At 32.7% G+C, this 141691-nt stretch overlaps 7 protein-coding genes and 1 long non-coding RNA gene across 14 annotated transcripts; 2 read left to right on the forward strand and 6 right to left on the reverse strand.

Annotated features, from left to right (window-relative positions):
* Nucleotides 1-51168: 51168 nt before the first annotated feature.
* LOC121127807 (recombining binding protein suppressor of hairless) lies at nt 51169-97871 on the forward strand. The gene is made up of 13 exons (XM_040723328.2): nt 51169-51598; nt 67852-67944; nt 74408-74570; nt 78815-78856; nt 79656-79860; nt 87327-87970; nt 88036-88289; nt 88665-88820; nt 89186-89611; nt 93592-93835; nt 93908-94097; nt 94156-94295; nt 95363-97871. The coding sequence occupies exons 1-13, from the start codon at nt 51422-51424 to the stop codon at nt 97765-97767; spliced, it is 5139 nt and encodes a 1712-aa protein (XP_040579262.2). The 5' UTR covers nt 51169-51421; the 3' UTR covers nt 97768-97871.
* On the reverse strand, nt 91778-92715 carry LOC121128510 (meiotic nuclear division protein 1 homolog). Its single transcript, XM_040724091.2, has 3 exons — nt 92466-92715; nt 92150-92394; nt 91778-92090 (listed from the first exon to the last, which is right to left on the reverse strand). The coding sequence occupies exons 1-3, from the start codon at nt 92584-92586 to the stop codon at nt 91839-91841; spliced, it is 618 nt and encodes a 205-aa protein (XP_040580025.1). The 5' UTR covers nt 92587-92715; the 3' UTR covers nt 91778-91838.
* Nucleotides 97872-98563: 692 nt separating the features above from the next.
* On the reverse strand, nt 98564-99913 carry LOC121128710 (myotrophin homolog). Its single transcript, XM_040724301.2, has 2 exons — nt 99728-99913; nt 98564-99651 (listed from the first exon to the last, which is right to left on the reverse strand). Exons 1-2 carry the CDS (start codon nt 99793-99795, stop codon nt 99261-99263), a joined length of 459 nt encoding a protein of 152 aa, XP_040580235.1. The 5' UTR covers nt 99796-99913; the 3' UTR covers nt 98564-99260.
* Nucleotides 99914-100110: 197 nt separating this feature from the next.
* Nucleotides 100111-102296, forward strand: LOC121128709 (dnaJ homolog subfamily C member 25 homolog). 4 transcript variants are annotated; one of them, XM_040724300.2, is made up of 3 exons: nt 100111-100217; nt 100848-101476; nt 101540-102296. In XM_040724300.2, exons 2-3 carry the CDS (start codon nt 100886-100888, stop codon nt 101948-101950), a joined length of 1002 nt encoding a protein of 333 aa, XP_040580234.1. In that variant the 5' UTR covers nt 100111-100217; nt 100848-100885; the 3' UTR covers nt 101951-102296. The 4 variants fall into 4 exon arrangements, with proteins under 4 accessions (XP_040580234.1, XP_040580232.1, XP_071748756.1 ...); XM_040724298.1 differs by having other exon boundaries at nt 100167-100465; XM_071892655.1 differs by having other exon boundaries at nt 100185-100300.
* Nucleotides 102297-104400: 2104 nt separating this feature from the next.
* Kap3 (kinesin associated protein 3) lies at nt 104401-107519 on the reverse strand. The gene is made up of 4 exons (XM_040723582.2): nt 107091-107519; nt 106088-107038; nt 105414-106026; nt 104401-105359 (listed from the first exon to the last, which is right to left on the reverse strand). The coding sequence occupies exons 1-4, from the start codon at nt 107163-107165 to the stop codon at nt 104590-104592; spliced, it is 2409 nt and encodes an 802-aa protein (XP_040579516.1). The 5' UTR covers nt 107166-107519; the 3' UTR covers nt 104401-104589.
* Nucleotides 107520-107522: 3 nt separating this feature from the next.
* clu (clustered mitochondria protein homolog) lies at nt 107523-115215 on the reverse strand. 2 transcript variants are annotated; one of them, XM_040723580.2, is made up of 8 exons: nt 114875-115215; nt 114490-114810; nt 114391-114424; nt 113516-113653; nt 112032-113456; nt 111597-111977; nt 110520-110728; nt 107523-110465 (listed from the first exon to the last, which is right to left on the reverse strand). In XM_040723580.2, exons 3-8 carry the CDS (start codon nt 114406-114408, stop codon nt 108677-108679), a joined length of 3960 nt encoding a protein of 1319 aa, XP_040579514.1. In that variant the 5' UTR covers nt 114409-114424; nt 114490-114810; nt 114875-115215; the 3' UTR covers nt 107523-108676. The 2 variants fall into 2 exon arrangements, with proteins under 2 accessions (XP_040579514.1, XP_040579515.1); XM_040723581.2 differs by lacking the exons at nt 114490-114810; nt 114875-115215 and having other exon boundaries at nt 113721-114399.
* Nucleotides 115216-119253: 4038 nt separating this feature from the next.
* LOC139907013 (uncharacterized) lies at nt 119254-120376 on the reverse strand. The gene is made up of 3 exons (XR_011783312.1): nt 119684-120376; nt 119490-119629; nt 119254-119427 (listed from the first exon to the last, which is right to left on the reverse strand). It is a non-coding gene; the product is annotated as an uncharacterized lncRNA (long non-coding RNA).
* Nucleotides 120377-129111: 8735 nt separating this feature from the next.
* On the reverse strand, nt 129112-133355 carry shop (sulfite oxidase). Of its 3 annotated transcripts, XR_005867854.2 has the most exons (3): nt 132856-133052; nt 130994-132792; nt 129112-129224 (listed from the first exon to the last, which is right to left on the reverse strand). XR_005867854.2 is itself a non-coding variant. In XM_040722948.2 (2 exons), exon 2 carries the CDS (start codon nt 132773-132775, stop codon nt 131045-131047), a length of 1731 nt encoding a protein of 576 aa, XP_040578882.1. In that variant the 5' UTR covers nt 132776-132792; nt 132856-133355; the 3' UTR covers nt 129112-131044. The 3 variants fall into 3 exon arrangements, 2 of the variants coding, with proteins under 2 accessions (XP_040578882.1, XP_071748639.1); XM_040722948.2 differs by having other exon boundaries at nt 129112-132792; nt 132856-133355; XM_071892538.1 differs by lacking the exon at nt 132856-133052 and adding an exon at nt 133063-133314 and having other exon boundaries at nt 129112-132792.
* Between the last annotated feature and the right edge of the window lie 8336 nt (nt 133356-141691).

Below are 141691 nucleotides of genomic sequence, written 5' to 3' on the forward strand. Positions count from 1 at the left end.
GCTTCAGAAAATTTAAAAAGAAACACTGTATCTTAAATTGTACCAGAAATTTGAATAAAACCCCCATATTTGACTCAAATACCCATGTACAAAAAAGAAAAAATAATTCTATTTGTGAATAGCTGTGTATTTTTGAATTTTTTTTTTTAGAAATAATTTAATAATTGACATTTTTATAAAAAAATTAATTTTTCAATTTTTTATTTTTTGTTTACAACTATGGATTTTTGAATTAATTTCAAAAAATTGTAATTTTTTGTAAATAACTACGGATTTCTTAAATTTTTCAAAAAAATTATTTTTTTGTGAACATCTACAGATTTTATAAATTTTTTACCAAAAAAATAATTTTTCAATTTTTTTTTCCAAAATTCTTAGAAAACAGCACTTGATTTTTGAATTTTTATCCAAAAAAAGGTAATTTTATGTAAATAGCTACTGATTTTTGAAATTTTTTTCCTAAAAATTTAATTTTTGAAATTTTCAAAGAAATTTCATTTTTAGTGAAAAGCTCTGAATAATTGATTGTTTTTCAAAAAAAGGCAATTTTCCGTAAATAGCTAAAGATTATTAAATTTTTTTAATTTTCCAAAACATTTAATTTTTAGTTAAAAACTCTGGATTTGAAAAATTGTAATTTATTTGTGAATTTTTCAAAACAAATTTTATTTTATTTTTTTCATAAAAAAATTTATTTTCAGTGAACAGCTCTGGATTTTTGAAATTTTTTCAAAGAAAGGCACTTTTCTGTAAATAACAACAGATTTTTAAATTGTTTAAAATTTCTAAAAAAAATAATTTTGAGTTATAAGCTTTGGATTTTTGAAAAAAAAAAATCAAAAAATTTATTTTTTGGATATTTTTTCAAAAATTATATAATCCATTTTTTATTCAATAAATCCCTAATATGAATAAAATATGTGACTGTATGTTGTATTGTTGTACATATATAAAGTGAAAAAACATTTTGGAATTTTCTCTTTTCCTTAATTTTCGTTCAAGATTTTTTTTATATTGATGTACTTCACATGTATGTATAAATGTACCTTCTACCTAAATATATATTATGTTCATAGATGACCTCATAGATAGCAAAGTAAAAGAGGATGAATTGAGTAAAGAGATTGCATCATCCTCATCTCTTCCTTCTTCCTTCATTGTTTCAATATTATCAAGCATAAAATATGTCGTAGGTATACATAATTTAATCAAGCTCATTATTTCACTAAGAAAATTAAGTAGAAAGGGGGGGGGGAGAGAAAGAAATATCAGGAGATAACAATAATTAAAGAGTAAAAAATTAGGTGTTTTTTGGTAACTTCTAAGTATCTTTTAGGGTGTGGCGAATTGCTAATTTTCCCCTCTTGCTGATCTTGTCTCAATCTGTAGACCGATTTTCTTCCTTAGCCTCCTGATATATGAGTTGTACATATATGAATCCTCAAACACATTTCACTAAATATGACGTTATTGTAGTTAATGGGTTCCCAAACTTTTTTGAGTTCGACCCTTACAATATGTGGTTAAACAATGAACGACTCCTACACTTCTCATGGAGAGATGTATAAAGCATTTGGAGTGCATTTTATGCAAATAGATGACTTAAAGGCCATATAACCCTGATAAACTTCAACCCAGAGACAAAAAGTACGTATAAGTTAGTTGACTATATTGATCCAAAATAAAGATTTTAATTCTACAGACAACAAAGAAATAATCGAATATATTGTAAATATAAAATCAGCGATTTATGTACTACTTAAAATCCTTCCGATAGTATCAATTCTCGGTTTTTAGGTACATAAAGTCAAAATTGAGACGCACAAAAAAATAAGGTTGCAATGTTTGGATGTGCAAATAGGTTTATAGGCGAATCAAGGTATTTATGTGACAGATGTGCATTGTGCAAAGCAGGTCTATTCTAGGTTTAATTTTAGACACATCCACTCGAAGATCATCGTCCACTTTAAACTACAATCTGTATATATTTTGGATTTAAATTAATACAGAAAATGTCTTCTCATATAAATAAGTTGAGCCAAATGATATATGTAAATCTAAAGCTCCTTCAGCCAGCAGTGGGTACTCATTCATCACAGACATCCTGAATTCGTCAATTATTTAGAAATCAAAATATGTTTTTTGTGTGGGCCACATGAAAGTTCGATTAGCAATTATACCTCATCAATCGACAGATACTTAGCCCTGGCTGTAAAAAGAGTGTATCCAGTTATGTTTTTGAGAAGCACAATCTTTAGGGAAAAACTTTTTGAAATGATTCAGAAGAGGCATATAAAAATATGCATATTCCTCATCATTTAAGTTTTGATGGCACAATTTAAATTATATTCTTCTTATTTGGAAATCACGTCACGATCGCTCTGTTGTTTCCTGCGACCCCCAAGTTTGGAAACCACTGTTGTTGGTTACATTGCCGAATGACCATTTTCACCATCCAGAGCCGAATACGTTCGTTCTACTAGAAATCATAATGATATTCAACTAACTTAGGATCTTGAGACAAACAACTAACATATTTTTAGGCACTCTCCTCACCCTAAGCACCGTAATAAAAGGCACATCAAAGCCTCATACTTAGGTAGGCAATATCAAGAAAAGAAATGAAGAAAAATATACTGTTTATATTGTACGTACATCCTGTAGCAGTCAAACCTCCATTATACGAATGGTATAGCAATACAGTCTATTCTTCTTACTTTAAAAAAGAATCCTTTAAAAAAAAACAACTAATCATATATTTGGGCAAAATACACCTCAATTAATTGTGGTTGATTTATTTTACATACAAATCCAAGTGACTATTTGAGGAGTTACTTGGCATTTTCATTGAAAGAAAGTTACCTTCACTACCTACTACTTCGTTTTTGATATTAATCTTAACTTAGTTATGACTAAGATTTACTGTACTGTGGGAATTTTTTTTCATTTTTTCATAATTTTTTTTTTGAATGTATATTTTTATATAAAATAATCATAATAATAATAAAAAAATTGTCAAAATACTTTCTCCTTAACAAATAAATACAGGGTGATGCCATGGAAATTACCCTCTTTTGATACTCGCTATTTTTAAACCTCTCTTTTTCTAGGCCGAAAGCCAAACTACTCTTTCTAATCACAATAGCAAAAAAAAATAATCTCTTACGTTTAGCTTAAATGGTGTACTAAGATGTAAACGAGAGGTTTTGTGCGGACATTTATTTAACAAAATCCCTCTTTATTCAGTATCTGAGACCTCAGCTCTAATAATTGCCTCAAAGGAGGCCTAAATCCCTTGCAGACCTTGACTATGATGTCAGACTTGAGCTTCGTCCACTCCTTCTTGATGGAAGCCACTAGAGACTCGATACTCCTGTGAGGAATAGCACATAACCCCTCCTCCAGACGTGCCTAGATAGAGTAGTCCAAGGCTTGCATCTGGAGAGGAGAGCAGCCACATGTTGATGCCCCAAAAGTCCGGAAAATTGTCTCTCAGGAATGTCTGTGTTTTAGTGGTGCAATGACACGGAGGTCCGCTTTGAGCGAAAACAAAGTTGTCCCCGTACTTTTCCCTTGACCAAAAGTGGCACATTCTTAACCAAAAGTTCGATGTAAGCATCTGTGTTGAGCCGCTCCTTCCTCTCGTGAAAAATTGTTGGTGGACTTTGCCTTTGCTGGCCACTGAATTTTTTGTTCTGAAGACATGTCTCACTGAAGCTGAGACATTGTCTGGATGTTGTTCGGCTGTGATGTAGCGGTGGTTTTGCTTATTTGAGTAATTTTAGAATCATTAAATCTAGAAAAAAGAATCTAGAAAACACTAACTAAGACCCCGCATTAATAGTAATAATAACATTGGACAATTCACTACATTTATTCTATATCCACAACTAACCTCCTAAAGGAAACAAAAAAAGGCCCAAAAATTAGTTAACCAATTTTTCCTAATAAGGAATTATAATTGAATAATAGTTGATAATTGTTCACAGCTGAATAAGAAATAATTTGTATCCGACCAATCAACGTGAAGAACACTAATTAGAGGAAAAGAAGAAGAAGTATCGACAGTTGACAACTAAATACAGTATACGAGGGTCGTTTGAAAAGTCCCCACAAAGTACAAGAGTCCATTATTGGCACGCATCTAGGTTATGTTGAGTTAGTAGCGTCTCTTGGAAGAACACGCACCAACTTTCAGCCAGATCAGTCTATTTCTTTCTATTTTGCATTCTTTTGAATCGAGGGATCGGCTGGAAGGATTATGGCGACTGTCCATTGGATTCGCAAGGAATAATCCTCATTGACTCTCTGGAAAAAGGTAAAACTATTCAAATGAATATTTTTCATCGTTATTGGACCTTTCATAAAGTAATGTTTAATCAACAGACATAATTATTTTTCGTTCATTTTTTAAAAATCACTCCACTTCCTGGATTCAAATGAATGCCAAACAGAAAGAAATGACCGATCTGGCTGAAAGTTGGTGTGTTTTTTTACAAGAGATGTTACTTACCAAACATAACCTCAATACCCGCCAGTTGTGCCATCTATCGGACCTTGCACGGATTTTTCACAATGGTAATATAATTTACAAAACTGTTTGAAACCATAATATAAATGTGTATCATCAATATAAAACCCAAATAAAACTTGTAATGCTTTTATGCTGCCGTAGACTGTATATATTTTTGGGTGGGGCAAAAAGAGTTTTTCTATTTCAAACCCTTGTCTTATATATTATAATGATCACACGCTTAATAGAAAATGATGTCATTCGATAGCAGAAACTTTAAGCTTTTGCTAAAATTTAACTTTATTCGACTACGAGTCGAACAAAAACAATAATATACATAATTGTCAGCAAATAATAATTAATTTACTCATATCTCAAACAGGTAGCATAGATCGTGTCTATTAGCCACAGGATAATCCATAATTATTATTGATCAACCCAAGGAAATGGTAAGGATATAACAAAGTTCATGGAGTGAAAAGACAATAAAAATAGCATTTAGGTTATATTTCTATTTTTGTATGTTTAGTAGTATGAGCCTCCCCGTTCCATGGACGCATGGGGGATGATAATGGAAGTGAGATGTGATGTCAATAAATTAATCTACTCCTAACTTGCATAAAATAAAGATCGCTTAATACATGCATCAACTACAAAAAAACTTTAAAATTACTTTACCCCCAAATAAATTAGTAATCTGCGTAACATTAAATGCTTCGATAGAATGCTTATGAGCCGTAGGTACTTCAAAATTTTAATTATATAATGTCACTATTCGGCTTTATTGAACAGATTAAATTCTTACAAGTGTTCATTTGAGTTGTAGCAATCCAAGAAGATTGTATAATGTATAATGCAATCTCTCCTTCCCTTCTATTTTTAATAGTAGAGTGTAGAAAAAAAAATATTGCTAGGCAGAAAAAATGGAGGAGGAGGAGGAAGATTCAAAGGTTTATTTTTGTATATCTAAGATAGTAATTTTCTGTTTCAGGAGTTAATGGGTTTTATGACATAGATCAGGGATGTCCAACACATGGCCCGAAGCCACATTGCGGCCCACTTAACATTTAAATGCAGCCCACTACTCTTTCTCACTTCAAATAGTATTTTATGAAAAATTATCGCTTTGGCGAAAACAGAGAAAAAAAAATTGAGCATTTATTTTCTAGAAAAGGGCATTCTATAAAATTATGCGGTGGAGGAATTAAAAATTAAAAAAAGGATTGCCAGACTGACCTTTTTTTTAGTTTAGTTTTGAAAAATTAGAAGTGGTCTAAATTTGAAATAAATATGTATTTCATAGTTTTATTTTATAAAGCTATTTTCCATGAAATTTCATTTAATAGGTTCTGTGGCCCATTAAAATATATCAAGTGGCAATGCAGCCCATTATACTATAAACATCGTCTCTAATTTTTTTTTTTTTTTGAATAATTTATCTTTATCCTCGAAATCAAGCACTCAAAAAAGCTTTAAGCTATAAAAATAGCCACCATTCAGGCTAAAAACCACCGCTGCTACTTCAAAAAGCATTTAGACCAAAACCTAACAAAGATACAAGACATATTTTAAATTCTGACCCCTTATAACTGTACTCACTTTTCTGAGATGCTCCCATCTCGATGGAGCACATCCAAGTAGTATTCGGTGATTTTCTCTGCAAAAATTGTTTACGAATGTGATTGCCTCTTCATTTGACCGAAAATCCACATTGCAGTCCAGTGTTTGGAACCCTATTTTTGTTTCGGACTTATAATGGTGTAACCATTATCCATCTACAGTAAAGAATCACCACAAAAGCTCGGATTTATTAGGGCTGAACTGCACCAACAGAGCAATAGTCGATTATTTCAATTTTCACAAAAAGACTCAAATCAACTCACTTAAACAACTATTATATGATAACTTTACGGCCAAAATGGCTGAAACTTTGCTGAGTAACTGTCAACAAATACTGGATAGATGTGACTAGCTTTTATTTACGAGGTCTACCATCTCCACGTTGAGATCGTAGACTTTTTAAACCACACTCTTATGTCTTATTAAGCGGCAGTATTTTTATCCTGCTTTGTGTCTTTGTTGTTGCCTTAATTAATCCAAAGGGTCAGGGGCTCATTTTGAAGTATTTGGAGAGGGGCTATATACTTTGTGAAGCGGCGGGGTTTTTGTTTTTGCATACTTGGTGGCTCTGTCATTGCATTAACCAAGTTTTAAATCAGGGGAAATTTTACCAATTGTTATTTTCTAAAGGGCAATTTTTCTAGAACCAAATAGACCAAAATTGTAATCAGGGGATACAATTCTATAAAAAGACTGTCTAATTTGATCTTGGAGCGTTATCGCTGTTGAATTCCTTTTTCTTTTAAAAATGGAAAAGACGGTAATATCGAAAGAGTCACCCTGTATTTATGATTATGTATATATATATATATATAATCATATTGTCATTTACGTTGCGTTATACTCCACAAAAAAAGATTATGATGACGGGAATGATTGCCTTAATTTTCAAGTATATATATAAATATAATGTCTGAAGGTGCCAGAATGTTTTTTTTTGTTTTGTTTTTTTGCAGAAGGGACTTTTCCAATCGTTTTTGTAAAAGAGAAAGAAAATCAATTTATTATATGTTTTATAAGAATTCATCATTATCAATAAAAGGGGTGGGTTACATGAGGGATTTTGACGACACGGATAGGCAGGGATCTTTTAAAATCAAAAGGGGGTAGAATTAGGTATTTAATATCTATGAGTAATTTGTATCTATAAAGCTTGAATTGTAAATCATAAGCATTTTTCTCTGTGGGATTTTTGTATGTTGGCACCCTGAGTTATATATTCATAAAGTGTAACCACAAGCGTGTATGAATTATTCGTCAAAATTCTGTTGATAGTGAGATTACGTTTATCCACTATCTGTCCTGTACAAATAACTACCAAATCTCAATGAATTCACAAAGTTAATTCTGCAAAAAAAGTTACTTACGTCATAAGGAATTTTTTTTTGTTTTTTACTTAGGAATTGTCTTTAAAGTTTTCTCCTTCGTGCACAGAAAATTGCCCTGGAGAAAATTTCAAGTGTGGAAAATTGGCATTGGGAAATTTTGCCGTCATTAATTAACGAAATTAGAGTATATCTACCAAAAACTTGTTTAGTCTAGTGGCAGGCCACCAAGCAAGTTTGAAATTACAAGGGTTTTAATCCTGCTTAGTGGTCTTGCCATTCACTAGACAAGTTTTGGACCGAGGTATTCAGATTTTGTTACTAAATTACGGGAAATTTTCACAATTGCAATTTTTAACACTGGCATTTTTCCGTGCATAAAGGAAATATACTTAATTAGGGCCGAGGTATTCTGATATCAGGGGGGCCTGCAGGGAGGGGCTGTATCCCCCACCCCAAATTAAAGAATTTTTGTCTTTTTCCAGAATTTTATTTCTTCAAAATGAAAAGTTTTAGGAGGAAATAGCGTAAAAAAATTTTTAACTTTTTATATTTTCTCAAATTCCAAAAACCAAGGTAGACTTACTATCTACAGTGTACGAGTCCATAAGTACGAGTAGTCCCTCACCCATCCCTATTAGGAATTCATCATTATCAAATGAGAGTGAGAAAGATGAATGATATCTATGACCTTAATGCTTGAATGCCTCCACCCTCTTGGTCTTCATAATGCAATGATAGGCAGTACATTATTATTAATATATACTTAGGGAGTCTTATAGAGAAATAAATGCCTTAATTATGACGTTTTCGACCTTAAATTATAGTTTGCCTATCTATTTAAAAACCACTCCATCTTCCATGAGTATTGAACCTACCAACCAACCTCTACGTATTTACCACTCAGTTGCCATGATCATTACCTTAAAATTATGACCTAATAATATAGATTATATATTCATACAATGAAGGGTCATTACTAGGGATTTCTCTTAGGCGGAGTTGGGCATTTAGACCAATAATTTCTAGCTCCTAGCAGTTTGGGCGTCTCCAGTACCAATGTCTACGCCATCAAAAAGTCGTAAACGTCGGAAAGGAAGAAGGTCTTTCACAAAAAAGTCAAAGTGGATCCAGCTGAGTTAAAGAAAATAGGGCAATCCTCTCAAGTTTATAACGGTCCAAGCAAGAGATCTTGGGATTCCACACTACAAAAAATTCCAAAAACCAAGCCTCCCTTCCCAAAAAGAAAAATGTATATATAAACCTGCTGCCCCTCAGGAAATGGATTTTTTTTTTTATGAAATATCTCATAACACACCATTTTCAAATCACTGGACTATGGAATTTTCGTATATGAAAAAGGTATTCTTGGTTAAATTAGAGTTCACCTTTCTACATACTCACTCATTTCTTATTTTTGTTGATAAATACTTGAATAAATTTGAGTTGTATTTAAGACATTTAGATAAATGTAGTGTAAAATCAAACACATTCATGGAAATGCTTGTAAATATGTAAGTTAACAATTTTTTGGTTCTCCGAAATAATTGCTCACAGATTATGTATTACAAGGACAGTTATGTTAGGACCAAGTGAAAAAAGTTAATGACAGTTGATCTAGAAAATAAAAATTGGCCTCTCATGAGACCGAAAAAGTTGGTCCACGGTCTGAAACCGCAGTCTGGACCAAAAATCAGTCCATAAAAATCATTTATGACCGAACCAAAAAAATTCGGTGCTGGACCGAGTCTCAACACTAGCTAATAAATATCATACACAGGGAGCGGGGATCAAATTATCCCCAAAATATTTTTCTACAAAAAACAACACAAAATATACATTTTTTAACTTTTTTATTGAAAATCAAAACTATGACGAGGATATAGGTATAGAGTAGCCATGCATTCGATATAATCAACGTTGGGATCAATAACGGCCTCAATACGGCCTCTGAACCGGCCGCAGGCTCTTCTGACCATCTCATTGTCCATGTTGCCGAATTCCTCCTTGATGGAGTCCATCAGGCTGGCATACAAAGGGATGTTCATAGAAATGTACTATAAATTTTATCCATGAATATAAATGTAGTCCCCACTCAATTTTGGAGAAAAAAAAATCATTCCAACTTGCTTTTGTCTTGACGGGTTGCATATATAAAGTTTAAAGAAATAATGAATTTGACTTTATATTAGGGTTGGCAACGAGCGTGTGTAGCTCAAGCCAATATTAAAATAACATCATATTAAAATTTGAAAAAAAGGAGTACTCGTACATTTCTCCATTTTAAAAGCAAAGTATATGTAGAATTAATAATATCCAGCAATGTAGTGTACTCTCTCCAGTACACTTATTTTGACAAGCTCCAACTTTACTAGATTTGTTGCAATGTCGTGGGAACATTAATTTTTTATTAATTTGTTCCAAAAAAAATGTATTCGTCGATTTTGTTTTTTCCACACTTTATAAATGAACGGGGGGAAAATGAAGGAATAAACTCCATACGGAAATATTGCAAAAAATGAACAAAAGAACGGGAAAAGGGTAAACTGGTCCAAACTTGTAATTTGAGGAATGTTTTGGAGGAGGTCAGCTACAATCACTTGTGACAAGAGAAGAGAGAGAAACGGAAATTAACAAGGAGATTGGCAAGAATTACTCAAATCTTATTTCTGAATTCTATTCCGAGTGCAATAAAGACTTGTTTTGATGGCTAATTTATAGGCACGTGCCCACAATCCAGATCCAAAATTAGACGGATACTTATCTCGAATTTAATGATCATTTATCCATTGTTCGGATCAAAATAAAATAGAATCCGGATTAAGGTTGCAATTTTACTGATTATTGATTCCAAAACAATAAAAACCGAATGTTATTACTATGAGTATATAATTTTTCTTTGTTATTGTTATTATTATAATAATAACATTGGACACGTCGTTACATTTATTGTATCTCGAAAACTATCCTTTAAAAAAAACCAAAAAAAAAAAGCGAAAATCTCTTGCTTGTTGCCTAATTTTTTCAATTTTAAAACTCTTGTGTGCTCCTTACTTTTTATACAAACCTTACGGGTCAAAATGACACGCTCAAAATATTTACAATTAGTTTAAAAGGAACTATAATTTTATAAGATGAATTAACACAATAATAACTAATTTTTAATTTAAATATGAATCAATTAAATATGAAAAATTACTATAAAAAAACCCTATATATTTAAGTTGCATAAAATGGTTCCTATATTAATTTAATTTTTTTAATAAACAAATTAAATAAAAAATTGAAAATATACAACAAAACTATTAAGGGCTTGGACAATCAATCTTAGTTTTGGCTTTACATTTGTATTTTTTAAATGGTGAACTTGTTTTACGTCTTTAGTGGAAGTACAAAATTGATATCATGGAGTATGTCTAAAAAGTTTTTTAACGTCATTGCAGCCCAAAAAGCTGTCTTGCTACTCACTGCATTCCAAAAACTAGGAGTAGCATCACCTAGTTATCGATAGACACCTCCTGAGGTGTACGGTAACTTCGTACAAAGTATCATCGTTTAAGGACAATTCGTATAAAACATTTTCGTACAAGAACATTTTGTATAAAAACAATTTCGTTTAAATTTATGAAGAAACAGGACTTTATGAATGGTCATTTTGTACCCCGAATATTGGAGGTGTTTTCAGGTACAATTGGGGGGTTAGCACTCTAAGAAAGGTTTTCTTCAAGTATTAACGGTGGGTTGCATCCTGTTTTGCGACCTGGTGGTTCCCGAAAACAAACAGTATTTGGTGTACAATTTGGGGATGGTGGAAGGCTCTTAGTAGTTTCTTCAAGTATCGTCGGTGGGTTGCATCCTGTTTTGGGACTTGGCGGTTCCTGAATACACACACAGTATTCGGGGTACTATTGGAGGGTTGTAAGAGGCTCTCAGTAGTTACTTAAGTATTGCCGGTACCCGAAAAACCCCTAACATTGCGGGTATAAAAGAACAATTCATAAAGTCATATACAAAATGGTTTTATACGAAATTGTTTTTATACGAAATGTCCTTATACGAAGTTACATATTACCACCTTCCGACATCAATGATCAAATGTAGACTTGAAGATCTGTCTTATCTGTCCAATTCTCGTCATATCTTCTTAGAACTTCCAAATTAGTCATTTTCAATATGATTCGTTCAATATTTGATATGATGAATAGGCAAAATGTTGAAGGGATGTAATTCCTTTAGGATATGCCATAGCTTGTGGGATCTGGAGTGATTTTTATGATGTTATGAATATAACTATAATCTATTTTTTGCCGATGAGAACCATTTAATTGTAGCATTTTTTGACAGAAAAATATTAGGTTTAGGAAATAAAGGATGAGTCAAGTATTTATTGACATCATCTTCTTCGGATACATTCCCATCAAACTCCAAATCTTGCAATTCTTCCTCATCAAGCATCTTGTGACAGTTTAATTTTGAGCTCATTTTTTTGGACAAACTAATAATCTCAATAACTACTAATTCATGTAACTTCTCACCATCGCTAAAATGTCCTCATTTCTTTGTTCATAATTTTTATTATTTTGTCAATATCTAGCTCTAAACTAATGCGTAATAATTTCTTTGTCATTGTATCAAGGAGTACTTTTGGGTAACGTTTTTGAACATACATATTGCGTTTCAAATATCTATGTCGTTCTAAATCTACTGATATTACAAAGAGAGTAAGTACTCTGTCCCAAATCATCATATTTGGTCTCTACAAGAATACTTATGAATATTAAATTGTTTTTTTCTACATATGTACATTTTGCCCACAAAAATTATTCACATAATTTATGTTTGTATGTGTATGACGTACGTCTTGCTTAGAAAAATAATGATTCAAACGCATTTATTAAATCAACAGAGACAGACTTTAGATATAAAATAAAAGTTGTTTATAATTTTGAGTTACGTAAGTAAAGCCATGTTTTTATTATGATCAGACCAGATTCCTGGGCTCTTGAGGGTGAGTTTGATTTTTTGCAAAATGCTTGATTTTTTTCATAAAACAAGATCGATTCCCTCCGTCTCAAGTGACCAGCAAGTTAATCTTAGTATTTATCTCCAATCTTCATTATACTCAAAGAAGGAACATGGCAAGCTAGCAATGACAACAAGTAAATCGCAAGGTCAAACATTTGAAAAAATCGCTGAATATTTATAAAAATATGTATTTTCAAATGATCAATAATAATTTGCTTTTTCAAGAGTGTCAAAAGGGGGTCCAGGTTTGATTATATTTACATCAAACGGACAGAAAACGATAAAAAATGTTGTATACTAGGAGGTTTTACAATATAAATTATAGTCTATTATAGATTGTTTTAATTTAGAATTTTAACATAAACAAGCTAAATACAAATAAAATATTTTTAATTGGCTATCTTTCAGATTGCGTGTAGTCATATTCCAAAAATATTTATAATATAAAATATCATATATGTATAATAACTGGGGGTCAAAATGACCCATAAGACAATCCTTGAACACAAGACATTTCCAGCAAAAATGATATGATAAAAAATGAGTTTTCTTTATTTTTTCATATGCAGAGGTTTATTTGGGAAAAGTGAAGAAATTTCAATTATTAAAAATCTAAATAAGAGGTATTTTTCGTTGTTTAAAGTAGAAAACAGATCATTCTTACCCCCTAAAACGAATTAAGGGCTTATAAGAACGAAAAATCAATCAATGTTAGGAATACTGATTAGAGAAAAAGAAGAAAAAACATTCACAGTTGACAACCTAACACAGTGGTCATTTTTGTCTTATTGAGGTAACGCCGTGTTGAAGAAACATGCCATGCAACTGCTTATGTAGATGCAGTTCCAAGCACGAATCAAGATAAATAGATGTACTACGTTCCATTTTGGAGTAATACATTTATTACGTCCGGAAAAAAGTACAATTTTTGACCCCCCTGTTAATGTTTGAGGTTACTTTCACTTAAATTGGAATTCGTATTTTTATCATTAATAGCTCACCAATTTAATTGAATGGATTTTCTTCATGCAGTCTTGCCTTCCAATGATTGAATAATGTTCTTGTAGCCCTCTGAAACTCCTTTCACCTTCTTCCTCTGTTCCTGAACTTTTTTGTAACCTTTTAGCTTCTTTAAATGAAGAAAAACTTGATTATACGCTTTGATCCATTATTTATACTGTGCTTCCTTGTTCATCAGAAATGAAATTTGTTTGAGAGGAGAAGGAGTAAAATTTGCTTGTAACGTAAAAAAATAACCTATGATAACTTCATTCTTCGATTTTCATAGATTTTATAGACCAGAGGTTCCCACTTAGAAAAGTGTTTTAAATCAATGTAAGTAGTATACATTTGTAAATTAAATCTATTGCTTTTCTTGAGGACCATTGCTACTTCATATTAAAAAGTTTTGTTGATCAGTGAAACAGTGATCAGTTCTTAATGTAGTGGACTCTGTAATATCCAATAACCCTACCTCCATTCTAAAAGAATCTTTAAATCGGTAACCACCTCCCTCGTCATAAATGTATGACCTTTGGATTATATCTTTTTTTAAGGATGTTAAAACCATACTATAAACTTTTTAAGAGCCGGAAATTTCTAGAATTATTTTAATGATCTGCAAAAAGTTATAGCATCCGAAGCCAGTTTGTATCTTTGATCTTTTAAGATAGTACAAGTTTACGTATACATTGCCCGAGTACTTTGGATCTGGCTCCAAGACCCTTTCTATCTCTAGCCCGTATCTACTTCAAGAGAAGCAAAAGCCCCTGGCCCACTTTTGACTGTGTCCAGTGTTGGATATAAACTTGTAAATATACACACGAAGATGAAACTTCTATACCCATAAAAATTGAAAAAGGATTTAAATCAATTTTAAATTCATTTTAAATTTAAATCACTAAAAATTGTGTTAAAAAAATGCCAAATTTAAAAAAAAACAAAAACATAAATAACCCATAGATGGCTCCTATGTACACAGTAGAGAGCAAAGTTACCGGGAAATTAGAGCGTCATAACCAGAAACATGGAGCAACAAAAGCACCCATTCCGGAGCTATCTGCGCGTGTAGAATCCCCATCAGATATTTCTAAAGGGCTGGGATGTAACCGCTCTACTGTGTGGCGGTTGACCATGAGAGGCACATCAAAAGCTCCCGCAAGGTCTAGATCAAAGCCAAAGAGGCAAAAGAATTATTTGAGGCAGTTAAAGTCACCATTGGAGGCAGAAGAGGCAAGGTGACCTTCAATGACCTTGCATGTGAATTTGACAGTAGCCCGACCACCATGCACCGCTTGGTTAAGCAAGACTTAAACCTTCATGCCTACAAGGGAACTCTTCGCCAGGATTTAAAGACTTTGGATTGAGTAAAGCGTGTGAACCAGAGCAAATTCTCCTCAACAAGCTTGAAAAGTGAGACTCTTGGTCTCCTCAGAGCCTCAACTGTTCCCTCTGGAATTTGGTATTATTGGGCACCTCAAGGAGAAGGTCTAGGGAGTCTGATACACAACAAAGGACCAATTGAAGACTGCAATCATCACTGCTTGAGCTAAACTAGAGCTAATCTTTGTAAAGAACGGCTTTGCATAGTTCCACACCAGGCTGGAACTTGTTATTAAGGGAAAAGGCGGATAACTTGATTGAGAATGTAAATAAAATATTCTTTGATTGTATTTATGAATTTTAAAAAAACTGCCAGCCCAACATGTAATTTGCATATTTAAGCCGATTATAGTTGAAATACACAAATATTTTAACGATCAGGTAGGAACTTGAAACCAACACACTTGTATTATGTTGATTTGTGAGGTTCTATGTGAGGAAATTAGAGCTGTCTGTATTTAGATAGGTAGCCAAGATTCTAAAACACTTTCTGCTTTTTGAATTTTTTAAATTGGATGATAAATGTCATTGCAGCGAGATTCCACACATTTTATCGTGCGGGTCACACACTAACAGAGCTGGTGGCAGTCATGTACATCCAGGTCTACAAGGCCAAACTTCTTCCCCAGAGTTAAGGGAAATTTCCCCAAAGACAACGTTGTTTTTCATCAAAATGAGGCCCCCGCTCACACTGCTAAAATTACTCAGACCTTGTTAGCTAACAATACCGCTTTCTGAGGCAAGAGAATTTGGGCACCATACAGTCTGAATGTCAATCCCCCCCTACTTTTCTTTCTCGCCTCACATCGAGTGAAGGTCCTGTAGCATCTGTCACCCGTGTGTTGATGCCATGAAGGCATCTGTCGATGGGGAGTGGGCTGCCATGGATCCCAACTTCATTCACAATACTTGAAACTCTTTTTGCTAGAGCCTTGTCACCATCTTTGAGGGGAATAAAGTAAATCAATTTGAAATTGGCTATGTATCCGAGAAAGATTAATCCAGATTTTTTTTAAATGTATAATTAAAGAATGATAGGCTGTTTTAGTGTTTTTAAATGTGTATGTTTGAAGCTTCTACTCGATTTAAAACATTCATTCGAATTATGTCACTTGATTTTTCCCCTTTTCAAATTCATAACCATAAAATATAGCAATATTACATTGTGACGATGACTTTTTGTTGCTTTTAGAGGGACTATATGATGAATCATTCATGTTGATAAGAGTTACAAATTCCACCAAAAATACATATAAACTACTCAATTTAGTGAAAAATCATTCGGGCTTGCTTTTATGTTGATAAACTTCGTATGTATAACTATAAAAATATTTATTTAAACATATAAAAATCTGTCAAAATGTAACAAATGTTTTCTTTATGACTACGTAAGTAACTATATATGTAGGTTGATAAATGAAACGTTTTTGATTTAAAGGAATATTAATAGTTGTATGTTCATAGCATTATTAGCTTAGTTTCTAGTTGGGGCTATTATTATGACTATTATTTAAATTAAGAAATGTTAATGATGATCCAGAATAAAAAATTCCCACAATTTGCTAATAATTACACTCATTTCTTCTTTTAGAACAACGACCGACTTACAAAGACAGTGTTGCTCTTTTAACGGGTTTCTCGTGGAAATTGTAGTCACTTTTAGTTATATCGTCAGGTGCTTCCAAAGGTTGTGTGCTGGATTTTTTGTTTTTTTAACTACAATATAATATATAATAAGCAAAATATTTAATATTTGAAATATTTTTTAGAAAATTTTCATTTTTTGTGAAGGGAAGATGATTTTTGAAATTATATTTACAAAAAATAATAAATGATTTTTTTCTCAAAAAATTTAACATTTGAAATTTAATTTTTGAATTTTTTTTTTAATAGTAGTGCTTTGTTGTGATTTTTTTTTTTTCAAAAATTTTAATTTCCCAAATTTTCTTTCAAAAAATTTAAATTTTTCTAATTATCTTCCAAAAAATTTCATTTTTTGTGAATAGTAATAGATTTTTGAAATTTTTAGAAAAAGTAACTACGAAAAATAACAGCGATTCATAAAGAAATTAATTTTTGGGAAAAAAAACAAAAACAAATATACCATTTGAAAGTTTTTTGGAAAAAATTACCAGCTATTTATAAAATTTGTATTTTAAAAATCCACAGCTGTTCACAAAATATAAGACTTTTTAAGAAATTAAACTAAATATTACATTTTCTAATTTGATATTTAATTTTTTAATCGGGTGGGGAGGTTCTATTTTTTCCAAAACTTGGAAAAGTAATGGATAGTTAAATAAGAGTCGGAATTACAAATTAATCATTAATTCCCGATTCCAATTAATCCTCCCATCACTTCTAAGTGCTTTATTTTGGCATTAAAACACTTAGGTTGTTTTGAATATCTGTATATTGGTTATTTTGACTGTTTGGTCGGTTATTTTTTTAGGAGGTAATTATGTTACTTTAATATGTTTACATTGGGATAATAAACAGGCTGACCTCCGGACCAAGAAAAAAAAATATTGATAAATGCAGTATTTTAATCCTAATTGGCAATATAAAGAACTTTTGTATCTTTTCAAACTTTGAGCAAGATTTACTAGATAAAAATGACATTGTAGAAAAATTAAAATTTGCATAGGTAGTTTTTAGTGTTGGGGTTTAATCTGGAAATCATTGACTAGTTTGAGACCGTTATATTTTTTATTGGCCCGAATTATTACAAAAAAGCTCTGTCTGGACCGGTCTCATACAAAACTTCGGTCTAGATCGGTCCAAAGGAAAAATTTGGTCTAGTTCGGTCAAAAAAAAAAAAAAAAATCAGTCTTTACCGATTTTACTTATAAATTGTTAATAACATGACATCATAAGTTTTTCAAGTGCAATGACGTTATACAAAGTTTAAACAGAGATAGCTTGGATTAATTTTGATCTTGCCGTCCCTTATATGTATACAGTATTTGTTCTAGAGCTTTTCGTGTACTTTTGAGATTTTTTTAAAACAAATGAATGACAGTTCATCCAGAAAAAAAAGGTATCTCATAATATATAAGACCCAAATAAAAATTGGACCTTAAAATGAGACTTAATCAAAATCGGTCTACAAAAAAGATCGAAAAAAATCGGTCTAGAAAAAAATCACTTAAGACCGAACCGAAATTTTTTTTTGGTACTGGACTGAGTCTCAACACTAGTCATTTTCATACCATAGGACAACTTTTCCCCCCTATTCATAATCGAAATTCGAAAGAAATTGAAAATCAAACGGGTTTATTCTACAGTAATTAAAGTTCAATGCATTTGTCCAATTTTATAATAAAACTATAAAAAAAACTCCTAACATGATTCAAAAAATGAAGGAACCGTGTTCCATGTGACACCCTGTAGGTACCACCAGTCTGGGGATATAGTTACAAAGTAATGTCTGATCTCATTACCCTTTTTCAATTATATAATGGAATATAATTGGTGAGTGTTTAACATTCGTGAACTCATATTCGTTAAGTATTTAGAGAATGTAGATATTATATTATGAGTAAGTATAATATAAATTAATAATTTGTTAAATGCTGTTGGTTTTGACTTCTTTTAATGAATTTAATTGTTTTTTCTGGTGTTTTGTCTATGTACATATGTAGGTCGTGACCTGTGAATTTATCTTTCTACTTTCTATCACTGGTATACTTGTTTGGTCATGATATCAATATTTTTGAGCCAATTCCGCTATTGATATTGATTTTCTTTCTACGCAAACATAAAACTGTGGCAGAGTTTCTGGCTATATACTTCTCTCTCTCTGTAACTTATAGATGGGGATGGGATTTTTGGAGAGTGCAAGAAGAAAGTGGGAGTGAGACTTTTCGTATTACTGAATTCAAGACGCTTGTTCACATCAGCTACTTGTTATATGATTTAGCAGGGAGAAATTACTGCTATACGTCATGGAAAATAACAGCGGTACTCTATATATAATATAGCTACTCTTAGTAAGAGTTATTCTTTAATCGTGACGATTAAAATGCGTGATGGAAATCAAACATCAGCCGGAAAATGTTATTCTATGACTTTGTAATTCTATAAATCTTGGGTCCTTAGAATTGTACGTTCAAAGAGAGTTGTTAATACCACGACGATATATTAAAGAATGAATAATAACCCAAAAAGAGCACGAGAGCCAACCGGGTTTTTTTTTTCCTTTTCTAACCTGTATTTTTCTCAACAAAAATTCCATCCCTATCTGAAACATAATCAATGTACGTTAGTCCCTTAGTATTCTGTACAAAACATGGTTAATAATAAAAAAAATTAACCAAAGTGCTAGAGAATCTATTTAAAAATCCCAATTATGGATGAAAAAAGCCTTTATAATATAATATGTCAATTTTCTTTCTCCTATTGTTACAATCAATTTTGAGTACTTTTAGTTCAAAGTGCAAAACACCCAACGGGTTATTGTCAGGGGCGTCTGAAGTGGAGGGAATGGAGGGGATATAGCCCCCTCCCAAAAAAAGATTCTAAAGATTGTTTTCTATTTACTAAAAAATATAATCTTTGAAATATATTTTTTGAAATTTTTCCCCAAACAAATTCTTTTCTTCAAACAACTATGAATTTTTTAATTTTTTTTCAAAAAAATTTAATATTTTAAATTTAACTTTAAACTTTTTTCCCCCAAAATTTAATTTTTTTTTAACATCTGTCGATTTTTGAAATTTTGTTACAAAAAAAATTATTTTCTATTAATAGCTATGGATTGTGATTTTTTTTTTCTGAAATTTAATTTTTAAAATTAAATTTTCAACTTTTTTCCAAAAAAAAAATTATTTTCAGTAAACAGCTGTAGATTATTGATTTTTTTTTTTTTCTGAAATATTTAATATCTGAAATTTAACTTTAAATTCTCTCGACTTTTGAAATTTTTTCCCAAAAAATTTTGTTTTTATTAGTATTTGATTTTTTTTTCTGAAATGTAATATTTGAAATGAAATTTTAGAACTTTTTTTCAAAAATTAATTTTCATTAAACAGCCATAAATTCTTGAATTTTTTTTCCAATTTAATTAATTTCTAAAATATTTTTGTAAACAGCTGTGTATTTTTAAAATATATATATATAATCCTGCAGATGCCCCTGGTTATAAATAATTTTTTGATAATTCCTCCAAGTATACAAATGTAATCCACACTCTTTTAACTTACTTTTTTGTTGACGGTCTACATATTTACTATGTAGATGTTCAAAGGAGAATCATTTCCTTCTAATCATTCCCTTTACAACTTTTGTTTCTATTATTTTTTGCCATGAAAATTTAATGATGAACGTGAGAGGAAGTATCTTAATTCCCATCTTCTTCCAACATTTAGGTAAACAACTAAGGATCATAATAATTACTCCTTCAAGATAGTACCTTCAACTTCTCTTCTACTTATATAGTTAGTTGTAAATAAACTTTAAAAAGAGTCTTATTTTATATGTGTATCATCAACACAAAATAAATGTAGAATGATTTAAAGACAATTGAGATTGGATTACATTTTTGTTCTTGGACGAGTTATCCTTAATTTATATCAACAAGGATTATTCTCATTAACCCTAAAAATTTATAAGTAATAAAAAAAAGAGAAATTGACCCATTTTATTTGGGTATTTGAAAGGGTCATATCGAGAAGAATATAAGTTCCTTAAATGAAATGGAGGTTCTAATCTATAACTAAAATTCTTGGGTATCTTAAATCATCCCAGAAATTTAAATTCAAAGCCTTTATAATTGATTAAAATATGTGTATGATTTTTTTTTTTTCCTGTATCAATTTGAACATTTTCAATTTTAAACTTGAACATTTATTATTTAACAATATCATTTCAATAATTAAATTAATTCTATAAATAGATTTATGTGTGAGCTATTTTAATAGTTAATGTAGCCACCCTTAAAAGCAATTATGGCTCCCATGCGATGGTGGAAGGCCTGGGTCCCGCCACAGATGTAGTCCTCTATCATGGCGTCCTAGTACTGGCTGACAGTGGCTTTGAAGGCCTTGGTGTTTGGATGCGGGACACACCAGGCCTTCTCCTCCACATGCACCTAAAAGGTGTAGCCGAGAGGGTTAGCATCAGGGCTGTAGGGGGGTTAAATGAGTCAAAAAAAATTCAAAAAAGTCTTGCAAAGGAAGAGATGGATTTTTTTCATTGCTGGTATCAAAAGTGACCTCTCCACCCTCACAAGGTTTTGTCCATCGACTTGTATAATAGATCTCTAGACAGTCTAGTGTAAAACCCCAAGATATCTTGCATGGGCCCTCATAGACTAGAGGAGACTGGCCCTGTGCTGTTTTCTTCCAATTACAGTTGGCACTTTTGACAGAGCTCTTCTTCCTCTCAAACGTTTTGAACTTGCAGACAGTTTAGACGATAGTCCTGCTGGAGACACCCAACAGCTTGGTGTGCGCGAATGGAAATTTGTCGATCACGTTCAAGTGTTATTTTCTCGACTTGTACGTAAGCTAAACACTCAAGATTGTTTCTCTGTGACGTTGTAATATTCCGGATATTTATGGAGCCCTGCTCTGGAGTCTCGCTAATCGCTCATTTTTCAAGCTATTTTGATGTTTTAAATAGGCAATGAAATCTACAGCTCACTCTCCTTAAATTTCAAAAAATAAATGCAAATTTAAGAACCCCTCTAATGGAGTTACATATTTATTAACTCAAAATAGTGCCTTTTTATTATGTAGTCTGGTTTTTATTGCAACAATTTTTATCTAATCCCATACTTTGTTTATTTACTGTTTTGACTCTTTGTTTCTCTCTCTCTCGCTTGGTATTCAAAACAACAACAGGAAGAATGGAATTCAGAGCTGATTTGTTTGTTATTGCCTTTATATTATGCGAGTATACAATGTAGTATAATTTTTTATTATTTATTTATTGATCAGTGTAGTGTGTTTCCAAAAATCAATACCAAAAAAAAAAAGTGTATCAACATAGATATTGTGTAACGAAGGGAAGTGGTGGATGGAGAGCCATAGTGCCGGAGGTGTAGGGGTTATGGACAAAGGTGTATAAATTCTTTTTGAAAAAGCCGAGTGGTTATTTCTGGCAATCTAAAGAGGATTAATTATTTTCCAAAGCTTTTATCAGTATTATTTCATTCTTGAAAACAGAACAGCAAAATATTAAGTAATAACTAGTTCCAAGGGTGTCCGCAGTATTATATTTTTTGGATGCTGGTGAGGGGCGTGGTTTGTAGAATAAAATAAAAATCTATAAATTTTAAATTTTTGGTAAAAATATTTATAGGCAAATTTAATTTTTGACAGCAGCTACTACGGATTTTTGAAATTTTTGTTCCAAAAAATTAAAATTTTTAAAATATTTTGTGAATAGCTGTGTAATTTTGATTTTTTTTTTTTTACATTTACTAGAAAAATAAATATTTGATTTGTTTTGTTTTTTTTAGTTAAATTTTTTGAGAGCAGTTGTAGATTTTTGAAAAAATATTTCCAAAAAAAAATATACGTATTTGAATAATTTTAAAATTTTTTTCAAATTTTCTTTTTTTTTTTAATTTTAATTAAAAATCAAATATTTCATCTATTTTCAAAAAATTAAATTTTTTAATAGCAGCTGTAGACTTTTGAAATTTTTCCCCAAAAATTAGTTTTTGAATTTTTTGTGAATAGCTGTGTATTTTTGAATTTTTTTTCAAAAATTTCTAATATTTAATTTTCTAGTAAAATGTAAAATTCCTTAATGCCCCTCCAGCCCACCACCCAAAGACACCCCTGAGTGCGTGCGTTCATTAAAACGGAGATCAGCACTGATGATATGCTAGAAAGTTATAAGTAGGGGTGTATAAAAAGTGTCCTAGAAAGCAATTACCTGATTTTCAAAGTTGGTAATTTGAATAGGATTAATTATGTTCCAAAGCTATTATCATTATTTTTAATTTTTGAAGTATATCTAAGTATAAAGAAAATATTATAAGTGTACATAAGTCCTAATGGATTTGGAGTAGAATTGAGTATCGACAGAAAAGTTTCCGAACTTAACGTGAAGATGGCAGTACGCGTAAATAAAAGCTAGTCGTCACATCTGTCTAGTATCTTTGCACAGTCACTCACCAAAGTTTCAGCCATGTTGGACGACGTGCAGTTGTTATGTATTAGTCGTTGTAGTCGTGTTGATGTTTTTGTGGAAATGGAGAAAATCGAATATCACTCTGCTGACGCAGTTTATGGGTAATAAATCCAACCTTTGGCGCCGATTAATTACTGTAGATAAAACTTAGATACACCTGAAACAAAAATACTGTCCAAATTGTGGACTGTTTAGATTTTCGCCAAATGAATAGGCAATCCCCTTTTTGAACAATTATTTTGGAGAGAAAAATGCCAATGCTATTTGGACGGGTTACAGGGATGGGATCATCGCTGGATGAAATGTGTTGTGTTACATGGAGACTTTGTTGAAAAATAAGATTAAAATTTAAAAAAAAAAAAATTATTGTATCTTTGTTATGTCTGAAACTGTTCAGACAATCCTCGTATATCTTTTCTAGATACCCAGTGGGGTTGAGTTTATTTATTTCTTCTCACAGCTGCTTGCAGCTGACGTCATGACATCTAAGATGTTCTCCTTCGAAACATTCCTGACATTGGCAGGATTACCATGTTAAACCTGTTTTATACATCACTGTTCATCAATTTTTTTTTGTAATTTACAATCTGAGCTATGAATTTTCTTTTCTTAAGCTATTGACAATATTATTTAACTCCAGAGGAGTTCGGATTGAACATTTGTTTGTGTTAGTAAAAGACAGAGAGTAATCCTGAATATTTGTTGTGGAGTTATCATTATAAGTCCTTGTTGGACTCAGAGTAGAATTGGGGATCGACATGGGAATAATTCCAACAAATGCCCTTGTTAATATCAATCTCCCTTTCCCCTTCGTCGGAGCTGCTTGTAGCTGATCTAATGAAACGTCATAAGCATTATTCTTTCTCTCCTTTAAAATATTCTTTAAATTTTCAGAGTTACCATATTGATTTTCGGTTTCCTTTTTTTTTTTTTTATTCCCGAAATCCTCCAAATTAGCATCACTGATTATAAATGTGAATCCCCAGTAATTCCGGCCTATACCATTGCTAGATTCGGAATTGGTTTAATTGTATTTCCTTATTCTCACAGCTGATCAAATAAAACCGTCCTAAACATCCTTCCAATTGTTAAGAATAACACGTTCATTTTTGGTTTCTTATATTTTTTCATAGCGGGTGGACATATTTTGTGCATCACTGCTGATTATGGACAAGGATATTTCTTTTTAAAAACTCAATGCGAAGGGAGAGCAAGAGCATGTTGTATTTCTAATTTCAAGCCCTGGTTAATTTTGGCTAACTTTTTTATTATTTTTGGAGGGAGAAAACGAATTACTGCGATCAAGATGAGAACTTTCACCATTTTTAAAATGCATAAGTGCATGGGAAATATTATAGTTATGCTTAAATACAAGTAATAGTATTATATAAAGCTTTTTTATAACTATTTCCAGCAAATACTTCTTCTATAGGGAGTTGTTAACATCCCGACGATCCATTTAAGGATGAAAAATATATAAAAAAGAAGGATATTACCAACCGTTATTCCTTTTCTAACTGTTCAAAAAGTAAATAACAAAATCCAAAGGCTATTAGGGAAGAAACAGGCTGAGCTGTTAGCATTTATTCGTAACTACCATTCTGAATGTGGGTGTGAGCCTAAGGAATATGATTTTGAAGTTTGGTTCTTCGGGGTATATAGGGTAAAAATAAGCGCCGAGGTGTCTATATTGTCCTTTTATCTAAAAATGATCAATAAAAATGTTTGTGCTCTAGTATATATATATATATAGTAATCCGTTATTCATTTCTAATTCCTTTTTTTCATATTGAGAAACACTGCTTTCACAAATCCCCTTGCAATTCTAATAAAAACATACGACTATATATACGACATATATAGCTTATTTCTAGGTTTATATGTATATAGACAGATTATTTTACTACAAGATGCAGTTTTGTGAAAACTTACAATTTTATTCACACAGACAGAGTTTTTTTTTTGTTTTTTTTTTAATAAAGAAAGAGAGAGAAAAAAAGATAAATAAATAAATAATTATTTTGCAAGTAAGTCATTGTGTCTCTGGCTTATTTGTGCTTGGCTGTATGTCTACACTATAGAGTAAGTTCCAATAATTACGAGCAAGTAATTCGAAACTCTCAGTTGAGGGAGCTTTGATTCTAAATTAGGACAACAATCACTTTAATATTTAAAAAAAAGTAATGGCTTAATTTAAAAAATGATTTCTAATGGTATAAAAAAACACATTCTTCAAAAGCTTGGAAAGTTTAAAAAAAAATATTTAAAGGTGGCTCAATGGCCCTAAGCCTTTAAAAATATACATTTTAAAGGAAAAACTGAGGATTTGCTAGAATACTGTCCATATACTTCAAATGAAAGCTTTTATGTTAAAATAAAATATTGAGCCAAATAAATTTGGAATACAATATATTTTATAACTATTCCGAAAAAAAACTAGATTTGTATGTCCAAAATAATGTCAATTGAAATTGATTTAAATTTAGCTCATGACCCTTCTTTTATTTTTGTAGCACAATTTAACTTTTGAGATGTTTTTACAAAAATTTAATTTTTAATGAAAATCTGTGGATTTTTTATTTTTTTATCCAAAATTGAAACATTTGATTTTTCAATTTTTTTAAATGCAAAAACCAAGACCTTCTCCAAAATACATACGCCTAATATGACATTATGACAATAATATATTGTCATAATTGCAATTCATTTATGTACATTAATTATGTAATATTTAAAACTACGAGTATATAAGAATGACTCCAGATGGAAGACTTTTGTTTGTAAATTAAAAAAGTTTTTTCTTATCCAACCAAAAAGCTTACAATTGAAGGACTTACTGCCTCTTTTATTGGAGGTTGCTGTGTACAAGTGTACAATTTTTTCGATCTAAAATGAATCAATATAACTGTGGTCCTTTGAAATTTATACTGTACTACAGTATACTTCATTTTAGTAGTTTATATGTAAAGAATCGAAAATTACTCACTTAATGAATCGGTCATCAATGGATTCCCTATTAACAAATCAAAATTCCACTCCTGGGGTTTTACAATAACATCAAATCTAGCATCCTTCAATCTATAAAGATGTTCCATAAAGGGAATTAGGGGTTTTCATAATGTAATCATGGTATAAAATTTGAGTATTCAGTAAGTCGATATAATTTGAATGAACTGAGTGGAAACATTTGTTATTTAAAAAAAAATCTTGCTAATTGTTTTGAAAAAGTATTTAAAAAGTAACATTGCTTCAACTTAAAAGGGATCTAGCGAGTAAACAAATAATTGATTAATGTATGAAAATTTGTCACTGGGTACATTGTATATCCCTGATGTATACCAAAACAGTTTAAAAATAGTATAATACAGGTGTGTGCGTCTAAAACTGAAGACTCCTTTAAATTTTAGGCGTTTTTCCTTGTCTACAGTCTTGGAGGCTTGACGGGGTTTTCTCATGTAGACCTTAAGGCCAAGATATTTCTTAACTAGTCGGTCCATGGTCCTTCTACTGACGTTGAACTCCCTGGAGAGGCCACACACGGTGACCTTGCCTATCTTGTCCTCGAACCTTGGCAATTTCAGTCGGAGTTTTCCCCGCGCGGAAAACTCCAAAATTGCGACTGTTACTATTTAGATTTTGCTGGAGTTTTGCTTATAACTAGCCAAAACCCTTGTCTCAAAGTATAAACCGGTTTACGAGTTTGACTTGGACGATGGGATAATCAGGAGGGATGTGAAGGAGGACTTGGGGTTGTCCTCTTTCATAAGGACTCCGCGCCACCGTTTGACGGACACACTCTGAAGAAAAGGAGACTGCAGAGGTACCAGAAAGTTCGTGCGTGGATCAAGGGAAATGGATTCAGAGTAAAAAATTTCTCTGACGACAAGATTTTCACCGTGGAACAGGTCTACAACCGTCAGAACGACTGTTGGTTTGGAGGATCACCATAGGGCGAGTTCCGTACAAAACATCCGGCCCAAACAATGGTCCTGGGGGTTGTGGTGTCTGACGGCAAGGAGATATCTCCCTTCTTTTTTAAAGCTGGGAGAAAATTGTCCAGGAGGCCTACTACAAGGTACTGAGGTACATCATACTGCTATGGCTTAAGGCCCCCTACCCAGAGGACAACTGTGTGTGGACCCAAGATGGTGCACCCTCACGCACATCAGCCAAATTCCAGAAGTTCTGCGCCAACAACATGGCTGATTTTGGCCCAAGGACATGAGGCATCATCTATTCCGGATTTGAACCCGTTGGACTTTGCTGTGTGGGCACTTTGGAGAGGGAGACTAACCGGACGTGGACTCCCTGAAGATAGCATTGTGAAGGAGTGGAACAACTTGCAAGGCTTTTCACCACTGTGTGGATGCTGTGATTGCTGCTGAGGGAGGTCATATTGAGTGGACATGTTCACAAAGGTCGTGTCTCAAAGTTTTGTAAAATTTCAAAATTATTTATGAAAAAAAAAAATTATTGACATTTTTCTAAAATCAGTCATTCAGTCCACGTTTTGCTTCCGAAGCCTGTATGTTTCCTCGACGCCTACTAACACCGGGCAATGCCGGATACTGCCACTAGTATTAATTAATTAAATGATCCTCAGTCCAAGAAGTACTGCTAACCGTTCATTTAAAATTTTTCATCTCATTTTTTGGCTGTAACTTGTACAATTTGCTTCTACAACTTGTACGGAAAAAAAAAAAATCGTCGTATTTTGCTATATAAATGTTGTGTAAAAGAGACAGATGTTTCAATGAATGAGAATAACAGCAAACATCAGATTAAAAGACCTAGACAGATATGTAAATTCAATGAAGGAATGTATATATGTACTTATGTATATAGGTATACAGCCCTAACCTAAGAGCAGTGGTTCCCAAACTTTATTGAGTTCGACCCTTTAAATATGTGGCTAGACAATGAACAACCCTTACACCTCACATTGAGGTATGAATATAAAAGTTTATAAAATCAATGACTTAAAGACCATATAGAGTTAATCCCAGAGGCAAATAATATAAATTATTTGACTAAATTGATCAAAAATAAAGATTTGAATTCTAAATATATTTAAAAATATAAGAAAAACACCAAAGAAAGAATCGAATATATTGTAAAATATGAAATCAGTGATATATGAGTATGTGCACCTTAGAATAGGGATGTTCAACATATGACCTGCAGGCCATATTACGGCTAGCTTTATTATTTTTACTTAAAGTAGTATTTTCTAACAAAATTTACGCTCTGGATAAAATAAAAATACAAAGAAAATTTAAAAAAATAAAAAAATCCTATGGACACTCCTGAACAATGTTTCCAGATTGACCTTTTTTTTAAACATTTTGGATTTAAAAAATTTAATTTGGCCCAAATTCGAAATAAATATGTATTTAATAGTTTTGTTTAATAAAACCATTTTTAATGAAATTTAATTTAATAGGTTCTATGTCCCATTAAAATATTTTAAGAAGCAATGCGGACAATTATATTAAAAGGTTGGACTTCCCTTCCTTAGAATCATTTATTCAGTATTTATTCTCATTTTTTCGGTTAACAAAGTCAAAATTGAGAGTCGCAAACAAATAACCTTACAGGCTTTATATATGCAAATATATTTATAAGCGAATCAAAGTCTTAATGAGAACAATGTAAAAAATATTTTTATGAAAAAAAAGTTATCGATCCATCTGCTCAGAAAGTTTTTGTCCAATATGAATTTTCCCAAAACAAGTAATTCCACGGCACACTTTCAAAAAGAAAATTTTGCAAAGGCAGGCTTTTCTAGATCCCTTTACAAAACTTATTCCACTAAAATAACCATATCTGCACCGACCACATGTGGGTAGAACACTTTTGTTCACGTTTAGTTTGTGTTCAATTTGTTTCTTCTAAGTTTTCGAGCATTTTAGCTAATAAATTATTTTATTACAATATTTATAAAATTGTAGGACTCAAGTAAAAAATTACATGTTCGTTTTTATTTATCATGAAAAATATGTTTAGTTCTTTTTTTTTTCTCTTCCAAAACTTGGTCGAGCAATAAAGGGTTAAATACCAGTAATAAATAATATAAGAATCAGAATTGCAAATTAAACAATATTTTTCCGAAAGTGATTCCAGAAAAAATACGAAATTTTTGATTCCAATTGTCTGTTCCATAAATGATCTTCTTTTTTTTTTAAATCTCCAACAAAAAGATTGAAACTTTCTTCGAGGAAATGTTAATTTTTTAAACATATTTGTATGTATATATATTTTGGTTTTCCCTTGTTTTTTTGGTCTACAACCATGGACAGATATAATATAATTTGATTCTTCATAATTTTCATATACACGAACGTACATAAATATATTAAACAGAGCATTAACTGCCAAGTTCTGTGGTTATCCACGTTTTCTCTATCTTGTTCCTGGTACCCCCTCCCTTCCGTTGGGCTCCCTAGAACACACACATACAAACAGACTCACTCGCTCACATAAGCGTTTCCTGATGTGCTTAAAACAAGGTAGCGATGTAAGAAGAAGCGAATGAAACCGTGAGAAAATGGAGAGCCTTTTCTCTAAGGAGAAGTCCGTCTTACAAAAATAAAAAAACGAGGTGGAAGAAAAGAAAATGGGTTAACTCTCTTGAGTGACGTATGAATAATTCCACATACAAATTATTGACAAATAAGTTACTGCAAAGAACTGAGTGCATGATGCTTGTATAATGTCTTCTTCCTACATTTAAATAAGAAAATATAAACAGAGATTTAAAATAAATAAATAAATAATATTTCACGAGTTTAAAAAAAAATAACTTATTATTATTTTAATGTCTTACTTGTAAAAAGACGTGCGTTTTCCCACGCCTCATATAAGACATACAATTACTTACTTACCTTTGAACACATACTATTATCTAGGAATCTAAGTAGGTAAGCTACTCAATGAGTGACTGACTGTCTAACTACTAAGGAAATACTTTTTGCCATCATTTCCTATTGTATATATATATATATACAATATGCAAACCTTTTTGCAACGGCGGGATCTTTAAAAACAGGTGTAAACTTGTCTTATATACAGAGTGCTACATTAAAATCTAAAAAATTTGAATTTTATACTTCAACAAATAATTATTTATAAATCAACGATAGAATTTCTACAAAATTAATATCATAAATAGATATGATTCTGAGCTCTCTTAATCATTAATGTAGCCGCCCTTAGCGGCAATAATGGCTTCCAGGCAGTGGCGGAAGGTCTGCACCCATTGTGGATGTAGTCCCAGTGCTGAGAGACAGTGGCTTTGAGGGTGACGGTGTTTAGATGAGGGCAACAGAAGGCCTTCCCCTCGACACGCTCCTAAAAAGTGTAGTCCAAGGGGTTGCCATTAGGGCTGTTGGATGGCCAAAAGTGTCAAAAAGAGTTTAAAACTCTAATTCAAAAGAGAAGGACCTTAGTTTCTTTCATTGCTGGTGTCAAAAGTGGCCTCTTCGCCCTCACAAGGCTATGTCCAACCCCTTTTTTGATAGCTCTCTAGACAGTCCTAGAAAGCCCGAGATCTCTTGCATGGGTCCTCGATGACTTAAAAGGATTTACCTGGGTTGTTTTCTTTAGCCTCACCAGGTCCAGTTTGGCCTTTTGGACAGACTCCTTCTTCCTTTCCAACGTTCCGGACTTGCTATGGTTCTGGTGACGCTCAACTGCTTGGAGTGCACGAATGTAAATTCGCCGATCACGTTAAAGTGTCATTTTCTTGACTTGTACCAAAACTAGAGATCTTAGGCTTAGTAACCTTTGTAACTAATTCCTTATGCTTTAATATATCGAAATATGAATTACTTTCAATCATTCAACCTTCATTAATGATTGAATAAGTAGATATTCAGATTTCAATGGACCACCTGGTATAGGGTGGTGTGAAGATATTGACCCATCAAAAAAGATCACTGTAAAACCCCTTAGGGAATGGTTTCAATATTCTTCTTACAGTTTTGAGAAAAAGAGTAACTTTCAGGGGAAAAAATGTATTTGAAGATGTACCAAGCATCTGGGCAAATATAGAACGGATCCGGGTCGTTTCAGATTCCAATAAATCTCGGATACTCAAAATTTCGGATCCAAATGCAAAACCAAAATTAGACAGATACTTGCCTCGAGTTTTATGAGCATTTTATCCAAAATTTAGACCAAAATACATACAATAGGGTACAACGAATCAATATTAAGAAGCCGGATTAGATGAAAAGAAGAAGAAACTTCTACAGCTGACAACCAAATACAGTGTACATTCTTGTATTTGTGAGCACGGTTCCATTAAAAATGACACGAGTACGGTCTCGAGCACTGTTTTATACATATTTCAATTCCTAGGCCAAGTATATAAAACTCAATTAGGAACTGTAGACAGTTCAAGACCATTTGATCTCATGTTACGAACTAGTAAAATAATAGATAATAGTCTTTTGTTAGTTGTCGCAATTTTTTTTAGTAGTGAAGTAGTTGAAATTAGTTCAGAGGCCGAGGGGCAAGGAGGCTGACTTTAAATATCTAACAAACTTCCTAATATGAGCCAACCTAAAATAAATGGACTTTTGAACACAGAAACTAATTGACTAACAATAAATTTATGTATTTTTTTTTCTATCCATAATTAATAAAAATTTAGAAATTTGAAAAAATAAACAAGTTTGTTATTTTGTAATGAAATTCCTTCATACATAATACGGAATTGGAATCGTCTATAAAGATGTTATCGGAACCGAAATCGGCTGTAAATTGGGTATCGGTCCTTCCCAAATACTTTTCATTGACTTAAATTCAGGGGTGTTCACAAAAGATGGGCTGGTACCCCCTTAAATCAAGGTCTTGTTTTCCCAAAAGTTAATTTTTTTGAGAATAACTATGGATTTTGGAAATTTTTTGCGAAAAAATTTAAGTTTGGAAATTTAATTTTTCAATTATTTTTCCCAAAAAAATAAATCTTCTGTGAAATGATATGAATTTAGGAAATTTATATCCAAAAAATTGATTATTTGAAATTATCTAAAAATCAATGATGTGGGTCACTTATTTGTATGCACCCTGTACTACATAATATATTTATTTATATACGTAATTTATGGAGTCACAATTTATTATAAGAAATTATTTGCTGTGTCACAAATCTTTTTGGCAAGGTTAGTTGGTTGATATTCAGTATAGACTCTGTATTTCTTGTGACGTGACGTCAGATGTCAGCCATCTTGAAAGATGCCACCACCATCATTAATTAAAAACTTTTTTTTTACTTCTTTTATATGAAGGAATATAGTGACTTGTAATTAGATGTCAAAATGGGACAGACAATGAAATAAAATAGGGTTGTGCCCTACTAGTGCAAGCGGTTCCGGTTCTTGAAACCCCCCTTCATTAGACTCTCTCTTTTTGGAGGTAAAATTTGTATATGATAAAATCAGGATTATGATTACATGATCGGATATATGAGGGAGCCAGATTGCGACAACAGCCAATTAGAGGAAGGATCCCTTTGGGGCAAAATTGACTGTTGAATAATTCCCCTTGAATCCGGAAACAATTGATATATACATTTACGCCAAATTGATTTTCCATTTATGCAAAAGGTTGAACGTAATATCAGTGGTTCTGATGATGAGATCCTTCCATGAAGATCTCACATACTTTAAATTTTCCTTCAATTAATAATATGAACGTCTTTTAGTATGTTTTGACACTACCACTACTGATGGAAGGCAAAAAATTAAAGGAAGAAAATCTATATAAAATATTGACTTGTTGATATAATTTAGCAAAATTATGAATGAATTATGCTCAATATGAAAAAAACACTATACTTTCAATGATTCTTATAAAACAGTGTTGGTTCATTTTGATATTTTGGATGCTCATTTTTTTTTAAATTTTACCACTCTTTTTTTTTTTTTTTTTTTTTTTTTTGCTCCTTTTAGTCAAAGAAATTGCTTCAAAAATTTCTAGATATCAAATATATAATAATTATCGCTTGGGTTAAAAAAAGAAAACAGAACCCTTTGTTTAACTAAAAGCGAACCATATTGATTGTACATATCAAATTCTTCTTTAAGACATATGATGTTTTAGAGTTCTTTCATCATGTGAAGCCACTAGCTAGCAGGTGTAAGTAACTTTGTAAAGCTCTTCCCCTTCCTTTAAGCTGTTTTTGGGGATGACACAAAGGCCTTTATTTCATCCCTTGTTCTCTCCCATGATTTGCTACTACATTTGCTTCTTCTTTCCCTCGGTAGAAGAAGGAATTTAAATTGTGCATTTCGTCATGGAGTTTTGACCTTTGAATAGTAAATATTGTTTGCCCATTTTTACTTCTTTCTGTTTGTTTTTTTTGCGGAATTTATACAGACTTTTATCTTTCAAAGCTGTACATATATATCATGGCGTGCAACTTGTAACGAAAACAAAAGAAAAATTCATTTATTTTTATTTTTTTTTAAATGGAAGAAATTAGTTGTGTTTTTTTATATTTTATTTCGTTCTTTAAATTAATGCTGAGAAGAAAATCTTGTATCGCGTGAATATGTGTATATTAGAATGTCCCGTTTTAGGGTGAATACATTTTTTTTTTCTACACATAGTTTACTAGAATAATCAAAAATTTCATTAATTTCAAATCAAAGAAATAAATAAATTATCGTCCTGTGGAACCAAGGCATTATCAATACAATGTGGTTCACCATCAAGGCTCATAATGGTAATCATAGGTCATTGTTAATTTCGTTGAGCCTGACAAGACGAAATCATTTGTAAGCGAAACTTTTTTTTTTTTTTCATGTTGAAGACGAGACAAAGACGAAAATCTAACAAAAATCATGATGAAGACGAAAATCGAACAAAATCATGACAAAGACGAAACGAAGAACTAACTCTGACGAAACCAGGGAGACAAAACTCTGGTAAAGACGAAACTCTGACGAAAACAAAAGCAGACGAAATGATGACGAAGACTAATGACTGACAAAGAATATTGGCTGACGAAGACGAGACGAAACTGAAATACCTGACGAAGTTAACACTGTTATATGTAGGTAAACATAGATTTTTTCTACTGGGGTAATTAAAAAACTGATGTTGGCAATGCATAAGGTCTCTCAGCAAGGCTCACACTAAAATTCACCTTACCTAATTGTTTTTGATTATCAATGACGTAAATTAACAAATTGACTAAACTACCTATATAAAAAAGGATTAAAAGATCCATTTAAATCATCAATAAACCAGAAATACTTAACTATATCTCTCGGCATAACGTATTTTTACCGTACGAGATTTTGCAGCAACTCATATTCCTAGTTTCTATGATTTTTTTTTTAGAATTACCACATGCCTTAAGAGTACGTCGACAGGATAGCACCTCCCCCTCAAGCCATGGAACACCCAATTAAATACTGCAACCCTGTAACATATCCCTTTAAGACTGGGATATATTTCCATCTAATTGATATATATTATAAATATTAATCAATACAGTAAAGTTTTTCATTACGTATGTCTATATGAATGTCTAAATATATGACAACAAATCACCGAGTACACTGTAGTTAGTGCACCCTGATATATAGGATAAATATATTTAGATCTAAGAAAATTACAATGTATTCCTATTAATGAAAAATGGCAGACTTCATCATATAGCATCAAACCTGTATACTGGGTGCACTCTAAAATTGGACTTGCCCGAATAAATCAGGACCAACCCAACACTAGTTGTGAGTGTCTAACAAGGGTGTTTTGATATTTGGTTGATAACTTTGATACTATCTAGCTATGTGAGCTCATAGTTATATACTTGAATATCTGCCAAGCATTTCCCAAAAAGCAAAAACAAAACCACAGCCATTAACATATACACGTAATTTAATTTAGAAACAAAAAAAAAAAAATCATACGACTTCCTTGAAACAAGAATAAATAAATATATATAATTTTTTTTTTTGGTGAGATGGAATCTTAATAGTGATAAATTTAACGGATGTCATGGATAAAAAAAATAGGGGGGGGGGAGTGGGACTTGTAATAATGATACGTCATACATAAATGAAGCTCACTATGTACTACTGGGTGTGTCACAAAAAGGGACCCATCAAAAAAATAAACTAAAGGCAAGAAAACCTTAGAAATATAATTTTTATTGTACATATAATATATTAGATTTTATGCACAATAAACCGGTTGGAATTCTGTACTGCAGAGGACTCCTAAGACCTAGCAAGCATTGACTAATTACTGTTTGAACATTCTTTATTGACGGATAGAGTTGAATAAAGGATCACCCAATGATAGTGTTGGATCGGTATCATAAAACTGAAAAGACTGAAGTCTGATCCTAATATAATTTGTCATTTCTAGAACCGATCCTTTTCGGTCATTTATAGAAACTACAACGGCTGAAATTACGTAGTTACTACTAACTAAGTCATTTGTGTCACGGAAGTTTCATGATAATTCATAACCTCCTTCAACGAGACAAGATACCTCAAGTTAAAAGTATAAGGTGTGTGACTAGAAGTTATTATTATCCGTTGTAGCTTTCATTTATCATTTTCTTGGTTTTTATATTATTCATTCCGAGCTAGGAGTGAATAATATAAATAGAACGGTAGGATTGTAGGACTGAGAGACCAAAGTATCGGTCCTTAGGAGCATTAAAAATTCACACGTTCACAATAAATTATTTCAGACTGAATGTAATACTAATTATCTATGAGGATCAGGTTAAAGAAATGTGTCAAATATTTCTTTACCACACCCCGTAACAAAAAACAACATAAATCTCATAAAACCCACAAATGCCAATTAAAAAAGAGAGAAAATATGTATTAAAAAAATAATAAAAAGTCATCCATCCCCCCCCCCTCCCCATTTCCGAGAGGTGAACAATGATTGAGGTATAATTAGTTTAATCATATTATATAAGTTATTATTTGTACCTGTGTTCATTTCAGGATTGTAAAATTAGATAAATGTCTTGATTGTTAAATAGAACAAGGTATGATGCTCTATACAGTTTTAAGACTCGATCCAGACCGTGGATCAATATTTTTTGATCTGGGTGGTTCATCTGAACTGGGACCACATTTAACCCCATCCTGATGAACAAGGGAAGCAAGAAATGGTTTGAAATTTCATTAACAAGTTCTATTAATACAAAAGAGAAAATAGATTCAATGTTTCAGCCATCTTCGTTAATCATTCCCTCGATACGAGGCCTCAATGATATACAGTCCTTCACCACGTCAGAGGGAGAGACTATGTCCAGTACTTGAGGATGGAGGCCTTCAAGGAGTTAATGCTGTTGTGTGAAGTGACAGAAAATCTTCCACTCGAACTCCACCTAAAAGAAGTACTCCATTAGATTCATATTGGAGGCAGTAGAGGCCAGATCTAGGTGTCCCAAAAAGGCACCTTTTCTTCTTTCCACAAGTTTTGTATATTGCAGGACTTGTGACCGGGGGGACGAGTCTTGTTGAATCGGGAACTCTACAACATTGGCCTCAGCTTTACTCCAAGGTATCACTCGGTCCGATAGGAGTTCACAGTACCTGTCGGCACACACCTTTTCCTTTGGAAAAAAGAAGATGGGGGTATGACTGCTGTTGCTCCCAATGACCCAAGGGTTATGATGCTAACCAGAAACTTGGTTTTAAAGATGCGGGGAACATTAGTTCTCTCTGTAGCGAACTGTTGTGTTCTTACCTAAACATAATGAATGTGTTAATAATCCAGACTCATCGCCAACCCAATCGGTAAAATGAATTAAAGAGAGGTGAATCCGGGCGAGGTATAATTTAAAAGAGTGGTACAAGGTACACAAACTAATATATGAAAGGATTGTCCAGACACTACACCAACCATCATGTTGTGGGATCTCTCATTGTTTCTCATCCGAATATAATATGATTTGTTACCATTGGACGTCAAATCGTTCAGCAACTTTCTTCCGTGGGAAGCCTGGGTAGCCTTTTTTAGAGGCTGGATGACTTCGTCCTCAAGTCATTGTTTATGCCCCTAGAAACTGTTTCACGGCATACTTGCTGCTTTTTGACAGGAACTTGAATCTGTGTACCATGAAATGCCTTCGCATACCGTTTCAGATCTACAAGGAATCTGAGAGTGTGTTTTTATCAAAAAGGGGGTGAAAAGACCCCTGTGAGAGTGGAAAGACCACTTTTGACACCACCAATTAAAAAAAACCCATGTCCTCTGCTACAAGACTCTTTTGAATGAGTATTTTGAGTTATTTTGAACTCTTTTTTGACAACATCTATTTTTTTTAAGGGCTGAATATATTTATTCAGCTTAAACAATACATTAATAAAACAATGGACACGTTATTATCATGTTCTGATTTTTTTTAAATCATAAAAAAGAAGGGACAACTCCATGCTTAAGTAATATTACGTCAATGACACAAGAATAAAAATTAAAAATAAAAACCGGCAAATCCAGAGATGTGATAAATAAATCACATCATGAAGGGAGGATCTTGAGATAGTTTAGACAAATAATTATTAATAAACATTCTAAAACATTGGGATTTAGTACCTCCCATCGATGGAGAAGGAATTGAGGATTATTATTGCTTTAGAGACGTATTCATGGATCCACGAATTCAAGTGCTTCACTATATATATTATACATTGTATTTTGAAGATGAGCCACTCAATCTTCGACCTATCCTTATATCGAGAACATTGTTACTCTGAGTTAATCCGAAGGACTCAATCTCACATGAAAATGTCTCCAGACCTCTTCCACCGCCATCCTAAGGATCGGGGTAATTTGTAAACATTGGTAGAATAAATTTAAAGAGGTAATACAAGACGTCCCCAGTCTGTACCTCACTCATGTTCGAATGCAGAGATCGGAGGACCGAGATAATTACTTTTGAAATCTCGTCCAGGGAACATCCACCGTGCTTTATGGGATAGAAGGATAGAAAGTAATTATTCAACACGGGCCTCCGTGTTGGATATATATTAGCCTGTAGAAGTAATCCCTGGACTTTGATAACATCTATTTACAGTATTTATTTGTTGAAATTCTATTGTTAATTAATAAATTATATCTTGTTGAAGTTTAAAGATCAAAGTCATAAAATTGGCGGTAAAATTCGATATCGGACCGGATGCTGGGTGGAAATTAAAACTAGGTGCCGGAGTTCACTGCTAAGGACTGGTCCCAAAGACTGACACTCTTAATGGCCTATCTTATGTGCAAAATATTCTTAAAACCGGTCTCAAGACTGGACTGAACCGAATAAATAAGTTAGAAAACTAAAAGATAGGTAATACTGTGCCTATTTACGTCTAAAGAATGTGAATTGTTTTTTTAAGATGACATCATAAACAGATGAAATTGCATGTGATATGTACCTTATTGAACATGCAATGATCGATACCTCTAACTAACTAAGTATGTATATTAGGGTGTACCTTAATGACAAAAGTTGGGAATTTGATATCCTCTGATATATTTTGTTTTACTTTTTTTCCCTCTAAATAACCATCAAACGTTCGAAAAAATTGTCCTCCATGGATCCGTTTTGAATTTGAAAATCTGTAAAATGTCGAGAGAAAAAAGGAAACTTTGATTTTGTTTCTTTAAAATTATCGATTTGATTCAAGTTACAGGAGTTAAATTTTATTAAGTATCATAGATAAAACATATATTTTTCAACCATAATTAGACAACTTTTCTCTAACTTGCCTTATTATATGTGTATCTTAGTTCCAAACATCCTACTAATAAATCAATATTGTCTTTTGGTAACGCGTATATCGCGCATTTATTTTGATGTTTTTTTGCTTCATTTTTACAACTCAAATCTTGTATTGTTTTTTATACCACGTGTCAAATATCTTATATATAAGAAGGTAAGTTAGAGAAAAGTTTTGAAATGATTGTTGAAAAATACAAATTCCCAACTTTTGTCATTTCGGTACAGTCTAATATATATATAGTAATACTCGTTCTATATACTATGAATTATAGGTAGGTATGAAACATAATGAGGAACGGAAGAGCCTCAAGCCAAATATTTTGTCTTTCTTTACCAACTTTTGTTATTCTTTCAAATCAGAAAAAAACAACATAGGTATACATAATTCTTATAATCTGTGTGTGTGTTTTTCAGTAGTGCATTATATAAATGATATACATAATAATACCTAATGTGACGTATTCTTTATTACTTATTTCAACATAAAATCTGGGTAAACGCGCTGCACCTTCTAAATTAGTAAAATACCGAGTGGTCCATTGAATTCTAAACACTTTCTAATTCAATAATTAATTCATATTTCCTAATATTAAAGTATAAACAATTAGTTACAAAACTTCTTGGTGGTACTTACAGCCTTCCAATCAAGGGACTAGTCAGTTTCAATCTTCTCCTTGATGTTGTAGATCGTCGTAAGTTTGTAATCTTCTGGATTTCCATGGGGAACATTCATGTATAGAAAAAAGCAGATATATTTAACTTTTTGGATCGCTGAATCCTCATTTTTCAAGCGATTTTGATATTTTAAACGGTCAATAAAAGCTACAACTCCCTCAGTTACGTTCATTATATCACACAACCTTTCATAGAAAAAGGAAACCGGGGGAATGGCTCTAAATCAGTGGATAGTTGGTCAATTGTTTCTACTATAAACTTATTATTCAATAATTGTCGATAACTGTTCACAGCTTAACAAGAGCTTATTTTAATTCAACCAATCAATGTTTATAATACTTATCAGGGCCACAAAAAGAAACAGAAACATCGACACCTGACAAATGTAGGTGTGTATGAATTTTTGACATATTTTCTAAAAAATTTCATATTTTAAATTTTCTTTCAAAAATTTAATTTTTGGTGAATAGCTGTGGATATTTGAAAATTTTTACGAAAAAATTAAATTTCATATAAAAAACTTTCTTGGAAAAATTGATTTTTTGTGAATAACAGTGGATTCTTGAACTTTGTACGAAAAAATTTAATTTATGAATTTTTTTCCAACAAATTTCATATTTGAAATTTTCTTTCAAAAATGTATTATTTGAAATTTTCTTCTAAAAAATTAATTATTTTGTGATAAGCAGTAGATTTTTGAAACTTTTTTCTACAAAAAATTAATATTTGAAATTTATTTCTAAAAGAGCTAATTTTTGGTTTTGATTTTTGAAATTTTTTCCAAAAAAATTAATTTTTTGTGAATAGCTGTAGATTTTTAATTTTTGGTTGACAGCTCTGGGTTTTTGAAATATTTTATTAGTACCTATGAATTTTAATTTCTTTGTTTTTAAATAAAATTTTTGTCAATAGCTATAGATTTTTGAAAAAAAAATGAAATTTTTTTAATTTTTGTATTTATTTTGTAAAAAAATACAAAAACCAATCCTCTCCCCCAACAAAATGTATATACATATATATAATCATACCCCCACCCCCTGTATCCCAACCTCTCAATATGTATAATTCAAGGAAGGACTGTCCAGATTTCCGCCTGACACCCTGTATATAATATAATAAGTAACAACCATAATGTATAATTACATGTCTTATAATTAAGAATGTGGATCATAAATCATGGGTAGAACTCAAGGAGAGAGATAAAGTACAGTAGCCCCCTCAACAACAATATACTTCTAGTTTTTATTATTCCCATAGAAGAATAAAATCAGGTCGAAAGGATATCAGATCATCATTTTCCTCCTCTTCGCCACCCTTTATGAAGTGGCGATAATAAATAATTTTATATCACCAAGTTCCTGTTTCAAATCATAAAAGAAAATAAAATATAAAAAACGACCAACGTATTTTTTTCGTTCGTTTTAGATATAGGCACAGAGTTAATTCAATGTAGAAATTTGTACAGGCATAAAGGTAGAAATAGTCATTGGATTTTGTACAAGCTGTCATTTGTGCAAGTAAATTTGTTTCTATTTTTAAAATGACCAAAATCCAATGACTTTATCTACTTTTATGGCCATACAAATGACTACTTTGTGTATGTTACGGTAATGTGCAAAATGCCCCTTAGAGAGGGCAATCTATAAAATTTCCAATAGAGTGGTCAATGGTCATTTGAACTGCATTACAGTTGTACAGTGAAATAATTGTGGGTAATTTGATTATTAAACAATGCATTGCAAGCAATTTGATCATTAAGGGTTTTATTAACATGCAATTTCATTGCAAGCAATTGGATACTCTAGTTTAGTTTCATTAAAATTTATATTGTAGCCACACAATCAAACTATTGTATGATATGAAATTGTCATGAGAGACTCAATTCTATTTTGCAAAACATACCTCGGCCAAAAGGTTGAGCAGGTGGACAGCTGATGCCTAAGGGGGATCAAAACCTATCACCACCATTATCCCGAGTATCAAGAACCCCTTCTAATATCCTATGATACACCCTGGCTCACAGGTTGTGCAAGTGAACCAATGGTCCAAAAGGTGCATTATTACTCACCGCCACCGCTTTCCTGAGCATCAAGGACCACTTTCAATATCCTATAATATACGCCAGCATATAGGTTGTACAATTTAACCGCTGGTTGAAAAGGTGGTCATTAGCCACCGCCACTGCTACATTGAGCATCAAGAACCTTCGTTATTCTCTCAACTCCAGGGATTTAACTTTATTTGGTATTATATTTAGTGGGCTATGTAAAGGTATGTGTAACTTTGATGGGGGTTTATGACCGTCATGCGGCTTCTCTCCAACTGGAGGTTTCATTTTTTACCTAAATATTTTTATCTAATATATCCTAAACAGAAACACATTCACCAAATAAAATACTTTTTATTATATTGTGCTATTATGGTATTGGCTATTACAAAAGTGCCCCTTTTTTTGCCCATAAACTTATTGGTTTTGAGTCTGTGCAACTGCACTACTTAAAGCCTTCTTCATTTCCGTCCAACGGAATTGATGCAGTCAGTCGCAATGTAACTTCATCAACACTGAGGAATGACACCTTGTAAGGCTCAAACTGCTTTCTTACATTGAGCTGTTTTAATACATCATTTTATGTCCATAATCTATAATATCTGTTCTCTGCTACATGGATCGCAACAGCCAAGACGTAATGGGGATCTGTTTTTCCACGGTCAATACTTGGAACTTGGACTTTGGCTCACTATCCTAGCTCAGTCTACTTAAACTGCCTTGAAGAGAGTAGCATCATCCTGTTTGCGTGTTTATCTTGCTTGTGATTAGCTCTTCTCTGTACACTTGGCCGTCCTGAGCAAATTGTCAATGTGAACACTTGGATATATCACACTCTTGGATAAATTTAAGCCCTCAAGTCCAATCTTTATCGGATGGTCATAAATTGCTTGGTATGAAGCTCGCTCAATACCAGAGTGAAAAAGGTGGTTCTTGGCATACTGAACAAACCACTGTCCATCAGCCAACTTACTTGTCTTGTTGTTACATGTTTTGAATGTCTCCATTTTCTCTCTCTTTTGATCCCTGAGATTATGAGTGATGGGGATTTCCATGCACAACCCGTGGGCCAAGGTCTATTATAGACTATTAGAAGGGGTCCTTAATGTTCAATGAAGCGGTGGCGATAGCTAATGACCCCCCTTTTTGACTAATGGTTACCTTGCTCAACCCATGGACTGTGGTATATTATATGATATTGGAAGGGGTCCTTGATGCTCAAGAAAGCGGTGAAGGTGGGTAATGATCCATATTTTGAACTTGCAGGTCTTTCCCACAGCCCGTGGGTGGGGTGTATTATAGGATTGTAACATTGGTCCTTGATGCTCAGGGAAGCGGTTAGAAATAATATACCTTTTAGACCAGAGGTGCACTTGCACAACCCGTGGGCCTGGGTGTATCATAGGATATTAGAAGGGGGGTCCTTGATACTCAGGATAGCATCGTTGATAGATTTTGATCCTCCTTGTCGACAAGTGGCTAACTAGCGTAACCCGTGGGCTAGAGTGTATTATAATATATTCAAAGGAGTCCTTGATACTCAGGATAGGGGTGGCGTTAAGATTTGTTCTACCTGCAACACCTTTTGGCCGAGCTATATTTTGCAAAATAAAATGGGGTCTCTCGGGACAATTTCTTATCATACTATAGTTTTATTGTCTAAATACAAAATAAATATTAATAGACATGTACTAGATCAGGGATATATAGGCTTTAAATATAATGGTCTGCATTGCCACTTCAAATATTTAAATGGGCCGCAGAACCTATTAAGTTAAATTTCTTGAAAAATTAATAATAAAAAAAAAACTATTACTTTAATACAAATTAATTTTAAATTTAGTCCAAAAAACCAAAATAGCAACCCTGTTAGAGTCTCAGAAGATATGAGAGACCGTCAAATATTTTCAATGTTTGTACGTATTATGAGCCTTCTACGCATATTGATAAGACTACGAAAATTTTGCCAAAAAATACTACTTGAAGTGAGAATGAGTAATGGCTCATAACTAAACATTCGACGGGCCGCAATGTTCCCTCCGATCCAAAGGTTGGATATCCTTACACTTGATTATCAAGTTGCATGCAATGAAATTGTACCTTAATCAAATTCTTTATGTTCCAATTGATTGAAATGAATTGTTTAGTAATCAAATTACTCCTAATCATTTTATCTGACAATGTAAATGAAGTTAAAATGACCATTGACCACTATATTAGAAGTTTGATAACCAATTTTATATATTGCCCGTAACATATACATTAGTTTAAGTAAAAAGTTCTGAGCGTCTTTATCTAGATGACTATATCTCATGATTAATAAATTGCATCAATAAAAGTTTAAAGTATGCTTAAAGCTTAAGCATACACTTTCAAAACAAATGATTTGCAGTTTTGTGACCATTTGAAAAATGTTGTAGAGGATATCTGACGTTTTATTAGATCAGATACAGTCAGCTGTGACAAAGTAGGAAGTAAATAAGGACATTTGCAAAAGTTATTTCGATTACGATCCTCAATTCTACTCTCTGTCCAAATAGGAATTACAGTTATAATTCAGCAACAAATGCTCAGGATTACTCTCCGTCTTTCATGAGCACACACGATTGTCCAATCAGGGTTTGAATAAGATTGAATGCAGTTGAAAAATCAGGAGTGTATAAATTAAATGAAATCTCAACTCACATTAAAAAAGAAAAAAAAACGGGAAGTACTTTGTAAAAAATTGTATAAAAATGAATGTGACTTTAGGTGAGGTTTAGAAACGAGCTAAAGTACTCTGTGGCTCATCAAATAATTGCTGTTTTTCTTTCGGAGTCTTTTATTATTATTATTTTTATTCCTTTTGCATAGAATGTCGTAATTGAGTAGCTAGGTTTGAGTATTGTCATGAAAAATGGAGGGGTTTAAGTGTTATTAAAAGCTTTTTCCTTTTTTAATTATTTAATCCATGTTCTTTAACTGTTAACTTATCCCTCTGAAATAAGCATTCTCGCATATCTTAGATGAAAAAATGTTTTAAAATACATAAGATAATGAATATATCTTAATTTCAATATAATTATGATATTTCCCTCCAATAATGCTTCATTAATTGTAGAATAAAAAAGACCTCCATTGAATACTACTTAAAATTGTTATTTTAATAAAATAAAACTATTATGTACTAAAAATCTATTAAAAAGGGCTAGATTTGTAAAAACATTATTGTCTTCGATTAGGGACGAGAACGCTAGAATAATTAGAGAAAAGTATCTTATTCTTTCCATTTTAATAGTTAATTTATTGTCTAAATACACTATTGAAATAAGATTGCATCACGATGTAATAACATATTATTATATCCATTTTGACATGATCCAATCGTTGACCATTTTCCTTAATAATAAGTGAAGTAAATAGTTCTGAGCGTGTTTTCGCTTTATTTTGACAAAAAAATCAACATAGTTAGAGCCAGCCGTATGCAAATGGTTCCAAACGGGGTTTGGTCTAATCTTCAGTTCCTGAGCAATGGAATAAGTGGTAAAATTCAGGTCCAACTCGATGATTTATATTATTTTATCCACATTTTCGATGATTTGCCTACCAGAACGTGCCTCATCTTCGACGTCCATATATCCATTGGAACGACTGCTTTACTTTTATATTCGATACTGCATTTCGTCCATAAATAGCACAAATTTTTTGAGTGCCTGCTCCGCCTTGTCACCTAGGTTGCAGTGATACTAAAGAATGTTTCAAATTTTCTAACACTGAACACAAAACTCTAAATTATGATTAATGAAAAAAACATGTTTGTTTATGCCTTTTTTTTAAATGGCCGACATCAACAATGCTGACGTCACAAGGAACCCCTCTATGTATTAAAGTATTATTGCCTTTTGGTGGTAGATGTACTATGATCATTATTCATTGATATATTCTAAAATGGGGGATAGGGGGAAATCCTTTTCTTGATGTGAGAGGAAGAATGGCTGAAGAAGGACTGGGATTCTTTATTAATAGAAACGGAGGAAGATAACTAATAGGAGTAGGAGGTCTGACTCACAAGATATCCGAGTAGTATCATCGTCAATCCATGGTTTTCCGAGGGGAAAAAGAAGGAATCCTATGGAGGAGCGACTGTGTGAATAAAATTATGAATTTTTCCAAAATTGCATCAAAATTCTCATGGTTCTCACATATTATTACCATGTGTTACAGGTTCTTTCCTCTCCTCTTTCCATGTTCTACGCAAATCTCTAACTACATATTGTGTAACTAAGCGTCACTCCATGTTGTCGCTGAGAATTCCCCCACCACCAGCTTGTCTCCAATATTATGTATATCGTGAGAAAACGAAAGGGCTGACCTTATGATGATAAAACAACGTATAGCATATTGAATAATAACAAGTACATGAGAGTTCCTTCTTTTTTTTTTTTGACTCTATAATATATAGTAGAGGGTGTGGTAAAAAAAAGTGAACCGTCAAAAAAACATTACCCTAATGCTTTCCTAAATATAAAGCCTGCTCAACATTTGGTCATCTTTTGTAAATAGAATCGTTTTGCCTCCCCCAAAAAAATTAAAACACTTTTTTTCCAATTTGCTTTTTAACAAATTTAAAAGACTTTTTTAAATTTTAACTCCAAAAATATTTACAACAGTTTTTCTTATTTCTTTTATCAAAATTTTGTTAATTTTGGGATTTATAAAATAAATAAAAAATTATATTAAAAAAGACATTCCAAGGAACAATCCTGCAGATGCACCTGATGACGTTACGTGTATATAATTTGCAAATACATTTCAGCTCGGCTAGAAAAAATTCTCAAAAACTTTTGTCAATTTGTCTTTTAACAAATTTTTAAAAACTTTTTTTAAATTTATACACCAAAACTATTGTTGAAGATTGTTGTTTTTTTCTCTCTTCTAAAAAAATTTATCAAATATGGGGGTTATAAAAATTAAGAACAAAATGATGTAAACAAAGCCCAATACTCCCCCCCGCCCCCTACATAGAAAAATCCTACAGATGACGTTACCGTCAATTTGTCTTTTAACAAATTAAAGAAACTTTCATCAAATTTAACTCCATAATTTTTTTAAACAGTTTTGTTTCTCTCATAAATTTTTTGTAAATTTGACGTGTATAAAAAGTATTAAAAAATTCTGTCCAAACATCCCACCCCCTTTTTCAACGAATAATCTTGAAAAAAATATTTTTATATAATTAGCTAGTACATTCCGGGTTCTTAAAAACTTTTTGTCAATTCGTCTATTGGAAAAAATTTATAAAATATATTGCATTTTACCCAATATGCCGGCCGTCTTTCTGTAAAATTACGTACCCCATCGACTTCTGAAGATCCAATGGGCATTTCCCAAGTACTCTGTGGACATTCTTTATTGATGGAAGCCTACAAAGCTAGAATAGATTAACGGGTGCAATTTTAAGCTTACTCTTTGTTCAAGATGTGCAGCCTAAATGTTGCAGTCCATGAAGGGCCGTCATTATGGTTCTTGTCGCCAGACAACAATATATAAATTATGATATGATTCCGGAGGTCGTCCATAATGTTTATTTTTAGTTTATTGGATTTTTTTTGTTCAACTTCCGTAAGAAAACCTATATAAGTTATAATGAACTTATTACCCATTCGGATAGGGTCAAATATATAGGTCACTTTTTATAATACACCCTGTATATATGATGAGCTAATGTGTCATATAATCATAGTACTTTTGAACTAAGAGTTGAGATAAAGATAAATAAGGATTTGAGGATGGAATGTACAGTATTAGACTGTTCCGTGTTTTTGGGCGAATATTATTATCCCTTACACAAACATATATTTTGTCGGGGACAATCAAGGTATTGACTTATCTAGTTATTTGTTGCTTTTCAGGCTACTTTGACATGGTAGAAGCCATTTAAATTTGAAAGAAAAAATTTTTAAGTAGCTTTTTGTTCCTCGTCCTAAATATAATTTATTCCCTGGGATCAAATTACTACATTATATAATTATTAGTACAATTCCGAGAGTACCTGGCATTGATCAAAATTATTAGGCGTCGATATACTTTGCTTTAATAATATTGATATGTACAGGGAAGGACAGAAAAATGGGGGAACGAGAGATGAATTCAGAAATACATCAATAATTTTATATTTTCAATAATAAGCAAAAAAATAATAATGTTTACGAAACCTGTGGACAAGGTTTTTGCAAAAGCTTTTTTTCACTCAATATGGCCACTTTCATTATAACAGCCTTTACACGTCACCTGAAGGCCATTGACAAACTCTTCTGATAAGTTGTGCCATGCAGTCACTATGGAAAACTTCAGTGAGTCCATATTTGGGTATGAGAGGCTGTTAATTTCCCTCTCCAATGTGCCCCATATAGAAAATCTGGCGAGGAAGGAGACTGTATCTCTTTGGACCAGAATCAATCCATGGTATCTGTGCAGAACTTTTGGCACTTGGCGGACGTATGAGAGTGGGACCCGTCCTGATTCCAAACGTAGTTACCTTCTGGGATAGTTGGTATTCAGCCATACTAAGATGGTTTACCTAAGGACCTCAAAGTAGGCCTCCTGGCCGATTGTATGTCCAGCTTTGAATAAGAACGTATGTATCTTCTTCCTCTATGAGGCCACAACGCCGAGGACTATTGTTTGGGCCGGATATTTGGTGTGGTAAACCCCTTGGACCTCTTCTTTTGTTTCTGCAAGCTGGCAGTAGTTCCGAAACTTGAGGAATTGATCAACTGTGAAAATCTTCTTGTCCGATAAAATTTTCAAAATTGATACATTTGCCTTGATCCTTGTGAGGATTTTCTTGCACCTCTCGAGCCTCCTGACTTTCAAGTCATCTGTTAGAAGATGGCGTGGGGTCCATGCGAAACGACCTAATCCCAAGTTGTACTTTGTAGCCCTCCTGACGGTCCTAAGAGCCACAAAGAAAACATTGGCGGGACGATTAATCGACTTAGTGGAATCCTCCTTTTTTTGCATATTTTAGGGTAAAATTTTTGGCAAAAAAAATTAATTTGGACAAATATAACATTTAAATGTTTTGGTTCTTGACGGTATTTGTTTATTGCTATAACTATAACAAATTGACAAAAGTAGAAGAGGTCACTGATCCCGATTATTCTGGGGCCACTTGCCTCTACCACGGAAAAAATGGCATGCAAGGCCTCAAATACTGGTATTGACTAGTATTTTTATTTGGGAACAGGTGGTTTTCGGACAATTGTAACAGAATCTTTCTATTACAATGCCAAATTTGACAAATAACTATTTTTTTTATAAAAGACAAGGAACGTTCTCTACAAATTTTTGAGAAGAAACTATTTGAATAAATAACTTTTTTTTTTTTTTTTGCCTAAATTATGAAATTTAATTTTTTATTTTTACCTTGACGAAATATTTTTTTATTTATTGCAATAACTATATAAAATTATTCAAAAATAGGGAGCAAATACCCCTTGGCCCTAGTGGCTATGACACCACTGGTAGAGTGGTTTTAAAATATTAATAGCCCAAAACAGGGGCAGTCTAATATACACTCTACATAACACAGTAGATGACCTCATCACTTACATGTTTTTATTACAGTAACATTATTCCTAAAAATGGTCCAGTTACAGGAGGCTTTATTATTAAAAGAGGGTGATGATGATCACTGCTAGCCCGAATACAAGGATAGGACAGCTGCCCTATTTCTCTTTCTCTCTCATTCAACAACAAGCAGATGTCTGCAAAATGAACGAACGATCCATTCCTTTACTTTTTCTTCCTTCCTCCTATTTTATAACAATAAATGTAAATATTAACATCCCTAAGCCCCACACATACTTAGTAGAAAAACTACTTTTCCTTACAAGTTCAATAGAGCCACTGAATTGCATCATTATTCAAAGAGAGGCCATCTTTGGGTGGGGATTGAAGTTGATATTTCTAGTATATGCAGTAAAACGTGAACTCTCGAGCCTTCTGAACCTTCATAACCTCTGTCAGAAGGTGGCGTAGGGTCCTCTTGTATGAAGGCAATCCCAAGTAGTCCTTCACGCCCCTAGCGATGGTGCTAGCAGCCTCTTAAAAGTTGGTGGTTGGACGATTCAACTATTTGGTGGGGTCCTCCTTGATCTTCTTCTCCAAGCTGAACAGGAACTCCCTCTTTCAATTGTGCCTCTCACTTCCTACTTTCCTGGAGAGGTCACCTCCATAAATATTCTTCATCTTGAAAACCAGGCTGCTCCTAGAGCACTTTACAATGTAGTCGTTAATCCTCGTAACTTCAGTATCTAGGAGATCTGTGATGCACTTCCTTTTTGCTCACTCATGATGACGAGAAATCGAAATGTTTATTATAGTTTGTTTATGTACAAAGAACCTAAATATTTTAAAATAATTCTTAAACCTTCCTATGTTAATGAGAAAATTAACATCAATTAACAGTCCCCGTTTTGTTTCCTCGACCCTGTAGAATGGACAAATTTCCAATCAATACTGAGCTAACTTCATCAAATGGCTTTAAGCCGTCATTTGAAAAGGTCCTATAAATAAATAAAAAGGAATATACAAGGAGTACTGTGTAAAATGAATTCAATCTTATAGGCGTTTAGTTCAGCTCATATTAATAAAGTACTTCATATAAAATGTAAAAAAAAATGAATATGACTTTAAACGAGGTTTAACACCGAGCTAAAGTACTCCATGCCTCATCAAATCATACTAAAAAGATTGTTGGGAAGTTATCTTTTATGTTATTTAATAAAATGCTCCACATCAAAAATAGTGACGTCACGAGAAAACGCTCTATAAAAATTGAAGCCCCATTTTCTGTAGCCCACCTTTCAACATGATTTATTAGTTCCCTATATTCCATCATATTAATGAAAAGGGGGGAGGGATCATTGTTATAAAACGTGTTGTTTAGGCCCCCTAAATCTGACATCAACATTAGTGACGTCATGTAAGAACTCTCTAGAATAAGATCGATTTTACATATGTAGGCAGTAAGGTTTAAATCATTTTATCTGTTGATCCTATTTCGACACGATTCCATAGTTGACTATTTTCGTATATATTAAAGAAAAACGGGGTTTTAATTGTGATAAAACTGGGTTTTTGAGGTCCCCAAAATGCCCCACCTCGACAATGCTGATGTCATGGGAAAACGCGGTTTAAAGGGATATTTTGTTAGTCTTATTTCCACACGATCCAATAGTTTACTATTTCTCTTAATATTAATGAAGAAGAGTGGTTTATTGTTAATACACTTGGTTCTTTAGGCTCCCAAAATGCTCCACATCAACATGAAAACGCTCTGCATAAAAAAGTTTATGAAGTATTTGATATATTTTCTCCTACCATCCATATTCATTCTCTCAGAGATCAGTGTTTCCCCTCTAAAAGTACTGGGGAAAATAGTATTATTATCATCATTGCCTTATACGTATCTACGTCTAGTAGTATTGTTTTTCCCCAAGCCAAACGGCCGCTGCGTTATAGCAAGTATGTACTAATATCATGTTGGAAGGAGGGGGGAAAAACCTGCGCGTAGGCAAGCTAATATGGCGCAATTTTTTTTCTCTTTATCCGATCGTGGGAAATGTTGGTATACATTTATTTTTATTCTTGTTTTTATTATTTTTTCATTTCAACTGACTTTTTATTTTTCAGATTGTTTAAGTCAAGCATCGAGAAAAGAAAGAGGGAAACGGGAGAGAATAACTTTGAAACAGAAAAAGTAGAATTCTTATTTTTTTCACATCTTTAAAAAAAATAAATATATAGTGAATAGTTATTCAAAACAACAGTTTAATAATCTCGGAAGTGACGAACACCTATACACCTTAAAGAACATTATTATTGTCTTAATAACCGCCGAGCCTGAGGTCTCTCATTTAACCACCTTTTAAGGACTTCTTGCAATGCCAATAAAGATGGAATCAACTTTGAGTAATAGCAATAATTCCATGCATGAACTCCCAGAGATCAAATCTGAAATCAAGGCAGAGGACTTTTGTGGAGGCGCTCAGGCCGCACAACAGCAACAACATATGCATCACCACAGCCAACAGCATCACCAATCACAGCAACAGCAATGGGTAGGCTAATTTCAAATCTTTTAGTATTATGTATATATGTGAGCCGTCAACACATTTCAATGCTGGAATGTTGTAAATCAATATTGTATTCTATGATGAATTGTCGTCAAATTCTATTTACAAATAGTCCGGAGTAAGCCCTTGGCTACGTCGGAAATGGTACTCAAAGTGACCAATAATTGATCGCCACAATAAAAGAATGGTAAATTAACATACTTTATGTATTTGAAAGGAACTAATATCGGAGCCGATATTAGTTCCTGAAATCAAATAAAGGTTTTCAACTATAGCTAAAATTCTTGAGTATCTTAACTCATCCCAGAAATTGTAATAATACGCTTATAATTGGCTCAAAAATCTCCATAAAATAGTATATGAAGTAAATAAATATTTGGATTTTATTACTTTTCTTGATATTGTTCAAAATTGTTTTTATGTGGACGCGCCATATTTGTATACTTCGACGAATAATTATCGTCAATTTCTATATTACAAAGAGTATTAATATTAACCATTTAAAGAAATTGCCGCCAATTGCACTTAAAGTAGCCAAAATTGACCGTCGAAATAAAAAAAAATGAGTTATGAGATATTATATATTTGAAAGGCAATTGCGGGACCAAATTAAGTTTTACAAATAAAATAAAGGTTTTAAACTGAAAGTAAAATTCTTGAGTATCTTAATTCATCCCAGTAATTTGAAAAATAAGTCTATAATTGGTTCAAATGTGTCATTGAATTATTGGATTGGATGTATATATGATAAAAAAATTGGATTTTCTTCTTTCTTGTTTGTTCCAGACTGTTTTTATATTGACGTACCATACATATATATATATATTACATCTTAGTATTTAAAAAATTCATGAATATTTCATCAAAATTGATAAGAGTTTCTGTACTACTGACTGAATAGAGGATATTTTTTCTCTCTGAACATCTGTTTAAACAATCCTTGGAATGTTTCATATTTTTAATAATAATTAATCATTTTTTTATTATAAGTAAACCATTTGAGAGTATGAGGTCTTAATAATTGCATCTCTCTCAATATATTAAATTTAAATTATATACATAAATGTAGTAAAAATTGTTGTTTTTTTTCCTCTATGTTTTGTATCTCGGAATCCTTACAGAATCCCGGGAAATTCAGTATTATTTTTCCTACGAATGGGTTTTTATATTAATAAGATATTATAAGACATAGATTTATAATATACACGAATATATAAGATGCGATGTGTAAAGATAAAAACAATATTGAACCAAAATTAAGTATAGAAGATAATCCCAATATTACTGCCCTATATTTCATAGACGTATTTAAGTCAATTATAGGCTTTGCATTCCAATTTATGGGATGATTTAAGATATCCAATAATTTTAACTATAGTTTAGAACCTTCATTTGATTTAAGATACTTATATAAGGACCGATATGGGCCCTTTCAACCATAAAGTCTATCAATTTATTTGCCTACATTATGTGCAATTTGCGTTTCCACTAAAGGATCAATTAGAAACTCCCTGTTGATATAAATTGACGATGATTATTTGTCAAAGAATACATATGTAATTTTGAGAAAAATAATTAAAGCTTGTTTTTATGTTGACTGGCCGCATATATATTTAAATTTTAATTATTATGAATAAAAGACAAATTTTACAAAAAAAATATGATTTTATCAATTGTAACTAAGTAATATTAAGTACCTCACGTCTAAATGTTTAGACTTAAAAAAGGCCTTTAAAAGCCTTATACGATAAATAGTTTAATTATTGAACAAGTTTTCAGTCTCAATACTCAATAATTGATCATTAAACTGAATATTTACTGTTCCTATTTGTTTAGTGTGAAATGTAATTTTTTTCAATATTAAACATTATGATTTCGCGGAGAAAAATAATTTCTTGCAAATCTTATAGATCAGAGATGTCCAACCTTTTAATGTAATGGGCCGCATAACCTATTAAATCATATCTCATGAAAAAGGGCTTCAAAAAATAAAACTATTAAATACATATATATTTCAAATTTAGGCCAAATATAAAACAGGCCACCCCTGTTACGGGGTGGCCGCAGGATTTTTTTTTGGGGGGTGGGAAGCTTGTTTTTTGAATTTTCTAAAAATTAAATTAAATTAGGAAATATTTGTCAAGTTTGTACGTATTATGCGCGTTCGTCGCGTTTTTTTAATTTTTTTATTTATATTTTGACAACTTTGGACATCCCTATTCTAGATAGTTAAAAACAAGGGGTTCCCGATATCCCGGAACCCGATTCCGAATCTAAATATCAAACTTCCTTTCATGTTGATAAAAAATCACTTGAACTTCTGAATCCTTTATTTAAACCTTTGGCCATTTAATCATTGAATACTTGGGGCTTTTAAATATGTAGAGTAATACCTTGAGATAAAATTGTACCAACAACAAAGGATTTTTTGGAGAAAGAAGCATCTGAGGTTTGACCAAAAAATTTAATTGTTATACAAGTTTTGATTTTTAGATAGGGGCTGGTTCAGAGTTGTCGATGAAAGAATAGAGTTGCTTTAATTTTCATCAATATTTATTTTTAAATTTGTTCATTTGATCTAGTACGAATTGTCAACTATGAGCTGCCATTTTGACGTAGTCTTAAATTATGATGCAATTTATGAAAACAGTGAAAACTTACACTGTTTAAGTTTTCTATAGTTATGGGATAAATTGCTAGGACGTACGATCTCCGTCTAGGAATGAATTAAATTCTTATGTCAAAGAATATTTATAATTATGTTTACCCTTACTCTTGGACAATGATCCAATTAATTCAACAGTATTCCTTTGGTCCACTACATGAATGTTTATTGCATGATAATTATGTGAATAAAACGAAAGGGAAGCTTTTAATTGTAATCAAAAACTGATATTTTCTTAACAAAATATAGAATCAACTTAATGTGACGAAAACGGGACGAAATTAACATTGCTCTGAGACGATGATCCAATTAATGGCTAATTTTTTGTTTATACTAAATTTGAAGTATGATTTTGATTTATTTAGTTTATTTATTAAATAATTTAAACATTCAGTTTGAATTAAAAATATCGATTTTGAATATTCAACGTCTATTTTTACTCTTTGAAATTTGCAAATCCACATTATACATACTAATTATGGTATAATTAAGTGCTCCATAATTTTTTTAAGTAGTCAATTACTTATAAAACCCACACATCAAAAAATATGATAGATTACTTGTAAATTGAAATGGTTCAATAGCATTGAAGTTTAATATTTCATACAATTTTTTTAATGTTCCTTTAATTGGTCAGATGGAGTTGAACTGATTAAGTATAAATATACATTATAGTATCACTATTACTCTATCTGACATCATAATTTCCTTATACATTAAGTATATTTCCTTTTCAAGGAAAGACTAAGACGCAAACCTACGCAAATTGAGTCAAGAGAATAATTTCTCCGGAGCGCGTTGTCCATTGAGCTACGTCATTATTTTTCTATATTAATAGTGTCAGAAACCGTTCTATAAATGGATCAAATTCATAATGACTTAACCGATCTCATTTTTTCCCATACCAACACGCAAAAAACAGGTTGAATCTCTCCAAAAAGTATATATAATCTTAAAACGGCACATTCTAATATACCTATATAAATATCCCATCACGAATACAATTGGTCTATTAAGATAAACCAACCTTTTAAACATGCACTGTGGTTAGCCCATTTATGAGAACAATTAAGGCCTATCTTGTACAACCATGCTTATAATAGCGGTGTTCTAATAAACCTATTTAAATTTGTATTCTTCCTTAAGAATAGAAATATTCATTGTACACAAAATTCTTATTGAAATCAATTAGTGGTTTAGTGAGAATTTGTTTGGTATTGAATGGAGCTAATTTAATATATATTTTTATTCATAATCAATCAAAAGTATTGTATAAAAGTAGTGAACAAGTTTTAAAACATCCATATCGTGTGTGTATTTGATTATTATAAAAAAATCCATAAACGCTTAACCAACCAAGATCTTGCATGCGTTAAAGTCTTTTTATACATATAGTATATGATATATGGAGAAGCGTGATCAAATTTTTATATATGTATATAGTTGAAAAGAAAAGAGTAATTTATTGATTTTGAGGTTTTTGATGTAATTGGTGTCATTCATAAATGGAATTATTATTTTTTTTTTGTCCGATTTTATACATAATGATTTTTTATTAAGAACAAAATATTAATTTGATGTCATGATGCTATTTTATCTAACAAGAGCCTGCGTGGCCCATGGGTATTCTACTTTTTGAGAAGTTACAATAATCACATAGCCAGAATGTCAATTTTTTTATTTCTGTATAAATATGCCATGTGTCCCGATTATTGGCGGTTTTTTTTTATGAGGTGTGAAAGGATAAATACTTGGAAATTAATCAAATTCATAGATCTTTGATCCTTATTACATTATAATAAGACAGACGAACCCTTCACTTTTGCACGGAGATGTTGTATACTTCATGAATATAATAAAATAATTAAACAAGTATGCTGAAGGAAATTTAATATACTTTTTTTTTAAGTATTCTACACTGCTCTAGAAAATAAAAATCACTTATGACCGAGCTGTACTATAAAATCAGTCTCGGACCAAGTTTGAACACTAATACAGATATACTTATAGTTTTTAATTAATACCATTGATAAAAAATAATCATCATCAAGGGTCTTAAGGACTGATAAGACCGGCCCAAAGATTGAACTGGACTTGTACGAATAAATAAGGAATGACACAACACTATGGATTACTCAAAAGTCCGTTCTGACCGAACTTCAGTCTCGGACCAAGTTTGAGCACTAATAGATCTATTTCTAATTAATATCGTTGATAAAACAATTGCTGCTCTTTCCTCACACCTGCTTCAGTCCCTGTATGATCCTTGTCAGTTTATATTAATTATTTTAAGATAAATTGCAATCATTATGTAATACAAAATGGTACTTAAACACTCACTTTTAGATTGTACTGTGTTAGAAATTGAGTCAATAAATTAGAAAAGGGAAGACGGCGTTACCTTTATTGTATCAGGCACTCTTCCCGCCATAAAGAAATAGAAAAAAGGCCCAAATCAATTTGCATTTAGGAAATTCTTTCCAAATATGGAGTTACTATCCAATAATTACTGAGAAAAACTACTTTTCCTTACAAGTTCAATAGAGTCACTGAATTGCACCATCATTCAAAGAGAGGTCATCTTTGGGTGGGGATTCAAGTTGATATTTCTAGTATATGTAGCAAAACGTGGACTCTCAAGCCTTCTGAACCTTCATAACCTCAGTCGGAAGGTGGCGTAGGGCCCTCTTGTATGAAGGTAATCCCAAGTAGTCCTTCAAGCCCCCTAGCGATGGTGCTAGTAGCCTCGTAAAAGTTGGTGGTTGGACGATTCAACAATTTGGTGGGGTCCTCCTTGATCTTCTTCTCCAAGCTGGACAGGAACTCCCTCTTTCAATTGTGCCCCTCACTTCCTCCTTTCCTGGAGAGGTCACCTCCATAAATATTCTTCATCTTGGCCATCTTGAAAACCAGGATGCTCCTAGAGTACTTCACAAAGTAGTCCATAATCCTTGTAACTTCATTATCTTGGAGATTTGAGATGACGTGCCTTTTCCCTCACTCATAATGATGAGGTGACGAAATGTTTATTATAGTTTGTTTATGCACAAAGGATGACTCAACCAGAATCTCAACAAATAATCACGAAACCTTCTTTTATGAATGTTAAAATTAGCATGAACACGTTTTGCCGAACAACTCTGCATATTTTTGTGTTAGCAGAGTAATGCCATGGGGGAAAATAATTAAAAGGGACCCTTAATTACATACTGTCCCATTTTGCGTCGTGTCTAAGTGAGTGAATAATGACGTGAAGGATTCGACGTCATCCTTTTTTTGTTTTTCTTTTTTAAATGTGATTTACCTTTTCTTATTTGAGCCACTTGTAATAGAAGTTAAATTCATAAAGGCTTTCTCATTTCGCTTTGCGAAAATAGGTTTTTTTAAATGTATATATGAGTTGAAATGGATGTATTATTTATTTTTGCAAAATGTTTGGTACAAATTCCTTTTATTGCTGTTACTTAAGATTCCACCAACAATTTTCGGCTGCTTTTTTTAATTTTTTGACTATAACGTCGCTTTAAGGTCTCACTCATTAATAAATCCGGATCATCCTACGAATAGATGGCTACAATTACAAGGCCCGCCGCTATTTTGGTCAAATTGTCAAATTCAGATAAAGGAAAATGCTATTTTTCAGATGAAAAAGTGGACAATAATTTTTCTTATATCCAAAGTACCCTTAATTTTTTGATATTTTTGTAAATAAGTTATTTTGAAACTCTTCATTTCGAGGTCATGATTATTAGGTTAGATCCTCTTTTTGACAGATGATTATTTTTAACTTATCATTGAGCAAAAGTATCTGTATTAATTGAAAAGCAATATGAAATGAATTTTAAAAGAAAAATTCTATACAAAAATGTGGACACGATCTGACAATTTGTACCTAGTCTAAAAAGTAAAAATGTTATGAATTCCTATGGAGTGAATGCCCAAAAAAGAGAAGAGAAAATTTGACCTCTACAGGGTGGGTGTAAACTTGAAACTTATACACTTGGAAAGAAAAAAGAAAATAGGCCTGCTATTCTTTAATTATACATCTAACAAAAATCTTTATTAATCTTTTTCTAATACAAAGCCAATATCGAATCGATTTCTTCTATTCGGCCTCTGTTGGCCTCACAGATTCTTGCAAAAATAGTTCCAAGTATTGCAAATGAGGTTTGGGTACAATTATGGCTTCAAGGTGGCGGGGGAAGGCCTGATACCCACTGCGGATGTAGTCCTTTGTTATGTCGTCCCAGTGCACGCTGACAGTGGCATTGAGTGTCTCGGTGTTGGGATGACGGACAATGCAGGCCTTTCCCTCGACATGTACCCAAACGGTGTAGTTGAGGGGGTTGGCATCAGGGCTGGAAGGGGGCAAAAAAGAGTCTTACAACATAGGAGATGGATTTCTTTCATTGCTAGTATCAAAAGTGGCCACGACTCTCTCACAAGTCTCTTTCCATCTACTTTTTTTGATAGATCTCTGAACAGTATGGTTTGAAACCCCGAGATCTTTTGCATGGGTCCTCATAGACTTGAGGGGATTGCTATGTTCTGTTTTCTTTATCTCCTCCGGGTCCAGTTTAGCTTTTTGACAGAGCCCTTCTTCCTTTAGTAGGTGGCTCTGGAGACGCCCAACTGCTTGGAGTGCGCAAATAGAAATTCATTGACCTCTTATCATTTTTTCTAATTTTACGTAAGCTACAGAGCCCAGGTTTGTTTTGTTTCTAACCAATTGTTTATGCTTTAATAAATATGGAAATGTTTGAATTAATTTGAATCACTCAACCTTCCTTAATTATTGAATTAGTAAGTGCTCAGATTTCAATGTTCAACCCACTATATATTTTTTTATAATATATTATCATGATTTAAAAGAAAAACACCTTGATATGAGAGGAATATAAAATCCTATACGGGGAGATAGAATAATTTCAAACGCCGCCTTATTGAAGCTTTGTATTCATATTTCTGCGATGAGTTCGAATATAAATCCCATTGATTCAAACAAATTAAGAGTTTTATACGCATAATTTTTTCTAACGAAAAAAATTAGAAAAAACTTCATCATTAGTTTTATGAAAAGTGTCGAATACGTATTTAAATTAAGGATTATTTTGGATTAAAATCAAATAATTAATCCAAGCATAGTAATTTAGTATTATAAGATGATGATATATCATTTAAATATATACATGTATAAAAAGTGTAGACTCTTACAAGGCTCTTTCCACCCACTTTTTTTGATAGGTCTCTGGACAGTATGGTTTGAAATTTGATGGAGGAGCAATTAGAGAGAAAGGGTTTAAAAGTTTTATACACAGAGGTACATAAAATATGCCCTAGAGAACGGGAGCGGTTTTTCTATTTGGCAATATGAACAGGCTTTTTTATTTTGTAAAGATACTATCCTTATTACTAAATTCTTGAGAAGGAAATATCCAAGCATAAAGTAATGACCAGTGCGAGTGTTCATGAAAGGGGAAGATTAACAATGACTTATAAGTGATAGTCTAGGACCTAGGTTAATAGAAATACAAAGTTAGACCATCATATAATCTGACTTGCTAGAGTTATCCATTAAATATATCGTGCCGACTGTTGGGCAAGATAGGCAGATTTTGACAAAATAAGCAACCACTCATAGTCTATGACGTCTCTATTTCTAGAATTTTCTATTTAATGTATTTTACCAACTGTTAAGCAAGAAAAACAGATTTTGACAACACACGCAACCACTCATCTACTATGACGTCAATATTAAAAGCGTGGTGGAAGTCAAACATCAGGCGTACACGCGTTAGGGTATAACCTTGTAACCCTAAAATTCGGTGTAGAATTGTGGATCCATATTGAATTATTTCTAGACAATATGCCTTTGCTATGTACGGACTGGGATTTTTGTTCATTTATTTCCTTTCACAGCTGCATCCCCAGCTCATCTAAGGAAATGTCATGACACCTAAACTCTTCCCCTCCCCAAATTAAGGAATTTTTCCTTGGTATCTAGAAATTTTTATACAAAAGATCTAATTTTGTATGAAAAACTGTGGATTTTTCATTTTCTTTCCAAAAATTTAATATTTGAAATCTACTTTTTTTTTTTTTTCCCCAAACGATTTGATTTTCACTGAATAGCATTGGATTTTTGAATTTCTGTCCAAAAATTTAATTTTTTGTGAAAGGCTGTGGATTTTGAAATTCCTTATGGAACAACATTTTGTATTTGAAATTTTTTTCCAAAAAATTTAACTTCTATGAATAGCAATGGATTTTTGAATTCTTCAAAAAAAATTAATTTTTTGTGTGTAGCTGTGGATTTAAAAAAAAAAATTTTATATTTGAAATTTTTTCCATAAAAATATAATTTTCTGTGAATAGCTATGGATTTCTGATTTAAAAAAAAAATTATATTTGAAATTTTTTTACGAAAAATTTAATTTTCTGTGTATAGCTATGGATTTTTGAAATTTATTTCCTAAAATTTAATATTTAATTTATTTTTTCAAAAAATTAAATTTTTATTGGTGTAGCTGTGGATTAAAAAAAAATTGAAAATTGAAATTCTTATGCAAAAAGTTAAATTTTCTGTAAATAGCTATGGATTTCTTAAATTTTTGTAGATATAAAATTTTTATATTTATGATTAACTATAGATTTTTGAAAAAATAATTAATCAAATTTTAATTTTAATTCCAAAAACCATAAAATATATAAGCTGATGCCCCTGGATATAAAGTATATGGTTATGTTTTTTTTTGGGTTTTTTTTTGCTGATAATATCCTTTATTTATGCATATCAAAACATTTATATATATGATCTAGACCCATTCATCTATTAATGGATTATATGATAGGATAGAAACATCTTTCAACAAGTTTATTTTTCATCTCTTTATAAGAAGGCAACCACCGAAGCGTACTTTAATTTCACGCCCATGCAACTATAACATTTTTTCTTCTTCTTTTAAATAATAAAAAAAAGTTATGTCTATATCAATTGAATAAAATAATAAAAAAAAACTACTAATAAACTCTTTGTCAGCGTGAGAAAACGTGTATTTATTTATCAACAGTTTATTTATTTTTTGCCTTTTTGCGTTTGTCTGTATACATGTCGAAGGATCTAGGGGAGACGGGTACAGAACTGGCAACAAAAGTGTAAAGATATGTACTTTATTTGGAATCTTTACATCCATCCCTGGACAACTATCCCCTGTCATTTAACCCCTGAGAGCAAGTATAACCGGTTCTTTTACCAGGAGCGTCCACAAGGGAGGGGTTGTAAAATTTAAAAAAAAATTGGCATTTTTTCTGTTAAATATTTATGCCATTTTTAGATTATACAGTGGGCCAAAAATTTATTATTTGACAGTTTTCTCAAAAAAATTAATTTTTGACATTTGTTTAAAAAAAATATCACATGAAATTAATTTTTTTACAAAAAATAATTAATTTTCAATAAATAGCCATGTTTGAAATTTTTTACCAAAAAATTTAATTTTTGATATTTGCCTTAAAAAAATTTCACATTTGAAATTGCATTTAATTGTACAAAATTTAATTTTTTAAATTGTTTTCAAAAAAATTAATTTTCAATGAAAAGCAATGGATTTTTGAAATTGTTTTTTCAAAAAATTTAATAATCCTTGGATAACTATGGATTTTTGAAATTTTTTACCAAAAATTTTAATTTTTGACATTTTGCCTTGAAAAATTTCACAGTTGAAATTATATTGTCTTCTACAAAATTTAATTTTCCAAATTGTTTCCAAAAAGTTAAATTTTAAATGAATGGCAATTGATTTTTGAAATTTTTTCCAAAAAATTTAATCATCTGTGAATAGCTATGGATTATTGAAATTTCTTTACCTATAATTATGATTTTTAAAATTATTTTGAAAAAAAAAAAATCCCCGATCCATGTATCCCGCCCCCCCCATACTTTTCTATGGGCACTTTCTATAATATATACTTGGCACGATTGTTTCGTTACAAGCAAATAAATAAACAGGTTCGATAAATATTTCTACTTAATTCCATGACAAAAAATTGTCAATAAATTGAGTTTTTTTGTTGCCTATTTTATACAATGAATTTAGGGATTGATTTTTGAAGGAGTATGTACATGATGTTATAATAAATGTCTGAGAAAGGGATTTCCGGATATATCCTAAAATATTATGAAATGGGGTGATGAATATCAATTTGTCGAGCCGTACTGTTACGTCAGCACTGTTTTGATTGCCAAGGGGATAAACATTCATGGAAAGAAAAAAAATCCATTAGAAATAATGATGGATGCATTTTCTCCACCTCGATTATTTCATTCTCCTTCACTCGTGGCTACCTTATATGTACTTTAATGTTCTCTCTTCTACATTGAAAAAAAAAATGATAACAGGTTTGAAATAAAATTAAAAAAAAACTTTTTTCAGTTTGCCATCTAGGTAATTAATATTGTTCTAAATCAGAGCCCTTTAAGATAATGGGCCGCAATGCTTCTTGAAATATTCTAGTAAAATATTCATAAAAAAGAACAATTAGATACATATTTATTTCAAATTTAGTCCAAATCTAATCTTTCAAGGAGAAACTACTTCTAAAGAGGTCAATCTGGTAACCCTGTTCATGAGCATGAACGAAATAAACATATTTATTTCAAATTTAGTCCAAATCGAATCTTTGAAGGAGAAACTACTTCTAAAGAGGTCAATCTGGCAACCCTGTTCATGAGCATAAACGAAATAAACAGATTTACTTCAAATTTAGTCAAAATCTAATTTTTGAAGGAGTCACTGCTGAAAAAGAGGCCAATCGTGGATAGCAGTGAATTTATGACTTCCCCTTAAGTTTCCTTGCTCAAAAGACTCTGTATCGTCATTGAGCTGAGCACGCCAGAAGAAAAGCATTCTCGTTTCTAAATTCAAGATGAATAGTGCGTCTGAACCAAGTTCCGAGCCCAGCAAAGACATGAGTCAAAATGGATACATCGCCCTTCTTCCCTTGAAGAAAGATCCCCTTCGACCCACTGTGGGACCTTTAAGATCCACAAAGGCAAACGTGGCCCCAATTCTTCCTCTTAAGGCTATGCCATCCAAGATCAATCCCTTTGGTTTTCCATTCATCGTCTTTTCCGTTGAAACTCACACCACGCCCATTATGCCCGCACCTGGACCACTTAAGAAAGTCATCATCTGCTGCAGTTGCAACAGCACTTCAGGGTCATGTATAAGATTATATCTGGGGCCTGATCTTGGTCTTAATTTTTGCTCCGTTGCATAATTCGATCGAATGACATTTTTTCCCCATAGCCATAATTTTCAAAAATTCATTTATTTGGAGAGGGCTTAAAACTAATACTTGAAGTAAGAATGAGTAGTGGGATGCACTTAACCCTATATAAACAAGTGTCCTTTCATAAGTACACCAATTAAATCATTCATTCAACTCATATTTATAGTCTAATTTTTATTTATCTTTGCAAACTTGCTCAAAACACCATAATTAAGAATAGAATTTAGATCACGATATAGCTGGAAGTACAACTTTGAACAAATCTCATACAACTATTCACATTTCTAAATTCAACTCCAGCGAAAAATGAAAGAAATACTGATCCACATTGGGTTAAACATTAATTGAGCGACCACGGGTTGGTTTCCTCTGGTCGTAATCAAACCAGCTCTGAGTAATTGAAGCAAAAGTGGAACACTTTTCTCTGACTTCCCTAGTATCTTTTTATTTTCTTTTTTCCAAGAAAGAATTGACCAAAGTATACATATAGTTGTAATACGGAATAGTTTCTATATCAACACACACACACATTTTCTTTTTTTTTTTAAATCATTTCATTTTCCGCCAAGTTTTGTCTTCGTTACACTTCATTTCCGTCTTTCCCAGGAGAAGAAGACTATTATTTCATACTTAGCTAATCGTCTTTTCTTTTTTTTATTTTAAAGAAGAAGTAATTAGTCTAAATAAGACCCCCCCCCATCAACCACTTTTCTGTGGTGGTATGAAATATGTATTCCTTTAGTGGGTATATTCAGTGATGTACACATTATATAATTAAGTTGTAATTCGTGACCAGTAACTTTGATGTGAAAAATATCGTCTCTTGGAGATTTTGCAACATGACATATTTCCTACATTTTTAAATTTATAATAGGTAAAGTAAACAGAAATCAATTATTTTTCCAATAGATTCCTTAAGTAATGTGTATCTCGTGTTGTATACGTGCAATCGATGTACGCTTGATTCCTTTAGAAAGATACGATTACGTACTCAATAACTGTGATTATTTGAGAGTGTTCGTATTTTATGAGCAGACAAGAATGTTCAATAAGGGTTTGAATATAATTGAATGTAGTCGTACAGGAAGTTCATTACTCTGGAGTTAAATAATAATGACAACTGCTAAAGAAAAGAAAATTCATTTTCTGGTTACCAATTCAAAAAGAAAAACGGGCCAGCTAAAAGATATATGTTTTTTATCACTGCTAGGGTAGTTTGACCCGGCTTGGCCCGTAATATTATGAACTCTTCTGCTTAACACAAAAAAATATATTGTCTCTGCATTTCCTTCTCCCATTCGTCACAACTGCTTGTGGCTGATCTAATAAATCGTACTGACAGTTAAACTGGGAGTACCGCAAGCCAATTTTTGAAATGGTCAGGGTTACCATGTTGATTTTCAGTTTTCTTTTTTAACATGGCAAAAATGATCTCGAATGGTATTACTAAAAATAATTCTAATTGCTTGTATGCTGACGGCCCACATCCCTAGTCTTAGTGCACATTTAATTATAAATAAATAGAGTATACTTAATTATGTCACCAACTCCCATCATAACTGAAGGAGACGACGTCTTAGGTGGCTCAAAGTTGATATTTTTACAACAATGATCAAAGTTCCAATAAACCTGGATAAAACTCCATCAAATGGTTTTAAATTTAAAAAAGACTTCCCATCTTCATTGAATACTACTTGATGACAACATTAATTTTCTTAAAGTTATCCAATTTCAACTCAAAATCCCTAAAAATGGCTGGATATGCATATTATTATTTATTTATTTTGGATCGATTGGGGACGAAAAAATTATGATAATTAGAGTAAAAAATCAAATTATGTCCGTGTGTTGTAGTTAATCACTATTCACACTATGAAAGTAAGACTATATAATGGTCTGGTTCAGTTCAATCCTCATAACATATAATGTTCGGTCCTTTTTTGATTTTAATACAATATGATGCAATATTATATTATTAATTGGTTAAATAATTAATTCAATTATATAAGGGAATAATTAAAAAAAGGAAAAACACCCTCATTGACGTCACGAGGGATCAATTTTACCCTATGTAAGGACTCACAAATAGGACTGGACTGCAGTACATGGACCTAAATAAGGACCGACACAATACTACTGACAGTCTTAAGGACTGATATACCTAGGGGTGTCTGCAATGAATGGCTGGAGGGGCTGGACCCCCCTCCCCCAAAAAAAAAAAAATTAAGGCATTTTTGATTCTTATTCCTTAGTATTTGAAATTTTATTAAATGTTTGAAAAAATTTTCCAAAAAATTTAATCGTGTCTGAACAATTATAGATTTTGAAATTTTTCTCGGAAAATTTTTAATTTTTTAATTCTTTTTATTAAATTTCTTTAAATTTATTTACCATATTTATATTTAATTTAAGCTTGTAAAATTTAATTAAAAATTAAATAAATTTTTTTCAGTCTTAAAGACTGGTCCCAAGGAATGATATTACCTAAGGGTATGTGTAGGGCCAGGGTTGTAGCTCCACCCCCCACAAATTAAGGCATTTTTGATTTTGATTTTTAATATTTGAAATTTAATTAAATGTTTCAAATTTTTTTGTCAAAAAATTTTATTGCCTCTTAAAAATTATAGATTTTGAAATTTTTCTTCGAAAAAATTTAATATTTTTTTTATTTTTTATTTCTGTTTTTTCTGAACAGCTCTGGATTTGTGAAATTTTATCCAAAAAAAAAAATTAATTCTCTGTGAATAGCTATAGATTTTCTCCCAAAAATTCAATAATTGATATTTTTTTCCTAAAAATTGAATAGTACAAATTTAATTCCAAGAAATTTAATTTTTTATTTAATTCCCCCAAATATTGTAATTTTTGGATTTTTAGAAAAAAAAAATATATATATATATATATATACATAATATTGAGGACACTCCTGTTATCAGTCCTAATACTGGACTGTACAGAAAAAATAAGGACTGGATAAGCATTATAGATAGATATAACAGAAAAGATGTAGGATGTAGGGAAAAGAAGAAGAGAGAACCCCTGGTTTGAAAGCAAGAAATCATCACAAATCCATTCTGCCCCCCTCCCTCCATTTTATTTTCTCTCTCTTTCTTTCCCTTCTGTCAGGTGATATAATTCCCATTCTAAAATAAATAAATAAATATTATATAAGTTTTTTTTTGTTTTTTAAGAAAAGAAAGAAGGAAAAAGTAGTATTTTTAAGGATTAGAGATGGATGATGATTACGATAGTTCTTGGGGTTGAGCAAGAGAGAGGGAGGGAGTGACTTGTATATAAAGGAGGATAGCTTTTTAAATGAAAATATTTTATATTTATTTACTTGAAAGTTAAAACTAACTCAATTTGTATAATTATAACAAAACACTCTTTAGGGTTTTAAATTAAAAGAATTTTGTTAGTTTTTTATTGTTCCAAATCTAAGCAGTGTTTTATTTTATTTTCTAAGGCTGTTATTATTAATATTTAGTACATATAAAGGGGAACACAAAAATCCATAGCTATTTTCACAAAATTTAATAGTTTGGAAAAATAATTTTATTATAACATTTTTGGGTAAAATTATTTCAACTCTGACATTTTTTGCAATAGTAAATTCTCGGAGAAAAATTTAAAAATCCATAGCTATTTACAGAAAATCTAATTTAAGTTCAAATATAAAATTTTTTGAAACAAAAATATCCAAATATTAAATATTTTTCGTGTAGAAAAACAAATATTTCTTAATTTGTGGAAACACCCCCTGCGAACACCCATGGATTATGTAACCCTTGTAAAATAGTCTTTCAAAATCTTAAGTACCCCAAGGGACACGCGTCCCCCATTTGAGAAACACTGGTCAATCACAATTCTCGAACATCTCTAAAGTGTAAATTATTATGTCGAGTAGAGCCTTTCTAGCTCATTATTTTGTCTTTTGAGTAGTCAATGCCGTGATCTGGTAACGAGTAACGAGTTGCAGTGAAAGGTTGTTTGTATTGTTATTCTTCGGTTACGCTTAAAATTATTACACCATTAATACATCGATAATCCATGGAATATTCAATTATTGCAGGATCCTAATCCCAAGAAGTACTGTGAATCATTCAATTAAAATGATTCATCTCATTTTTGGTTACAACTTGTACAAAACATTTTTGAGGGAGCTTGATTCCCAAGTTGACGTCATAGTCAATTAACCTTTTTTACTTTTTATATAACTTTGTCTATTACTTAGTCAAACTACACTGTTATAATGTATTCATCGTTTCTCTTATCATTACAGGGGCAATTCAACTACGAACAGGATATTTGGGGAAATGGCTATTCGGGTAGCGGCGGCGGGAATAGTGGAAACTACTATCACAGTATGGGACAAGTGAGTGTACTTTTTCTAATTTGTAGCTATTGATTATTTTGAAGGTTAACCAGGACATTATTATTTTTGCGAAAAAAAATGGTCTTCTGCTATAGTATTTTAGTCAATACACTCACGACACCTCTCACTCAACCTTTCCTTAAATAAAGGAAGTATACATTAGAATCTATAAGAGGATCTCAAGAGACTAACAATAATCTTTTCCTAAAAAAGAAATCTGCGTTATCGAATTAATACATACGTTGCGTGAATAACATCTTAATTTAACTCAGGGATTGTTGTACTGTCCAGCAATGAAATCTGAAATATTTCTGAGCATCCAATAAGGCAACAGGAAAACTGTTGATTTTAATTTTGCTCAGTATTTTATAAGGCATATTTTGTAGAAAAAAAAACAATTCTTTTAGAAAATATATTTAAAAAATTGCTATGAGTGTGTGATTTCTAATCCCGGGGAAAATAAGAAAATCTTACATTTCCACAAAAACCCTGTTTTTCAAATAGATGAACATTCAAACAGAGGATATTTATCAGGAATCGCTTACTTTGAGTCAAAAAACAGGAATATTAATAATCTCTGAAATGAAAAAGAAGGTCGAGCAGTGTTGTGTTATTCGGCCCAGTAAGGTCTTAAGACGGATTCTATCAATTCTTGGGACCAGTTTGTAAGATCTTCGGATGTCATAATTACTAAGGGGCGTCCCTAAATTAAGGAATTTTTGCTATTTACAAGAAAATAAAAAAGAGTAGTAGTTTGATTTTATAATTGAAATTTTTTCCCAAAATATTTAATTTTCTGTTAACAGCTATGGATTTTTAAATGTTTTTCCAAAAAATTTTATATTTGAATTTTTTTTCCAGAATAATTGAATAGTTGTTTGTAAATAACTAAGGATTTTTGAAATTTTTTGTAAAAAGCTGTGGATTTTTGATAAATAGCTATGGATTTTTGAAATTATTTTTTGTGAGAAGCTGTGAATTTTTGAAATTATTTTTTTCAAAAAATTTAATATTTTGAAAAAATTTTCAAATTATAAAAGTATATACATATATTCCTGTGAACACCCCTGTTACTAGACTTGAATTAAAAAAAAAAAAACTTGAGTGACGTCATCAGGACTGAAACTTTTTTCGTTTTTAGGACTGGACGGGACTACACTTTTCAGTTATAAATAAAGTCCGACACAGCACTAAATATAGCTAAATATTAAATATACGTACTCATGTTAGTAAAAGTGTTTGATATCTTTTGACTTCAGCAAAGCATGAATCAGCATTTTTTTCCCTTTCTTTCCCCCTCCCTCCATTAACTGCCTTGTTTCTCTTTCATGTCTATATACTTATAATCACAACATCGATAGTATTCATGTCTGAATTATTATAATCAATGCACATTATTGTAATCATTTCGACCCTAAGTCTCAAGACATATGAATTAATCCTTTCTTTTTGATTGTCTGATTTCATCATATTTTTTATTAGGTTGAACACGTGGTAGACTAGGAAAGTACTTCGTTTTGAATCTGTAATGAAATACTTTGGAGTATCATATATACCGTGTGATTTGTTCCTTCTCAATTTACTTGATAGTTGATACATACTTAATTATTAGTGTTGAGGCACGGTCCGAAAATTTATTCGTAGATGTGTGAAAATATGTCCTAGAAAGAGAGAGAGCGAATTTTTGTAGTTGCAAATATTTTATATAAAGTACTTCCCTCTGTTTTTTCTATCTTTAATATGAGTTGAACTAAACACTTGTTTATAGAGTGCTCTCTGTATATTACACTCCCTTTTTTATAATGTATTTGTATATGAATCAGAGAACACGATATAAATAAATTATATTTTGATCGTTAGACGGCTCTCAAGTTGACTCAATATTACTGTTTAAAGACTTTTCACAGCAATTATTTAGGTTTTTCGCAGTCCATTTAATCAAATTGTATCAATCAACTCACTGAATACTCAAATTATATCTCATGGTCACATAATAAAATGCCCTTCATGGAACATCCTTTTAAATTGAAGGAAGCAAGAGTTGATTTTATTTTATAAATACTCAATAGTAGAGCTTTGTCTTATTAATAGAGATAGAATTTGTCTACGAGTCCAAGGAGAAAGACGGAGCGAGACGTATGGTATTACTGAATTAAGACCATTCTTATTATGAGCTAACTTTTATATGATTATATGGGGAGAAATGAATAACTTCTACATTTAAAAATAAACATTAGTTCAGGGAATATATCATAATTTAAAAACATCTATGTTTATTTTATTGTGTATTGAAAAACAATTTACACCAAAGATAAGGGATAATTCTTTTTTATAGGAGATGTTAGCACTCTCACGACTAATTAAATAGTGAAGAAAAAGGAAGAAAGAGCACAAGGCTCAACTGTTTTACCTTTGCTTGTCTCTATACTTAGTTTTTTTATTTACAAATATCCCATCTCTAGTTATTAATAGAGATTGTTGATAATTGCACAATCAATCAATAGCAGATAAGCTGTAGAGTTGACAGCTGACAACCAAATAATGTCAATTTGTATGATGTTCGTGAATTTAACTTAGATCCAGGATTCTCAACCTTTTTTTTAGTTGATGTACCACTTGTGAAAGATTTATTTCACCCAAGTACCCCCCTTACCAGAACAAACCATTCTTAAATTCAATGACAGGGGTGTCTGATAGATTATATTTTGGAGAGGGGCTTGGTTTTGGGATTTTTTTTTTGAAAATAAATCCAAAATTAAACTTATTTCGAAAAAAAATTCAAAATATTAAATTTTTTTAGAAAAAAAAATCAAAAATACATTGTTATTCTCAAAAAATAAATTTATGGAAAACATTTTCAAAATTCCATATTTTTCTCAAAAAATTGAATTTTTTGAAAAAAAAATTCAAAATCCATGTTTTTCTTATAAAATTAAGTTGTTTTTTTTGAAAAAAATTCAAAATTTCACCAAAAATAAAATATTTTGAAATTTTTTTTCAAATATTAAATTTTTTGGAGAATAATTTAAAAATCCATATCAATTCACAGAAAATGAAATGAAATTTCTAATATTTACGTTAATAGGTATATATAAATGTTAATTTTTGCTCAGCCCCTCCATCCCACCTCCTGCAGACGCCCCTAAGTTATGTACTGATTGTTAAATATTCTTTTAAAACATCTCAAGTACCCCCTATAGTGTGTCCAAGGGGTACGCATACCCCCAATTTGAGAACCACTGATCTAGATGATAATTAAGAAATTTGCATTATTTTCTGTTGAATAATTACAAGGTTCGGTCAAGTATCAATTACATAGATCGGTTTGTGATTTTCAGACTGAAACTCAACACTAAATTACATACTCTAAACCGTAAGACTCTCACTTAAAGGGGGTTAATAACAACAAAATTAATTCGAGTAACGCGCCCTGCATGACTATGCAAAAAAAGCCAAGAAGGTAATCTACAACTATGTACTATGAATGTTATTGGAAAAGAGTAGAATCAAAATCAAAATAATAAAATTGAATTTCGTTACTATTAATTGATTGAGGTATAGTACCTAAAGAAATGTCGGACATAGGTGAAGTGATTCGTTTGCGTCTCTATTATTCAACGCTTTTAAGAAATATTTTGAGTCTTAGTAAAGTGAGTGTGGACCTTGTTTTTACTTTATTTTTTTGATATATATATTTACAGCACCCACAAATATATCTTTACAGCTTATACATATGCAAGGTTGATTTTTCCTAGTGGTACACATTTTATTTTTTTCAATTTTTCAACAGTAAAGTATAAACGAGAGGTTTTGTAAGTAAATTTACTTACTAAAGTCATCTGAAAATAGTACTTGGCACAACTTTTATTCAATATGTGAGCCCTCATCTCTAATAATTGTCTCACTACGAGGCCTAAATCCCTTGCAGACCTTAACTATGTATTCAGACTTGGCCCACTCCTTCTTAATGGAAGCCTCTAGAGACTGGACGCCCCCTTGAGGAGTAGTCCACACCCTCTCCTCCAGACGCACTTACTACTTAGAGTAGTCCAAGGAGTTTGCGTCTGCAGAGGAAGGGCCACATGTTGAGATCCCAAAAGTCCTGAAAGTTGTCTATCAGAAGGTAGGTCTATGTTTTTGCGGCTTGATGACACGGAGCTCCGTCATGAGCGGAAACAAAGTTATTCCATAACTTTTTCTGGTCCAAGGCAGCACTTTCTTATCCGGAATTTTGATGTAAGCATTGAGCCACTCCTTCCTCTCCACAAAAATGGGAGTGCAGACTTCTCTTGTGCTGGCTACAGCGCCAAAGACCATGGTTCCGGCTATATTTTTTTTCTGAAGACATAAGCTGACCCTAGCTCCTTTGATATGGCCGTTGGGGACATGCTGCATGAGAGAACCTTCAAAATTTCACTCCTTTGCGGCTCCATTTTACTCGTTCTCGTTTGTTTTGTATTTAATTGAGACGAAACTTTACAAAAGGAATATTGAGTCACACAACCTATCTTTCACCGAGTTTGAAGACGATCGACGAATAAATTTGCGATTTATATCAATTGAAATTACATGTACTACTAAATAATATCAAGCCCCTACATAGAGTGATGATACTGAGCAAAAGCAAGGGAAAGTCTTGGACGTCACGACAGCAGACGAAAGAAAAAAATAGTTAACAAAACAATCGAAAACTTTGTATTTTCCACTATAAGCTCCAACAAATTTTATAGTATTAGTTTAGGCAGCCATTGTTAAAAAAATGTCGGTTTTCAGGTTAATAATTTGGTCTTTCAATCTATAAATGATCATGTCTTTGATTCATCTCCATAATCAAACGATAAATTAACACTAATTAAATTTATTTAAAAAATGTTACGCAGGAATAAAATTATATCATTTTGGGTAAACGTGAAAGAGAGAGGATTCAAGGGACCAAAGTTTGGAGCATACTCCAGAATCTTATTCAATTTAAGAATTAATAATTATTCATTCTTAAATTGAATTATAGTCAGAATATTCCCCCAAAATCCATCATTAATATTTTGAAAGGCTAAATAGAATTATATTTAAATTTAAAGATCACAAAAAATATTAAAATATTTCATAAAATGCTCTATTTAAATATCCCTTATTGGAAATTCATTCATTTTATATAGTAAAAATATCCACTCTGAGTGTATAAAATGACGTTTTCTTCAATTATGATGTCATTTATTATCTCGTTATTGTGGAATTCGGCCATTTTGGAGGAAAAGTAGGAGGTATGCACAAATAAACTTTATAAGAGAAGTTTTGAGGGTAAAAAGTAGTATTGAGGGTCCGGTCTGAAAGTTCTATAGCGGTCTAAGGCTATTTTAGTTATAAATCATTTTAACTTTGGCCCTTTGTCATTTTACACAAATATTGATTTTGTGTGTGTATGTTTTAATGATAGAGCAAGTAGATTGTACGATGGTTTGTGTGACTTTGAACACTTTGACAACTTTTTAAAAGAAATTATGTTGAAAGAAAACCAATTATTCTATAATATATATATTTATTTAATAATTAATTTAGAGTTTTTTTTAAATTAGTTCATAAATGAACGTTCCATGATCCAAATAATGCTCAAGGGGACAAATTTAAACCGATTCTTCCCTACATGTTTCTACACCTATTATGTAATTTGAATATATCGCAGTTGTTTTTCCTTGGCATTAATATCGCAGTTGCATTAAGTAGGAAACTTTTTCTCATTTTTAAAAGAACCAGTCAATGAAATTTCCTAAAGATCTTTGTGTTTTTTGCAAATGTGTATAACAATTAATAACTATACCTCCAATATAGCCTCGCTTTCGGTTTACTATGCAACCTCTGCCATTACAAATTACATCCTATTTGAAGGTGTCTTCGGGGCTTGTAGTGGATAGTTGTACTAATAAATAAATCATGGATTAATGTCCAAAAAATCTTTATGAATCTTAACTAAATTGCATTAGAAATAAAATAAAAAGACATTGAATACAACTTGATGCCAATAATCAGCATTGATATTTGATTTAAATCAAGTTAAAAGGTATGAAAATTCTAATGACATGACTTAGTTTTGAATAGATCCTCTTGTTTTAGATCGATTGCTTATATTGTAATAGTTAATTTTTATCTACACTACGGAAGTAAGATATTATAACGATGTGATAACATATTTCTAATACATTTTAAGGTATGATCTATAATAAAACTAAGCATTATAGGTTTTTGATCGAAAGTAAAATTTAAGTCCTTTTATATGTTGGTCCAAATTCACGACAGTATTTCACATTAACCTTAATCTTAAAATGAATATATATATATATTCTTATAAGATTTGATTGTTTATGTTTCCTCCAAGATGACTGACTTCACATGATTCTTGTAACTTTTTTTGTAACTCCTTTCTGTTAATAGATATTCTTAATATTTAAAGTCTCAATTTTTTTTTCAGGATTCCCCGCACATGAATGATCTCACTACAGGCCTACCACATCCAGCACCCCAGTCATCATCCATGTCGGGATATGGGTCCTCAGGAGCAGAAAACCCTGTGGATCTCTCTTCTCCGAGACCTCCAGGTACTCCACTGCATCGACAACAACATGACAATAACGGTAAGAATTAAATATGTTTTTTTGGGATTTTTCTGTTTTGACGAACCGGCAATTTTGATACCCGCGAATAATTTGTAGCTATATAGTAGCGGTAATTACAAAGAGCCTACAGAAGTATGTAGACTAATGCAATTAAGTTGCGTTTGAGTGATGAGTATTGAAGCCTCACTTTTTGAAAGACAGTAACAATAAAAAGTTGCGCGATTATGTTGCCATCCATATATGGCGGTCAATTGTATAAAACTGCCCCTTGTTCCACACTTGGAACTGGCGCTGCGAGAAGCAAACAGTATATAATCACAAGTGACGTAATCGTAAGAATGTATTATTCTTTAATTTTCTAAACAGATAAAAAAAAATGAATTACTTCATTTGCTCAGTCATCACTTGTAAGTTGTACATAAGTACGTACTCGTACAAAAAGGGGAAGGCTCGAAAATTATCACCAATAATAATAATAAATATATGGCCTCTCAACACAAAAGCAAGCTAGAATGGTTATTCTCAAAATAGAGTGTACATAAAATACATTTGTATTCTTAGACGAATTATCTTTAATTTCTATCAATAAACCCTTCTAAAGGGCACCTTAAATGCACTTAAAGTAGTCAAAATTGATCTATCTTAATAAAAGAATGATAAATTTCATTCTGAAAAGGGGTCATATCGCAGTCAATATAAGTCTCTTAAATGAAATAAAGGTTTTAAACTACAGATAAAGGGTATATTAACTCATCCCAGAAATTTGCATTCAGTACTTATCATTGACTAAAATATGTCTATGAAAGATTGAGCTATATGTACTTATTAAGTACAAAACTAATAGGGCTTCAACAAACAAAAAATATATATTATCCGCAGGATGGGGTACAGTCTGTATCTTGTTACTTAAAAAATGGCACATGCTCGAAAGAATTTAGACGGGGCCCTTCATGTGAGAAACATCCGTAAGAAATAACATTCACATTATATTTTATTAAATAATAATATTATCATTCAGAGAGTTGTATTTTCCCCCCAACAGACGGCGCTTCTCTCTGTCGCTTAGTTTACAAACTAACAAGTAAACAATTAATTTTCTCTCCTTGATTTTCCTTCAACTTTTTTTTCATGTTGACGCATCACATATACGATTAATACATGGATAAAAATGGTTGTTAACCGTCAACAATTTCAAACTAATTATTACCCGTGTGTATTTTTTGCTATATTAGATATTCTGAGCCATCCTTAGTAAGGATGAAAGGTTGCGCGAGGGAAAAATTCATAATACTTCCCTTCTCTCCTTTTTTTTTCCTTTTTTCTCTCTCTCTTTATTTTATATGTTCTTCTCGCTCGCCGCCATTTTTAAAAATGTCGTCGTCGTCTCGTCAGAGAGTCATCCTTTTCGTCGTCGTCGACGATATTTCTCCCACTTCTTTTATGCGTACACAACTAATTCCTCTTAGTTACGTCCATAATATATTGTGTAGACATAAAATATGTCTATCTAATTATTATTTTTTTTCCGCTGGGAAGAAAATCGATATTTTCTTAGTAGAAATGTACTCCACGTACTGTGGGGATGAATAAACCTCTTATTCGGCGTCATGAAACTTGATGGTACATATTTATTTTCAGTAGTGGTTCGACGTAAAATATGTACGCATGTACTACTTCTATTATATATTAATATATATAAGTTGTGTCGTGAGCGTTTATCTATTCACACTACTTCTTTGTAAGAACACGGGGCAGCTACTTGAAAGTAATTATTAGGAGAAGGATGGAGTCAGGAGTGCATTGTCATGGGAATAATGATGACAATAGTAACTCTTCTACAAGGATCATATCAAACACGGCTCATTTGAAATTTGCAAATGAGAATAACAAATTAGGCGGAGAGCATTTTGTGGAAGGGTATTCATCGAGTAGTAAGTTGTATATAATTAATTAATCATGTTTGTTATAGTTACATAATTAGAGTTGTAGAAAATATGATGTCCCGGCGTGCTTTAAAACGGAAACTGCTTGGCTCTCATGGCGTTCTATTAGGCTAGCTGTTTGTAACTGTAAGAGCAAGGAATTAAACACAAATCCCACTTTGTATATAACAAAAATAATAACGTTGTCGATCCTCATGCGTACTCCGAGTCCAAAAGGACTAATACTAGTTGTAGTTATATTATGATTTGTTTTGTACAAGAGATTATGCGATTAGATACGTTAGCTGTTTATTTGTAGAGTTGTAAGTTCCAAGCTGTTGGTAATTTTAAATAGTGAACTAAATCGTGTTAATTGTATGTCTGGGCATTTTGGATGATCGAAAAAATGAATCCTCAACCGTTGTCATTATTATTATTTAACTCCTGACTAGTGAACTTTCTGTCCTACTACATTCAGTTATATTAAAAATCTGATTAACCATTCGTGTTTGCTCATGAAAGACCAAGCCTAACCCTGAGGATTTGTTGCAGAGTTATAATTGTAAGTCCTTTTTGGACTGAGAGTAGAATTGGGCATCGACACCGGAGTAATTCTTGGCAATGTTTGTGTTTATTTCCTTCTTCCCCTCCACTCTCGTAACAGCTGATGGTATAATGAAGTATCATGACAGCTAAGCTGCTCTACTACTCCAAAACATTTTTCAAATTGTCAGGCTGCCCTTATGGTTTTCGGGATTTTTTTTTCAACATGCCCAAAAAACATGGGATTTTCATCAATATTTATAACTGTTCTTTTGGATTTTTTTTAAAATTCCCCTCTTCCTGATACTCATTCTTGATGAAGGAAGATCCTAGTATAAGTACACGGGTGCGCTGCTTGAATGACGTAGAGTAACATTGAGGGTTTGAGAGGAAGTTATAATTAGTTTAAGTCCTTGTTGGACTCGGAGTAGAATTGAGGATCGACATCGGAATCATTTTTGCTAGATATGGAGTGGTATTTGTGTTTTGTATCCAGGGCTCTCAAGCTTTGAGATGAGTTCAAAACTGAGATTTTTAACGTGATGTCATCTGCCTATAACATCATCATTCAACCATACTTTTCAATTTTAAAAATCTCTTTTGATAAATGAGGAATACATGAAAAATTGATTACTCATTTAACTGCACTTGGGGCTTATTTTGAGGCATTTATGATTTTGGGGAGGGGGTACATTAAGAAAGAAAAATATAAAGGCGACAAGTTGAGAGAACTAATCTTGATCTAAATTTCAGTTGTTAACAAAGAGAAAGGGAAGAGATAGTCAGTCATCTCAATGGGAGTTCATTTTTATCTTCTTTTTTTAGATATTGCTTTGGTCAACAACCTTTTTTAATCCATTCAATTAACTCAGCTGATGTAAAAAAAAACAATGAGTAAAGTTATAACAAATAACTTATATAAAGAACTAGAAAATAAATGTAGTGCGTTTAACAGCTGAAATCGGATAATAAAGTATATAAAATATCTTATTTTATATACAGATTTTTTTTTTTTTTGTTCTTGCTCTCTCCTTTCATTCAGCTGACGCGTTGCTCTTCTAGTTTTTTGGGTTAACGTTAAATATTACAAACTTGTTCTTCAAATCAAGACCATGCTTACCCAATCTATTTTTATAGCAGCTGAATCCTTCCAACTGAGCTTTATATTTAATAAAAACATCTGTCTCACAAACGTCACCAGCTTTATTGCATAACGCAACCTATTATACGAAAAAAAAACAGAGGGAGAAAAGTTCCAAAATCCCTTGCTGGTTAGCCAATTGTTTTACTGTTTTCTACAGTGTTCAAAATTCCACACCGCAATCATAAACAACATGTCCTATATTTATTTATCTATGGGTGGATATATTTGTCCATTTTAAACTCTTCGAATTGATGATGCGTGAGAAATTTATCTTATGGCTTGAGATTGATTGGAAATACGTGAACCTCACAAAAGTATCCGTCCAGATCAAAAAAACTATACACACAAAAACTATACTTCGGTCTCGAACCGAGTCTCAACACTAATATATTAATATGTATGAGTACATATCTCTTCACGTGTTCAAATTCTCACTACAGCGTTGGTTGCTGTCATAATAGATTACGTACCTATTCAATCTACGTACATAGTTGGGATTACCATATTATTCATTTTTATAGACATTAAACCTGCATATATTTTAATAATATTATTTGCTTGAGTGAGCTTATTTTGACTTAATTACTCTAAGGTATTTTTTCTGCTTTCATATTACTAATATTTTCTTCTTTTTTTCCCCCCTCTATAAACAGGTTGGCAAAATTCGGATGTAAAGTTCAATTACCACTCAAGATGTAAGTATTCAATATCATATTAATAATAACTAGTGCTGTGTTGGTCCTTATTTATTCTGTCCAGTCTAGTCTTATGACCGATCCTAAGGATTGTCAGTTCTTGGGGCATTCATTATTGTAGCCCTAGAACAGGGATTCCCAACCTTTTGCAGTCTCCCTAAATAATCTTGAGGGAGAATATAACATATTTTTCTCGAATATTTACCTTTATTATAAGGCAGTTCTTTTTCTAAGAAATGGAACAAAAAAAATAGCACAAAATTAGTTGTAGTTAGCCAATTTTTCCCTATTTAGACAATAATAATCAACAATTGTTGCTAATTCTAATTCAACCAATCAACGTTTACAACACTGATTAGGGGAAAGAAGCAATAACATCCACAGCTGAGCGTAGAATACACTTTGAATTTATTTGTTAGCAAGGTGACGCCGTGTTGGGGCTATGATTTTTTATGACTTTTTATTAGAAAAGCTATTTGTTGTAAATTTTATATAACTTTTTGTAAGCAAATAAATTTCTTGATGACCCTTTTTCTAAAAAAAAAAACACAAACAAACATATATTCAATGACCTTAATAACCTTGTAGAGCTCTAAAGGATGCTCTGCAGTGTCCAGTTTGGGAGCAACTGTTGTAGAAAAATGTGAAAATAGCTATTAAAACCTATAAGAAACATATGTTTTACTTTTAGAGCCTTTTTTTGCAACAAATAAAGTAAATCAAAAAGGTCCATCATTTTAAATGTTCTAATATAATTATCCAATATCAACTTTAATTTACTTAATTTTCTTTACAACAGATGGACCCAATGGCATGATCCCTGGATCCCTTACTCCACCAGATAAAGTCAACGCTGGCGGAGATCCACAACAACAACAGCATGCAGGACATCAGGGGCATCATTGGGGAGGAGGGAATTCCCTTGTTCCAACTAGTACATCTATGCCTAATGGTCCCATGCAAACACCCCCTTCCTCTCCACCAATGTCTATGGATAGATATGGGTAAGAAATATAGAACATTATTTTGGGCTAAGATAAAGTATTCTTGGATTGGAAATCTTATACACAAGGTGGCACCACTATTTTTGGCTTTGTATGTAAAAAAATAATTACTGTAGTAAACAACGTCCATGTCCCATTGATAATTTTGGTAGTTCAGGGGTGAGGACCGGCCTTACATATTGTGGGGCTATATGAGAAATGGATTTTATGGGGCGTAAATCTAAATATATATTAATCCCAATACATGCTTAAATGTTCCCTTCTCAAGAATGACATGTTAATAATATCCGCTTTAAAAACCTACTTGTTCAGGTTACAACAACAAAAGTCGCTCCCGCTTTCTAGGACATATTTTATACACTTATAATAACAATGTAATTACGGCTGCATATGCTGCAGTTGTCCTTAAGCCAGCTCTGATTACTAATCCTGTCTCCCTATCTCTATATATCTCAGTTTTAAATAATTGAATGAACCTCATAAGTATTGGGTTTCCCTCTAAAAAAAAACGTAGTCCGTCTAAGACCGTAATTATTTAACTAATTCGGTCTGGGCCGGTCTCTTTGTCCAATTCGGTCTTGATATTGTTTTGTGTGTTTAAGAAAAGAAAAAGAGAGATTAGATACCAATAAAATGAAAAATAACTTGCACTTAGTCATGTGCTAGTCCTTGGGGCGGATCCTTGAGACCGTAATTCTTTCGAACCGTCAACAAAAAAAAAGAAGTTGAGTGAAGTCACCTAGTAGCGAACTTTATAAGTTTTAGAACTGATTTGCTAGACTGAGAAACACGACACCTACTACGAAGCATTTCATTCCTCGAACCCCTTACCCTCCATCCTTTTTTTACCATTATTTATGCGAAGTACCTTTAGTAAATAATAAGAGGGCCAAAGTCATAAATGATTGGTTGTTTGAACCGGTTGTTGGGCAATGCAACGTTCAAGCTCTAATCGGAAAGTAATTACTAAATAACTAAGTAATACTCAAATAAAAACTTTAAAAAAAAGAATAGATACTTTGCCTGATTGTTTCGCCATAGGTATGACATACAAGATTCCATAAATATTTCATATTTATTATGTTCAATTATTAATTACGTTTGTATGGTTGTTAAAAGATTGAATGTTTGGTCGTATGGTTGGTATTTACTGTAATAGGGGGTAACATACTGGTGTGTAGATGGCTCAGGAAGTGAACAGCTAGCTCTTAAAACGATGGAGGTAGTAGCCTAAAACTGCTGGATTGAACTCGAGGGGACTGGAGTCTTCAGTCCTAAATAAGGACCAATACAACAGGAGTGATGTTGATTATAAATATTATTGGGTTAATATACCTAGAGAGAAAGATATGGGAGGAGAATATTATGTTATGTTGTGACTCAAGTGAGGTACGAAGATGAAGAAGAAATAAGAAGAAGGAGGAATATAAATGAATAAATAAATAAAATGGTTGAAGAGGATTTGGTATGTATGTGTATAAAGAGGAGGGCTTGGGAAAATTACCAGCTGGTTTTTCTTCTTCTCCGTTAGTTATTGTTAGATAAAAAGGGTTCCATATACATATATGAGAGTAGTTTATATATATATATATATAACGAAGGGTATCTTTGTGTTCAAGAGACCAACAGAAACTATAAGTACTACTACTTCATGAATATATATGCTAGGGTGTTTACATACTACAGAGTAGAGTTGTAACAAATAAACTGCTTTTTCAAACAATGTACCGAGTGGTCCATTGAAATCGAAACACTTTCTAATTCAATCATTCTTAAGGTTGAGTGATTGGAATTAATTCATCTTTTGATATATTAAACCATAAACAATAAGTTTTAAAACAAAACAAACCTGAGCTCTTTAGCTTACGTTCAAGTTGAGAAAATGGCTCTTGAACGTGATTGTCGAATTTCCATTCGCGCACTCCAAGCAGTTGGGCGTCTCCAGGACCACCGTTTACGTCGTCAGTAAGTCTTAAACGTTGGGGAGGAAGAAGGGTTATCTTAAAAAGACAAAACTATACCCAGAGGAGAGAAAACGGACCAAATCGATCCCCTCAAGTCAATGAGGGACCATGCTAGAGATCTCAGGCTTTCACACCAGACTGTCAAGAGAGCTATCAAAAAAGTGGGTGGAAAGAGCCTTGTGAGGGCGGAGAGGCTGCGTTCGATACCAGCAATAAAAGAAACCCATCTCCTCCGTTGCAAGACTATTTCGAACTCTGTTTTGGCAATTTTAGCCCCCCTAAAGCTTGACATCAACTCCCTCGACTACACCTTTTGGGTAGATGTGAAGGGGGAAGGCCTGGAGGGTCCATCATCAAACACCAAGTCCCTCAAAGCCACTGTTAGCTAGCATTAATACGCCGTGACAGATGCTGATATCAACCTGTCAGATGTTAAAAAGAGGTCCCAGCACCAGAAAGGTTTGGAACCACTGGACTAGTGATTCCTTAGGACTGATGAATGGTGAAAAAGACCGGACTGATAAGGTTTGCAGTCCTAAGACCGAATCAAAATAATATGGGATACTCCCGCTAGTTAAAAGGGTTAAAAGCCTTCATTTTTGTTGGAAAAGAGTAGATTTTGAAGAGGATTGAACAAACATCTGTTATGTTCTGTCTTTTGAAACACCCTAGAATATATCTACATCATCGTCATATGGGTGGTGAATGTAAGAGGGGGGGGCGGATCGAATTCATTGTATGACAACAAATTTATACACTGTTTGATCACCTTCCAACAACAAAAACATTTTTGTTTAGTGTCTCAATTATCTTCCACCACTCTTTCACATATTTTTGGGGGTGTCAAATGATTATTATAATAATAGTGGAGAGATATGCGACACTTTCTTCCTGTGGATTCACCATTAGAAAGCTACAATAAAGAAATAAATATTACTAATTAAGAATAAACGGAGCGGAAATTGGTTTGGAAGCTTCCTTTTCTATTGGATGGGATGTACAAGTTGGAGTTCCATCTGACAACAAAAACGAAATTAAGTACTTATTATAAGTTATACCCATTTTCGGTATGTAAAAAAACACTATTGTTTTGTTAGTCCTTATTTAAGATTGAAGCCTCTAGTCCCGTCCATTTCAATCTCGGTCCAGTTCAGTTCCATCCTGCACATCAGCCTTAAAACTGATAAAGTTCGGTTCTTGATGATGTCACTCAACTGTATTTCTTCTTTTTAACCAATTATAGTACTGACAGTCACAAGGACGGGTCCCAAGATCTGATATGATCAGTCCTAAGATTGGATTGGACCAAATAAATACAGACTGATAAAACTAGTATGTGTTGACCCTTATTTAAGACTGAATTACAGTCTCTGTGCTGTCCAGTTTGGTCCTGCATATCAGTCTTGAAACTTTTAAAGTTTGTTCCTTGGTGACGTTAATCAAATGTATGTTTTCTTTTTTTAATCAGTTCTAGTACTGATAGTCTGAAGGACCGGTCCCAAGGACTGATACGACCAATACTAATAATGGACTGGACCGAATGAATAAGGAGTGACACAACACAAGTGGTAACCCTGCCAATTTGAGCAATGTTTGGAAGGAGAACAGATACGTTGAAATTGGTAACAGTCAATAATAAAGTACGATCATTAGGTGTATTATTGTTTTTTTTTTAAAACATGAGATCTCGGTATGCCAATAAAATGAAGAGAAAATTACCGTGGTCAAATGTTAGGAAGGGGAGCAGCTTAGCTGTCATGACGTTTTATTAGATTAGCTGCAACCAGTCGTGTAAGGAATGAAATATACACCAATCCCACTGCATATTTAGTATCACGGCAAAACTCGACAGGAACTTGATATCCTGTAAAATTTTGAGTGGATAGAGGGTTTGAATTGTGCATCAAACAGTCCCGATAGTTAGTTTTGTGTCAGTCTGTATTTATGACTAAAGACTGCAGTCTCGTCTAGTTCAGTCCCCAAAGTTATAAAGTGCGGTACTTCATTACGTCAATCAACTTTTCTTTTTTTAATATGTTCTTGTACTGACAGTCCTAAGGACCTGTCCCAAGTACTGATAGTACCAGTTCTAAGAATTAACTAGATTAGACTGAATAAATAAGGACTGACTTAATACTACCTATACTGTCTCTTTGAAAGAGGTAGAAAGTTTCTGAAAAAACTTCCAACAGTTAAAATGACGTAGTTAATAAATATATCATTTCAGCTGTTGTAGTTAGCATAAAATACCAATAAGTACCGGTTCTAGGACTGAAAAAAATTAATTAGGGTGGCAGCAGTCTTTTTAGAGCGATCAAGCATGACTACCAACTGATTTTTGGGATTTTCCCTATTTTTCTTTTCGTGTGAATGGTTGCGTGATACAATCAAGGTAACGACATGATGTCTGTATGTAGCTAGCTGAAAAAACACATTATTTGAAGGGGATCCTTTTCCTCTCTCGTCGTAGTACATATTGTTATTCTTAGGGACAAAAACATTATAGAAAAATAACGATATTGATCCCTAGCCTCACTCGTTGCAGGAGCAAAGGAGTCGTTGGTTGTTGCAATTAGGGAACATTTATAATATATGTAGTGTTCTTGTTGTTGTCAGAAGTAGTTGTTATGTATTCTCCCAACACCTGCTCGCATGAGTAACCCAGCCGGTGCTGGTGTTTAATTTATTACAATTCACCCATAATAATAATTATTATTTGTTTAATTGAGTTACTCGGAAAGCTGCTTTTTAGAAGTGCTTTTTTTTACAAAATAAGTATATGGCATATAGGTTCCTTTCTTCTCTCAGTTCATGATTCCATTTTGACGTAAAATATATAAATATATGTGGTGCCTCAACTTAAAAACAATCTCGAACAAAAATGAAAAAAAAAAAAAAATTGAACAGAACATCTAGAGCAACCTTTTAATATAATTCCCCCATTGCCACTTGAGATACTTTAATGGGCAACAGAACCTATTAACTTAAATTTTATGAAAAATGGCTTCATAAAACGTAACTATTAAATACATATTTATTTCATATTTAGGCCAAATTTAATTTATCAAGGGTAAACTGTGTCAAAAAAGGATACTCTGGCAACACTGTTCAGGGCTCCCCTCTGATTGTTAAAACTATTACCCTCGTGTTATTTCTGTTTTTGCCTTTCCTCCACAGAATAAATGATGTTTTCCAGATTTGCTTACTTTGATAAATGAGTCATGAACTCTATTGTTAAGCAAACAAAGTAACTTGACTTAATCCCCACTAATTAGCTACTTAGTAAATCTAAATAGTTTTTACAATCACAGAAAAATGTTATATTTTCACATGTGGATAATAGGTTTTACTAGCAGAGGCGAGAGGAGTGTCCTGAGGGTTATATTTTGGGGGCTTTTTTTTTTTTTATAATTTTTGAAGAAAATAAAATCTTTACTCCACTGCATAATTTGACCGAATTTCAAAAACTCCTTTATTTCAGGAGTGCTACAGCCCCTCCATCCCCCTCCTCCTGCAACGCCCTTGCTGTTAGAGTATCATTAAATATGGGAAGATCTCAAATATTTTTCAATGTAAAAACATATTATGCGAATTCTATGCGTTTGATGATATTTTTACAATATTGCTTAAAAAATACTACTTCAAGTGAGAATGAGTAGTGGACCATACTTAAACATTAATCGGGTCCCAAAGAGGCCCCCCTGCGGACGCCCTGAAACCTTTTCGTCAAATTAATTTCTTTTAAATTTTAAATAAAGTACTCTTTTAATTAGTTGAACCATGGAATTCTAGAGAGTCTCTAGAATTCCATGGTTATACTCTGAACGCCTACTCGATTTAATTTATTTTATACAGTGTATTATACTCTCTTTTTTTTTTTTTTTTTTTTTTTCTGTATTGGCAAGGTTAATATAAATACTAGGTTAAACCATCATTTAATCGGGCTTGTTATAATTTTTAGTTTGATTTATTGTACAGACTACTGGGCAAGACAAACAGATTTTGACAAACCCTGCAAACAACCATATTATACGACGTCACAATTAAAAAGCGTGATGAAAGTCAAACATCAATCGTATATAGTGTTGAATTGGTCTAAAAAGACTCCAGTCCTCTCAGTCCGGCCCTAATAAAATTTATCAGTCCTAGGATTGGTCTTTTGTAGAAACTAAAACAGCTGAAATTAGTTGCAACAAATTACGTCAAGTGAGTTGCTGAAAATACAAGACAAGATACCTGTAGGAGATGTGTGACTAGAACGTGTTATTGTACATTCTAGCTCCATACATTATTTTCTTAAGATAACCAGGACTGAAAGACCAATGGGTGATGTATCAGTCCTTAGAGCCGTTGAATGGTAAAAAGATCGGACTGATTAAAAAAATACTGAAAGGGGTTTTTTAAAAAGAGACTGATAAAATAATGAGTACTAGTCGTACACGCGTTTGGAAAAATGTAATTTTTTGAATATACCTATAGATTTGAGAATTTTTTTGAGAATAGCTATTGATTTTTGAAATTTTTTCAAATAACTTAATATTTGAAATATAATTTTTGAAATTTTGTTCTTAAAAATGTATTTTTGGGACATTTATTTGCCAAAGAAATATATGTAACTTTGCAGATGCCCCTGGGTTAGTACTTTTATCAAACTTGGATGTTAAGGCCCCCAAAATGGCCAACATTAACAAAAATGAGGTCACTTAAAAACGCTTTTTATGTTCAAAATGTTAGCTTAGGTTGAACAAATCCTATAATAACAAATAGTAAAATTAATATGACTTCCCCCTCTTACTTTATGCACGGCTTCATCCGTCCGCCATATTATACTTACCACTCTTCAAAGCTGGGAGTAGCAGTCATTTAAAGGTAGTAGTCGTGAATAATAATAAAAATATGAATCTGTCTCTTTTTTTCCCATGAGAAAATGCCTGAGGGGGTTCACATCACTGAATTGTATGCATTCTTTTTTCCCTCCTTGTGAAGACCGGGCAACGCTCCCTCTCTACCTTCCCACAAAGAGGGCTTAGAATAATACATTACCAGGCCGTTTATTCTCCTAGCAAACTAGTATGTAGCAGAACAAGGATTGGACCTTTTGTGTATAAAAAAGGAAGAAAGAGAGGAGTGTTGAGTCTGCAGAGTATCTATTGGGGGGAAAAAAAGGAAAAAATATACAAAAAGCGATTTCGAGGATTTTTATTTCTTTTTTTCGTTTTGTTGTGTTTCACATTTATTTATTAGTTACTTAAACTACTCGGCGTATTATTAATTATATTAATTAAAAAACAAACATTTTTGGACTGGACGTGTCCTTTGTGTGCGGATGCTGGATTGATTCCCCCTTCTCCTCCTCCATCAACTACTGGATCGAATAGATCCAAAAGATAGACAGACACAAAAGAACTCTTTTTCCAGAATGTAAATGATTGGCCGTCCTTGATGCCCTTTGTCTTATTGTCTCTAAGGGATTTACTAACGGATTTCCCCTTTGCTTTTCAGGTCCCTAAGTGGTGGTGGTGGTGGTGGTGGGAGCTACCGGTGCCTCAAGGAGCAGCGTTTGACGCGGGAGGCGATGAAGAAGTATCTCCGTGAGCGTGGCGACATGGTGATCGTGATGCTGCATGCCAAAGTGGCTCAAAAGTCGTATGGGAATGAGAAGCGTTTCTTCTGCCCTCCTCCTTGCATCTATTTGTACGGGGATGGATGGAGAAAGAAGCGGGAAGAGCTTCTGAATCGTCCTGGAGAAACGGAGCAAGGAGCTCAGCTCTGCGCCTTCATTGGAATTGGGAATTCAGATCAAGACATGCAACAATTGGACCTGAATGGAAAGCATTACTGCGCCGCTAAAACCCTCTTCATTTCAGACTCGGACAAGCGGAAACATTTCATGCTCTCTCTCAAAATGTTTTATGGCAATGGTGCAGACATTGGGGTCTTTTACTCCAAGCGTATCAAAGTCATCTCCAAGCCCTCAAAGAAGAAACAATCACTTAAAAATGCGGATCTTTGCGTGGCCAGTGGTACAAAAGTTGCTCTTTTTAATCGTCTTAGGTCGCAAACTGTGAGCACTCGATATCTACATGTAGACAATGGGAATTTCCATGCTTCTTCCGTCCAGTGGGGCGCATTTACCATACATCTTCGTAAGTCCTTATTGAGACCCTTGATTCAATACTATTTTAACTTTTTCTCTCTCTCTCTCTTTTAGTTGATGACAACGAGTCAGAATCGGAAGAATTCACAGTGCGTGATGGCTATATTCACTATGGTGCTTCTGTCAAACTAGTTTGCTCCATAACTGGCATGGCATTACCCCGACTCATTATCCGTAAAGTCGACAAACAAATGGCTATTCTTGACGCCGATGACCCTGTATCCCAACTTCATAAATGCTCATTCTACATGAAGGATACGGATCGAATGTACCTCTGTCTTTCACAAGAGAGAATTATTCAATTCCAAGTAATATATTATTTATAAAATTGAAGGAGTGGGTATTAATTATTATCGTTACTTTGGATGATTTTTTTTTTTTCAACATTCACAACTCAGTAGAAAAAGGTATATCTTGATTGGATTTGACACGATTTTGGTCGAGATACAGACCCTAAAACTGTAAAAGGTCTTGCGCACAAATTGGGAAATTTGAAATCTCAAAGTTATTTCAGAAAGTCTAGCCTTTATGAATTTACCCTTTCTAACACTACCATATGTACAAAATAAGTCATCCTGTCTATACTTTCAAGAAACTGAATTGCAGCGATAATAATTAATCCTTCCGCCTCCCTCTTGTACATGAATATGTCTCTAACTTTTCCCTCCATTATTTATTTGTAGGCCACACCTTGTCCTAAAGAGCCCAACAAGGAAATGCTCAATGATGGTGCAAATTGGACAATTATTAGTACTGACAAAGTTGAATATCAATTTTATGAGGGTATGGGGCCCGTTCGCAATCCAGTCACTCCTGTCCCAGTCGTTCATTCATTACAAGTAAGTAATTAGTTGGTATTGTTAAAATTTGTTTAAATTCTTTAAAACTTGTCTTTTTAACCTATCAATGGGTTGGCGTTTACTCTGTAGTTCAAATTACTTTCTTTCATATATCATCGACTCGAGTTGCTTTTTTATTACTTGAATTAAATATAATATTCTTGAGATTTTTAGAAGATATATTTTCTAAAGTAATACTAAAATTTGATTAAATTAATATGAAAAGGTTAATTTTGCACTGTTCTTGCATCAGAAAATTAGAACTCAAATTGAATTTGATATTAGCTCCTCTCTTCCCTAATTTGATTGATGGTTATATTTTTAATATCTGTATTAATTGTTCCATATTTCCCTCCTTCTCATAGCTCAACGGCGGTGGAGATGTTGCCATGTTAGAACTGACAGGAGAGAACTTTACTCCCAATCTTCGCGTTTGGTTTGGAGATGTAGAGAGTGAGACAATGTATCGTTGTCAAGAATCCATGCTCTGTGTCGTTCCTGATATTAGCCAATTCCGTGGAGGTTGGCAATGGGTTCGACAACCTACTCAGGTCCCTGTCTCCCTTGTACGCAATGATGGCATAATTTATGCAACCGGACTTACATTTACATACACTCCCGAGCCGGGTCCTAGGCCTCACTGTCCCTCAGCAGATGATATTATGAGAAATCCTTCTCTTGGCGGAGGTGTCGGAAACAATAGTAATAATGGAGATCCCTTACAAGTCCAACAGCAGCAACAAAGATATTCATCCACGACAGCTAATTCATCTCAGCAGCCTCCCGTTATGTAACCAGGATATGATCGTTATCTTTTTTTTTTTTTTTTTTTTTTTTTTTTCACACTAAAAAACCTTTTCGCATCAATATATTCATTCATTTATCAATTATTATTATAAATCCTTTTTACACCTATAAATACATACATCAATTGTATTTATCTATATTCTCCTTATCCAATGCCGCCATTTTGTTTCTCTAACGAATATTTTATAATATAGTATGTATACAGAGAAATCCGCACACTACTTAAGTTACAAAAGTCTCAAAAAAAAAAAATTGTCAATGGAAGAACTCGCGTGTTTTTAATCTGATTTATTATCATATTTAAATTGTTTATACTTAAGGAGTCCTCCAGAATGAGAGTCGTCCTATTACTCATTTAACAAAATGAGTAGTCGTCAGCTGATATGATGCCTTGGTGCGAAGACAATAATTTTGATCACCTGGATGTTAACCCTCTTTATGTAGGGTATCAGCGTCGAGGGAAAATTATTGCAGGCTCCTTACGGCAGTGGACTCAAAATATTCTGCGTGCTAGTCGCTTTTGGATCAAAGTTGTTCAGAACAAGGACAGTCACATTAAATATATAATGATATACTATTGGTCTATTGTTAATGAGCAATAATAAACACTTGCCAAAAAAATTAATTATAATATTACATAACATAATTATCTCTCGATTATGGGACTCCATTCTGGACCACTTCTCCGTATTGACATATATCCAACCCTTTTAATCAAGAAGAAGCAGAATAATATTTTTGTTAATAATTAATTAATTATTATTTACTACTCTACTATCTATAATATTAATGTGTTTTTACTACTGTGTGTTCCATACTTTATTATAGTTTGAATAATATTAGTATTGCCCAGAGTTTAATTTCAACTTTTACAAAAAGAAAATAGTATGTCTCGCAGATATTTCTAGTGGTCTTATATATATTAAATGTGTACAAAAAACCAATAAATAAAAGAATCAAGGAAAATGATTATATTAATTAAATATATATATATATATATAATTTATAATATGAAGCAATAAAAACTCTTTAGGAAAATATACTATCTCTTTAATTTCTTCTTTTAACGAATTATATTTTCATTTAATTAATCAAAATGATTATGCCGGTGTTGAGGACTAGTCTACGAGGTTTAATATGGGTAGAAAATAGGGCTCTTCTTAGTACCCTACACACTGGAATTGTTAATATATTTTCTTAAGTGGCATTCCAATTTTTCACTCCATATAAAATATAAAAAAACTCAATACAACCCCGAATTATGGACGGGTAAAATTTGAGAACTCGATGAAAATATGTTAAAGAAAATGGTCTCATTAGTTCAGAATTGGAGTTATAATTGGTTGTGCCCGGTTCAAGTTCAGCTTTATCGGCCTTGGTTTTTTTTATAGAGGCAAAGTTTAGTAACAAGCAATAAAAAATAGGAACGTCACCAGAAAATTCGGGCCCATTTAATGATATTAGATATAAACATTGTCGCAGCTACCTTATGAGTAGAGTCTTCCAAAAGGCCCCCGAAAACTAAGGTTGCTTAAGACAATGGTTTTCAATGAGGGGAGGCTAAGGGGGGCACAGGAAGATGGAGAATTGCTTTCGTCCACACGTACGAATACTATATAGGAACAAAACCACAAGAACCGAGACCGATAAGGAATATATTGCGGTCTCGGTTCTAGAAACGGAATCGCTATACCGATAAGGGAACAACCTTGCTTATTCCTGCCTCTGGTTGATATATTTTGCTCCTGTGTAGTGCACAGATTCTAAAGGAGTCTTTGTTAACTAAGTATTTCATTATCCATCAAGATCACACTTTTTTAAGTGTCCTAAATTCGAAATGGACCAATCGGATTTACTAAGGTTTTGATTCCAAATATGGGCATAGTATTTCTCTGCTAGGACGACTTACTGCATCTCAGGACAGCGCAATGAAAATTAGTCTTTTAGCATAAAACATACGACGAGTGCAACAAAGGAGTGGCTCTAGAGTAAAACAACAAAGGTCATGGAGCAGCCTAGTCAACCTCTGTACCTCAATCCTATAAATATCTTTATCAGTGGGCAAACCTACAAAATTCCTCGGGGGATTAAAGTGATTATGATTGTTGTCAATTTAATATATCAATATGTAATAAATGATCGCATGAGAATAATATTAATATGACTTGTTTCATTTATTTTAAATGTGGAAATAGTATACTCTATATATTTTTAAACATAATCTATATCACAAGGGATATCAAATTGCTTATTGAAATCGTTGACGTTAATATTAGGAAATTTCCTACGAATCCATGATTGAATAGAATATATATTATCCGTCCAACGATTGATGGCCGTCTTAGCCATTTGTGTCTCTTTAACATAGACTTTTAACGTTTCAGGGTCATTGTCCTTGTAGGCCTTGAGAGATTCTTGAAGCTGTGCTTTTTTAGCTTCCAATTCAGAGAGTTCTTGTAAGGTCTAAAGCATGTCAAGTAATATAATAACAATTAACGAAGAAAGAGAGCTAAAAATGAGACCTGTGTCCGTTCCTCCGTATCTTCTTTTCCAAGACACGAGTCTGTGAGCGACTTTTCCACAGTTTTGAGACGTTTGGACTTATTTGTGAGTTCTTCATTAATGGACTCGAGTTTGCGCTTTCTTGTTGCAGTAGCTTTAGAAGGGAATGACCAGTAATAGACGGATGTTCCTATTTTATCCGTATCCACGAGGGTATCATCCGCTAATGATTGTACAACTTCCTTGACACTCTGAGTCACAATACCTAAGTTACTGGATAAGTCATTACTCATTCCAAATAAAAACAGAAGTCAGATATAAGAGGGAGAAAAACACCTTTTTCCTTCGGAGCAATCTTTTCCAATTCCTTAAGGAGAAAAAAATCTTTTTTCTCGTAAAATAATTCCAGCATTCGAGTTCGCTTCTCTTCAAAACTCAATCCCTTCCTACTCGACATTTTTCAAAAATTCAATTATTTTTCCGCGCGCTGCTGAACTGCTGAATTTAAGTACATTAAATATCAATTCGATTATCAACCCAACCTCCACAAAGTGATTGCAATAAGTATTCATCAACAAAACTTCCGATCAACGCCTATTTCAAGTGATAATTATTCCATGTAATTATATTGTTCATTTATATAATTACGAAGAATCCTTTTGTATATTAGACAAGAAAAATAAAAAAAATGTAAAGGGTTACGCGATTAATTAATGGATATCAATTATCATATTATAACATAACGAAAAAGAAATATATCTGAAGGCCGAGCACGAGTTGAACAACGCAACCTACTGTGGTGAAACATCATTTTTGAATGGGAATTTATGAGCTGTTGGTAAACTAATAGAAACTTTGACAATTATACAAAAATATTATTTTGTTCCAGTTGTAGTTTTATATGAATATCACGTGGTACTTCAGTCAGCTATTCCATTTTGGGGAGTAATTCATATTTGAAATCCCTCAAAAATTGTCTTTGAGCATAAATTAATATTATTTTTATTAGATTATGGATATTTCAATTAAATACTAATGTAATTAATTCATTAAATCGGCCGAGTTGTTTTTTTTTTCAGCTCGGAGTAAAATTGATTTAGAGCCGCACATATTTAAAGTAGTTGAATTCGGAGCCCGGATCATTAAATGATAAAAATTATTCAAAATTTTTAATTAAGAATAATTGATTATTAATTAGATGTCTGTAGTTGTAAAGAAATTGTATACTATGTTGACTTATTACTTTAGGACTGACTGAGAAATATAAATTGATGATTTTCACCACAACGAAACAGGTTGCGTGATTAAAGTTGGTGTTACTCCAGAGGTTATAATAATAGAGCTCACTATATTAATGTATTATTTTTCCAGAGGTTCCGTGATAAATTTCTTGGTTGATTGTCAAGATTCGTTTATTTATTACTTAAGAACTAAGCCAGGATCGGCGAATTAATAATCCAACAGAATGCTAAGCTTGGAAGAGTTTGTGGAAAGACAGGAGATATGTCTCAAAACGGAGAGAGAGGAGGAGATCCGAGCGGGATCTAATTTTGAGCATGGGAATTTCAAGGCTTTGGAAAAACGTGGATCCGCACTGGTGAACCTGATTTTTGAGGGTTCAAGAACAGGTCTCTACGGAAGACGAATCCTTTCATTTGGATCCAAGAGAGTTCCACCTCTTTTGCCCTCTCATTCCATGTCTAATGGTACGTAATGACCCCTTGATACTATTTTTAATTGACTGAATATTATAATTTATAACTTTTGAGTTTTTGTAGGTGACATTGTGAAGCTGATTTCCAAATCTAAGTCTGGAGAAGAGTCTCCATCGGGAGTTGTAACCTTTGCAAACACAACCACTATATCCGTATCTCTGGATGAAGAGTCTAATTTTGATATCGAGGATGAAAAAGAAACAGTAACGATGGTCAAGGTAGCCAATGATGTAACTTATAAGCGACTTCAAGGGTAATTGAAGGAATTAAAGGAGCTATTAGCTATTAATGATGATTATTTAATGCCTCAGGGCTTTGGCACGTTTATCCCAGAGTGGAAGTAGGTCTCGTTTAGAAAGCATTCTCTTTGGAATTGGAGATATGAGTCCTCCAAATGCTTCTCATTCGCCCAAAATACTCAATTCCAAAGGGGAATTAGATTATTTTAACCGTAATATAAACACTTTTATTAGAATCTTAATCAATAATTTGTGATAATATATATGTACAGTGAATGAAAAAAGTATTTGATCCCTTGGCGATTTTGTAAGTTTACTTGCTGATAAATATTTTATACGGAATTGTAGAGGAGAAACCGGCTAAACCACTCCATGATCTTAATATACTTCTTCCAAAGTCATTGTCGTCATAACTGTATTTTTTTATTCATTATCCTGCTGGAAGATCCATTACACGACCCATTTTCATTGCCCTATCCTGAAGCAAGGAGGTTGTCTCCCAGGATTTTCCTTCGATGAAATGAAGTCGTCCTTTCGCCTTAACAGAGAAACGCCACAAAACATAATGTTTCCAAACCCATGGTTGACGGTGGGGATTCTGTTCTAGGGCTTATATTAAGAATTTCTCATTCAAACACTTTTTTTTTAGTCCATATAATGTCAGTCACTGTTAAAATAAACTTGTCATTAAAGTTATAAACCATTATTTTCTTTGTCAGTGGTCAAACTTATAAAATGAGCTAGAGATCAAATATTTATTTTATTTTTGCCGTGTACAAGTTGCGAGGTCTGTACATGTTGCAATTCAAAAATGAAATGAATAATCTGAGTATATAATTATTGTATATTCTTTGGACAGTGTAATTTTTGAATTTATAATTAGAAATAACTAATTGATCATTATTATTGTGTGGCACATTAAAATTTCAAATGCCCACAGTTATGCCACTCATAAATACATGCTTCATGATTAAGTAACTTCAATAAATAAAAAGGAAATCATAGGATCAGTTAATAATTGGTATTTAAAATGATTTACACTGTAACTGTGCAAATATGAGACGTAGAAGTTGTCACTTACTTCATAATGTGCCGCAGAATACTTATCAATTAGTAATTAAATTCATATGAAAAGTCAAATTTGAATTGCCCTCAATATAAGTAGAATTCTAAATTCTTCATTTAAAATGATTCATTTCTCATTTTTGAATTGCAACTTGTACAATTGTATCATACAAGTTACAACATAGTAAACATTCCCATCTTCTTCGTTTTTCAGAGAGCCTAAACCCTTGTCAAAGGTCTGCAGTTGAGTTTGCTCTGTTGCAAAAAGAAATTGGTATCATTCATGGACCTCCTGGAACAGGGAAAACCACCACTGTCGTAGAAATTGTGTCTCAAGCCGTTAAATCCGGATGTAAAGTGCTTTGTGTTGCTCCCTCAAATGTAGCTGTTGATAATTTATTGGAGAGACTCGTCAAAAATAAACTCAAGTGTGTTAGAATTGGTCACCCGGCGAGGATTAGTGCAGATCTACAAAAATATTCATTGGATGCTCTTATTGATAGTTCTGATCAGACTCAAATTGTGAGAGATGTTCGCAAAGACATTGATTTAGCATTAAAGAATGCGAGAAAAAATAGGAATGAAATTAAGGAACTTCGAAGGGAATGTCGTGAGAGGGAGGGTAAAGCTATCAAGGAAATATTTTCTCGAGCTCAAGTCATATTAACGACACTCGTTTCCTCGGACTCTGTCTCTGGTCCTTTAAAAGTACTCAAAAACAAAAACGATACAAGTTATCCTTTTGATTTAGTGGTAATTGATGAATGCTCACAAGCTCTGGAATTATCCTGTTGGATATCCCTGCCTCAAGCACCCAAAGCAATTCTATCTGGTGACCATTGTCAACTTCCTCCAACAGTCATGTCCCAAGAAGCCATTTCCAAAGGTTTTGCTAATACTCTGATGGAAAGATTAGTCAAATCTCACCCGGTGGCCGTTAGAGTTTTGGAGATTCAATACCGTATGAATAATAGCATCATGAACTGGTCTTCTAAGGAATTCTATGAGTCCAAATTAAAGGCTGGCTCGGATGAAGTTGGGAAGCGAGTACTCATTGACCTACCAGGAATAGAAAATAACGAGGAAACATCTGTTCCAATCATACTCATTGATACGGCTGGGTGCGATATGCATGAATTTGTTGCTGATGGGGATGAGGAAAATGGATCCAAGGGTAATGAAGGAGAAGCATCCCTCGTGGTCTCACATGTTCGTAAATTAATTGATGCTGGAATGAATCCAAGCGATATTGCAGTAATCACCCCGTATAACCTTCAAGTTGAATTAATTAGATCTCAGTTTAGTGGGGATAAACGACCTGAAGTTAGATCTGTCGATGGATTTCAGGGACAAGAAAAAGAGGCCGTAATTTTGAGTCTTGTTCGGTCTAATGAAAAAGGGAATGTTGGATTTCTTGCAGAGTCCCGGCGATTAAATGTTGCTGTCACTCGGGCAAAAAGACATTTAGCTGTTGTCTGTGATAGTGAAACTTTATCAAAGGGAGATCCATTTTTAAAGAGATTTGTTGAATATCTAGGAGAACATGGAGAGATTCGATCTGCTATGGAGTATTCTGTACAGGACCTTGTGCGGCCAGCAGAAAAAATACCTAAAATCACATCTGCTTCGATATCGTCAAAAAAATCATCCAATACGTCTAAGGAAAAAAAGAGTAAAGTCCAGTCTTCTAAAAAGCAGGATTTCCACGATTCCACATCAAAGAAGAAAGAACCTCTATCCTACAAGAGTTTAGAAGAAGGATCCTCTGAAGATCCTCGTTGTAATGAGTATCGAAATATTGTGAAAGAGTTTTTGAAATCAAAGAGCGGTGTTGACAAAAGCCTGTATAATTTTTCATCAGAGCTGAACTCTTATGAACGCGCGCTTGTCCATTCCCTTATAGATGCTGAATTTCCTTCCCTAAGTCATGAAAGTATTGGCGAAGGAAAAGATCGTAAAATAGTCATTAAATATAAAAAACAAATAGTAGAAGAGATAGTGAATCCTCCGAATAAAGGAAGAAATACTGTTGGGGATGTGAAAACCTCGGATAAAAAATCCAAGAAGGGTAATATTTTTGAAGCCCTTCCGGATGAGGCTACTTGTACGAAATCAAAGGCAGAAGAAGCTCAAAAATCCTCCGATAAAAAGCATTGTAGCAAATGTTCAAAACTCATACCCTTGAATAACTTCCACTTGCATGATCTTCGTTGTCAACCCAAGAGCATTGCTGCCTCAAACCCCAAGCCAAGTGTTAAAAAAAATAAGTTGCCAGAGGGCGATGACTTTGACGAGTTATGCAACGCATTTGCTAAAATGGACGCCATTTGTAATGCATTAAACTGTAAAACCAAAGTGGCAACTCTTGGAATGAATTGTCCTTTTTGTCGAAAGAGATTCTGTTTAAGTCACGGTATGGCAGAGATTCATGGATGTGGGGATGAGGCACGAAAATCAGCTAGGAAACAAATTGTTAGAGAAGGCAAAATTTACCCTGGATCCGGTAAGCCGGATAGGTCCATGGATAAAGTGAAACGAAGTCAATTGTCCAAAAAACTTAATAAAACAATCAATGAGAAGAGCGAGGATCGAAAAACGAAGAAAAAAGAGAGTAAATGATCTATTTTTGAAGTTTATGAAAAAAGAAAAAAAAACTATTATTCTTAGAGAAAAAAATTCATTCTGTTTTATCTGATTCACTAAATAAAGATATTGAGTAATTAGTTATTATCGTTTATGTAATTGTTCGGGCCTGTAGTGGAGTGGCAGAGAGGGCACTGGGAACATGATCCCTTAGCAAGGAATATTTTATAGGTCGCCGAAAGTAAAAGGTTCATTTTAAAAAGCTATCTATTTATAAAAAAAAGTGCATAAAAAATAATACATAGGGTTGACTAATTACTAACTGATGAGTAGCGTTAGGGTTTGTGAGCGATCGCTCATTTTGCCTTTTTTTTGTGTGTGTGAAAATTCCTCATTTTTCTAAACTGTCATGAAATAAATAGAAAATATTTGGGTTTTAGTTAGATTAAACAACAGCTTTTGATAGTTATTTAATTATATTGTTCGAGTGAAAATCCACCTGCAAAACCCTACTTCATTAGGCTCTCATTTTGGAGGTAAAATTTGTATGATCCAATCAAGGATATAATTATATGATAAGATATTATGTGAGGGAGCCAATTAAAGGAAGGATAAATTTGGGCTAAAACTGACTGTTGAATATTTCAACAAATGATAACTACTTTTACGCAAAATTGCGAAATCCAGATCTTCCATTCTTGCAAAAGGTTGGATGTTTAATCAGTGGTGGAGATGATGAGATGCCTCCATCTACTAATGTGGAAGTTGAACAGTCTTTTAGTATGTTTCAAATTACCAATACTGATCGAAGGCAAAAATAAACCGAAGAAAATCATTCTAAAATCTTGATTTGTCGATATAATATAGCGAAATTTATGAATAAATTATGATAAATATATAATAAAACTGATGACTTTAAACTATCCTTATACAATTGTATTTTAAAAAAAATACAAATTGCTCACTTTTAATATTTTGTGTTCTCATTTTTCAAAATTTTACCATTCTTTTTTTTGCTCATTTTGGCCAAAAATTGCTTTAAAATCCTGAGTTTACTAATGAGTAATCCATGGATTGACATTTTCTAAAAAGATTCCCATTAAAAAAAAAGAATAATATTCTGAAAAGAATCGAAAGAAGATATGAAATTTAATTTCTAAAAAAAAAAAAATCAAAATTCCCCTAGAAAAGAGCTAAATTAAAAAAAAAAAAACTTGTAAACTTTAGCGTTCTACGCTAAAATTTACACATGACCTTCACTCTGAAAATTGTGCTATTCTGCGACTGGTTAGGGCGACCATACTTTGATTTCCAAAAACGAGTACAAGTGGGCCACATTAATGTCGGTTTTAAGGGGATTCATATTTTCAAATTAATAAAATATTAATATACTACGATTCTTGTTTATGATTGTAGTATTTCCCTATTTTAAAAAGTACTTTAAAAACCGTGGATTTCATCCATTTATAAAAAAAAAAGTATCCGGACAGAATGTAACAAAGGGACAGTTATGCAATTTGCTTTTTTCTTCATTGCACTACACATTGTCGATCCTTCCTTAGATATCTCCTTAATTTCATAATTAGAGTCAACTCTCTATTAGCACCACGGGACTCCAAGAGTCTCGCTAATTCCAAATGCCCTTTTTCTTCCGCAAATAAGAGGGCATTCGTATATTTATTCCGTGAATTGACATCAGCACCATGGTCCACGAGAAGAATAACCATGTCCTTGTTCCCCTCTCCTATAGCGGAGAGTAGAGGATCGTAGCCATCATCAGCCCGCAAATTTGGATCCGCTCCCTTAGAAAGAAGATATTTGGCAATATTATAATGTCCATACTGTGCTGCGAAGCGAAGAGACGTGACGGAATTAGTGTCTGTGATGTTCACAGGAACAGCTCCAGACTCGAGGATGGACCTTTAATAAATAAATAAATAATACAATGGGGATAAGAGCAAGTGAAGTATAGTAATTAAAAATTTGCGAAAATGACCTCACGTCTTCCGCTTCACCTCTCCACGCCGCAGCAAAGAGCTTACTTCTCTCTAATTCAACATTCATGGGTGATATTTTGACTTGTGAAGTCTTCTAGTCATTTGACAATTATGTGGATAATTCGATCATGACCTCCCAAAATATGTACATGGATGACAAATTTACCAAAACATGAAAAGTTGCGTGATTTTGAACGGAACAATTCCTTACGCATCATTGTAACAACGATATAAAAATTTATTATCGGAAGTACATTTTTACGACTGAAACTTTATCCTTGATTTAATCTTATAAATAATAATATTAATAATGAGACTCATAACTTAAGAGAAATTTCATTTTTTTTTTTGATAATTATTAGAATTAAATTATGAGAGGTATGAAAATATCAACTCTGAAAGGAAGTGTACTCAGTACTGTATATATGCAATGTTGTCAAATGTGAACAACACACACGTCAGAATATTGAATGTTTATTCATCCAAGAGGTGTATGACACTTTCTCTCTTTTATTTATCCTTATTACCTCCCTCCGGTGTATAGCTCTTACAATTCATGTTAAAATTATGTTGTAGGTATTAAATATATTATTATGTCATCACAGTCGCAAGAAGTTAGTACATAATTGATAATATTTGCCGATTTCATGCGGGAGACATCTCATAGTGCTCCCAGAGCTCAGATTCATCATTAACATCCACGACGCTCTTTGTCAGTTGATTTTTGACTTGTTTGGGTTAGATTTTATTTAATTATTTTCTTTTGTTATTCTAATTTATTTATTACTTGTGATTTGGGTAATTTTGAAATGATTTGGATTAATTTGGTGTTGGAAGGGAAATAGGAAAATCTGTTTGATGTTTGAGTCACTGGACTCGCACACACACACACACACATGCACAATTCTGTTTATTGAAATAAGAAATATGTCTTAGCATGTCATAGAATAGGAATAGGATGTTTGATGCTAATTCATGATGTGTCTCTACCTCACACCTGTAGACCAATCCAATATATAATTATTGATTTTATTAGTAATTGCTTTTTGTGTTTGATGCTGGAACCTCAGAGGCTATCAGAGACGACTTGTTTCTAATTATTGATTCCTTTGGCCTTAGACGGGATTGATCGCATTGTCAATTGAGTATCCAAGAGAATGTCCATGAAACTCCCAAGCTCCTTCCTACTCTTGTTCTTCCTCCCAGCACTCTGTGTCAATGCCCAGGACATGTACTGTGGAGAACAGAACTGCTACGATGTGCTTGGCATGAGCAGAGAGTCTTCCAAGTCGGACATTTCAAAGGCCTATCGAAAATTGGCTGGAAAGTGGCATCCGGATCGCTTTAGGACCACTGAGGACAAGGAAGTGGCGGAGAAGAATTTTATGGTAATAGCTGGAGCTTATGAAGTCCTCAAGGATGAAGAGTCTCGAGCAGAGTATGACTACATGTTGGACCATCCGGAGGAAATGTGGCAGAATTACTATCGCTACTACCGTCGCAGAATGGCTCCCAAAGTGGACGTCCGAATTGTTATCGCTGTGACCATTACGATCATTTCCTTTATTCAGTATTATTCCGCTCTTTATAAATACGAAGAGGCCATAAGTTATTTGGTACAAGTTCCTAAATATCGCATTCAAGCCGCGCGGATTGCAGAGTCTGAGGGTATTATAATCAAAAAACGAATAGAGAAGGGCAAGTCCAAAGAGGAAATGAGGAAGGAAGAGGAGCAAATCATTCGAAAGGTGAGGTTTTTCGTCATTTCTGTATTTCAATATATATATTTATATACCATATTAAATAAATAGATCATTGAGAGTAAAATGAGTATCCACGGGGGATACTCAAAGCCCAACTACACAGACATCCTCTGGGTTCAATTGATAATCCTTCCTGTAACGATATATCAATGGATCTACTTCTATGTCCGTTGGTTCTGGAAATTTACAATAAAAGGAGAGGACTATGGAGAAGAAGAAAAGTTGTACATTATTCGGAAAAACATGAAACTCAGTCTAGGACAATTTGAGTCCCTTGAAGAAGAAGAAAGGCAGGACTATTTGGAAGAGGAACTTTGGGTCAAAGAGAACTTTACGATTTGGAAGCAAGCCAAAGATGATGAAATGCGCATAAAGATGGCACAGAGCGGCCGCTATAAACAGTATAGAAGGTATATGAAGAATCACGGTCCGGATCGTATGACATTTGATGACTCATAGTCGGAGTGGTGCTCTTTATTACTTCATGCCTACATATATGAACGTCATTCACATACCTCAATCAATCCCTTTGTTATCCATGCACATTCATTCACACACTATTTAGCCAGGAAGTGAAGCAGTGAATCCCTCACAATATTTTATTTGTTGATCATGTTAAATAATTTATATAGATCCGCTGTACTACAAAAAACACATTTAAATTCATGTATGTACATGAATATATTTGTCCATTCTTGATATGTTGTTCTTGTTGACTGATCAGTTATAGTCACCATGACTCTCCTTAAGCTGCTCTGAAGTCACGTTCCGAGAATGTTAAATAAATGAGACAATTAGGATACATCATTTAGCTTATACATGATATATATTATTAAAAAAACAACACGAATATATACTTATTTTTTCTGTCAAATAATTGCTGCTCCATAAGAACACTTTCCATTTGCATAGCATTTTTTCCCCTCAAAAACTTGATGGGAAACATTTGTTATTTATCATACAAAACTAAAATAATGGTCTGTAAACATCTGTCTTCCGAAATAATTGAGTAAGCAGAGCTGTAGTTTCGTCTTGTCCTTTGTATATGCTGTGTACATGTAGCAATCGAAAAATGGGATGACTAATTTTGAATGAAAGATTTACAGTACTTGGGATGATGATAATGCAATTATTGAATATTCCATGGATTCTCGATGTATTAATGTTGTCATTTTTGACCATTTAGGTACAAATTACTTTAATATAAGTACTCTGTGGTACATCAAGTTCAAAAGCCCACAGTTATATTACACATAAATACATAATTATGCAATTTGTATGGGTCAAAATGAAAAGATAGTATTAATTAATATTTTTCCATTAGAATTACCAATGTTGTAATTAAATAATGAGTTTTAAATGGACGAAGAAAATCCAACTTGTAAAATTTGCTAATACATATTGCAACCAAAAAATGAGATGACTAATTTTAAATGAAGGACTTACAGTACTTAGGACGAGGATCTTGCAATTATTGAATATATATTAATGGTGTCATTTTGAATACACACTACTAAAATATAAGTACTCTGTGGTACATTGTAAACTTCAAATGTCCATTTATATTACTCATAAATACCATGGAATTTTAATATATCAAAATGAAACAATTGTATCAATGTATAATTGGTAATTAGAATGATCAATGTTGTACTTAAATAATGCATTTTAAGATAAATAAATTGCAACTTGTACTCGGCATACATATTTATAGGTTCACGATCATCAACAAGGAGATGACGCCTTGCTGCTTGCTTTGAATCTTTTAATGCATTGATGTGATGATGAAGAAGATTCATCTTTTGGACTTGCATCGATGAGTGCAAGCTTACAAAAGTATAGAAAGCAGGTGAATATACAAAATAAAACGCAGGATCCCCCATATAAAATAGCCGCAGTCATGGAGATAGAGAGGGGTTTTTCTTCAGCCAAGGAGAGGGTAGGTGATATTGTAGTGGTAGTAGTGGACTCCATCACAAAGAAATTATAACGATTCGTTCCTCCTTCACGGACGGTATATTTCACTTAAATATATATATATTTTTTTTCTTCAATTGAAGAACACTTTTGAGTGAAAGGAACGGAGAGAATAAGCGTGTGTGTTTCGTTTAAGGCTTAAGCCCATTCAACTAAATGACCGTGATCATTTTTAAAGACATAAATATGTGGGGGGTTCACTTCGCAAGACTTTCTTATATTTCTTCTTCTGATGGGAGCAAGTTGTCCAAAATAAAGATTTATACAATTTATTTATTGTGTACACTATATAGAATGGTTCTTAAATAATAAAAAAAAGAAGTTTAGATATTATATTATAGGTAAAGAACCAAAAAAAACGTGCGTGCTATAAGCGGTTCAGTATTACTTTATTTATACTTTTTTCATAAAAAATTATAATTAATCATTTTCGGAGAGAGTAGTGTATTAATAATGACTGCTTATTCATTTAAAGTAATTATTCATTAGATTTGAAAGATATGAGGTGATTAACTATAGGTTTTTTTAGTAGTTTCGAGGATTGAGAAAAAAAATTAAGCTAGTCTCAGGATACATTCCTGATGATGTCCTTCATTGGGGATCATTTTTGTAGCATTGATCGTTCAAAACATTATCTCAAATGAATCTTCCATATAATATGTATTTGAATTTTAATTGAATGGATTATGTAAATAAAATAAGCTTATAACAATGAGATAATTATGTGCCATATTGATAATGGATTCCCGTGAGAGAAACCATAGTCTAGACTTATTAATGAATTATGTTAGTAATTATCTACGTGGGTGTAATTATATAAGAATTGTTTTAATGAATCTCATTCCTCATTTACCTATTTTCAATGACTTGATAATAAGTAATCATTGCAAAAGGGGCTTAGTGGATGGTTATGAAACGACTCTTACATGATCTCAATGATAAAGAACGTATATTATGTAATTTATTGATAACAAATAAATAGTAAAAAATGAATGAATTTATAATATAATGACTTGATTATAGATATGATTCATAGCGTCTCCTAGTCATATGAAGTCACAAATTCACGAATATTTTTTTATAATAATTAAGGACGGCAACAAGAAGAATGATCAAATTAATTAATAGTGGCCTACTGACGTGCTGGTTCTTTGATACGAGGACGTAGGTCTCGAGGAAGAAGTTGCATTCAACCTTTGAATCTCTTCCGATGAGCCTGAGGATAAAAATAAATCACTACTATCCAACTCAAGAGTATCTCGAACTATGAGTGCTTCGAATTCATCATCTTCATCAACATGATCATGGTGGGTGTGTCCTCCGTTTTCCCCATTCTCAGGAAACAATGGATTATGTCGTGAATCATTTTCTTCCTCTACTTCTTGGATTTGAATGATCTCGAGCCATTGCGCATTGTGAAATCGAAACTTTTCTTTTTTTACTTTATCAGCCCAATTTTCATCTATATCCGAAATAATATCCAGAGTTGCATCACATACACGTTGGATTTCTGCATTCTTGTCATGCATCAAGTCGATGAGATACGCAACCGCTTCTGTTTGACTAATGATAAAACTCCGGGTTTTTTCATGGGTACACAATTGATAGAAAATGTACACGACTTGAAGGACCATTTCATCATCCTCTTGCTTCACTTTTAAAAGTTCTATAACTGAGTGTATTAAATCCTCCGTTTCAGAGAGATAGTAGGCAGCAGAGGCATCGGAAGCACATGTTCCAATAAAAACAATTATTTCCAGTATAAGATCGTCGTCATCCATGAAAGGTGCGTCGTTCTTTATTGCTGAATCCAACTTTTTCTTCATCCAAGGTACCAAGTCGTATTCGGTGAGGATTCTTTCGTAGTCTAGATCAGGTATGGTCAAATTACCTTTATAAACAAAATAAATGTTTATGTGTCAAAACGTTTTGAGTAAGCCCTTACCTAAAATCCCTAGACACTCAACGACAAACTCTTCAGAAGTGGCCCTTCCGACTGCATCTGCAATGTCACCCACGAATTCAATGAAGAGATTTTTAGTTATTCCATCATGTTGGGAAATGTTTCGGATCATCTTTATGATTAAATTATCCTGATGTTGGAATGCTTTTTGAAATAGAACTCTCAGACCCTGACCCTCACAAATCAATTGAGCATTTCTTTTATTAGCAGCAAGATTGATGGCCAATGCCATGATTTCTAGTTCCTCTGTGGAAAAATCTGCTTCGAGAATCATTTTCATGACAATGGGGATACAGTCTGTGTAAGTGAACATGGATTTGACTTTGTCATCGAAACTCAAATGATACAATAGACAACAGGCTGTATGTTTGTGTCTAGTGTCTGAGAGAAGGGACACGATTCTTTGAAGAAGTCCTGCTCGAATCATTTTATTTCGAAGCTCATAGTCAAATGAGAGATTGAATAAAAGTCTTAGGAGTGCTCCAATTAAATCATGATTTTGGAAAAGCTCATCATTATGAAAAATAACTGCAGACTTTTCAACAACTCCAAACTCTGACATTTCATCCTTATTTTCTCTATAAACCGACAATTTCTGAAAAGAAATATAAGATTTTAATAAGGAATTCAAATGTGTTTAAAATAAAATGAAGAACCTTAAGAAAAGACGTAACGAGAATGAGAAGCTCTTCATTGTCTCTCTCAAGAAGAATAACAAGCATTGGAATAATTCTTTTTTTCTTCATTTTTTCCTCTGTTTTTGAGTCTTCACTCAAATTGAGCAATAAATAGACAGAGACTCGAAAAACTTGATTTTGTTTATGAACTAGAGTCGAAAACTTTTTTTCCGCCTTTTCCAGCATTTCTATTGAGGCCCCAGAGCTTGAGCGTTTGATCCTTTTAAGCTCTTCATTCATTTGCGCATGACGATTGAGTTCATAGTCAAGGATATCCATGACGAGAGAACCAACTTTATAGCGTGATACAAGTGAATGAAACGAAGAAAACGTAGAAAAACAGAAGAATAGATAAATGATATTGGTTGAAAGCTCAATGCTGGATCTCCATTCCTCTCGAAGAACTCGAGAAATGGCACCTAATAATGTTTCGTTGAGGGAGAGTTCTTCCAGATTATCTGGGTTTCTAGCAAGTTGAAGGAGGAGATCCGAGCCTTTGACCTTGGAAGGTAAATCCTCATAGAGGAGCTCTATATAGTCTTCAACATCGTTAATGTTTGCTAAGGATTGTAGTTTACCAGGATCCTCAGTGGTAATGGGGGAATATCGATGAAGAGATGCGGATTGAGATCTATTTGAATTACTCTCAGTTTCGTCAGAGGTTGAACAACTTTGTTGCTGTTGAGGGCTTTTCCCATGATGATCCTTTCGCTTTTGAAGATAATATAAAAGTTGTTCCACTTCCGGGATCTTAGAAGGATGAATTAATTTGCATTTGTTAATGACTTCTTTGGCGAGTGCGGTAATGTCCGTTTGGGAGTTGAGAGACTTTAAACGTATTATCTTTTGACATTCCTTTCGCTCACCCAGCATGGGATCTCCCAGCTCCCCTAGAATCGTTGCTTCCAACTCATAGTTGACGACCAAAGCCTGAAATAATATTCATCCTATTACTTAATAAACTTTAAATAAGTGCACGCACCTTCTCTGTGGGATGAACGTCTAAAGAGCCCGCTTTTACTTTCCGCTTCAAGTATTTGGCATCAGAATTATCCATGTTAGAATCCAGGACAGACTTTTAGCTATGTCGTCCCTAGATAAAGCCGAGAAACTCGAACGTAAAATATGTAAGGACTGACCATTAGTGAATTAAGTTTTATCATCGATTTTTTCCGCCGTGAAGGAAGGCGTGTTACTCTGATATTTTCTCTTTCATTCAGTTGTCTGCTATTATTATTATTAAGAACAGTCATATTCTCTATGGTAAGAGTACACTGACGAGCTAAGAGGGGGAAAAGAGAAAGCAGGGATGGAGTCCCTGCTCAGGGTCTCATCCAATTATTTATAATTATTGTAAGTCAGATAACCCTCTTTACATAATTAGATACACAATAAATGATAATAGTAATATAAGTACATAGAAAAAATAAGGCTTATATTTCAACAAGACTAAGGCTCATAAACAAATGACATGCTATTATACAATCAATCATCTACGGATCTCATCTAATGAAGAGTAATCTAAATGTTCAAATTTCAGGCCGTGTTTCATATAATTTTTTGATTTGTTTTATTCAATTTTTGTAGTAGTTTTTTTACATTTTTTCATTTTTTTAAAATATTATAATAGTTGAATCATTGACAAAATATATTAAAGGAAATTTTTTGTCGACATTATATTGCTTTTTAGAACTACAACACTACGGATGAGAGGGATATATAAAATAAAAAATGATTATTTTTACTCATGAGACAAAACATTTCTTTTGATTTATATATATATAAAAAAGATCATACCATAACACAATTTATGATAGAAAAAACTAAGTTATCATAATATTATATAAAGAATGTTTGACAAATTAATTGCTAACTAGAAACATGCATAAACTGTTTGTAAAATAAGTTGCAATCAATTCAACAAAATGGCAATTGTGTTAACATATTATTTATTACTTCAAATTGAGCACCACAACAAGTCCTTTCTGTTCGCTCTAATTATACAAAAAAAAGTTATAGAGCTATGGATCTATGTAGAACGTCAATATAAACTACTTTTACTAAATATTTCCCTTGTATAAATAACATCGAACTAATGCTCTCGTATCTCATAGAAGAACTCGAGGGATGGGCTTCTATAACTCGCAACAGTATTTACATTTATATTGTATTATAATTTGTCAAATGCTTATTTTATAATACATAATATGCTATGATCATCACTGTTATAAGTTAGCTTTCATCCCCAAAGAACAGTCAAGTTTTTATTTTTCTCTGATTCTGAGCGCAAATTATTCGACATAAAATATTCAAATAACTATTTTCTTTCATGTTAGAATCCAATTGGGACTACACAAATAAGGAGCTTCTTTTTTTTTCCACACAAGAAAATATTATTTATATAAAAATAAGACATAATTATTATAATAAGCTCAAAAATACTAATCAACTGTATGTTTGACACTTGTAATTTTTTCTTTCTTTCATGAATCACACTACTACTGAAGGGATATTACTGTAATACTACTGCTTGAGCCAGTCTTTTAGAGGCTGTAACGACTAAAGGTCTTATTCAACGGGAATTTGTGCTGGTGTTAGGGGAATAGAAGAAGTCTCTACCACTTCGGACTTGTCATTAGTGGAGTTTAGAATGGAGGGAGTAGTCTTTGAAGAGGATTGCCGCTTTTCAAATTCAGTCTTGAAATTTTCTATATCCTGTTGACTAATTTGAACAAATAGGATACCATTGATAATGTTCAACATATCCAGAACAGAGCCCATGGAAGGTGGTTGAATTTGAATGGGAGGAAGATTGGCTTTGGACTTTCCATTGTAGATCTCATTCATTTTCTTTTGAAGAACCACGGCTTGTTGAGTGACGTGTTTCAAACACTCTGCAGACTCCTTGGTCTTGTCATGGTCTTCGCCTAATTGACTCTTGTATATAGCAAATGTCTCCTTCTCATTTTGAAGGGCGGATCTAAAGTCTCCCATGCAACTTTGAGTTCGAGCAACGAGATGATAGCTCACTGCTACTTTGAGAGACTTTGGACCGTGGTATTTCAGATTGAGTTCAAGGGCTTTATTCAAATATTTCAGACTCAAGTCATACTCTCCAACAGCGTGAAGGATGAGGCCAATGTTGGAATCAATGAGAGCGACTTCAGGGTGGTTCTCTCCGCAAATGAGGAGTGTTAGGTATCGAGCTCTATATAGTAATTTAAGAGAGGTTGATATTTGGCTGTTTGCAAAGCAATAGAGGGAAAGGTGAGTGTATTCTGTGATGGTGTAGGGATGGTCAATTCCATTGACTCGCTCTGACATGAGAACAGCTTTTTGTTGATAGGACATTGCTTCAGCATGCTCTCCCATGATATAATTAAGTCGAGCAATCATTCGGAGACATTGAGCAATCTCGGGATGCATGGCACCATAGACATTATTGAGTAGGTTTAGGGCCTCACTTATTAGTTCATAACCATCCTTTAGATAGCCCTGTTGAATCTTGGACTGACCTGTGGTATAAAAGTTATAGGCATCTGTGGCTCTCGGATTGATGTGCTTGACAATTGGGAATATATTTAGAATGTCTTCTTCAGAAAATATTTGGCAAGAGCTCTTCGCATCAAAGTTATACTCCTTATGCATGATCTGAATCCCTGTTTTAATAGAAAATGACCTTAGAAGGGATATTTTTTGCAAACAATACTGCTCTAGGATGCAGTCAATGCCTTGAGATTCAATCTCGGAAGGAAGATTAAAATTATAATATTCATGAGCTTCTAAACAAATATCCTTCCATAAGGATTTAGTTGTCATAGTTGCCCACTCTTGAGAATTGGAGTCATTTTTCCCATTCCCGTTCCCGTTTTTACCATGATTATTATTCTTCTTATTGCGTTTGTGTCGCTTGACAGACTCATCAAGTACAGAACTCACGACAACATTCAAATTCGGACAATTGGATAGAAAGCAATTGAGGAAATGAGACATGGCGGAACTCAAATAGGTTAATTCAATATTTTGCATATAGGACGTAAATATGTGTTTTGCACATCGGGTCAGAACTTCGGATACAGCGATGGAGTAAATATATTCTAATTGAGGAACTTTGGACAGCATATTGGCGATAGCTCCCAAGTATCTCAAGTTAATTCCTCGGTTATGAAGGTTATCACAGAGGGATTGACCCTCCATGGGTGCACCAGAATGATCTAAACAATCACGAATAAAGGCTGGAACTTGCACGGTAACAAGGAATTCAGCTGCATCTTTGACCAATTGACACTGCTTCTTATAAAATTCGCCATCCTCGTCCTTGTGGCGAACACCGGGCGAAAATACATCCGGGTTGAATCTAAATTGATAATAGCATTAGGATCAAATATAACATTTATAAATTTGTTAATACCTAATATCAAACTCAGTTTCCTTTAGAGATCCTACTGCAATGGAGGCTTTCTTGACAATGTCTCTCGTTGATTCTTCAATATCCTTTTTGTCCCCTGAAGTAATTGAGTCAGTAATGGACTCTACGATTTTTTTAGCTTCTTCATCTTCCATTTTCTCCTTTTCTTCTACTTCTTTATTGTCGAGAGGAGCAGATTCATCCTTATCAGCCTATAAATAATAATACAATTAGATAGATAATGTTTGAGTACAACCCAATATTTTTCAAAGTAATGCAATTTCTCCATTGAATATTAGGAAAATTAAAAACCCTAGTGTTTGTGCTAGTATTTTAACGATAAAGCGTAGTGATAAAAAAAAGCTGGAGTCAATTTAAACCCTCTAAATTTTGCCATTGTCTCCTCCAAGTAAGCTCAGGTTGGAGACTCCACTGAAGTTAAAAATGTGGATGAAAGAAAATTCTTATCCTTGTCTTATCGATCTCAATCCAATTGTATACCTACGTTTAATCATGAAAACTTAAATACTTAAAATAAGTAAAGTATTATATTAAGATCCTCGTATCGATATTGTGAGCGAAGCGATGGGCAGCAGATAAATAACCTTAACATTAATTTGTCAAAAATGTATTTTAACTTGTTCATCGGATCAATAAAATGTAGTATAACTTCTCATTTCTACCCTCATTTTCACAATAGATTTCACTAACTTTTCTAAATATCGATATTTTAGCAACTCTTTATAATGGAGTCGAGACTGTCCCATTTTCGCGTTCAATTTTTCTATGTTACTTAAGATAGAATAGGGAATTGAAAACATCCTTTATCCCTTAAATTATTAAAAACGAGGTGGACAATATTTTATACTGACACGCCAAATATGTACTAAATAATAAATTAAGTACAATTTTGAAATCACATCATTATATTTGATACGGTATAAGAGGCCAATTTCGACCTAAATATCCCATTTTATTATGGTTTTAGAGGTCTCAAACTTTGCCAAAATCATGTTTTTGATCGTTTTCATTAGGGGGAAAAATATTAACCCGATATGGGACAGATTAATCGACACGTACCTTTTTATCCGTTTTAAAGTTGTTTGAATTACTGATAGCTGGAACACCCTTGTTATTGTTACTGGACGACTTTTCTTCTTTATCAGAGAAGAAATCGATTTGTTTTTTCAGCCCCAGTTGCTGTAGTTGAACGGCAGCGTACTTGATGAACATCATGTAACGAGATTCGACGAACGCATCAATTAGCTCTTGTCTAAGGCATGATAACTTGTGTTTGTGTGTAATGGGAAATCCCAAGGCTTGAGACTCTTTAGAAAGTTCTACATTTTTTAACTGCAGGAAATTAACATCTGGAGGGAAAGTTCGAAGAAGATCCAAAATATAGTTTCGTCCATCATTTCCAATGATCCCTTTACATTCCACAGACGAACAAAGACCCACCTATTGGATTATTGATTAATTAAATACACTTAAACATAATTAAAAACGTCTTACCTCTTCATCTCTTTCATTAATCACGGAATGGGGCAAAATTTTTAATTGACTACCAGCTTTTTGGAGTAGGTCCATGTACTTAGAATGCGTGACAACAGATTTTCCAAAATCGATGGATCCGTAAACGACAGATTGCTCCTGCTCTCTCTCCAATATTCCAGGTATAATGGATTGTGCCGTGACACGGTAGCCTCTATAATCAATTACTACAGTTCCAAGAGTGTAAAGACCCTCTAAATCAACTGCATTATACACTTTGACTCCTTGAAGATCATTTCTTGGAGCCACAAAGGCAGCAGCGTCCCCACCCAGATCCTTGTAGTGATCTCTGACATCAAACCCAAGGGAAAAGAAAATATTATTCCAAATAAACATTTGCATTTTTGGCTCTTCTCCTGGATTAATCGCCATAACATTTCCGTCAATTACAGCTTGAGCTCCTCGACTCGCCGCCGAAACGAAATCGCTATGAACTTTAAAGATGGCTCTTTCACGCAATAACCTCTCAGGAAGATTTTTTCTTGGCAATTCCCGTGTTGTCTGGAGTTCTTCATTCCAGTCGCGTGTTTGACCAGGAATATGTTCCTCATATCCTAATTTTGAACTGAAGGCATCTTCTGCACGTATGGAATCAATAGGATGGTCCACAACTGGAGAAGTCCACGCGTAGATTTGATAAGGGGTAGCAACTCTTTCGAAGGGATGTCTCTGTGTTCTTTTCTTCTGAAGAGCACTGAAATTTTTCTTGAAAAGTGGTGATATTTGATTGAGAAGATCAATCAAAGAATGACTCAAATGGGAAGGGGAAGCGGGTTTAGAGTTCAACTCATCCTCAGTGCTTAAATTGATATAAAACCCACGAGTGGAAGCTGTGACAAAGTATCTTTTGTCTTCAAGAGTAACAACATATATATACATTAAATCTCCATGAAGTCTCCTATGACCCGGTGGTGGATTCCAATCAGAAGTAGTCAAAACTTTTAAGCAGAAAAGTTTTGCCATATCCTTTGAGACGCCAGGTTGCAAGGCCAAAAGAGGACGCTCAGTACTTGAAGGTAAAAGATAATCAGGTGGAGTACAATCCACTGACTCTTGTTTGCGTCTCTTCTCAAGAACGTCTCCATGACAAACACTATTGAGAAAAGAGAGAGAAGCACATTCATGTCCATTGTAGGCATCTCCATTATCCGCAGATTTAAGGAGATCTCGAACATGACGAACATGAATCCTAGCTTCTCTTACAGTATAGGGCTCCTCAATCACCTTAATGAGGGATCCCTCCTTTAAGCCCTCAATATTTTTCAATTCTGCAAAGTTATCCAAAGTGACACCATCGAGTTGGAGAGAGAAGCAAGTTCTATGGCACGTATCTTCGCGATCCATAAGAGATTGATGAATCTCTTGAACGAGTTCCATAGATGAAACCTGACAGAATGATAATGTTCTCAATACAAAATAATCAGGCCCTTTCCCATGGAACTTACTTGAATATCAAAAGGCTCAACATTGGGCGGAGCAACTTTCACAGTAAAGCCCATTTCTTGAATATATACAACGTCTTGCTCGTCCTTGCCTTTGTTATCTCCTTCCTCGGACTTCTTAGACTCCATTTCTTTCATACCCTACAAATGTAATGAAGTATTAATTAAGGGAATTCATCACATTAATGGAATACTATGCAATTAGTACCATAATTGAATATTAAAATGAACTCAGTTTCGATAAGGATAAGAATAATAGAAAAAGCCCTTTCCCAAGATCAATTCAAATGGGATGTTTAAGGACAACTAATCCCCAATAATATTGGTGAATACTTATTTATAGAGTCACAATAGCGCAGCTACAATTATCAATATCTATTATTATTTGTTGTTGAACAGTACCATTGCTGTGGGGCGCGCCTCAGTAGCAGGGGGAATCTGCAGGGGCGAAAAGGTATCAGAAATAGCGAAGGAACTATAAGTGTATAATTTTTAAATACATACATAGTGCATAAAGAATCATTTATAAAAAGAAATTAAAATATAATTTTGTCAAATCCTTGTTTTAAAGAAAAATCAATTGATGTATGCATCTACTTATTGTAGTAGGAGGGACTCACAGAGTTCATTAAATGATGTATTATTAGGATGGGTGAATGCTCAAATATGCACATTTACTCTGTAATCAAGAAGGGGGAATGCAATTAATTAGCAAGAGTTGAGTTTGAGAAGCATGGAAAATGTGTTAGTAAAAGTATGGGGGTCTTAAATGATTGTCATGTTCACGATACAAAAGGATTCATTAGACATGCAAAAGCGAACAGCGTGATCGTGTCTCTGAACCCAATCCCCAAAGTCATAAAGAGTTCCTTCCTCACCTTTTCAATGTCGGCCATTTTAAATATTTTGTATCTAAATAAAAAGAGAGAAAAAAAAACAATTGAATAAATAAGGGACAATATTATGAAGCCACTTACCACCACGAATAAGGTACACAATGAATGGACTTTGCACCTTATTTGGAATCCCTCTGAAGGAATTATCGCACCAGAGGAGGACGGATGAATCTTTCCAGACACAGAGAACTAAGTAGCTATTAAAGAGTGTAAAGCGCGTGGTATTAATAATATTATGCGAGATTATTAGAGAAAGAAAATACGTTCTTCTGAATAGCTACTGCAGTCAGCAGTTGACTACTGACTAGTACTACTCTTCCAAGAGTACGGCCTAGTGATGAAACGGTTTCTGCTTTTCCAGCAACTCTGCTTGCATTCTATATATAGCACGAGTTTTTTTATCTTTTAAAGAAATAATATAATATATAAGTAAAAATTGTAAAGATACTCCTATAGTAGTACTGACAAGGTATGTAATGATTACAACTTTATTTTTTTATTTGTAGTCATTGATCCTGTACTGGAGTTATATGTTTGAAGAAAAACCGACTCAAAATTAAATTCAAACATATTATTCTGATGAAAATGTCAGAATATTACCCATTACGTAATATCTCTCTGGCTTTGGTCAGTTAGTCCACTGATTGAATGCCATGATAATACTTTCAATGTTGAATCTTTATTAAGTGATTGTATGCTGTTAATTCTGGTTGGAAACAGGACAAACAACCCTTTTCACAATAGTTCTATTAACAAAAGTATTGTAGATATATTAATATGTGGACCGTCAACAAAAAAAAACGAACTGAGAGGATTACTCCCAAACGCATGTCTGAATTATTTTGTATTATTAATCCAATACGTCTTACATTTCTATTAATAAATTATGCATTTCGAGAAATCATTCAAGGGCATCACGAATTGCATTTAAAGATTGTACAAATTCTCAATCCGTTATTAAAATAAAAATATTATATCATTTGATGAAAGGCCATCTCTTCATAAATTAGAATATGATGACCATAATTGACTAAAAACCATAAAATAATTGTTGCTTAAGATTGATTTTGTGTTAAAATAATATGTATTAAAATGATGCATTGACTTTCAAGAAAGCATGTCGTATTAAATGTGATATTGGTTATGCCTTTACAAAAGCCGTAAGCTTGAATGATTTGTCTCCAAATGGTGTTCAGATTGCATCATTGTTCTTCTATGAAAAATTACTAACGTCTATTATTTTATTCATAAAAAGATTATTCAGATAAATCCTTGAAGGATGAACTAATTGTGCTTAAATAACTGCCTAAAATTAAACATCAAATTAAGTCTCACAAATCAAGTGAAGGCTTTAAACTGTTGCTAATTTTGAAGCTTCTCTCATGCGGCATATCCTCCATGTCCTTATCCAAGGAGCTCCCGATCCGTTTCAGTGAGACATGCATTCAGAACAAAAAATCCAGCCGGAGCCATTGTCTTCGGGGTTGTGGCCAGCATAGGCGAAGTCTGGCCTCCTTTTTTTGTGGAGAGGAAGGAGCGGCTCAATGCAGAGGCTTACATCGAACTTCTCCATAAGAAAGTGCTACCTTGGGCCAGAGAACATTTCGGAGACAACTTTGTTTTCACTCAAGACGGAGCTCCATGTCATTGCGTTCCCAACACAAAGGCCTTCATGAGAGACAACTTTCCAGACTTTTGGGACCTGAGCATGTGGCCGCCCTTCTCTCATGACTCGAACTCCTTGGACAACTCTACTTAGGTGCTTCTGGAGGAGAGGGTGTGGACTACTCCTCACAGGAGTATCCAGTCTCTAGAGGCTTCTATCAAGAAGGAGTGGATCAAGCTCAAGTCTGATGACATAGTCTAGGTCTGCAAGGGATTTAGGCCTCGTATTGAGGCAATTATTAGAGCCGAGGACTCACATATTGAATAATAGTTGTGCCGATCACTATTTTCAGATAATTTTGTAAAATAAATGTCCTCACAAAACCTCTTGTTTAAATTTTACTTCTGAAAAATTGAAAATAATTAAATTTGTAAAAAATTAATTTATTCTTGATTTTTGTGCTAACAAAACTATTTTATGTTAAGTTCCCCCCATGTTATTAGCGAACTTAGCATGAAATTGAGAGTTGATGAACTCTTGTACTGTGCTGTTGTTAGAAGGGGAAAACGTGTGAAATGATTTTCTCTAGAGGAAGCGAGCTAGATGCCAGTAAGGGAGGAAGATACATACAATCAACCCAGATGGTGTACATTAAAATGTACTCAACTTATTATGTTAATAAATAATATATGCTCAACAATGTTATGAGCAGCGTTGCCTACATCTTAAGAAACTGCTGGCTGAGTACTATATCACAAGTAAGAGAGGGTGTCAGCTGGGTTTTTATAGTTTCTTTATCTTCAAAGGAGGTGGCCTGAGGTAGATATTATAATTTATATTGCCCAAAACTCTCCTTAAAGTTCCATGTACCGGGTGGTACATTAAAAACCTGAATACTTACTAATTAAATAATTAATAAAGGTTGAGAGAATGAAATTAATTCATATTTCGATATATTAGAGCATAAACAATTAATTAGAAAACAAAACAAACTCCAGCTCTTTAGCTTACGTATACGTCGAGAAAATGACACTTGAACGTGATCGACGAGCTTCCATTCTCAAACTCGAAGCAGTTGGGCGTCTCCAGGACCACTGTCTAGACGACCATCAGCAAGTCCAAAACGTTAGAAAGGAAGAAGAGCTCTGTCTACAAGGCCACACTGGACCCAGAGAATTTACATAAAACAGTCAAGGCCAATATCCTCAAGTCCATGTAGGCCCACACAAGAGATCTCGGGGTTTCACACCCAACTGTCCAGAGAGCTATTAAAAAAGTGGGTAGAAAGAATCTTGCTAGGGTGGAGAGGCCACTTTTGACACCAGCAATGAAAGAAATCCATCTCTTTCGTTGCAAGACTCTTTTGATTAAGTCTTTTGAACTTTTTTGAACCTTTCGTCCCCCATATAGCCCTAATGCCAATCCCTCGACGACACCTTCTGGGTACATGTCGAGTGGAATGCCTGCAGTGTCCTTCATCTAAACACCGAGGCCCTTGAAGCCACTGTTAGTCAGCATTGGGACGCCATGACAGAGGACTATATACGCAGCGGATGCCGGGCCTTCCGCCACCTGGAAGTCATAATTGCCACTAAGGGCGGCTACATTAATGATTAAGAGAGCTCAGACGCACATCTATTTATAGTTTTAATCTTGTTAAAACTCTATTGTTAATTAATAAATGATATCTTGCGGAATTTTAAAGTTCAAATTGTTCAGATTTAAATGGACCAAACGGTACATTATACTTCCTTTTATGTTATTTTTCCTTGAAATAATAGGCGAACATAGTCTTCAGATGTTCCTTTTGATAAAAAATGAAGAAATATACAGTTTGAGCTATATGATCAATGTTTAAAGGTAGGGCAACCCAGGGCCTTGAAGTTTTAAAGTTCACAATTTTATCAAAAAAAGGAGAATTTGACCCTAAAAATACTTTAAAAAATGTTTTTCCAAAAAAAAGTTTAGATTGTTGAGTGCGAACTATACGCGGTACAACAATTTTACATTATTAAAAAAAAAATTATGACTTGAGGAGGAAAAATGGAAAACACGCTTTTGAAAGATTGTTTATTCATCTTAAATAGTTATTGATTATAAGTTGCTCTATTTTGACTTATATAGATTAATTTTTATGTAAGAGTTCTACTTTTTTGATAAAATATTGAAATTTACAACTTCTATGAACTAGAAAATATAAATGTACAGATTTTTAGCTCATAGCATCCTATTTGAGGCCTAAAAATCAAGTATTTTGACCAAACCCCCCTTTTTAGATTAAAATGGCATGTGTACAAATTACAAGAGCCAACTCAGTTTTTTGATTGCTCACAACTGAAAAGGTCTATCTGCAGGCAGCAAAAAAATATTTATCCAAAAATGAGAGAGTCTAATCATCAGTGATACTAATTAGTATAGTTGATAATATTGTAGAGAAAAACGCGTGCGAGGAGGAGGGGGGGAAAAAGACATATGGTATCATTGTTTAAAATACTGATGTGATTATCATCTGCCTGCTTTATTATGATTTTTGAGGGTATAACGAATGTATTTATTAGCAAAATGTTTAATGAAGATATACTACGTATAATTGACTTCGACGTTTTTATCCGTTACAGTAGATTTGAAAACGTCACACTCCATGAAATTGTAATTCATTATGAACCTTATTCTCAGAATAATAGCTAATGAAACGACAAAGTAGAGTATTTGAAATATATTTGAAGCTCAAAGTTTAAAAAAGAAGGCTTTAATGAAATATAATCTACATACTAAAAAATAAACCATTAAACATTTAAGTTAAATATACAAAATTAAACAATTAAAATCATATAACTATTAATAATAATAAATTATAAATAAAGAATATTGAAATAATAGATTGATCCAGATAATTTTTTCTTGTTCTAACATCGGAATTCAGTTAAATATGTCATAACTTTAGGTTGCAATACACAAGCGAGACGTGGAGTTTAATCAAAAAGATAATCACCCCTCTTCTTCATGTGGAAGTTGCTATATACAATTGTGCACAGGATAGATATATCTCTACCGATGAGATCTAACTAATTATTAATAATAAAGTAAATGTCAAAATCATAAAATTAGACAATAAATATATTAATAAAAAAATGTTAGAAATAAATTCATCTTAAAGATTTAGAGCAAAAGCTAATTATGTAGTAATGTCCGGCGATATTACTCCTTATTAAGAGCATCAAAAATATTTTCCCCGTTATTAAGGTATGTTTATATAACAACATACTATTATCATGAAGGATATACACAATTGTTAATTATAATGCAACACCCAATGTAACTACCCTCGTTGTTGTGACCATTTAAACAGTTATTTTTGCCTTTTATGAGTTTTCTGAACACCATTTCTTGGAGCCCATCAACCATAGCTAAGCCTTAAGGGATAAAAAAGTAATATTTAATGACTATGTAATATTGGAAAACCTAATTATCATACCCAAGTCTTAAAACGAAGTAAGTAGTCTCAGACAAACTTGTTGCAAACCATCCAAAGCTACTACCCCCGTTGTTGTGACCATTTAAGCAGTTGTTTTTGCCCTTTACTGAGTTGTGTATCATAATTCTTGATATGTTTAGCTAAAATAGAATCATATTTTATGGTTAGATTTAAAAAAAAAATTGAATACTTACTGTGAGATAGTACAAAATTCAGAGTTCCATTTCGATATTCGTAAATACTTTTTACTGATAACTTGATCGTCATTTGGTGTGGATGACTCAAAACATTTTATATGTATTTCTATAAATGACATCAGTAACAACATCCTCCATTAATTTAATGATGGTTCCTCGGGAAGGGATATGTTTACCCTTGTATTTCTCCATAAATTTTTTGAACGTAGATGATTAGCAATGGATAAGGTTATATTACATACAATAAGCATCCTTGTGAAATCAGAGTTAAAGTCTGACTTGATGTATTCATCGTTAAATTGATTTTATAGATGAATATCCATACTCTAGTTATGAGATGAGGATAATGAGTGGCGTGTAATTCTAGACAGGGGACTAAAGGCACATTTATATCGACAAATCCGACAAACCATCTGTTTCTCATCCGGTAAGTATTTTCCAAATTCCTAGGCCTCCATTTTCAGAAATCCAGACAGAAGGCGACGTTATTTTAGGCATTTTATTCAGTTCTCTATCGACTATCCCCATCTAATATTATTATATTAATATTGAATAATAAAGGCGGGAATGATAACGTTCATGATTGATAGAAGAAGATGTATATTATTTAATCAATGATGCCATAAGTAATTCTTCTTTTCTCCTCGCACGCTTTTGTATTCTTACCAAAATTATCACCCTTACTAATTAGTTGCATTTGTTAGCCCGCCCGTTTTTTAGAGTTGTCAACCTGAAGAGTGAATTTTCTTTTCCTAAGCTCCCATCATTATTAATTAACACACACTGGATTAAACCATTGTATCTGCTAATTCAAGACGGAGAGTAACCCTTAAGATTATTCCTTATTGGACTCAGAGTAGAATTGAAGATTGGAGTAATTCTTAGCCTATGTTTATTTCCTTCTCCAAGCTTGCAGCTGCTCTAATAAAACGTCATAAGCATTATTCCTTCTCTCCTTCAAAACATACTTCAAATTGTGAGGGTAATCATGTCAATTTTCGGTTTCTCTTTTTTTAACATACCCATTGTACGCAGGATTTTCACCACTAAATATTTCCATTTTATTTCTAAAGAATTAGTTCCTTTTCTATTAAATTAAAATATATTCAAATGCTGATTCAACATTCCTGTGTGGTCATAAAAGACGGAGAGTCACTACCTTTGGGATTTGTTGCGGTTTTATAATTGTATGTCCTCTCCTCCAAAACATTTTTCAAACTGTCAGGGGTTGTTACCATGTTGACTTTCAGTTTCTTTTTTTTAAATGTTTAAAATACACACGATTTTCATCGCGAATGAGTAATTATAACTTTTTTTTTAAGGCTCCTTATTTTGATTGGCTCTTCTTGATGAAAGGACATTTAAGTATAAAGTACCCGTGTATTTAAAAGATGCAAAGTATCACTGAAATTTTTTTGAGGGAGTTATAATTAATTAGTCCTTGTTGAACTCAGAGTAGAATTGAAAATCGACATCGGAGACATTTCTTCTAAGATATGGAGTGGTATTTGTCTTTGTTTACTACAGGGCTCTCAAGTTTTGAAATCAGTTCAAAACTGAGACTTTTAATCTCACTACGTGACGTCATCTGGTTTATGATATAATCATTCAACCATAACTCTCAAATTTATAGATTAGTTTTGGTAAATAAATAATAATAGGTGGAAATAAAAAATATATATTCATAGTGACTTAAATTTAACTGCGCATGTGGCTTGTTTTGAGGCCACATGACGGGGGAGGGTGGGGGGGATAACATAAAGAAATAAATGTATAGAGGCGGCAAGTTGGTAAATAAGTTTGATCTAAATTTCAGCTGTTAAGAGGCATGTAGTAGAGAAGATAAGAAGAAAGAGAAAAATACATAAAGGATGGAGGGTAACCCTGAGAATTTCTTGTGGAGTTATAATTGTAAGTCCTTGTTGGACTCAGAATAGAATTGAAGATCGACGTCGAAGTCATTCTTGCGAATGTCCTTGTTTATATTCTATTCTCCTTCATCTCTTATCACAGCTGATTTAAGCTGCTCCAATGAAACATCATAACAACTAAACGGCTCTCCTTCAAAACATTCTTCAAATTGTCAGGGTTACCATATTGATTTTCGATTGATTTTTTGAAACATGTCCAAAACATTACCGAGTAGAATCCCAACTAATAATATACAAGCTCAAAATGGCTGTAATTTTAACAAAAGGTAACTATTTTGAGTATTTTTTTTGTCACCTATTCATATGATATGTAGTATACTTTATGCAAAATTTTAGATTTATTATTCTTTAAATAAAATGTTCTATAGGATAATTATTCCTTTTAAAGTATCAAGGATCCACCTTGTATAGTGTGTGTACATCCAAATCTATTTATATATCCTCATGGAATAACAACGCATATCAATAAAAATAAAAAAATAAAAAAAAAATAAAAATCCAACACCGTTTCCACACCTTTTTGTGCAGGTATTATTATCGTGTTCTTAGAGCGCAAATAATGAGATTCCTATCTCGTACAATTACTATTAAAATTCTCCATATTTGACAAATATTGTAAATAACTATAATTATATATATTTAATCATAGAGAAAGAAAATAAAAGTTTGAGTCAGTTTGAGAGAGAAGGAGGTTTGGCCTCCCAGCAGCCCAGATATCAATCCTCTGGACTTTTTTTGTGGGGCGTGGCTGAGAGGGATACCAATAGGTCCCTCATAACACCAAGGCGTCTCTCATCACGGCGGAGGTGTTCAAGACCATCCTCAGGGAGGACATCACCTACGCCTGCAGCCGGGTCAGGAGCCGCCTAGAGGAGGTTGTGGAAGCAAAAGTTAATAAATATTTCCTGAAAAAAGTATAAGTATAAACTTATTTTAGTACTGTTTTGGTTAATTAGAAAATACACTATATTTGCACTATGAATATCCATCGCACCCTGCAGAGTAACTTAATACTTTATATACTCATCAAAACTCATTGTAATATAAAAAAAACTACCTTTTAAAATTAGAAAAAGGAAAAATTAGTTGTTGCGTCTGCTGTTTTTTTTCTCTTCTGTTCATCATTTAATCAGTTGTCGTGGGTTGTTTACTTCTCCCCCTGAAAGAAGAATTATCATCTATCTTTGGTGTAAATTATTTAAAAATGTATAATAAAACAAATTTATATGATTTTGAATATAATTACAATATTTTCAATACACTAATGCTATTTTAATTGTAGAAGGTTCTCCTCTTTATAGGATTAATTCATTTTCTCCCCCAAATCATATAAGAGGCACCTGGTATTAACAAGGGTCACATATTCAGGTGTACTATATGTCTCGCTCCCGCCTTCTCCTCGTACTCTTTTTGTTCATTACAAACTACTCAACTCCAATTATGTTAAAATCCAGAGTAAAAAATCCGCCTATTCATTTGATGGCTGTTTCGGCATAATACTATTCCTTAAGCATAGAAAAGTTAACAGTCTATTGTATACCTTGTCATCTCTATATACTTTTTTCTCTGTTTATTCAATCTGTAAAATCTACGTTACAAAAGAGGTCATGAAATATGCCCCGCATCTATTTTTTTTTTTTTTAAACCCATCAAATTAAAAAAAAGAGGAAGGAAAAAAAAGGGATACCATATGTCTTTCCCCCCTTTCTCCTTGCACGTGTTTTTCTCTACAATATTATCAACTTTACTAATAAGCCTTAATAACACCTAATTAATGTTGAGACTCGGTCCAGTACCATTTTTTTTTTCGGTTCGGCTTAAGTGATTTTTTCTCCACAGATTTGGACCGATTTTTCAGTCCAGACCGCGGACCGATTCTTTTTGGTCTCACTTTGCAGACTGATTTTGATTCGGTCTCAATTTATCTGTAACATCGGTCTAGACCGATGTTACAGATAAAAAGTAATTATTGATGAATTAAACTTGGAATTGTAATTCAGTTTTTTTAGCTGAAGAACAAACGACGAAGAATCACTTTTGTATGAATAAATTAATAATATTTTGGCTTGACAAATTATAATATATATTTTTGAAATTGCATTTTTCTACAAGAGTATTGACTGTTGAGTGGGATGACTGAGAAACCATAAAGTAATGATCAATTAATCAACCATGCAAAAGAATACACTTTTATATAATATATGGACGTAATACAAATTAAATTTAAATAATTGAATTCTAAGCTCCATTAAATACTAGCACGAGTACCTGGCATTGCTTGGAGTTTTTAGACATTGATGAACTTTCCTTAAAATAAATATAGAGCGTTTTATGTGACGTCAGCATTGTTGATGTTGGTCATTTTCGTCGATCACGTTCAAGTGTCATTTCCTTGAATTTGGACGTAGGCTAAAGAGCTCAGGTTTGTTTTACTTCCTAATTAATTATTTATGCTTAAATATATGAAAATATGAATTAATTTCAATCACTCAACCTTAATTAATTAATGAATTAGAAAGTTTTCCGATTTCAATGGACCACCCGGTATCTATTGATTTAACTAACAATAAGATCAAATTTCAAGGGTTTGTAAACGGCTTTCTACATAGATCAATACTCTAGATAGATCCAAAATCTGGAACACTGTGGATATTTTTTAATATTATGTGGAAGACCAAGGACAACACGAAAGGATTCCAATTATCCCTTTTTCTAGAACATCAAAAAAGCTACTTTATGATATTTACATCACAATTGTATAATATAATCCTGTATAATTATTGTTGTATCAGTCCTTATTTAGGATTAAAGACTGCAGTCCCTGAACAGGACTGTATATAAGTCCTTAAAACGTATTAAGTTCGATCCTTGATGATGTGATTTAACTTTATTTCTTCTTTTTTTAGATAAGTTCTAATTATAAATAAAGGAGTCGTGGGAATTCGGGCAGAAAATAGTTTACCAGTTTGAGACTTTCATGATTTTTAGTGTACTTAACTTATTTGTTCCACAAAAAGTTCGTTCTGGATCGGTTTTATTTAAAATTCGGAAAAGAGAATTGCACATCCATCATGTGTATTTCAAAATTGTGAATATGGCCACAATAATGTCATAGTAGGTGTAGTAAAAAGATAGATGGCTATAGTAATGTTTATCTCGTGTTGAATAAGTGTGATCAGTTTACAATAGATGGCGTTAGAGCGATAAGATTTCATGATATTATAATTATTATTTACCATAATTTATTGTTAAATTTTGTTATATCATATCAACAAATCCAAGATTTTTGAAAGATTTTATTCCGTTAATATTTGCCTGCGATCAGTACTGGACTAAAAGATCGTAAAATGTCCACATTAGTAGATGGAGCAAATTTGAAATTGGCAAGACCTCCAGGAGTCCTGTTAGAAAGAGGCATCTCATCGTTACTAGTGTTGTGCCAGTCCTTAGTTAGTCAGTCTAGTTTAGTCCAATCTTCAGTCCTTGGGACTGGTATTTAAGACAGTCGTTCCGTTGGACTGTTAGTATTACTAGAACTGATTAAAAAGAAAAGAAATGAAGTTGATTGAAGTCATCAAGGACTAAATTTTATAAGTATTAGGACTGATATGCAGGATTGAACTGGACCGGACCGAGACTGAACTGTATGAGAATGCAATCTTCAGTCCTAAATAAGGATTGACACAGCAATAATCGTCACCGTCACTGATTATACTTCCAACCTTTAGCAGAAATGGAAAATCCGGATTTTGCAATTTGGCGCAAAAGTTTTTCTCCTTTGTAGAAATATTTTAGGTGAATTATTCAACAAACAATTTTGGTCCTAATTTCCCCTTCTTCTAGTTTGCTGTTGTTGGAATCTTGCTCCCTTACATATCTGATCATGTAATAATAACCCTGATTGCATCATACACATGTATATCATAGTTATATTTTGATATAAGAAATAACAATGTATTCGTATTAATGAAATATTGCAGGCGTGTTCATAAGGCATCGAACGTGGATACAGGGTGCATTGCATATATTGTTCCCCGATGTACATCATGAAAATATTTTTAACATAAGAAATAATAATGTAATCTTATTAATAAAATATTGCAGGTCCATGTATGTATTGCAAGAGCTAGTGATGAAAATCCAGTGTATAATGGGGATGTTAAAAAAAAAAGAAACCGTAAATCAACATGTTAACCCTGACAATTTAAAGAATGTTTTGGAGGAGATGAGATAAAACGAGGTATGACAAGGGTGGTGGAAATACACAAGTATATTGGCAAGAATGACTTACATGTCGATCCCCAATTCTACTCTGAGTGCCACAAAGACTTACACTTATAACTCAGCAACAAATTCTCAAGGTTACTCTCCGTCTTTTATGAGCACACAAGAAGGTTTAATCAGGTTTTGAATATAATTGAAGGAAGTTTACTACTCTGTATTTAAATACTAACGATAGCTGCTAAGGAAAATAAAGTTCATTTTTCAGATATCCCAAGGTTAATAGGAATACAAGGTTAGACCATCATGTAATCGGGATAACAAAAATTTTTAATTTGATGTATCGTACCGACTATTGGGCAAGATAAACAGATTTGGACAAAACACGTAACCAATCATACTCTATGACGTCACTAGTGATATAATTTTCAATTTGACGTATCGTAGCAACTTCTGGACAAAACAATATCAATCATGCGAGTAATCATATTCTATGACGTAACTATTAAAAAGCGTGGGGGAAGTCAAACATGAGTCGTACAAGTATTTTGGTATAACCTTGTATTTCTATTAACGATTTACTTCACTACCAAGAGCACTGTCCTTATGGGTATCATAATTCATATGCATTTACAGTATATACTAAGGTTTGAATAAAATATAAATACTGGAACGTTGAAATGAATTTTGTTTGTTTTTGTTAGTGAGTGCTCTAAAAACTAAATTACTCATCAGTCATCCGAACTAGTGTTGTGTCGGTCCTTATTTATTCGGTCCAGTCCAGTCTTAGGACCGTCAATCTTTGGGACTGGTCCTTAAGACTATCGGTCCTACGGACCGTTCCTTAACTGCAATTTTTTATAAAAATATCGATGGTTTATTAAGCCAAATGAGATATATAAAATATGTATTAAGATTATTGCACATATCTTGCAAAAATATAATATTTTTCATCATAATACAATATAACACGAACACATTATATTGTTACTTGATTATATAATTTATTATAATATATAACAGAATAATTAAAAGGAGAAAAAACACATTCATTGACGTCACGAGGGATAAATTTTAGCTTCTTTAAGAACCGACAAGTGGGGCTGGGCTGTGGTCTTCGGTCCTAAATAAGGACTGACACAACACTAATCTGAGCATATTATTTTTTCTCCTCTTTTTTTTTTGTTACCTCTGACAACAAAGTTATGTTTTATTCCCTGTTTAATTATTTGTTAGTCACCAGGATTACGGCAAAAGTTAAGGATTGATTTTGATCAAACTTGGTATGAAGATTATATACGGTTACAGTAAGAGGTCATTAAATTTTGAGAGTTCAAGCTAACACAAAACGTACAAAATGCATAATCGAAAATAACTTTGCAACAAATTGACCCACACAACTCAATTCGATTTTAGACGGTGGTTTAGCGCTCCATCGAGGGCTTATTCTATTTCATTCCTAAGAGGAGAACACGTCATATGAATTGATACAAGTAAAGGTGGGATGTGTGTGAAGAAAAATACTAAGTATAGTGATTAGAAACGGAGAAACGGTTGATACGATTGCTCTTTCTTAATCATGATTGAATTAATCGTCTGTGTGGAACATCTCCCTCTAAAAAAAGAATTATCCCCTATCTTTGCTATAAATTGATTCAAAAAAATTTCAATAAATATTGATGAATTTAAATAGAATGATAATATTTTCCTTTAACTAAAGTTTTTTTTTTTTAAATATAGAAGGTTCTCCTTTTTTTTTTAAAGCAATAATTCATTTTTTCCATCCAAACCATAAAACAGGCAGCCGATATTTACAAAGGTCTTAATTCAGCTGTAACCTATTTATCGCTCCCGCCTTCTCTTCACGCTTTTACAAAAAAAAAAAAAAACCATCTCTCACGTCGTTACCTTTATTGTACCACGCAACCTTCCCTCCAAAAAGAAAAGAAAAAAGACCAGAAATCATTTGGTAGTTAGCCAAATAAGTGAATCATACCAACTGCCATTTATCTCTTATCTACTCCCAGACTATCACTGTCATATAATTATTTCTTCACGATTTTTAAAATGAATTTTGTAATATTAAAACCCTATTTGATACTGTCTTATAATATGGCTTAGTAATATTTGATTAAAAGTGTAGTTATACATTTGTATTAGTGTAATATAGCCTAAATTTCTTCATAGACATAATACTAAAATGGCCAAATTATATAAACGACAAGGGATGAATAAAGAAATTGTATCCATATCCTTTTGGAAATGGAGGATTAGTATAGAGTAACTTAAAGCATTAAACCAAGTTGTGCATCGAGCACTGTTAGCCTGAGAAAATAGTATGGTCAATATTTGTCATAATATTTTTGCAAGATGTCACTGTTCTATGACGTCTCTCATTTATTTTTTTGCACGTAGTACGTAGTATTAATAAATTTGATTAATTAATAATACGTAGTATATCATTTATTCTTGTCATAAACATTTTGTATTTCAAATTTAAATTTCCAAAAAACTTCAAAGAAACGTTTGCTTTTATTAATTGTCTATTTCCAAAAATCTAAAAGAAGTCACAAGAAACTTGCTGACCATTTTGTATAATGACGTTAGCCTTCGATGTGCTACTTGGTTTAATGCTTTAGATTAGTTTATTATTACTTTGTTTATTTATCTAAAAGAATAAACTATAAAATATCCATGACGTATCAAGTCAAAGAAGGGAATCGATAGTTGACAACTAAGCAAATAGGGTATTTTGTGTTAGTGAGGTAATGCCATGCTCTAGATAAAAGTATTGAGTAGTTATTTGTGAGCGCGCTCATTAAAAACGCATATTAACAATGATGATTTATTTTATGTTATTAAAGCAAAATTTGCCTTTTAGGCGATGCCTAATTACTCCGGGCAATGCCGAGTACTACGTCTAGTTGATCATTTGTGAAATATTAAGGAAAAAATGTTATAAAAATAAACCAGTCTATCTTAGTTTAAGAAACTTATCTGCGCCCCAGGTTTTGAAAAATACATTGGATTTCTACTTGCAATTAGTTTTTCTACTCAAACAAATAAGTGTATGTGTATAATTAAAAAAAATTGTAGGATGGCGTCTAAAATAAGCCTGCAAAAAAACAACAACAACATAAAATCAAATAACAATCATTCTGGAGTTTTTTCTATAAATAGGATTCAAAATAAGGCTATAAATAATCATAAATGATGAATTATAATAATTTTAACCTGACAAAAAAACATAGGATAGGTATTATTCACCTGGTATCATTTCAAAATATATATTCTGGGTTTTTTAAAATTCTTTAAAAGACATGAACAAAAAAAAAAATAATAATAAATCATAGTACATAATTGTGGCCCATCAACACAAAAGCAAGCTGGAATTAATTTGATCAAAATTGAGTCTGGATTACAGACTCAAGGACGTCCGCAAGTGGAGAGGGGGGAGGTTGGAAGGGCTGTAGCCCAAGGGCGTCCCCAGGAGAATGAATATTTTTTTTTTGTTTTTTGAATTTTTTGGAAAACAAGTCCAAAAATTTCACAAATCTATAGCTTTTCTTACAAAATTTAATTTTTTGAATTTTTCTTTTTCGAAAATCAACTACTGTTCACAAAACCTTAAATTTTTGTAAACAATTTCAAATATAAAATTTTTTGAAAAAAAAATTCAAAAATCCACAGCTTTTCTCAAAAAATTATTTTTTTTTGGAAAAAAATTTCAAATATTAAATTTTTTGGAAACAAATTCAATAATCTACAGCTATTTAAAAAAAAAAATCAAAAATTCATATCTACTGTCAAAAATGTAATTTTTTGAATTTTTTTTTCCGAAAATCCACTGCTGATCACAAAAAATTAAACTTTTGGAAAACAACTTTAAAAATTTAATTTGTTATATTAAATTTTTTGAAAAAAAATTTCAAAACCCCGCAGCTATTCTCAAAAAATCAAATTTTTTGGAAGAAAAATTTATATAATAAATATTTTTAAAAAAATTTCAAAAATCCACTCCTGTTTACAAACAAAAATAAGTTTTTGGAAAATAATTTCAAAAACTAAATTTCAAATATTAAATTTTTTGAAAAAAAATTCAAAAATCCATAGCTATTCTCAAAAAATTATTTTTTTGTGAAAAAATTTTAAAAATCCACTGCAGTTTACAAAAAAATTACTCGCTTTGACCTTCTTTTAATAGAAAAACTGCTCTACATGCACAAACAGATTGTACAAGTGAAGACTTCTACGTCACACTACGTTTTATTTATCATCAGTCATTTTTATTAACAACTATTCATTGTTGTGGTAATTTTATTTTGATCTATTAAAATTACGCATTTCTTATTTATTAACAATTAATATAACTATAGATATTTGAACTTTATAATGTGCCACAGAATAATCGTGATTAATTAGTAATTTTCATTAAATATGTCAAAAGTTACAACCTTAATATATTGACCAGTCATGGAATATTCATTTTTGCATGATCTTTGTCACAAGTATTGCAAAATTTTGGGTTGCAACTTGTACTATATATAACGTGCAAATATATCATTTTCTCCGTGCACGGAAAATTGCCCAGGAGAAAATTACCAGTGTGAAATTTCCCGTTAATTATTTAATAAAATCAGGATACCTTGACCCAGAACATGTTTGGTGCAATGTCAGAGCCACCAAGCAGGTTAAATACCACTGCCACAACTTCACAAAGCATTTAAGCACCCTCCAAGTACTTCAAAATGAACCCCAGGCCCATTGGTTGATTAATGCTACTGCAAAGACACCAATCACCTTAAAAACTACCGCCGCCACTTCAGAAAGCATTTAGGGTCCATCTAAAGACTCAAAAACTAACCCCGGGACCATGGTTTTTAACCTGCTTGGTATATTTGTCGTAGAATTTATCAACCCATGGGCCGGAGTTCATTTTGAAGTAACCTAAATACTTTGTGAAGAAACGGCGCTGGTTCTTAACTTGCTTGGTGACCCTTCCATTGCACAAAACAAGTTTTGACAGAGATATTGTAATTTTGTTAGTTAATGACTGGAGAAAATTGCCATTGGGAAAATTTCCAGAGTAATTTTCTTAGAACCCATTTTCTCCTTTACTTGATTCTCGTTCCAGATTGTTTTTATGTTAACTCACCACATATACCTATATAATTTTTAAAATCACAGAAAGACATTAACTAATAAATTAATCACGTTTAATTGATACACTGACACGAGGATAGGCATTGGATGCCATTCCTCTCAAATTCCAGATATTTTCAAAGCTTTCAGGCTGTACGTTAAGATTGGAGTCTACAGCCTTTCCACAAATTTCTATCTCACTCTGATCCTCTCTCACTGGAATATCCGCTTCCCAAATCACCCAGGAATAATGTCGGGCATCCTTTGCTTTTGTATCTTTAGCAATGATTGATCCTTCGAACCATGTTTGGCATCCATCTACAGTCAAATCCATTCGAATAATTTCCGCTCCTCCACCAGACCAGGCATATCCCCTAGCTTTAAATGAAGTCTGGCCCTTCTTTAGATGAATTATTTCATCTTTTGTTGGTCTGCAAATGGCTGAAGTGACAGGCATGTTCTGTATGGCTCTGGATTTATCAAAGTCCACATTGTCCCAATTAATGGATGGATTGAAGCTTTTATAGTCCTTTTTTTGAAAATGAGTATCGCTCTCTTCAGGGGCAATAGTAATGCGTGCGAGCCATTTTACATTACGTACTCCAACAGTTCCAGGAACAACCGCTCTTATGGGATACCCATGATCCCGCGGTAATGCCACTCCATTCATTTCATAAGCTAATAAAACATCTTTCGAAGGGTCTAATGCTCTTGAGAGAGGAATGGAAGCTCCAAATGGCTTCCCATCTGCACCCACATCGTACCCTTCGAATTGGACATGAAAGTTATTATACTTTTTGAGCGTGTCTTCATCATTGTTCTTGATGCCGTAGTAGGCTAAAACATCCGTCAAACGAGCTCCAGACCATTCAGCATTTCCTATAGCTGCGCCCTTCCAACCCAAACCTCTCAAAGGTTTCTTTGCATTCATTTCCGTCCTTCGGTTTCCGCCACATTGTATAGCGGCTGTTACGGTGTATTTTGGAAATTTATTTTTCAAATCATGGAGTGACAATGTTATCCCTTCATTCCCTTGATCGTCGATATCTAGTTCATATGATTCTTCCTCCAGAATGGGAACTGGCAAATGATTACGAACGTAAAAAAACTCATTTGGAGTTAAATAACTATCCGCCAAAATGGCTAAGGGTGGTTCTGCATTAAAAGGTTTGGCCGAAAGAGGTTTCAGAACAGGATGTCGTTTGGGATCCGTAGAAAATGGATCATCATCCTTGCTTACTTTTTCATCAACAACGTCAGATGGATCTAAATTACCGATACGGTACCCTTCAAGAAGCTCATAAACAATTTTATTACCCTTATGTACGGCATATAAATGCCAAAATGGTTCAATGGAAGAACCAGCAGCAAGTAAGAGTTGTTCTCCACCCGGATGTTGAGAAATGAAATCCGTTATATCATACACTCCTTCCTTAAACGTAACCCATACTCGACCACTGTTTGGATCAGAGTGTTGTGCTACTGTGGCAGAGTTGTAGGTTGGAAGATGTTGTATACGATGACCAGCATTGGGTAAGATATCTTCGCCAACGTCTGGGGAGGATTTAGCGAATATACTCCACTGTTTCTCATTATTCCACAAGTAGTAAAAAAGCGTTCCGAGAGAAAGAGCTCCTATAAATTTGTGAGCTTTAAATCCTGAAGATGGATCCTCATTTTCTCCATAATTCGGTTTGTAATGAAATGATTGAGTTGAGAGAGAAGAATATAGGAGCGTCGCTTGTTTAGGTTTCGGCACAAGATTTTGTAGGTAAATCAACCTTTTTAAAATCATATCCAATCAACAATTATCTGGAAATAAACCAGTTTCATTATTTATTAATATTTTATTACACTCTAATTTAATAATAATACTTTTGCAGAATATGGAATTTAGCATAATATATAGGTAATTTGAATTTGCACGTCAACACACAGGACTTTCAATCCTCCATGAGTTTTACTCAAAAGTAAACACTAGGATAAAACAATACTTCATTTACAATGTTTATAGAATATGTCTTAGCACGGGAATGTTTATATCTTAGGTCAAAAAATGAAAGTAAAATCTATCACACTCACAACAATATCATATGATGTTCATAGCCATCAGGCGTGTATCGATACTTGATTGTAGTGTAACACGACTCTACCACGTAAAAAAATGTAGTTATTCAGGGGGATATATATGGAATGTCTTCTCAATATATACTATTTATCCCACACAAATAATTCACTTATTTTAAGAAGTAACATTGAAGAAAATGTTAATAGTATTGAACAAAATGATAAAATATCATTTTTGAATATCCTCAATAACGAGTCTTGCAATTAATTATAATACAATGTTCATCTCTCATAAAAGAGTTCAGCTGGGAGCAATAATTCTATTTACATGTGATTAAGTGTCAGAAAGACATCAAATACGTTGCGTATAGTATATTTCAGATTGGATAATAGCTCAACATATAAACATCGGTTAACACTACTAATAACGCCATACAGATCATATTTCATACGTATTCATTTGAGAAAATCCTCCTTTAAAGGCGTTAGACAATTTTTTAGGTCAAAAAAGTAATCCTCATGTAATTTCAAATATATTATAATCAATGGAGATTAAACAGAAAAATATGCCAATGCCGTACAAATGACCCGTGTTGCAAACGTGTATTGTCTCATTGGAAAATGTGTTCAAATCACGTTTTTTTTATTTGCAAATCTAATTCTAAAGATGATATTTTATGGAAAAAAACATTCATTTTTTACTTAAAAGCATCAGCAAAAACAGTCAGTCAATTAGTTTGAATTTTTCAAAAATCGTCAACTTCTAATGAAAAAATCTTTGATTTGGACAGATTTTTATGTATAATATAAGAACCATTTTATTCTTACAAATGGAGATGAATTATAATTTCAAAAATCAGGAGTTCTGAGCACGAGTAATATAGCCTTCATTATTATTTTTAATAAATAAGCATCGGAATCGGCTTTGGATTTTTTTTTTTTTTTTTTTTTTTTTTTTTTGTGAATCGTCCCATCACTAAAATATTGTATATAACGTGAAACTTTAATATAGAAGGAAGAGAGAAGAAAGGATGATCGAATGGTGATTGATGAATAATTGCATGACAATATTGACAATATTCTTTACTGATTATTATTAATTTATTTTGCTTCATATAATAATACAAAAATTACTCGCAAGACTCAAGTAAATGGAAGGTCCCATGATGTTGAGAAAGTTATGGGTCTCTCTCATGGAGTATACAGATGGAAGGGAGGGAAAAGAGTAAATGTGATTTATATGAGTTATTTCTGCGTTCTATAGGTAGATCAAAGACACTGATGGACTCTTCTCAATGAAATAGTTTTCTAAGAGTAGGAGCCAAAGCAAAGTTGATTTAAGGAGTAATTCACTCAAGAATTTCAATGAAGAAAAATCTATTTTTTTGTTCCTCAATTGCTATTTCAGTTGATTATATTGTCTTTTCAATTCACACCTAAATTCTGAAAGTAGTATACGATGACAATCTGGATCTATTCATGTATTCTTGAGCGTAGAGGCAATGATTCACTAGATCAGAAGTCATTATGCCAGAACTTAATGTAAAAGGGGACCTTTACAATGAACAATCCTTCCATTAAAGGAGATGCAAATTAACTAAGTGAAGTACAAAGAGGCGATATTTCTAGAACAGAACACCAAGAAAGAGTCAAAAGACGTGTGAAAATATAAAAATAACAATTTATAAGAACCCGTAACAATCTGTTAATCTATACAGGGGCGTAGAATTATAGATTTTTTTTCTTAGTGGTGGGAAATTTTTCAAGAATTTGGAAAATTAATTTTTTCGTTGAAAAATTTTAAAAAGCCACTGGTAATCCCAGAAAATAAAATTTTTTGTAACAAAATTTGAAAAATTGATTCAAATTTCAAATGTTAAGTTTTTTGAAAAAAAAAATTAAATATTACATTTTCTAGTAAAAAGCAAAATTATTTTTTTATTTCTGGGAGGGAGGCTAAAGCACCTCCACCCGCCCCCTGCGGAAGCCCCTGTCGAATGCTTCATATGAAAGATCCGTCCAAATGACCTTGAATTTAATGTGTTTCTACGCAGTTCCAACTATTCTCTTCTCTAACCTTCAAATGAGTCAATTGAATTTAAATTCATATGTACATGAGCAATGAAGAAAAAGGACTACAGTCAATAGCTGAATCAATTATGTTTCCAGTCCTTATCTCGAGTAGTCCTTGAGTATCTATTAATCACCTTGCTTTTAGACTTATATTGCAATATTCTAATGTCGTTGCATTTCTCAAACTTATTGAATTTCTTTATAAACAACTAAATTTCGTGTCGCCAAATTTGAATAATACTCTTGTGATAATCTAGGATCTCCACACAAATATTATAACGTAGATTGTTGTCTGGCGAGTAGAAGTTTCAAAATCTTTTCTATAATTATCAGCTGTAGAACTATAATTGTTCAAGCAATGTGAAAGTAGGAATACTTGAAAAAATTCGATTTCCAGCGTATCATTTAAATTTATACTAAAATTTTTGAATATATCTAGAGAAAATAGTCAAAAATCACAAGACAAAATTGGCTTATTCAAGGCATCATATTCAGTTCAGTTCTGTGTGTAAAATTATATGATTCAACTATACATGACCAACTGTTATTATTAACCCATTTTAACACACAAAGTATCCTAATCCATGGCAGGATCACAGGTGAATTAGGAAATAAGTTTATTAATTATTAATTGAAACTCAAAGAACATGTTTTAGTAAATGTATCAGCCCTCAGAATTGATGGTGAGCTCCAGTTGGTGGCGGAAACTGCTGCAGAACCTTTATATGTACATGTCGCTCATGGAGGCCCTGGTCTTGTTAACAGATGCCTTTAGGACGTGGGTGCTGCTGTGTCGCCTCATTTAGGCCTTGTACACCACGTGCACCTAGATGGAATAGTCTAGGGGTTTGAGTTCTTGGATCTGCTGTAGCCATAAGTCCTATGCCCAGAAATGTATGTTGGTCGGGATCCACTCTTGGATTTTCTTTGAGGTGTGGGTAATTGCTCCAGCTTGTTGGAAGACCCAGAGAGAATTGCCAACGATGGATTCGATCCATGTAATAACTTTGATACCCAGAACTTTGACGTACTCATCAGCCTTCAGCCTGTATCATAGAGGAAACAATACGGGATTTATGGCCTTTCCGCTGGATGCAACCTGCCCTAACATCATTAGTGGTGGAGATATATCGAGGCTACTCTGCTACATCCTCAAATGTTACTACTCGATCAATCTGTCTGTTGAAGACAGGGTAAACAGTAGATCTTTTCATCAGAAAAAATCACAATGAGTCCACAGGTTCCCTTGAAGTGGTTCAGGATCTTTTTTGCACGCTCCACAATTATTTGTTCATCTTCCTGGACATGTTTTTATTGATATTTAATTAGAATGTGTGAATTAAATAAGTACAAAACAAGTAAAGAGGCGTCCACAGGATTATATTTTGGAAGGGGCTAGGTTTTTGGAATTTTTTGAAAAAAAAATACAAAAATTAAATATTTTGGAAAAAAACTTCAAAAATTCATAATTATTGTCAAAAAATTAAATTTTTTGGAAAAAAAATTCAAAATATAATTTCAAATAAACAAAATTTGTAAAAAATTTTCTAAAATGATATAATTTTTCAAAAAAATTATATTTTTAAAAAACAAGTTGAAAAATTAAAATTTTTTGAAAAAAAAAAAATCGAATTTTAAATTTTCTAGGAAAAAGTAATTTTTTTTTGGTGCTAGGGGCTTATAGAGTGCAATATTATTTTGAAATCTTCATTTAGGTAGGGGCTTGAGTCCATATTTTGAAGATTTACGACTCGAGGACTTACGACATGACTTACATTCGAAAGCTAAGACTCGAGACTTGATTGGATTTCAGATTGTTTATAATAAATTTTCTCATAATTTGATGGCTGGAAGGGAATATTATAGGATATGTACGTATTCCCACCTCTTCTATAAAGCAATCAAATATATTCCTGGAAATGAAACAAAATTTCGACAAATAAAATATTAACATACTGTGCAAGTCAAAATAATTTCATTACCGTTGTTTTATTCGGGGTTGCAATTTACATAATAAATAAATTATTATTTACTTAAACAACAGATATCCTATGACGAACCCACCCTACAAAAAGATAATCATTAATGAAAACTAACATGAACTAATGTTTGTGAACCCACATTTATGGATTCTCTTTATATTCCATAGATAATTATTCATCCTAAATAGTTAATACTAAATATAATTTTTTTTTAAATAGTAAAGATCCATTAAGTCCAATTTTGAGAACTGTATTTGAGTCTATCTTTTAGTGTTCAGGTAAACTCTGAGTCCCCATGCTCCAGGTCTTTCTGGTTTTATGTCACATTGATTTGGATCTGAGTCCTCAGTCTCCGGGTACATGGGAAAATATATAATATCTGGATCTACCTATAGTATCGTCTAAGGTAAGAAAAGTATCCTTTTCCAAATTTCTTCCTTAATCTTTGACAACACTTCTTTACTTTAAGACTCCATAGATCTTGTAATGACTTAGTGAGAAGAAAAACGAATAACGATGACAGCTTTGATAAGTAAAATATATACATCATATTTATGCAGGAGTTTTTGATTCAATTAACAACAGGATTTTTTTATATCTCTAATTATTAACACTTCCATATAAAAACGGTGACCGGAGCCTGTATAGTCTTGTTCTTTAAAATATTAATGTGGTCTCGAGACCTCATATTTCAAATTTATTATTTAAATAAGAATATATATATTTAATTTTCCTAATATTTAAATAATATTTGTAAAAATCAATGAATTAATCTTATAAATAATTTTCAATCAAGAGGATTTTTTTGCAAAATAACATTTGATGACTGTTGAGGAACAATTAAGGCTCTTGAGCTATAGTGTTGAGACTGATGACCTTTTGGAACGTCATTGCCAACGTTCTGACCCTTGACACCTCCATCATTACAATTATTATTTATATTTCCGGTTCTTCCAGGAACTAAATACATATTTGTAAATAAGTTTGTTTGACCAATTTTGAATCTACATATTTCATACCTATTCGTGTAAAAGAAAATAACATGCTTTTTAGACAATTTTATGTGCAATTTTTTATTATTTACTGGAAACAATTTTTTGTTAGAACCTGTTGAGGACATTCACGACCAACTTAGACATAAACTTGTAGCCATCTTTATTTTTGTTTCAACATTTTATATTAATAATTTTACTTTTAATTGCTAACGCAAGTTTATTTCATTTTAAATCTTCAAACCTCATTATATTTCATTTGAAGTATACTATTTTGCATTTGTACTTTTTAAAATCTAGTTGAGTTGATAAAATTATTAATTAGTCGAACAAATCTTTATTCATTATCAAATATTGCTCAACCCTCAATTGAGATAAAAGAGAATGGAACTGACTTGATGTTGATCGGTTCCTAAATATCGAACGAACCAGCATGTTCCTCCTTTTGGTATTTTGAGAACCTGAATTAGAATTAGTATCTGATGACTCAAAACTAGATGTAGATGTATTTTAATGTCTTTGAACTCGAAGATGTATTTAAACTATATAAAGTCTCAGAATTCAAAATTCAAAGATGTCACGGGATTCCTAACTTAGAACCAGCACAACACTACTTGTATGCAGTGATCTCCTTAAAATCGACACTTACTCAAGCCCAAATCTAGTCATAAAGGATCAAATTAATGTCTATAGTCCAAGTCATGTGACTCATATCAAAGCATTAGTTAATTATTGACATATCATAAATAATGAATGTAATAAATTACAACTTAGATCCTAATAAAAATAAATAATATCACAAATAATTATTCTTTACTATTATTGGTACAACTAATGTTGACAATTTATTCCACTAGATGTCAGATATTTCTGAGTGATTAGGAGTTATCTTATGACTTATTAGTTTAGTTAATATTATGCGATTTGTAGATATGCACCCGAAGTGATTGATGGTTTATCATGATCGTATAATGTATTAAACAAGACACTTTTTATAACTTTTACGATTAGAAGGTTTTTTTTAAATAAACGTATTTGATTTTTCCAACAAAGCATGACTGATTTAAGTTTATTTATATGAATATATTTATATTTTAAATTTATAATTTAATTGTATCATAAATAGTAAATTTTGGATAGAGAATTAATGTGGTATACACTTAATTCTTCTCTAACAAGTATTGTTAAAATTATCTAATAACCTAGTATTGAATTATAAAATTGACGTTATTAATGTATAGGGAAACATTACAATGGTATATATAAAAAAGAACCAGTGCTAAATGGATTTTAATATGCAACTTATTTTTAAAATGATATACATATAAAGCTCCAATATAATATATAATAAGAGAAAAGAAAAAAATTAACTAACACGACAGTGATTCCTATGGAAAGAATGCTAATCACTTAATTCTCCGTTATTAATTACAATATCATTAGACATGATGGATTATTCATATTGGACAAGGCTCTTGGATTGACAGACAAGCATTTGCAAAATACTAGGCAATAGCAGCGATTTCCACTTCATTATGATCCAAGATGTGTCAAAAGAAGAGGTGGTTGTCTGTGGAGCGACACACCACTCAGAGGATTGGGACAGGTAATCAAAGATCGAGTTGTTGGAGAGTGCGATCAAAACTGTAAAGCTCAGTACAGTTGGAGCAATCTGAAATTGCAATACAACGTTGGTCTTCGTCTCTTCATAAACCTTCTTTCTTGCCCAAAGAGAACGAAACAAGCTGCATTACGTAGTTATTTAAAGGACTCGAATTCTCGAAGTTGTTTATCGAGGACTGTGAATTCATACTTCCAATGTATCAAGCCAAATATGATAACCATAAAAAAATTATATTATTATTATTGACTTATATGTACTTTTAACGAATTTTTAAGTGTATTTGAATATGTAACTACGTTTGTAAAAAATAATAATGGTCATCAGTGATATTTATCAAAGAATATGAATATTATAACTCTATATATTCATTCATTTCAATTTAGAATGAGAATCCAGCTCCAACTTCATTAACTTGTAAAACAAATATTATTGCAAATTTATTTGTCAATGTTTAATTCCATCAATTAATTTATTTATTGAACAAATGTAAATACATATTTATAACGACAGAAACGGCTTTAAAAAAATTATTCGACACTCATGTAATTATCTAATTTGGTTAATTTAGGTACGTATAGTTAAAGCCAACTCTATGGGAAGGTTTTAGGTCCTCAAAGATTTCAAAGAAGTTCGTTTTATGAATAAAATGTATATCAACAAATTAGTAATTTCAATCGTTATTTTCGGCTTATGGATGTTTAAAAAATATGTAACTTTCAAGTAATTTAGATCTTATTCCATGGGAAAAAATCAATAAAAAAATCATACAAATTACATTAATCAATTTGTGATAAAATAAATATGTTTACTAAGGTTTATCACAGCATGAGTATGGTATATTAGTTATTATTTTAATGTTGAAACATATCAAATATAATACACACAAACAATTCGACAAATGAAGCGACATATTTTTAATTTAGAAGTGTTTTTCATATGCCTAGATAATCAGTCAGAAATACTTCGATGTTCTCTAAGAATACTACTTAAGAAGGGATCCAAGATACGTTAATTTCTGCAGGGATGATGGCAGATTGAAACTTTATGAATTTTTGAATGTTCTTTCAAATAGAAGTTATATACTTGTATCTCAGGACTAATTATGATTAGATCCACCATGTATGTTGATATTCATAACCAAAGTTTTATATTATTGACAATTAATATTTAATACTATTTGTATCATACAATAAATTATAACTAACATTCAGACATTTTCTTGATAATATTATTTTGATTAAATAGTACCTAGTAAAGCTATATTTTGGTGAAGGGAGCTTTTATATGTAGTAGCCTTTCAGATAAATTGTAATGTTAAAAAAATCATAATTGATATATCTTTATAAGTATGTTCGAAAGGAATATAGTCTCAGACAAACTAGTTGCGAACCATCCAAAGCTACTACTCCTGTTGTTGTGACCATTTAAGCACTTTTTTTTTTACCATTGAATGAGTTGTGTATGATAATTCTTGACTTTCGTTATACCCTCAAAAATCATAATAAAGCAGGCCGATGATAATTACATCAGTATTTAAAAAAATGATACCATATGTCTTTTTCCCCCCTCCTCCTTGCATGCGTTTTTCTCTACAATATTATCAACTATAGTTATGAATGAATAAAGGTTTGTTTGATGTCCGAAAAAAACCGAAGAACCAGATGGTTGAAGTTGTAATTGCGGGCGTGCTTGCACAAAACACGATTCTCACAACTCTAAGTATAGTATGATTATGCAGTATGGAATAAATTACTAAGTAAGATTTTAACATTATGAAATAAAAATAATTCATTTTGTAAATAATATGACAATGTTAGATTGGGAGGACTTAAGAAATAAATGGGAGTTCGTATTATTGCATAATTTGACTTACTACTAAATGATTTCAAGCCTTTTTTCTGTTTCTTTTTGGATGAAAGGTTGCGTGGTACAAAAAAGGTAACTACGCGGTAAGGTCAGGTTCTAGAACATAC

Source organism: Lepeophtheirus salmonis, chromosome 13, assembly GCF_016086655.4.
Source record: "Lepeophtheirus salmonis chromosome 13, UVic_Lsal_1.4, whole genome shotgun sequence".
Classification (NCBI taxonomy): domain Eukaryota; kingdom Metazoa; phylum Arthropoda; class Copepoda; order Siphonostomatoida; family Caligidae; genus Lepeophtheirus; species Lepeophtheirus salmonis.

What these genes read in the sequence shown, in the direction of transcription:
- LOC121128709 (XM_040724300.2), top strand. Translation starts at nt 100,886, where the DNA reads ATGTCCATGAAACTCCCAAGCTCCTTCCTACTCTTGTTCTTCCTCCCA. An exon ending in AGGAGCAAATCATTCGAAAG is followed by an intron (nt 101,477 to 101,539) that starts GTGAGGTTTTTC and finishes TTAAATAAATAG; the next exon opens with ATCATTGAGAGTAAAATGAG.
- clu (XM_040723580.2), bottom strand. An exon ending in TTGAGCCTTTTGATATTCAA is followed by an intron (nt 113,457 to 113,515) that starts GTAAGTTCCATG and finishes TCATTCTGTCAG; the next exon opens with GTTTCATCTATGGAACTCGT. An exon ending in GAAACTGAGTTTGATATTAG is followed by an intron (nt 110,466 to 110,519) that starts GTATTAACAAAT and finishes TTATCAATTTAG; the next exon opens with ATTCAACCCGGATGTATTTT.
- LOC121127807 (XM_040723328.2), top strand. Translation starts at nt 51,422, where the DNA reads ATGCCAATAAAGATGGAATCAACTTTGAGTAATAGCAATAATTCCATG. An exon ending in CAGTCGTTCATTCATTACAA is followed by an intron (nt 88,821 to 89,185) that starts GTAAGTAATTAG and finishes TCCTTCTCATAG; the next exon opens with CTCAACGGCGGTGGAGATGT. An exon ending in GGAATTAGATTATTTTAACC is followed by an intron (nt 94,296 to 95,362) that starts GTAATATAAACA and finishes TTCGTTTTTCAG; the next exon opens with AGAGCCTAAACCCTTGTCAA.
- LOC121128710 (XM_040724301.2), bottom strand. Translation starts at nt 99,795, where the DNA reads ATGAATGTTGAATTAGAGAGAAGTAAGCTCTTTGCTGCGGCGTGGAGA. An exon ending in GGTGAAGCGGAAGACGTGAG is followed by an intron (nt 99,652 to 99,727) that starts GTCATTTTCGCA and finishes TATTTATTAAAG; the next exon opens with GTCCATCCTCGAGTCTGGAG.
- shop (XM_040722948.2), bottom strand. Translation starts at nt 132,775, where the DNA reads ATGATTTTAAAAAGGTTGATTTACCTACAAAATCTTGTGCCGAAACCT.
- LOC121128510 (XM_040724091.2), bottom strand. Translation starts at nt 92,586, where the DNA reads ATGTCGAGTAGGAAGGGATTGAGTTTTGAAGAGAAGCGAACTCGAATG. An exon ending in GATTGCTCCGAAGGAAAAAG is followed by an intron (nt 92,395 to 92,465) that starts GTGTTTTTCTCC and finishes CCAGTAACTTAG; the next exon opens with GTATTGTGACTCAGAGTGTC. An exon ending in ATACGGAGGAACGGACACAG is followed by an intron (nt 92,091 to 92,149) that starts GTCTCATTTTTA and finishes GACATGCTTTAG; the next exon opens with ACCTTACAAGAACTCTCTGA.
- Kap3 (XM_040723582.2), bottom strand. Translation starts at nt 107,165, where the DNA reads ATGGATAATTCTGATGCCAAATACTTGAAGCGGAAAGTAAAAGCGGGC. An exon ending in TCGTTACGTCTTTTCTTAAG is followed by an intron (nt 106,027 to 106,087) that starts GTTCTTCATTTT and finishes ATTTCTTTTCAG; the next exon opens with AAATTGTCGGTTTATAGAGA. An exon ending in TGAGTGTCTAGGGATTTTAG is followed by an intron (nt 105,360 to 105,413) that starts GTAAGGGCTTAC and finishes TTGTTTATAAAG; the next exon opens with GTAATTTGACCATACCTGAT.